General features: G+C 49.2%; 1 protein-coding gene across 5 annotated transcripts; it reads right to left on the bottom strand.

Annotated features, from left to right (window-relative positions):
• Positions 1-11,190: 11,190 nt before the first annotated feature.
• Positions 11,191-89,375, bottom strand: HRH2 (histamine receptor H2). 5 transcript variants are annotated; one of them, XM_060635071.3, is made up of 4 exons: positions 89,195-89,372; positions 66,103-67,681; positions 58,478-58,548; positions 38,953-39,045 (listed from the first exon to the last, which is right to left on the bottom strand). In XM_060635071.3, exons 2-3 carry the CDS (start codon positions 67,176-67,178, stop codon positions 58,527-58,529), a joined length of 1,098 nt encoding a protein of 365 aa, XP_060491054.1. In that variant the 5' UTR covers positions 67,179-67,681; positions 89,195-89,372; the 3' UTR covers positions 38,953-39,045; positions 58,478-58,526. The 5 variants fall into 5 exon arrangements, with proteins under 5 accessions (XP_060491055.1, XP_060491053.1, XP_060491054.1 ...); XM_060635072.3 differs by lacking the exons at positions 38,953-39,045; positions 58,478-58,548 and adding an exon at positions 11,191-11,615 and having other exon boundaries at positions 89,195-89,371; XM_060635070.3 differs by lacking the exon at positions 58,478-58,548 and having other exon boundaries at positions 37,387-39,045; positions 89,195-89,371.
• Positions 89,376-131,895: the final 42,520 nt, after the last annotated feature.

Below are 131,895 nucleotides of genomic sequence, written 5' to 3'. Positions count from 1 at the left end.
GTGAGGTTGTTCTTAAACCCCACACTGGGCTCTGTGTGGGCATAGAGTCTGCTTAAGATTCTCTCTCTCTCTCCTTCTGCTCCTTCCCTGTTCATGAGCATGTGCGCTCTTTCCCCCGAAAAAATGAAATTAAAAAAAATAATTGTTATTTATATATTTTTTGCCCTTCAATTCCATTATGTTTTGCTTTATATATTTTGTAGTTGTGTTTTTTGGTATATACACAAAAAGCCTTCTTCTTGGTGGACTTACTCTTTTATCATTATAGGATATCCTTCTCTGTCTCTCATAATTTTCTTCATTCTGAAGTCACTTTACCCATAATTTTGCTTACCCTGCTATTCCTTCCTGATGTTTCAAGATTTCTTCTTTTTTTTTTTTAACGTTTATTTATTTTTGAGACAGAGAGAGACAGAGCATGAACGGGGGAGGGTCAGAGAGAGGGAGACACAGAATCTGAAACAGGCTCCAGGCTCTGAGCCGTCAGCACAGAGCCCGATGTGGGGCTTGAACTCACTGACCGTGAGATCATGACCTGAGCCGAAGTCAGCTGCTTAACCGACTGAGCCACCCAGGCGCCCCTAGCCATTCTTTTAAGGTAGCTTTGCTGGTGGCAGTTTCCCTTAGTTTTCCTTTATCTGAGAATGTCTCAATTTCCCTTTCCTTCTTGAAGAACATTTTTGATGTATATGGTTTTTTCCCTCCAGCACTGTTGTGCCTTTTCTTTCTTATACTGTCATTAAAACTGTTTTTCCTCTATGGGTAAAGTGCTATCTCTGATTTCATTCCTGTGTCTTGTTTGGGGTTTGGTCGGCTTCTTGAAATTGCAGGTTTATGTTTCTTGCCAAGTTTGCCAAGTTTTTAGCCATTATTTCTTCTAGTCCTTTTCCAGCTCTGCCCTCTTTTTCTTCTCTTTCTGGGACTCTGATGATGTAAATGTTCAGTCTTTGTTTATAGTCCCATATGTCCCTGAGGTTCCGTTAGTTATTTTTCAATCTATTTTCTCTCTGTTGTTCAGCCTGGGTAATTTATATTCTATTTTCAAGTTCTCTGACTCTTCTGTATTTTAAATTCTGTTGACCCATTCACTGAGTTTTAAATTTCAGTTATTGTATTTTTTTGATTCTCAAATTTCCATCTGATTGGTTTTTTATGCTTTTAATCGCTTTGCTAAGGCTTTTAATTTCCTTGCTCAACTTTCTTTTTCATTTACTTCAGGCATGTTCACGATTGCTTGTTGAAACATTTTTAGGATAGCTGCTTTAAAATCCTTGTCGTACGATTTCAACATCTATGTCATGTTAGTGTTGGCACCTGTTGACGACTTTCCTTTTTCAAGTTTAGATCTTCCTGATTTTTAGTATGATGAATAATTTGAAACTTAGAAGTTTTGGGTATCATGGCATGAGACGCCACATGTTGTTTAAACCCTTTATTTTAGCGGACTTCTGAAGATTCTCTGGCAAGGGAAGTGGGTGCTGCCTTGTTATTGTCAGATGGGAGTAGAAGTCCAGATTCCCTATCCAGCCTCCTTTGATACCCAAGGTGGAGGGAACTCCCCATTACTGCTAGGTGTGTAGGGGTTTCTGGGTCCTGATGTGGTCTACACTGATACCTCCACTGACCCATGGGGCAGACAAGGGGTTCATAAGTGCTCCCTGCGTAGTCTTCTCTGACATCCCCTAGGGTTGATGGTTGGAGGATTGGACACCTTCTTCTCAACTGGTGAGGGCGGAGCTCTAGGCTCCCCACTTGGTCTTTGCTGGTATGGGTGAGGTAGGACTACAGTGTTTATGGAATAGACTGGTTATTGTCTAAAAGTTCTCTGTCTTTCTAGGTTGCCCATTTCCTGATCCTTTGGCTAGAAAAAGCAAGCTTTTGTTGGACCTTTTTTTGGTTTTGGTTTAGTGGAGTTTGTAACTTCAAGGCTATGAAGCTAAAAGAAAACCCAAGAACTCACCACTCTGTTGTTCCTTGAGTCTTGAGGTCTCTCACCAGTCTTCTTTCTTCTCTCCACCTTTCAGAATCTTTTAATGTAATATATATAAATATATATTTAATGTAATATGTATATTTAATGTAATATTTAGTGCATCCAGAGAAAAGTACACATACTCCCATCTTCCTGGAGCTGGAAATCCTCTTTTATTGATTTATTGATTCATGTTTTTTAAGTTTATTTATTTGGAGAAAGAGAGAGAGAGGAGGAGGAGGGGCAGAAAGAGGGAGAGAGAGAATCCCAAGCAGGCTCCGTGTTGTCAGCACAGAGCCCGACGCGGGGCTCCAACTCACAAACTGTGAGATCATGACCTGAGCCGAAGTCGAACGCTTAACCGACTGAGCCACCCAAGTGTCCCTTATTGATTTATTTTTTAACATTCCTCCTTGTGCAGACCTGAAGATGAATTTCTAGGGTAAATAATGAACGGCGAAATTTCTGTGTCATAGGCTATGTGTATTTGTATGCGTGTGCACGTGCATGTGAGTGAGTGAGGGGAAGAGAGAGAGGGAGACAGGGGATCTGAAGCTGGCTCCGTGCTGTCAGCACAGAGCCTAGTGTGGGGCTCGACCTTACCAACTGGAGGTCATGACCTGAGCTTCACCGACTGAGCCACCCAGGCACCCCTAGGCTCTGTGTATTTTTAGGTTTTGAATTAGCCTCCAAGATGCCAATTTTTACTCCCACTAGCAGGGTGTGTGTCCTTCTCCCTCCCCATACTCTTGCATATGTACCATTCAAAATGGTACTTTAAAAATTTTACTAACTTGGGTGAAAAACTAACATTTCATCGTTTAATGCTGCAATTGCTCGGATTACTAGTGAGGGCAAGTATTCTTTACATGGACTTATTGACTGATTACATGGATTTTACATTATAAAGAGGAAGAGAGACAAAAAACAAGCAAACAAATTAATCAGGTATTTTTATTTTTTATTTATTAAAAAAATTTTTTAATGTTTTTATTTATTTTTGAGAGAGACACAGAAACAGAGCATGAGTTGCAGAGGGGCAGAGAGAGAGAGAGAGAGAGACAGAATCTGAAGCAGGCTCCAGGCTCCGAGCTGTCAGTGCAGAGCCTGATGCGGGGCTCGAACCCACGAGCTGTGAGATCATGACCTGAGCTGAAGTCGGACGCTCAACCGACTGAGCCACTCAGACGCCCCAACCAGGTAATTTTAAAGAATGGTAAATATTATGAAGAAAATCAAACAAAGTAGTGGGTAAAAGTATAGTGTGATCAAGGGACTTGGGGCTCATCAAAGGAAAAAATACAACCATGAGAGGTAGTAACACGTCAGTTTTTTTGGGTGGCGCCAGGGTTGCCTAAGGGGGAGATATCCCTCATAGCAGGAGTCTGTTCAGGGGCTAATGGAGAGGGGGCCACATCCAGAAGTGGGGGAGTAGGGGGCCGGAGATGGTGCTTACATGTCTAGGTGGTGTCACTGAGCAGCCCAGAAGGGAGTCTTTAGGTCCGAACTCTGGAGAGCAGTAGCAACTTGGGGTCTTATAACCACAGTTCTCTTATCAATGGCCAGCAAATGCTGCATGTAGTTTTGTGGGGTATGCAAAGCAGGCAGGTCCTAAGTGACGGAAAGTCTGCTTGTTTGGACTATTTAAAATTTGAGTTTGACGCTGGCAGGCTTTTGGGCTAATGAGTCTCAACCTGCTGTGAAGAAATGACCTAGAGGCCAATAGACAGGGGCATCTTTGGGTCATTTATATAACAAAGAACTATGGGGGTTGGGGAGAGGACTGCTTTAGATGGAGCAGTCAGGGAGGGCTTCTCTGAAGAGGTGACGTTCGAGCTGACACCTGAGGAATGATGAGGGGGCAGGTGTGGGAAGGTACAAAGGCTTCGGAAGTAGGAAAAGCTTAGCCTGTGTGTTCAAGAGACAGAACGAGGCCAGAGGGGCTGGAGCTGAGTAAACAGAGCAGGGACTGCCATTGGAGAGATGAGGTGGGGGCAGGGGCCAGATGCTGCTGCCATGCCAGAAAAAAGGGTGGATTTCTATTCTAAGCTCAGTACAAAGCCATTGGAGGATTTTGATTAATATTTTAAATATTCCGGTTTATATTTGGCAAAACTCAGGCTGTCATGTGGAGGGCGGAGGAGTGGGGGGCAAGGAAAACAGGGAGACCAATGGGGAAGCTCTAGGGAAGAGAAAATGGCGGTCTGAATTGGGAGGTTGTGTGGAAGTGGAGAGAAGTGGGCAGATGGCGGAGGCGGAATGGAGCTAGCTAGCATCCTTGGTGATGGATGGGATGGGAGACGTGAGGAATGGAGACAATTAAGGATGGCCCAGGGGGGTGGGGTTCCATTTCTTGAGATGGAGAAGACCAGGAGAGGAGTGAGTTCGGAGGAGATTAAGAATTGCCAGCGGGAGTCTCCTCCGCTCTGTGGGGCCGAGGTCAGAGGTCCAGATGATCCTGTACTGGGCCGTCTGCTCTAGAGATGACCTACTCCCGTTTGTAGATTTAATGGGGGCCTTTTCACTACGTGCAGAAGACTCCAGGGGACTCTGTGTAGCCAACCAAGAAAATGAGAAACCAGACTTTAAACCGTCATTTAATCAAGGAGCAAAAATAAATTCTTAATTAGCCTCCGCTGACTGCATATCAATTACAGTTCTATTTAAACAGCTTTTTCCTGATTGCAGGGTGGTGGCGGGTGGGTGGGGGAGAGAGAGAGAGAATGAGAAGTGGACGTGCCATGCGCGGTGGGGGACATTCCCTCGTCTTGCTCTCCTTGCAAGTCCATCACTGTAGGTGCTGTCATCCTCACCTTACAGACAGAGAAGCTGAGTCTGACGAGGTGAAATGACTTGTCCAGGGTCTCACAGCTTATAAGCAGCAAAACCACGACCAGACTGTGGCTCTTTGGACTCCGGAGCCTCCTGCATTATTCTGCCATTCCTCTCATGTGACCGCAAGTAGATAGTTCTTCCTTTTCTTTCCAGTGACTTAAATGAAAATCCAGACCTGACAGACCAGAAGGTGTCAGCCGTTAGGGAAGCAGCCTCCCCACTGGTTTAAGGCAAAGGCCGTACCTTCTCAGGCTTTGCCAAGGCCTCTGAGAGGTCCCGCCTTTGGCATTGGCGGTGCCGACCGGTCACCACAGAGATGCTCCAGGTCCCGGCTCCGGCAGAACTCCCGGTTTCCATACCGCTCTCAGTTCTCCCAGCTCTTCACTCACACATCTTTGCCTTCCCACCCTGCCTCAGCCTTCCTGCAAGTCAGGGGAGCCGAAAGTTGCCACCTTGTTTGAGACGCGGGAGGAGAAAAAAACACAGGTACAAAGCTCGGACGATTATCTCCATCAATTATCCTGAAACACTTCTTCTCACCCCCCAGCCAGGGCTGAGGCTTTCCCAGGTTCTGGGGTGTAGCGTGTTGAAACATGTCAGAACAGCCCACACTGATAGCAAGCCAGGGGGTTTGTTTTCCTTTTGAACGTTTTATTATGGAAATTTCAAACTTCTGCAGAAGTAGAGAAATAGTATAATAAACCCTCATGTGTCCATCATCCCTGTTTCGACAGCTCCCAGCCAATTCTGTTTAATCTATACCTCCACCTACTCTCTCCCTTCCATATCATCTTGAAGCGAATCCCAGGCATCGTATCACTTCATCCATAAATATTTCAGTTTCTGTCTTTAAGAAGGAAGGAGAAACAGGGTTTTAAATGGAGAAAAACGTCCCAACTGAAAACCGTTGCTTATTTGAAAATGGGAGACTGTGACCCTACGGTGAGGGGTGAGAGATTCCAAGCCCTTCCTGGCCCGGCCACAGTGTGTGTCAATCCAGTCCTGTCCCTCACTGCTTCCCTTTCCTCATAGCAAATGCAAATGGGGGTCCTCACTTCAGAGAGGAGAAAACTGAGGCCCAGAGAGAAACAGGATTTGTCCAAGGTTGTATCAGGTTTTATAATACATGGGCTAGCTGGAGACACGTGGGTCGTTTGTGCAGGTTAATACACCGGGTCCTTTCAAGTCAGTATTTTCTAAATATTTGGTCAATGTTTATTTAGAGGTGAGGCTGGGTACTGCAGGGGGAGAATGGAGAGAACAGAGTCTTGTGACAGCCTCAACCAGTCCCCTATTCTTGCAATTCCGCGCTGGCAGAACCAAACCCTGAAGTTAACCTGCCCACTCTCCTTTGAGGCCAGTTCAGCAACCAATCTGTTGTTACTCGGTTTCCCCTCGGGGGGGGGGGGGGGGGAACTGTCTCACTTTTAACCAGGGCTGCTTCTTCAGTGATTCCTCCCAACCCCACCGGGTTCCCTCACTGAGATGAGTTGGGGGTGAACCAACCAGGACTCTTTCAAGTGGCACTGAGGAAACTCAACTACCTCAGCAAAAAGGGATGCGAGTCCCAAAGATTCTCTCCTCCAGGAGTGGCTGGATCCAGGGGAAATCTGTACTCCCCTTCTTGGCCTTGCTTAGCCGGACGTCAGCTACCTTCTCAAGCAGGCTCTGCCCCCGTGGTGCAAGACGGTGGTCAAGTTCTGGCCTGTATTGTCTGCTTTTATGAGCCCAGCAGGAGAGATTCTCTTTCCTGACTCTCATTGGCTCGCTTTGGGTCATGTGCCTATGTCTGAGCCAATCATCATGGCCCGGAGTTGAGATACACCGGTTGGATTAGAGGCAGGTTATCTGGGGTGGGTCAGCATCTTCCGGTCCCCGGTGGAGTGAGACTAGAGGGGTTTTGGCTCCCCGGGGGAGAATCAGTAGACTGTTACTGAAAACGGGAATGGGTGATGAACTGGCAAGCAACAGATTTCCACTGTCCAGTTATATTTCCTGGGATATTTAGGCGTCCCTTAGTTGTGCTCTGGCCTTGGCAACCACCAGCTGTTTGTCCCTGATTGCAGCAGTGTTCGTGTCAGAGGGTGTAATTTAGAACCCGAGGCTCCCGGCTCTCAGCCCGGGCTCTTCATGTCATTTCCGTCCCACGCTCTGTGGTGCGGTCAGTGGACCAACTGCCCTGTGCCTGCGTCCCTGGGGCAGACCTGCCTCCCATCTTGGCCAAAAGCAACTCCCTGCCTCCTAGCCTGAGGATCAGGAGCCGTTTCCTACGGGATCAGCCATCCTGTTTGCCTATGATCTCGAGCAGGCTCTTCGTGTTTCTGAGCCTCAGTTTCATAGTCTGGAGCATCTGTAAAATGGAGCTAATGGTGATGCTGACCTTCCAGGGCTGTGAGAGGCTGAAATGAGCCTGTGACTTGTAAAATGATTATCACAATGGAAATAATAACACGATTACCATTGATTGCCCCCTGCTTCTTCCTCTGAGAAAGTATCCTTTTTTTTTTTTTTTTTTTTTTTTTTTTTCTCAATCCCCCTTCTCCTCCATTCCTCCCAGGGGAGCAGCGACTTGCTCAGGGCTTTGATGGAGATGAGTGTTGATGGCTTGGAAGCTTTCAGAGCCGCCCACTCTTCCTCCTCCCATCCTGCTGAGCTGACAATTTCGCATGACATCAATTCCTCTGACAGCCGTGTAAACAGATGGTGGTCCCTGCTGCCCGGGGTGCTGGGGAGCGATACCATGGTAACCTGCTAAACCGTGACAGGTGCCAGGACGGTGGGAAATCCAGGACCTTCAGACAGGCACACACATGGCTCAGGCAGCAGGGCCTGAGTTGTGGGTTTATCTCAGACACCGTGGGCCAAGCCTGGGATGGTGTGGCAGCAAGGCCGTAGGCTTGAGTATGGACTCTACTCCTTCTTAGGTGTGTGACCGTGACTGAATTTCTTCCTCTCTTCTGGCCGATGGTGGGTAATGAGCCCGACCCCAGAGTAGCAAGGATATGGGCCTGGGAGTGCCTTGCTCCAGGATGGGGCGTTGCTGGTGCCCAATAAATGTTTGTTGAATGAATAAACAAATGAATGAAAGGGACCTGTAGGATCAACTCCCTGGAAGCTGGCTGGTGACAGGGCCCTTGCAGGTCCTGGTTGGAAAGGGTGCCAATGGGATCTGAGAGTGCAAGACGCTGGGATGGCAGCTTCTAGGCACCACCCCTGCAACTTCTCCGAATAGTTGGGACCTAATGATTTGCAAGTGGTGGGGTCTCCATTACCAATCCCCGCCCCTCCCCCCTCCCAGAGCAGGGAGAGTCAATTAGCACTCCCAGCTGGGACACTGGTGAGTGGACTTGTGGAATCATAGCTTTCACTAACTCTGCCTGCTTGCCTCAGTTTCCCCAACTGTCCTCTCATCCCTGCTGGACTTGGAGCTCTGGTTTAAGCCGTGGTCTATTCCAAGTTCAGAACGGGACAGTGACTTGACTAAGGCCATCCAGCTATCCATACAAACCAACTGGGGAAGGGGCAGCCTCCAGCTTCTGCAGTCAGGCCCTTTTGCTGGAAGGGTCCTCCCCAGCTTTCCATCAGCTTCGTGAAAGCTGCTCTTTCACATGGCTGCCCCAGACCATCCCTACTCCCTCTTCTTTCTCATTGTCCTCCTCTTATTCCACATGCCTTGTGGCTGGGTCTGCCCCCTGCTGAAACAGGAGTACTTCAAAAAAACAAGAAGGCTTGGTCTGCCACTCACTGGGTCTGACCTTGGGCAAGTGACTTCACCTTTACAAGTCAATTTCTTCATACAGCAAAGGGGAAAGTTGATTTGGATGGATTAAATGAGATAATATCTGCAAAAAAAAAAAGTGCATAAAAGAGTGCCTGGCACATAGCAAGCTTTCAGTAAATAGTGATTTTTGGTATTATGCAGAGGAAGTCCTCATCCTTTATGGGAAGATTGCTTTCCACAAATGGGATTGACTTCAGGCAAGATTCAGAGTGCAAAAAGCACTGAAAGGTGTGGGAGGCAGCTGGATATGGGTCAAGGTGTATGGCCTTGGATGAGCCACTTGCCTTCTCTAAGCATCTGGAAAATGGGGCTAATGAGCCCCAGCTGCAGAGCTGTTGAGGTTGGATGGGCACAGGTTGGGTGGGCATCTGGAGCAGGGTCTTGGTACATGCTAACTTGGTGTCGGTTGTAATAAGCTCTCCTGGAACAAGGATTATTTCAATGCCCCTGAGTGCCAAAACCACCAAAGGCAAGGATTGCTCATACTGCATTCCTGGAAGGTGGCGGTTTGACTTCAGCTTGCATACCTCTAGGGATGGGAAACTCATTCCTGTTGAGTTGGAAGCTCTGCTAGAAGCTCATCTTCTGTGGAGTCCAAACTTGCCTCTGTGTAGACTTCCTCTCTGGAGTCTCCAGTTCTGCCCTCAGGGCCGCCAGGACCAGCTTTCCCTCGGCTTTCTCGCTTGACAACCTGCTCCTCTGAGCCAAGGAGAACCAGAATGAAGGAGGTGGCCCAAGCAGCGTCCCCACCCCCTGTCTCCCAAAGAGCTTTCTGACCTTGTTGGCCAGGCTGGAAGGTTTAAGAGCTGGCAGGCAAGCATGAGAGATTGTCCTTGGGTAGGCTAAGTGGGCCATCTGTCCTGGCTGAGTCCCACGGCGGACCCACGGTGGAGGACCAAAATATGGCTGGGCCCAGCATGGAGACCAGAGCGTGAGCTGTCACAGTCTCACAGGCCCAGGTGTGGGTCCAGCTCCCCTGATTATGGCTGGGTGGGGGGCATGACACCAATTTCTGCAATGCGGGGTTCTTCTAAGAATTAAATGATCAGAGATATTTTAATATCTCACATGGTTCTTGGAATCCCCTAATAATCATCTTTTTTGGAACCTGTAATCAGTGAAAGGGTTAATGTGTTCCAGAGAGAAGCTTCAAAGGAGCCAAGCTTTTAAACATTCATTATTACTCTTTTAGCTTCAGAGTTTTTGTTTTTTTTTTTAATTATTTTATGCTTCTTTCAAAATTCATCAGTTTAGGGCACGTTGGCTGTCTTTATAACAGCACTAAGAAAATGTTGATAAGGTTCTTCTAATAACAGATACTTCTCTGGCAGGGAGGCAGCAACAAAACCATTTCTGGAGCATTCTGTCTTCCCTTTTGGCCTTCCAGCGAGGTCAGCACCTCTAGACCTTCTTCCATGGCTGTATTAGCCACGCTGATGTCTTATGGCTCCCGCCTTCCCTATAGGAGACAGAGCTACTGAAAGGGCTGCGAAGACCCCTAAGAAAGAAGGAAGAAGGCTGTAAACCCACCCTACCTGTGTCCCAGGTTTGGATACTATTTAGATGCTCAGACTATTTACTTTCCCCACTTTTGTCCTCATTTCTATTATACATTATTAAACTCACAGGCATCACAGGAACAGAGACAAGGGGACACATGGATGGAAGAGGATAGGACTCCCAATCCTTTCTCTTCATTCTGGTCCTGAACAAGCTAGGGAGTCCTGAACTTGGAAGAGAACCGAGAGGCTGTTCAGCTGAGCTGGCTGCCCGGGAGAGGGACGCTGTGGTTTGACTGTTTGTGTCTACCCTAAATTCACACGTGGAAATCCTAATCCCCAAGGTGATGGTATTGGAAGGTGGGGCCTTTGGGAAGTGGTTCAGTCATGAGGGCATAGCTGTCATAACTAGGAGTAGTGCTCTTCCAAAAGAGACCCCAGAGAGTTCCTCATCCTCTTCTGCCATGTGAGAACAAAACAAGAACACTGCAACCCAGAAGAGGGCCCTCACTGGACCATGCTGGCTTCCTGATCTTGGACTTCCAGCCTCCAGAACTGTGAGAAACAAATTTTTGTTGTTTATCAGCCACCCAGTCTGTGGTATTTGGTTACAGCAACCTGGGTGGACTAAGACAAAGGATCCCTGCCAGAGAGGCTCCTGGAGGGGGTATGGTCAGCCAGGGCCTCCTGACCACTGCCTCATTTCCTTGCAAAAGGGATCAGGAAGATAGGAAAGATCACAGGCAAAGGTGAAGAAATGAGCGCTCTAGTCTTGCCTGCACTGCCGACTGGCTACAGGACTTTGGACAAGGGGCTTACCCTCTCTGGACCTCCATTTCCACACATGTCAAATCGCAGGGTTGGACTAATTGATCCAACCTTAGGTTAGGTTGGACTAATCTAGAAGTCATCGTTATTTGCGTGCTTTGCATGGACTGGATTCTGCATTAAGTGTACCACATAAATGATCTGTTTTTATTCTCCCACCAAATCTAAGTTTCTTTGGAGAATCCAACTGTCAATAAAGATCATATTAAATCTTAGGCCTTTTGTGTATCTGAAAGTTGTTCTAGGCACACTTTTGTATATTTGCAGACACCAGCCTCTTGATAGAGAACAAGGAATTTCCAATTAGATACACTATCAGTTAGGATTAGGTGTTGCTATGTGTAATGGAAATCCCAAAAGTAACAGGGGCTTAAACACACAAAGATTTACTTTATTGCATAAACGTAGTGCAGTGCTGGTATGCGCGCTCCAGGAACTCATTAAGAACCCAGGCTCCTTCCATGTTTATGCTCTGCTGCACACATCTTCTGTCCTCAAGGTCACCACATGGCCCAAGAGGACTCCAGGAGCTCCAACCATCACAACTCCACTGGAAGCTCAAGGAAGAGGATGAGAGGAAAGGCTGAAAGGGCTGTACTTTGGCTGAGTCAATTCCTTTTAGGCAGTCTTCCTGGAATGCTTACAGTTTGCTTCCACTTGCACATCATTGGCCAGAACTCAGTCATGTGGTTACACCTACCTGCAAGGGGAGGATGGGAAATGTAGTCTTTTACCTGAGCACATTGCTACCCTGAATAAAATCTAGGTTTTTTTTGCAAGGAAGAATGGGGGAAGGAATACTGGTTGGCCAGTGGGAGTCCCTGTTGCAGATGCTTATGCGCAAAGGACTGTACGTATAATCACAAACCAGGCAGACCATTTTGCAGATGTATTAATGTAGCTATTTAACATAAAATACCAATGTCTGTATTAGTTGGGTTTCTTTTGATTGCAAGTGACAGAAACCACATCTCAAACCGGCTTAAACAATAAGGACATTTATAACCCCACATATTTCACTTACAGAGATAGGGTTAGCTTCAGGGCTGGTTGATTCAGCAGCTCAACAAATATCACCAAACCTGGGGGCTGTCCATCTATCATTTGTCTTTTATTAGTGTTGGCTTTATCAGAGGCAACTGACAACAGTGGTTCCAAGAATTACATCCAGACTCAATAATACCCAGGCAAATACAAGGGACTATTATTTCCGGCAGCTCTCTCTTAGAAGCTACAAAATGTCCAGAAAAGTCTCTCATGCCTCAGTGGCCAGCATTTGTTTATAATCTACTCCTGGACAAATCATTGGCAAGGAGGAAGGGCGACTGGGCCACTGCTGGAGCCGGGATCAACTTCCATGAAGCTCATGGCTACTTGGGGGGATAGTAGATACCTGAATAAAATTGGGGTTCTGTTAGTAGGGGACAAAGAGGAAGCATGCTGGTTGATAAGTGCTATCTCCATTTTGCAGCAAGGGGATTGAGGCTCAGAGAGGTGAAATAATCTGTTCAAGGTTAAACAGCCAGTGAGCAGCAGAGATAAAGCCTGAGCCAGGGAAAGTCATCCCAAATTTAACATGCTTAGCATCATGCTCTGCAACCAGAGAAGGGAGGGGTTTCAGAAGTCATCTGTATCAGTGCTTCCCAAACTTTAGCCATTTGACCCCCACTTTTGTGATTTTCCCCATATTTATTTACACCTACATGATGATATACTCAATATTTTTTCTTAATTTAACTCATATCACCTTTATAATTTTTCTTAAAATACACTCATGATTTTTCCATCAACAGTTGCAGGACAAAAGCACTGACATAAATGAGAAACCAGTCTTGCTTGACAGAAATAGAAGATAAATCATCAAAAGGAATACAATGAAAACAACTCTCTTATCCTTTGTAGAGGGATACCATTACCTGACAAATTCCTGAATTCAAAGGGTGCTCTGTCCCTGTTACGAATAAATGACCAGGAGTGAGGAAAGCATTAAAGACTTACCAGCACCAAGCGGAAGCTCCCTTCTTGATGAAATAACGACTTAAAGAGAAGGGGGGAAAACAGCAATCCTTTCTCATGATGCAATTCAATGCCACGTAAGTCTCCTCCACGTATGTCCGAACTCATCCCACATACCATTCTTTGAGAAATCTTAACTTACATCAAAGCCCGAATGTTTTGTGACTGCCACATTACACATAACAACAAAATCTCAGAGGGTGTAACAGCAACAAGCATTCATCCCAGAGATCTGTGGTTCAGTTGCCACTCAGCTGTTCTAGGTGAGAATTGGCTAGGTGACCCTTCTGTCTATCGGCAACAGGGTTGGCAGACTTTTTCTGTAAAAAGTCAGGGAGGGAATGTCTTAGGCTTTGTGGATCCCACAGTCGCTGTTGCAGTGACTCAATGCTATCGTTGTGGTGTGACAGCAGCTCAGGCAAGATGTAAGGGTATAAGCAGGGCTGTGTTTCATAAAACTTGGTGAATACCGAAATTGTAATTTCAGTAATTTTCACATGTCACGAAATAGGGTGCTTCTTTGGATTTTTTTTCAACCAATAACAAATGTAAAAACATTCTTGGCTCTAGAGCCAAACAAAAAACAAGTGATTGACCAGATCTGACCTGAGGACCCCAGTTGTGGAACCTACAAATTATGTAGCCAGTCCCGGTGTCTTCTCATTCGATGTGTGGAGACATGGAGAATCACACCCCCCAACAGTGGTCTCATCGGAACATGTTCTCCTTATGGTGATGGCAAGAGTGCTAGGAACTGGGTGGAAGCACCTAGGTCTTTGAAGGCCTAGGCCTGAAACAGGTGGATTGTCACTTCTCACCTCCTGTTGGCTGAAGCAAGTCACCTGACTGAGCCCAAAGTCAAGAAAATGGGACACATTTTAATGTGAGGGGGACTCTAATGTCCCCCTCTTTTAATGTGAGGACTCTAATGTCACGTGACAAAGAGCTTGGAAACAGGAAGAGGTGATGAATTGGTACCAATAAGGCCATCTATCACCAACTGCCTAAGAGTGTGTTAATCATTCTGGCCGTTTGCATACCACTAGCGTCAAATAACTCATTATCTGGTCCTCTTGTCTATCAGCTTTAATAGTCCTTTGATCCATCAGCCCAGGCAGAGGCAAGGACAGAAGACTTTTGTGGAGTTAGATTTCAGGGGGGAACAATACACGAATAGTCTTTGTCCCCCTCTATCGGATCAGAGCGACTGACAGCACAGTCAGTCCGTGACAGCTGAAGCCAGGGGCTTGAACTAGTTGGCATTTTGAATGTACAAGCCAGCGTGCCAATCTCCTCCTAAAGATTCAGCCAGCTAGCTCCCTTTCCTGGAAGCATCCTCTTGGGCCCTCAGTGCCTTAGATAGCACCTTTGTGCCGAAAAACTGGAGAAGAAAAATGTCTGGCTCGCATTCTACTTGGTGGGTTCTTTCTAGGTTTTAAACACATAGGAATAAACAGAGTGGGTCTGCAAACATCCATCTGACTATATCATTCCTCAGCTTAAAGTCCTCTCCCGGCGCCCTCAGCCCAGCTTGGCTTCACATCACGGCTCTTTGTGACGTGGCCACAGCTGCCTACACAACTTCACTTCCTGCCACAGTCTACTCGCCATAAGCATCTAGACACACAGCACATCTGCCACCTCTAGGCCTTCGCACCCACTGTCACAATCTGGGAGGTCACCGGTGTGATAAGCCATCTCAAAGACTTTTAAACAAGGAAAGGAAAATTGTTGGCTCATGTAATGGAATATCCAGCGGTGGAGGGAGCTTGAGGCATGCAGAGGTACTTAAGTCATGCTGTTTAGAATATGCTTTCCTCTGTGTTGACTCCATTCTCAGGCAGGCACTCCCCTCATGGTGATCAGGGGTAGTAACTTCAGGAGGAAAGAAGAGTCTCTTGGGGCACCTGGGTGGTTCAGTCGGTTAAGTGTCCGACTTCGGCCTAGGTCATGACCATATGGCTCGTGAGTTCGAGCCCTATGTTGGACTCTCTGCTGTTGGCACAGAGCCCGTTTCAGATCCTCTCTTCCCCCTGCTCTCTCTGACCTTTCCCCGCTCATGTGCTTCCTCTCTCTCTCTCTCTCTCTCTCTCTCTCAAAAAAAAAAAAAAAAAAGTTAAAAAAAAAAAAAAAAAAAGAAGAGTCTCTTCTAGATATTCCAGCAAAGGTCCCAGGGCTGACTCCTGTTGGCCGATTGGGGTCACGTGCCCAGCATTAAACCAATGGTTGTGGGGGCTGGGGTGTGCCGATTGGCCAGGACTGGACCATAAGCCCATTCCTGCATCTGGGAGAGTGGCATTAGCTCCACCTAAACCACGGGGACCAAGAGTGGGGATTTCCCAGGGGAAAGTCAGGAGGTGGTTACCAAATGAAGTGTTGAACAGAGGCGGGGAAGCCAAGGCAACAGACGTCCCCACCCTCTGGTTCCTTTGCCTGAAATGCTTCCCTCCTCTCTGCCTGGCAAACTCAAACTAATCTTTCTGGCTCCACCTCCAGTGTCATTCCTCCTGTAGACCCCTCACCCCACCCTAGAGTAAGCCCCCCCTTTCTCTGTGCTTCCTTCCCTCCCATCATTCGGTGCCAGGCTGCCAGGGGTCTCTTGGGGCCACCCGCTTCTGGAAAATGTCGATGAACTTTGCCAAACTCCCCCATTTCAGAGCCTGTGCCAGTTCACACCTTCCCTGATTTCCATACGCCCTTGGCTTTCCTCCTTGTGACACTCAGCTTCCACATCTGTGTGTACTGCCTCAGGTTGGCTACAGGTGTGCACATCTTGACACCCTCCCCATCTCAACAACAACGACAACAACAACATCTCATTACCTTTGTGACTTTGTAAGTTTCATAGCTTGACTGAGACCTGAGGGTAACAGAGGAATCCCATGGCTCCCCAACTAGCCCCGCCCCTTCTAAGAACACCCTTCTCCCCAGGGTGGCTCCCCCACCGGGCACAGCCTTGACTCTTCCTATCCCCCCCCCCGCTGCAAGACACTGACCTGCCAGTCTGGTCTGCAGCGACCCTCCCCTGCTTCCTTGCTCCCCACTCTTCCCGATTCTGCTGAATACTTGACGTCACGGCAACTCCAGAGTCTGTTCAATCTCTCCCCTCTCAGCAGCATCTGAGCTCCTTGAGGGCAGGGCTGTGTTCAGGTCATTTCTGCCTCTCAGGTGCCTAAGACAGGGCATGGCACTGAGTAGGGGCTCAGTGGAGGCTAAATCCAAAACCACGTTCACCAAAAGGCTGCATTTAAAAAAAATCAGCAAGGATTTCTTTGGCCTCTGCGGGAAGCGCAGAGAGTGTGGGTGAGTGATGATTTCAGCAGAAATGCCACAGGACGCACGGGTTCTCCATTATTTATGGGACTAAGGAGGCATGTTCCCAGAGCGCTGCGATCTATTCTGAAGATGTCTGGGCAGAATGTGAGTGACTTTGTTCCCTAGAGTCCCTGCAACCCTACTCTGCAGCTACCAGACAGGGGGACTTTTAGCTTCTTCTTGCAGCAATAAAGAAGTGTCTGGGGACTCAGTGCTGCTCCTGCCTTGTTGTTGTTGCCCAATGTGAGGGCAAGGATGGCGAGATGAGAGCAGGACAGCCTCTGGGAACAGAGGGGTCTGGGTTCAGGTCTTGCTCTGCCCTGGATCACTGTATGTTTCTGCCTCGCTGGGCTGCAGTGTTCTCATCTGTGCTATGGAGGCGAGGGCTACGTCCCTGCCAGGGGCCTGGGTGCATTCAGCGAAGCAGTAACCTGTAGGCTTACAGCCTGACGCTGCGTGCTCACAGCAGGTTCTCATTCGATGGCGGTCCCATGCTCTGTCCTGGCTAAACTAGGTCCAGCTTGACCCTGTGTGGCTCTGAGTTCCTGAAGTCTCCCATCAGGTGGAGTTTGTGGATGGATTTTTAAAAAAGATTTATGAAGCATTTGCTTTTCATTAGAACCGGTGGATAGAGAGGCAATGTAATTATTTGCAAGGGATTTCTTATTTATAGAAGGAAAAGTTGAAGGGTTTCTAGACGAGGCCATCAGTGCTTTTCTCAAGAGCAGAGGGAGTATGTAAGTTCCGAGCACAGGGGAGTTGTGCTGGTCCTGGAGACACAGGGTGTTCTGTCTTAGGGCATGTGCAGACTCTACAATCAGATGGACTTGAATTTTCCCCTTGTACTTGGTGACCCAGAAGTGGCTGGGGAGGGAGGTAGCCTCGTCTTCATTGGTGCTGGCCCTGATTTTCACGATGGATTTCCACTTCTGGAAGCCTTCTATAATGTTCCGATGGTGACCACGAGTGACTGTGATCACAGCGCTATCCTAGGGTGTGGTATTCCACAGGTGCTTAATAAATGCTTCCTGAGTGAATTATTTGATGAGCAGATAGCCTTGGACTCGGGGTGAGATGAAGCTCGGTGCCAATTTTATGTGGCCTTGGCTAAGTGTCTATTTCCTCTGAACATCAATCTCTGCATTTGTGAAAGTGGGTATAAAACCACTACTTAGGCTGGGTTTTTGAGCATGGAATGGATCAGGTCAGGAGAAGCACCTAGCACATAGTTAGCACTCAATCCATGATGGTTTCTCCCTCTGAGTGCCCAGATGCCTTCTTCAGAATTTCAGAAGTCTCCATTCCCCTCCCCCCCACCTTTATTCTTTCCTAAATAAATAATTGTCTCTTTAAGTACTGCCTTCTAGATAAATAAAACTCTCTTATTTAATTTGATTGTTTTCCTGTTTGTTTAATTACTACCATTAAAACGTTAATGCTTTCTTGTATTTTTGTTTTTCATGGCAAATGTGATATTTTAGATCCACTTGGGGTTATTTTATTTGTCAAGTTTCTGCTGTTGCGAGTATCAGAAACCGGATTCAGAGGGGGACTTGAGAAAAGAGGGGCATTTACTGGTTTTTGTAATTAAATCTCCTAAGGGGTTGCTTTAGCCAGAACAAGGCTGCACGCAGACGATCAGATGGTGTGTCAGGATACAATGTCCAGTTTTTGGCTCTGCTCTCCTGTGCCACGCTTACTCTCGGGCAGCCTTGGCTTCTGTCCTTTCCTCCCAACAGCATCGTTGAAAGACCTCTCCCTTCCCATTAGAGACACCAAGACCCTTGGGGCTTGGGTCCGAACACTGCACCTGGGGGACTAGCCAGCCCTGCTGGGCTCCACGCCTGGAGCTGGGGGTGGGGATTTGGTCCCATCCAAATCTCCTGGGCTGAGAGAGGCAACGGGTGGGTCCCGCAGGAAAACCAGGGTGGATTCTGCTATCTGAGGCAGGGGACACCGGGAAGGATTATTATCATTCTGTTTTACAGGTGAAGAAACAACCAATGCCCACCACTGTTCCATTAGCAGCAAATTCACCCCCCTCTAATAAGCTTATTTCCTCTGAGAATTCAGATCTGGGTATCTCAGAGTCAACCTCAAAGACCCTTGTGGGACCACGTTGTTTGGGTTAACTTCTAGGTATGTCCAGGGCCACATCTGGAGCCGGTGGCAGAGGTACTGGCGTGGAGAGCCAAAGAAGGTTGAGGTTGGCCTTCGTCATGGCCCCTTGTCAAGCCACAACCCCCCCCCCCCCCGCCCCTTGATGATCTTGTGCAGGTCCGCATCCTGGACCTTCATTTCTTCATCTGTGAAATGGAAACAAACAACGCCATCCTCCCAGAGATGTTTGGGGGATTCGCTGAGGTGATGAGCACTTAGTAAGCGCTCAGTGAATGCAGAGCTGGCGGTGAACCTGTGCCACCTTAGGCAAGTCCCTCAGCTGTTAGAGCCTGAGCATCCTTGTCTGCAAACTGGATGATGATCATCTCCCATCCTGGGCTGGGCATGCAGGAGGCGCTTAGTAAGAGGTCGGAGACTGAGATTCTGCAGCCTATAAATTCTTACCAGGCGCCAGGCATCTTCACCAACGTGATCTTGCTGTTACTAAGTCCCCTGCTATTTAGATGAGGAAATGGAGGCTCAGAGAGGCAGACTTACTCTTCACACGGCTGAGGGGCAGACCAGGCTTTAACCCATGTCCTTACCACTGTTCCAGCTGCTTCTCTGAGGAACTGGGGGGCTGCTTCCATATGTGGCACTCAGCCCTCAGGGCCTGGCTAAGAAGTCACCTCTCCTGTGTCTCCCCAGGGCTCCCCAGTCTGGGTGAGGACTCTCCTTGGTTTTCCCCAGCTCCCTAGGTCCCCATCACAGCTCTTCCTCCCTGGCAGTGCTACTGTGTGTCTGTCTGCCTCCACTGGACCAGGGACCAGGCCCGATGTGCCTCAGAGCCCCTGACCCCCGGTGTGCTGCTGGGAATGACAATGGAGTCCCTAAGTTTGGACACAATGGCATGGTGGAAAAAGGGCTTCTGGCCTCACCCACAGTCCTCCCTGCTGGACCTTGAGTGGGGTCGAGAGCTTCCCTGAGCCTCAGTCTCCTCCTCCCCTTCTAGCTGTGTGGTGGTCAGGATAGAAGAAGTGTGACAGCAGCTGACATTATTTGAGGACTTACTCGTTTCATTCATTTCTGCTGACAATCCTTTAAGGCAGAGACGAGGATCATGCACGTCTTACAGGTAAGAAATAGACTGAGAGATGAGAACTGATTTGCCCAGGGTTGCACAGCTGGAGCCTACAGCATGCACAGTGGAGACTCATAAGTGGTGTCTATAATTACAAAAAAGGTTCATGGAATAAGGGGATGGGGGCTCTCTTGACCCCCCTGCCGCTGTGCCATCATGGGCCTCGTGGCCCTTGTTATATACCGAGCTTGGCCAGGCTGTGTACCCACGCAGCTTGCTGGGCTGTGCTGGCTGGGGAGGAGAGCCTGGCTCATACACACCAGGTCTGGGAGTAGCTTCTGGAAGGTGGGTGGTTTGCGGCAGAACAGAGGCCTCGCCTAGCCTCCCTGAGAAGCATCGTCAAGTCTGATGCTCTGATCTGGAAAACGCACTGCACCCCTGCAGCACCCCACATTTTCATTGCACCTTCCTCTCAGCAGCGACATCTTCCTTCTGTGGGAAGAGCTGTAGCAGCCACACGTGTTCTCTTCAGAGGCAGCCTCGATGGTTCTACAATGTTTACAGTGCGTGTTCCCATCGAGGAGGGGCTGAGAGAGGTGTGGCGTGAGGTGGCACGGGACCCCATGTCAGAGACTCCCCAGGAAACAGCTAGAGATACTTGGAATAGAAGGGAGGGGTCTGTGGAAATGTGGGTATCAATGGTAGGGGACCCAAGAGACTGTCCTCCTGCACAGCCAGCGAGTGTCGGGGCTGAGGCCAGCACTGGAAAGTTGGGGGGTCAAGGCCAGGGGGAGAGGTGCTCTGTCAGCTTTCCCAGAGGGCTGGAGGGAAGTAGGTTTAGAGGGCAGACCTGGATCCACCGTCCAGCAAGAGAATGATTTGCCAGAGAAGTGGTGAGCTTCCTGTGTCTGGAGGTATTCAAGTTTTTTTTTTTTTTTCCTGATCCATCACTTTTACTTTAGTATTTTGAGTTCCTAAAGGGAGATTTTTATGGGGTAAAAAAAAGTAGCCCAAATATCTCAGAGTTCAGCTTGAGGAGGAGTCAGTCCTATAGGAGAGAAGTGTGAAGAAAGCCTTCAAAGATCATAAAGTTTGTTGAGGGATGGCAGTGGTCCTCAACCCTGGGTATGCATCAGATCAGAATCCGAGAATCAGATCAGAATCAGAGGTATGGAAGGATTAGGGCACCGGGATCTTCAAGGAGGCTTCCTGATTCTCTGTGTCCGGGGGAAATGACTGATGATCTGACTGCTGCTCTGTTGGGGATGGCCTTGGCCCTGTAGAGAAGACCTCAGGGTGAGAAGCTCTGAGCTGGCTTTTGGGGCCCTGTCAAGGACAGGGCGCAGCAACCCTTGGCGAAGGACCAATAATGCTTTTCTTTCCCTGCTCTCGAGGATGGCAGCTGTTGACTCTCCTGTAGCTTAGCATCTGGTCCTTCCAGATTGGTGGAAGGTCATGTTCTAGCAGATGTAAGTGACCAGAGGGTAGACAGGCAGCTCATCCCTAAGGCTGAAAGGACAAGGAAGGTCAAGGGGGCAGTGGGAAGGCACTTGGCTGAGGTGGCCAACTGGAGAGCTTGGGATCCTATGGGGAGCATTCTAGGTAGGGGCAGGTGAGCTGGGAGTGTGGAGAATCAGGGATGGCTTCCTTGGAGAGGTGGGGTGAAACAGTCTTGAAGGATGGGGAAGCCTGGGGAAAGGGAGAGGGACATTGCAGGCTGTCCCTAAGCCTGAGGCTAGTGCCGGAGACTGGATTTATCAGTACCTATTTGGTTGCAACTGCTAGAAACGGAATGGAACCCAAATAGATTTTTTTTTTTCGTTCATGTAATTGAGAAGTCCAGAGTTGGCTTCAGGCATAGCTAGATCCATATTCTCAAACAATGTCATCACCTCTTTCCATTACTCAAATCTGCTTTCCCTATGTGTGTATTGCCTCAGAGGGATTCTCCCAAAGATAGCCACCATAGCACTTCTTCCCCAATAGCTCTGTAATAAGTTCCAAGAACAGTCATTGCCCTGGCTTGGGCCGTGCCTAGCCCCGAACCTGGCAATGGACGGCTCTGGTGGTCTTCGACTGGGTCATGGCCCAAACCCTGGGTTAACAATGTGCAGAAGTATTTCCACAAGGAAATGAAGTTAAGAGCCTTGAGAGAAGGAGACAATCCTGGATTATCCAGGAGGGTTCCATATAATCACAAGTATCCTTATGCATGAGAGGGAAGCGGGAGAGGCAGAGGAGGGGCTGGGAGGGCAGAAGCAGAGATTGGAGGGATGCAGTTGCCGGCTGGGGGCCATGAGCCAAGGGATGCAGGTGGCCTCTAGCAGCTGGAAAAGCAAGTAAACAGATTCCCCTCTGGAGTTTTCTTGAGACCCATCTTGGACTTCTGACCTCTAGACCGGTCAGTGATACCTTTGTGTCGTTGTAAGCCAGTAAGTTTGTGGTCATTTGTTACAAGCGGCCAGAGGAAACGAATACACCCCTTAGTACTTGACATCTCACGTTCTGGATATCTTGCTCTGCACTGGCCTCCCTCCATCACCAAGAGAGAGTCATCTCCCAGGGGCTCACTGCTGAAGGAGAGCTAGGGTTCGGGTCTGTTCCTCTCAACCAGCCCCGCCCCACCTGGCAGGTTGCCCCAGGCTCAGATTGGCGGCTGCCTGGGACTTACTCTGAACCCTTCCTCCTCCATCGGGACAGTGCCTACAGCTGACTGGCCTCAGTGTAAACCTCACCGCCCCCCCCCCCCCAAGAAGTCTTCCATGTACAACTTCAACACCTTAAAACCCCCCTTCCTTGCACTTGCACACTCTTCACCAGCTCGAACCACACTGGGGTGGAATTGTACGTTTCTGGTCTCTCCATTAGGCTGTGAGCTCACTGTGGACACGCATCAGTGTCTGATTCATCAGTCACTGCCTCCCCTCACAGGGTCTGTGCATAGTAGGTGCTCAGTAAACATGTGTTGAATGAATGAATGACCATATGTGCGCCACTAGGCATGAGGGGTGGGTCAGAGAAAACCCCTCCCAAAGATGGAGCTGGACTTGGCTCCTGGCCGTTCCCCACAAAACCCATTTTCTCTTCTTCCTGGTTCTTGCCTCCCTTGTAAGTTAGATGTGGCCATGGGCTGAGTTCTGAGTCCTGGCTGGTTGGAGCTGAGGCTTTTGAGGAGCAAGCATGTCCCTTCTCACTGTCTCCCCTTCCCAAGGCTGGCAAGAGAGGCGGATAAGACTACACATGGCGAAGCCTCTCCCCGATCCTGGTGAAGAGGAAACCCCCGATGACTAGGAATACAGGCTCAGGTCTGTCGTATGAAGAAGCGACCAATTCAGACGTGTCGAACCCTTATTCGGTTTGGAGCTACATTTCCGCAGCTTGTATTACTCAAATTAATACAGAAATTGGTGCCTTGAAGTGAAGGTGTTGCCATAACAACATACAGGTCATGGTCTGGGATTGGGCAATGGGTGGAGAGGACACAGCACTCACAGGCGGGAAAGCTGGGGACTCCTGGTACACAGTTGAGAACATCTAATGAATTGTTGCCCAACATGGAAGAGGAAAAGAGCCTGAAAGCTAGAGTGCATTTGTTCCTTTTTGCTGCCCACAGCAAGATACTACCAGAAAGCCACATGCTCAGGCAACAACTGTCCCGGCTGCAGGCTGAAATGAGACAAAACTCGGAAACGTAGGGCCCCTCTGGATGGGTTGGTTTTTCCTGACTTGGACTATTGCTCGAGCAAGAAATAAACTCCTACTGGGTGTGAGTGTTCCCAGGCCTCTGGGGCTATTTCTGCAGCAGCTGGCATGACGCTAACTACACAGGTAGCCTCGGTAAGTACCGCCCTTAGGTGTAGACAGGGGCCCTGACACACACTTTGGCTGAGTCTCTGATGGCAGGAATGGGCCCCATGGACCGCACCCCCCACCCCCCGCCCAGGACGGCTCACGCAGGACTCTGTGGCATGGGTCTGCAAGCAGAGGGCTGGACCCAGGTGGCTACGGGATTCCCAATGAGCCAGTCTGCAAAATGCAGGGAGACATAAAGGGCTCTGTTACCCCCAGATAAAAATAAAAGGGCTTTTGCCACTGAAAAGTAAAATTAGTTCCCGGGTTCTGCAATGTACAAAGTTCTCCCACATGTGTTGCCTCATGTGATGCACCAAATCTATGAGGAAGGTGTTACATTTTTCAGAGGAAGACACTGAAACTTCAAGATTAATGACTTGCTTAGGGTCACACAGCTAATGAGCAAAAGAGCTAATTCAAGGTCAGCTTCCCATCTCTAGAAATTTGCTGTTTAATGACTGAGAGAAGGGGCCTCTTTATTGCTGGGGTCTGGTGAGTGAGTGAGTGTGTGTGTGTGTGTGTGGTCAATGACCGTGGGGTCTTTGCGTCTCTGTAGGCCTCAGGGACCCACGTACTTGGATTCTGCTGAACAGAGGGACTATGGAGGACAGGGAAGCTTGCCCAGAACAATCTTCACTGATGATACAACTGAGGCCCAGAGAAGCCGGGCAAGCTGAGATGAGCTCCCAGGACTTGTAACTGAACTGAAGGCTTCTCTCTGTCACTCACTCACTCTGCCCTGCCCTCCAAGGGTCTTGCCTCCTCGGCCGGCTCTCCCATACTCTGAAGGAGGAACCTCAGTCTTACCTGCTCCACCCACACACGGCCACCTTCCCATGCTCTGTGCTGCAAGGCTGGGCTCTGGGAACTGCAGGGGAGTTCCGGGGACTGGAGTCCCAGCCTGGACTTGCTGTATTGGATTGGGTCATGGACCTGATGGTCATTGGCCATCCAGCGTCCCTGCCCCCTTCACTGGGGGATTTGTCCCTCGTGCACTGTGGGTGGGGCTGTCCTGGGGCTATCCAGCCAGGTGGCTATGTTCTCCAGACCAGGCCAATGAAAGGCATGGCCTTTCTCCAGGAGTTTTGAATCCTAGGAAGAGACTATTAGAGGTCATTCATCGCAGTGGTGGCAACCAGGCAGAGAGGAGAGTGTCTCCCACCCCCCACCCCTGAGCTGCTCTGACATTTGCTGAGCTCAGTCCTCTGGCTTTCATTTCATTTGGGGAGCTACCTGACATCCTTCCAGTAGATTAAGTTCCCTCACGTCAGGGTTTAGGGCTTGCAGCCAAGTACTGTTGATGATGCTGACAGAAACCCAAGTGAATAGTAGGAAAGGAAGTGTTCTCTAAAGCCTTCCTTAGAGCAACACAGTGTGCATTAATTGAGCACCGACTGTGTGTTAGCCCTTGTGCTGGGCACTGGGGTTCCAGAGAGGTTCTGATCTCCTTCACAGCCTGGAGGAGCTCACGGTTTGTGGCAGGGGAAGGAGACAGCAGAGGGACAGAAACCAGTGTCGGCACGCTGCTCGGCCGTGTCTCCCATGTAATAAACTCCCAGCTGCTAATTCAATTGGCACCCAGGAGGGTTTGCTCCTGCTTCCTCTCATTTCCCTTAAAAAAATCAATAAACTGCTCATAATGTCTTTAATAAAGACTAAATCAGAGCATTTATAACCTTATTATAGGGTTGGCATTTTCAACATCTTCCCCCGCAGCTGAAATCCAGTTCATGTGGCATCATCTGGGAATCAGACAGTGGACCGAGACAATGGTTTATGATGAATTAACCAATAACCAACCTGAATTTGGCAGTTTACCATTTTCAGAGACTCCCACGGGCATCACATCAACCCTGCAGGTTAGAAGACTAGCTCAGAGATGGAAAGGAGCCTGTCAACATTCACACAGCTAGGATGGAAATGGAAGAGCTGGGGTTTGATCCTGGATCTGCCTGACTCCTCGGCCCTGGCTTTCTGCTGTAAAGAGTGCGGATGAATAGCTGGAGCTCTGGGAGCCGCAGGATGGTGGGGCTGGGTGGAGATCCTTTCCGCAAGCAGAAGGCTTAGGGAAGGGCAATTACTTGCAAGGTGCTGTTAGATAAGCATCCATGTTCCCACACTGCCCCCTGGTGGACTCCTTGAGCCCGGCCTCCGGGCTGTTGGAGGGTTTAGCTGGGAGTTTCAGGCTGATTGCGTCTGTGAGTGGGTTTGGGGAGACCTTCCTGGTGGAATAGCCCTGCTTTTGCACAGCTGAACATTGAAGCCTTCCAGAAGAGATAAGAGATGTTCATGTATTTACTTGATTGTGGGAAAAGTGTTCATTCATTGATTCAACCTATCTCCAGAGACACCTGCACGCCCGGGCGGAACAAAATGCTGACGATTTGGCACTCCCCTTGCCGGCAGGGAGGCCCCAGCCTCATGGAAGGGTCAGGCCCACAGGTAGATACTTATGACGCAGGGCGATATGGGCACTGTGAAGCCATGCCTAGGGCATCCTGGGAACCCTAACCTGGGCAGGTATGGGGAGTGGTGCGAAGGGGCCAGGGAAAGGCTGGTCAAAGAAGGTAACAGGTCAGGTGAGTGTGCTGGGTAGCTGAGGTCGAAAGGCTACAGAGGGAGCAGCAAGTGGCCATGTGGCCAATGGCCCAAAGCTTCAGGGACCCTCACTTTCAGGGCTCTGACTTCATCATTTTGCATTCATCATTTTGTGTTCTTTTCCTTCAGGACCCACCCCAAGTTGTGTGAGCTTCAGGGGCTCCACCTTACCTGGTTTTGCCAAAGGAAGAGCCAAAGCAGGGGTACCCCAGGGTCGTGAAGCAGGCAGACCAGGCCAGGCAGGCCAGAGCCCTGGGGAGCGCCTTGGGGCAGCAGGGGAGCAGAGGAGGGATGAAATGATAGAGGCAGAGAGCGGCAGGTTGGCTCAACTAAGAAATTCAGCTCTGTCCTGAGGGCAATAGGGTCCTATTAAAAGGTGCTCAGCGGGAGAGTGGCCAGGCTCCCCCTGAGTTAGAAAGGTTTTGACAGAATAGCGAGTTCTCCCACTGTGACCCCCAGATCCTGGCAGAGGGACTCCAGCCATGGTTCCTGGGCTTTGGCAGAGCTGGCCCTGGCCCTCCAGCAGTGCTGTTCTCCCCAGCGACAGGCGAGGAGTCTCTGGGCCAGGAGGAGGTGCCCACCTAGAGCCCACCAGCAGTCCCTCTTCCAGAACGCACACCTTGGGGAGCTGGGACCTAACCCCAGGATCTGTGTAGGCCTCGCCCCGGTTCCAGGCTCCAGAGGGTGGATGACGGTGTGTGCCTGGCTAGGTCCAAGGACAGCTGTTTTGGGGGTGTGGAGTGGGAGTTGGAGGGTGCCTGATGGAGGGTGGCAGGCAGCTGGAGCTGCTGCAGAGTAGGGGAGGACACTGCCTCAGTGGTCTCTCTTCGTTGCCTTCATTTCCTCCGCAGAGATACATGAGCACCTGCTGGGTGCTGGGTGCTGAGCTCACCAGGCCAGACCCAGCTGGTTTCCTGGGCCGGATGTGCTGCGCAGGCTGGGATGCAGCTGGCGGGAGGTGCCAGGAATGGGATCTGCAGGTAGGTAGTAGAATCCAGAGGCTGGCAGCTGCACACAGGCATGAGTGTGTTCTTCGAGGAGCCAGGCTGAGGACCAACACCGGGTCAGACAGGGGAGACAGTGGTATGCCAATGCGCGCCTGGTATAGTGACACGTGGGGGAGGGAAGGGCAAGGGAGAGGACCCAGATGCCAGTGCGAGGAGTCCTCAGTTCATATTTCTTGGCTCTTGGTGTGTAGCACAGGAGTAGGTCAAGTGGCTTAAGAGTCCAGGGCTGGAGCAAAGATGCGAGGGGAGAGACCACTGTTGGGCCTGGGGAGCCTTATCTGGGGGTTGGGGGGGGTGCAGATGGTGGCCTCTCTCTGGCAATCTGGTCTCTGGGACATGTCCTGTTCTCTCCAGAATAAGATTCCCACCATGTCTGCAGCCCCAGGAGGCAGCAGGAGGCTCCCCAGAGGCGGGGAGGAGGCGCTTGTCTGGCCCAGCCTGGTAATTAGACCCTTCAATTGCAATTACTTTTGCAATTAGCTCAGCTGGTAATTGGAACTGGAGGTGGTAATTTCTGTCCTTCACAGAAGCTCCCTCTGAACTGAGCTTTGCTCATCTGTCCAGGGTGCAGGGTAGTGCTCTGGGGAACGCTGGGCTCTTGGGTGGGAGCAACGTGCACACAACCCAGGGCTTGGCTCAGAGTGAAGCATTTGGCTTCTGCCAGACCCCTGGGATGGGAATTCTGGCCACACCAGGTGCGGGCTTGGTGCTCTGCCCTTGAACGTGGGCTGGCCTAGTGACTTGCTTCTTCTAACTAGTAGAATATGACAGAGGCAAGGGGCGTCACTTCCACAATAGGTGAGAAAAGATTGTGTCTTCTGGTTTGCTAACAGACTCTCTTTCCTGCCTCGGGTTTGCACGCTTTGAGGGAGTCAGCTGCCATGTGGGGGAGGCCTGGGCAGGAAGGAACGGAATGCTGCCAACAACCAGTGAGTGAGTCTGACAGCCAGTCCTTCCACAGTTGAGCCTTTGGATGAGACCGCAGACCTTGGGCTGATGCACTTTGATCACAACCTCTCGAGAGACTGTGAAACAGAAAAGCCATCTAAGCAGATCCCAGGTTCCTGACCCTAGAAACTGTGAGATAATAAGTGGGGGTTGTTTTAAGCTGCTGAATTTTGGTCTAAGTTCTTATGCAGCAATAGGTAACTAGTACATGGATAAACTATTAAATTAAATATATTCTGTCCTTTGACCTTGACAGGTATATTTCCAAACTACCTGAAAGGTCAGGTTCAACTCTAGAATCTTTGGACTCCTTGGAGTTCTGCGCCAGAGCATGGTGGGAAGGGGAGAGCTGGAGTTGTGGCATGAGGCCATCCCGCTTCTCTTCACACACATCCGTCTCATACACCCCGGGTCTTGTACACGCCCAAGAGTTAAAACTCCATATACCAACCCCTCCCCGCCAACAAATAACCACGTCTGGATCCAGCCATGCCCACACCATTGGCATGGTCTGCCTCAAGGGGTTGGATCTAAGGGAAAGGCTCCTGCAGGCCCTAGAACTGGGCTTTAGCAGTGTTTGGCCAAGGAAATCCAGGGTCTCGAGTGTGGTTTAGAAGGGGGGGAGGGTTGAGCTCCTGTTGGGCACATCCTATGAGGTACAGCTGGAGGTCCAGGGCAGAATTGTCTAAAGCTCAGGAACCAGAGCAGGGGCCCTTCTTGCCCGAGTTTGGGGGTGGTCCTGGGAGGGCCCCTTGTTCCAACCTTCGCAGACGGAGTGAGGTACCCCCAGGGATATGGCAGTACAAAAACAACCCTGGAGAGACAGGAAGGGATGGGGGAAATTAAATAATACCAGTTCTGGGTTCGTCAGGGCCTACTCTGTGCCAACCAAGCACTTGCCAGGCCCTGCCATCCAAGGATTTGAAGGACACAGCCTCTGCCTTCCCAGTTAGTAGGGGAGGATATACCTCAAAACAGACTCAGTCCTTCTCCCCAGGCATACAGATTCTTGAAAACCTATACACAGGAGAAATTCTGGTTCGACAGGCCTTCACTCAGTTAGAATGGGTTGAGTACCTCTTACATGCCAGGAGCTGGGTATTAAGCAGGAAGAGATTTATTAGCACAGGGGTTGTTAGGAAGCTCCTAGATCCTTGGCAGAACCAGATGCCCTCTGAAGCTTATTCTGCCCATCAGCCTGGTGCTGCCTGAGACCACCGCTTTCTGCCTGGAGTGGGGTTTTATTTTTTTTATTTTTATTTTTATTTAAAAAAAAAATTTTTTTTAACGTTTATTTATTTTTGAGACAGAGAGAGAGAGCATGAACGGGGGAGGGGCAGAGAGAGAGGGAGACACAGAATCAGAAGCAGGCTCCAGGCTCAGAGCCATCAGCCCAGGGCCCGACGCAGGGCTCAAACTCCCGGACCGTGAGATGGTGACCTGAGCTGAAGTCGGACGTTTAACCGACTGAGCCACCCAGGCACCCCCTGGAGTGGATTTTAAAATTGAAGGTGCTTGCTGCTTTTGATCAGGAAATCCCGTCACATGTCTGCACCCGAAGGGCGAAGAAGGCTGGGAAATGCAGATGTTTGCATTGGACACCGGGCAAGAGGAATTCACAACAGAGGAAACCCTGAACACGTGGGAGGGTGCTCACAGGTTTGGGCAGCCATGATTGACAGCTGCCTGCATTGCAACAGGAGCACGGAATGATAAGGAAGGACAAGTCGCATGGGAGCAAACCCAGCAGCGTTAACTCACCAACGCACAACAGCAAAGCCTTTACGCTTCCTCCTACTAACACGCCACTTGTCTTTGGAGACTACTGGTTTGAGGAAGAAGAATGGATCTGATCTTACCAAATAAAGGATTTTCAATTCCTTCCAATTCTTTTGCAAGTCCCAGCCTATTTCAATTTTGGGTAAATGTTTAAACAACCCCACGAATGAATGCGCGCTTTGGTTATTGTTGCAATTTATAACCTCCAGCTCAGGACTCCCTCCCACTTCTCACTGGGCTGGTATTCTCCCCCTATCTAGCTTTTGCCAGCATTATTGCCAAAAGAAAAAAGGTTGATTCCAGAATAAAAAAAAAAAAAAATAAGACTGCAAAATCAAAACCAATCAATGTTTATATTTAAACATATTCTACAAGCAGTAATATTATGCCAGCTGGTGAACTGCAGTTGAATTCAACACTAATAGAGTCATTTAAGGTGGGGTGTGAAAACATTTTAATGCATTGATAAGATATGGAGTCAATCCTCCCAGATTAGCATATCTGTACAGGAAGGACCTTCATCAAACATCAAACTACAGGATTTTTTTTCAAACTTGGAACCTTAACCATCTTCATTTGGTGACATGTAAAACAGTTATCTACCTTAAAATTGTGGAGCTTTTAAAGCAAATATTTACTAGGTACCAAGTAGGTGCTGGGCACTTTGATACATTATCTCATTCCATCCTGATTTGATCCTTACACTAAGGGTCACTCCCATTTTACAGATGGGGAAACCAAAGTACAAATGAACGAAGAACAGGCCCTAAAGCTTCCTTAGAACTTGAACTGGAACCAGAATTCAGATGTTAGGGTTCTGAGGTCAAGAGAGGAGTGAGGGTCCTTCTCAGTAAAAGTCTCAAAACCTTGCGATCCAGTATGCCTATTTGTTTTCTCCTCTTACCTTGGGTCAAAATATAACCCAACATTGTTTGTCAACAATGATATGGTGGGCCTGACCACAATTTCAGAGACGCGAGGACAGGGGCCTAATCCCCACGCTGTGGCCACATGAGTGATTTTGATCTGGTTCAGAGTTTCTTGTGCTTGAAATAGGTAGTCATGCTATTTATAACCCCATTGTCCATGGTGGCTCAAAATCGCTATTTCTAGATTACCGAAATCAAAATTGGGAGAGTTGAAAAGATCATTTGGACAGGGAGATATGAATCCCTATTGAGAACTCTTCTTTGCCCCAAGGGGTTACCATGGATACAAACTGGTGAATTGATTGCTCAAAAAACAGCTCAAAACCAGAACATTCTCCGCATTTCCCGGGTGTCATGTCCTCGCAGCCTGCAGCCAGGAGTCGATGAAACCAAAGTGGTTGGACAGCTGTTGCCACCAGGTAGTGGAAGAAGACTTCTATTAGTATGCTCTCCCATGAACTTTGGTGGATTGTGCAGAAGAGGAGATGGGTCTCTTGTTGCCCAGATCAATAGCTGACTTGTATCAAGGCCCCGGCCCACCACAGTGGTCCTACAGCATGACAGAGGACCACAGAGGCACAGTGCGTTGGTGATATACGGCAGGAATTTTGCCCACACTCTCCCACCACATCCTAGGGAGCCCAGCTGGGCTTGTCAAGTGTATCTGGGCTTCTGTACAGTTGACCCCATCAGAAGTAGGGCAGGTGGGACAGGCTGCCAATCCAAGAGAACGTCCCCAAGTACATAACTATTTTTTATTTCCATTTTACACTTGGTGAAACTGACACACAGACCATGCCTTCCGCTTTGTCTTGAGGGATTCCTAACATCAGAAATTGTGACCACTGAGGGGCGCCTGGGTGGCTCAGTCGGTTGAGCGTCCGGGCCATGATCTCATGGCTCATGAGTTCGAGCCCCGCGTCGGGCTCTGTGCTGAGCCTGCTTCCAATTCTGTGTCTCCCTCTCTCTCTGCCCCTAAACCACTGGCATTCTGTCTCTGTCTCTCTCAAAAATAAATAAACATTAAAAAAAATTAAAAAAAAAAAGAAATTGTGACCACTGAGAATATACCATATTAAAAATAATTTTTACATAATCATGAGTTGAGCCGAAGCTATGGTTGACAAGCTATGGTAGACATCTAAAATGTATTTTGTAGCTCTTTAACTGAGCATCATTCATTTTTTAAGTTTACATTTTCTTATATTTTGGAAGCTCTGACTTGTTCTTTCGGTTCCCAAATCTCTCTGTAGGTCTCAGAACAGCATGTGGTTCTAGTGTCTAATGGATGGAATAACCCTGCCAGCAGGGGGCACCCCTGCCCATTGCAGAGGTTAGAAAAACAAGATTTTTGTCAAAGCAGAATTTTCAAAAGATTAAAAACACAACTCATGCGAATGTATAGTCAACACGTAACAGAGTTTAATTGAACCCATTCGGGGGCGGGGAGGGGGGAACAAGCAAGGTGGTAAAGTTGGCTCAAAGAAGTATCTGAGAGACAACTCTGTATCTGGAAAGGAAGAACCTTGAAATAAGACTGCCAAGACACAAACCTGGTCAGTGTCCCACAGCACAAGAAACCATAACCTCTGGCATTATCTTTTCTACGGAAGAGAAGTCACTTGCATTTCTACCGGGCCACAGGAAAATCATCTGCAATGATCAGTCTTGTACAAATTAACATGTGGCTGCAGACTCTGGTCCCTGATCAATAATAAGTAGTCAGCAAAGGGACCCTTCCCCTAGAGAATCATCTAATACTGGTCACGCCTGCTAGCCACGCTCCAATATGACACTCGGAGGACACACCATCACCTTTAGCCCTATTTCCATGCTTTGGATACATTTTCTTAAGAATAGAAAAGATGTTTTCTGGGGCAAGTCCTGGCTGGGCTCAGGGCTGGATGTAGATGCATGGGTACCTGGGCAGGTAAATAGTTCGGCACCCCCTCCAGATCTATGTCTCTCAGTCTCTGTTCTACACTTAGTAGAACCAAGGGAAAAATGATTTTTCCGTAAGAACAACCAGATACAGAAAGAAAGTCACTCATTCACGTCTATGGTCCCAGCGAGTCAGTTCTGAAAATACTCAGCAAAACATTTCTCATTTTTTGGTGGTTATTATTCCTTCCTTAGGTTGCCTTTGGGAGTATCCAAATCAAATAACTAGTGGGGAGCATAGTAAAGAGTTTTAATTTTATATAAGACTTTTTTTTTTTTTTTTTGTAAGCAACAGGAATGACTGGGTTTTAGAATTTCGGTGGGTGTCACTGTGAATGCCAAGCTTGCTCTGACCGTACATGTACATGCCAATTGTATGGAACGGGCAAGTCCATAGGGACTAAAAAGAGACTGGCGGTTGTCAAGGTGTCGGGGAGAGACCGCCAATGAAGTTTCTTTTGGGGATGACGAAAATGTTCTGGATTCAGACAGTGGTGACGGTTGCACAACTTCGTGGATGTACAAAAAGTGATGCATTGTATACTTTGGCCATTGTGAGCGAATACCGTCTTTCACACCACCTATGTGACTTGGGCAGGCTGGCTTCCTCCCTGGGGACCCAGAAGAAGGTAAGACTTGGTAGCGCTCATGGAAAGCCTGGGGTGAGCCCAAGGAAAGCTTTGGGAATTTCTTCTAGTTAAATGTCCTGTCCTGCACTCACCGGAGGTAGGGCATCTCTAGGGGGAATATTCTAACTTCTAGGGGATGGAAGAAGCCAAGGCATGATAGAAAAGACAGGTGGGATGGTGGGGCTGTAGGGAGACAGGCCTCCCCCCCCCACCCGCCAGGGTCATTGGTGGGAGCTTGGATGATCTGTGCCTCTCTGAAGCGCTATTGGGCCACACGTAGAGTCCATTTCCAGAATTACACATGGAGGTATGTTAAACACACATGCACGCCCCCCCCCCCCCACCACCAAAACTCACTTGCATATGTGCACAAGGAAATGTTGTCAGACGATCAGCATGGTATCGTTTAAACAGCTAAAAATTAGAAATGACTCAAACGTTCATGGCTAGGGGGACACCACAGAACACCCTCTGGTAGTTAGCAACAATGAAGGAGCTCTTTATGGGCTAATGTGGTTGACCCTTGGAGACACATTGCTGAATTCAGCTCCTACGGCGGAGTATGGCGTTTATGTTAAAGCAAACAAAACTGAACCAAACACCATGCAGCAGACTGGGTAGCAGAGGTTGCATCAGGGAGAATTGCTAGGGGGAAGGAGGGAGAAGGGTGGTCAAAGGGACTCTGGGTTTCTCTGGAATGTTACAATTTTGAAGACAAGCGGGTCTGGGTTGGAGCCTCAGCTGTGTCACTTACTTGGGTTTTTAACTGCTCACTTGGTGTCCCTCTTCAGGCCCCAGCTGGTGGGGACGTGAATCTCTACCTGGCAGGGCTGACTGGTGGAAGAAATGAGCTAGCGTCTGTGGAGGGGCTGACATAGTGTCTGGGCACAAGAAGGGACTCATAAATGTCAGTTGAAAGATGACAGGGTCGTCTGGGAGCCACACAGAGCCTGCAGGTCCCTCTGGGACACTATTTCCTTGGGAATCCTGCCAGGACCACTGGGCACATGAGAGCCCCGGTAATGCCCCAGCAATGAGGGCTGTGGTCCAGCCAGGCTGGCACAGCAGCATCTCAGGGCATGAGAGGCACGTTGTGCTGTGTGGCCCTGAGTGGGGAGGTTGGGGATGTGGCACGGACACCTGCAGTGACCTCCAAAACTAACAGATTATGAACCCCTTAGAGCTACCAGCTGGGTGAAAGGAAGCTTCTCCCAGCCACTCTTCAGAGTGTTAGTGACCACGGAAGGCTCCTGAAATGTCCCTGGAAAGCTTGAAATTCTGGGAGGTATGTGTCCTTGGCCATTATTTCCTGCTTGGGTGGCCTGGAAAGAGCTCTCTCAGATGGACAGCGAAGATGGTAAATTCTCCCGCAAAGCTCCAGCTGCAGTCGGGTCAGCAAAGGTGAACCGCTGGCTATGCAGCCGAGATGGGATTCCAAATGGATTCCCACAGTCTCGGCTCTGAGCGCTCCCCCCTCCCACCCACCGCGCTTCTAACCTGCGTTTAAGCACAGCCCGGCCCACGTGCCCCAGGAACGCATCCCTTCAGAAGGTCACGGCTGCTGCGGCCATGTCCTCCCCACACTCCGCTCTCTGCACCTTCCACCAGGCCTTGGTCATCCCGGCACTGGCCCCCGTGTCCCATTCCTTCCATGGTTCCTTGGTGATTTTAGGTTCAAGCCGGTCTCCCTGGAGGGTGGGGAAGGTCCGTTCCTTTGGGCTCCCAGCATGGAGTCTATGGCCTGCAGGAGAGCCTGTGGTAGATCCTTATAAAATGCTACAGTCCACCCTCACTGGCAGGGGCCGCTCCCTCAGCTCGAGTCTGAATGATCTTTCCATAACACACACGGCATCGTTTTAGCCTCTCTTGATGAAGACCCTTCCAAGCCATGCCATGACTCCTGTGCCCAATGCAGCCGCCTTGGGGGGCCTCCCCGCGGTCAGCCCTTCCAGATGCCCTGATCTCCTTTTCCTCCCGCCGCCCCCCACCTCTTTGCCTAGTTAGCAATAATGGTTTTGCTTCTCTCCAGCTCCCTATTGGTGGAACCTAAGCTGGTTGGAATAGGATGCTGGGAATTGCGATTCCCAGGCTTCCAGCCCTGGCCGGTTGCCTATGCAGTGCCCCACTATTCGTCACACCCACTAGTACAGTTCGGGGGACACGTCCCTGTCATCTTCTTTCATCGACACAAACTGCTTAACACCGTCTATTGGCTCCATTTGCCACTCTCATCTTTCCCAATCCCCTTAGCACATCTTGGTCTTTTCTCCCCTGAGAAAACCCACGTAACAACCCATTCTGAGCCAATCACTTCCCGTGAGCTTTGGCTGAGCTTACACGGAATCCCTTCTCTGCCTCCGGGGACGTTCGACAAGGCGCGCGCCTCTGGGCCTTCTCTGCAAGGCCCCACGTTCAGGATTCCACGGCCTCCTCAGGCCTCTTCCCTTCCCTCCCAGGGGACACTGCTCCCCGCCCTGTCCTCAAATGGTGACCTCGACTCTGGTCAGCTCCCCCTTTCACTTTCCAAACCCTCTCATCGGTGCCTTTGGGACTCACTCCTGGCACAAACTCCGTGAACTTCTTCTTGACCTTCCTGACCTTCTTGGTCCCTTGCCTGTGCCTACTCTACCGCATGCAGACTTCCTTGATGGACATGTTTTCCATTTTAAAGATCTCCTCTTCTCCTACTTCACAAAGGCGTCTCGGAAGCTGGCAATTTCAGAAATACTCCCTTCTACAAACCCTTATCGAGAGCCTACCACGTACCTGGCTCACAGGGCAAGCGGGACAAAGGCCTGATCCTTCCGACCAGCCTGTCCTTCATTGCCAGCATGGTGTCCTATGATGAACCCTTGTTCCCCGAGGACTCTTTTACTTTTTAAGGTAGCTTCCAAGTTGGCTTTTACCGCAGTGTTTTCTCATAACTCTTTTTCTAAATTAAGACACGCCGTACGATGAAGTCTGGGGAGTATTCCTCACCAGGAAGTGAAAAAATAAAACCGCAAGGCAGCATCTGTTTCGATAGCTTTATTGGAACATGGTCGCAACACAGAACATGGATTTGGGGACCCACCGCAGACACTCCTCCTCTAGACAGCATGTGCCCCACTTCTGCAGCCAGCAGAGGCTCTAGGAAGCCTCCAGAAGGGTGGCGGCAGCTCAGAGACAGACCCGAAGGAGGCCCCTGCAGTGGCAGGTGGTGTGTGGGCACGATGGGTTGGAGCCCTGACCAGCTGAGACCGTGATCAGCCAGACCAGTCTTATGCCTCCAACTACTTGGCCATGACTTAGAGACCCACCTGCCTTAGACCCCCAAGAAAACTTGAGGAAGGGATTCTGGGGCTTCCAGATGGAATCCAGCCAAGAAATTGAGCATCTCTGAGGGCCACTGGGGCAAATCATGCCTTCAAGTATGCTGGCAGATAAACCGCGTAAAGCCCCTGCTATGTGCCAAACGCTCTTCTAGGGGCTAGACATACAAAGGTCCAAAGAAATAGGCAGGGCCCATGACCTCCTGAGTGCGGGAGACGGACAGAGAACCACACAGATGACTGTAAATTACAAACAATCAATGGCCTCTGAGGACAGTTCTGGGGTATGTGGGGGAGGCCTGACCTAATAGGGTGGGTCAAGGAAGACTTCCTCAAGAAGTGATATTTCAGCTGAGATCTCATGGTCTCACGTCATGGAAACAGCCTTGTGCATGGCCTAGTAGCTGCAAAGAGCAATAAAATAAACAAACAAAAGAGAGAAGCCAGTGGGGTTGGGGTGAAGCGACAGAGGGGACCATGGCAGGAGGAGGCTGGAGGGACAGGTCAGGGCTGACCATGCAGGGCTGGTGGGCCATGAGAAAGATGGTTTCTTGCATGTGTGACGTGACCATATTAGCGTTTTGCACAGCCCGTTGTGGCTGTTGGGTGGGGAGGCAGGCTGGAGGAAGGCCAGCAGGGAACATGGAGAGCTGTCAGGAAGCTGTCTCAATTGTCCCGACCGAGGGATGGCAGTGGGGCCGAGTGGGGACAGGGCAGGTGCGGAGAATCAAGCAGAAGGTGGGGACGTGTGGAACTAGGGCTCAAGAAAACTGAGCAAGAGGAGCTAGAAAGGGAGGTGCCAAGGCTGACCTCCTTGGCCAGTGGCTCGGGCTCTAAAGCCAGTGGCAGACGTCTGTCTGAGACCGGGAACCCGGAGAGGAGCAGGTGCAGTGAAAAGGTCTAGAGTGTGGTTGTGGACATGCTAAAAGCGAGGTGCCTTTGAAACACCCAGGCTGGAGGTCGTGGCTGGAAAGCTCCCAGAGGAAGCTTGGGGTCCAGGTACAAATCTGTGAGTCATTTCCTCACAGGGAAGCCTCCTGGTAACTTCGGTTAAGAGGGCGCAGACGAGGTCACAGAGGGAGAGAAATCGCAGTGAGAAGAGAAAGCCCTTGGGACAGGCACACCGGACAGCCGGGGAGAGGACAGTGAGTCGCAAGAGGGCTGAGAAGGCATAGGTGTGCAGGGAGGGGGACACCACGAGGGGGTCTTGGAACCAAGGAAGGAGCGGGCTCAGGGAGGGGCAGTGGCAGTGGTTAGCAGTGAGGGTCCACGCACACCCTCAGTTCTCCAGGCTGTCGTCACCCTCACTGCCTTGGGTCTCATCAACAACCCTGTAAATAGGCCATCTTACCCCCTTGGACAGAGGAGTCAAGAGATGGTCAGAAAGATCCCTACTGACGCACCCAAGGTTACGTACCCAGCAGAGGGCGCTGTGGGGCCAACTCCCCCCACCCGGCAAGGCCACCTCTCCCTCTCGGACTCCGGCGCACTAACCACCACCGCCCATCCCGGACCTGCCCCGAATGTTCGAATGCTCGCTCCGCTCCACACCACTTCTTGTTGATGAAAAGCACCAGAGAGGGTTAGTACTGCAGCATGAAGGGATCCCCTAGGCTCCGGCTCTGAGCCTCGCTAAGAGGCAGGTAGGCTGAGTCAAGGAAATACCTTGATCTCTCTCCTGAGAAGCAGTGCAAGGTCATGGCAAGAGCCTGGGCTTGAAGCCGGGCTTTTTACCCATGCTCCTACTTGCTAATTCCCTGCACAGCTATTTTTCGAGTGCCTTCTGTGAGCCGGGAACACATACTAGCTGAGTACCCTGAGGCAGGCCCCGGTCTTCTCTGAGCCTCAGTTTCTACCTCTGTCAAGTAGGTTGGTGATTCTTACCACCTGTTATAAGGATTATGTGAACTCATGTAGATGACGTACCCGGCACACAGAAGGTGCTCATTAAAGGCTAATTTCCTTCCTTTCCTTTCTCTTCTCTTCCCTTCCCTCTCCTTTCCTCTCCTTCATCCTACAGAACCCATGAGGGAGTGAGAGACTAACTCTTTATGGCAACGCCGTCTGCTGTGCTCAGAGGGCCTGCGCGTTCCTGCACGTACAAATCCATGCACACACCTGTGCACGCACCTCCAACGTCCAGCCATCTCTGCTTGTGACTCAGGGCCAGCACCAACGTGAGCTCTGAACCCATGGGATTCAGCGGACCCAGACCCAGGAGAGTTCTGAGCATCTGCTGAGAATGCCCGGCACAGGACAGGCCGTACCACACTAGACCCAAGGACCCCGGCACCCCGCTGCGTGCTCTGGGACTCCCTAGACTCAGGCTAGGGCGCATCTTCGGTGGCTCTGGGGGCTTCTGGGTCCTTAATGGCTCCAGGAGTCAAATCTTGGTGACCAGAAGCAGTATCTTCTGTGTCCTGGGCTGGGTCTAGACAGCCTCGGAGGGCAGAGTCCTCACCGCTTCCTGGGGTGGTGTCCTCAGTGGCTCCTCGGACAGTGGCTGGCCTGGCTGCTCCTCTGAGGGGCCTCTCACGTGTCTCTGGAGGAACCTAAGCCCCCACAGACTCTTGCAGCAGCTTAGAAGGTTGCCGGAGCACACAGTGCAGGATAGCGCTGGCTTCCTGAGGAGACACAAGCACAGGTCAGGGCTGAGGTGACCATGGAGCAAGGCCAGTGGGCCCAGGACCTAGCCTCTGGCCTTTGCTTCCTCTAAGCTGGCCTTGGGAAGGGTGGGGTGGGATGGGGTGGGAGCCCTTCCTTTGCCACCAGGGCTGCCCATGTGCAGCCGGGACTTCCCTCAACCCACAAAGGAGAGCATCCAGGAGACGTGCTTTCCGATCTCAAGTCTGCTTCTAACATGCTCTGTGTGCCCCTGAACTCCTCTGAACCCAAACGGAGGAAAAAGTAACCACCTTTCCAATTATTGGCAGGATTAAGTGTTACACAATATGTACGAAGGTATCCCACACATTGTCTAGCTCACAATAGGAGCCCAGGTAATGTTTGCTGTTTCTGACTCTAGATGAAATGATTCCCGAACAATCTACAGCACGCCTTGCAGGAGTTCGGGGGAAGGCTGGGAGAAGAAGACACACAGATTTATTCAGCCTTGCCTTAAAATCAGTTGCGAACACATCTGTCCATTAGAAAGTGTGCTCCCTAAAGGCAAGGCACTTGCCCCGACAATTATGGCTGGCATATAGTAGTTCCTCCGTTAATCTCTGTTGAGTCAATCTGATCAAAGAATAGATTGCTGAAGACTGAGTTAGCCCAAAGGTTGGTAGGAAAGTTTTTAACAAAGCATTTGGCATACATTTTGAGGAATAAGAGGATTTCCCTCACTTCTGGGCATACAAATTTCCTTGGCCCCGTTGCCTGCTGCAGTGTGGATGGCAGACCTGCTTTTTCTCTTTAGCTACTTTCAGGGAGTCAGAATTCCCTCATCACTTTTATTTCAAGCTTCATGAAGTCAGAGGGAAAGGCTCAGCGTGTCACCCCTGTTTTCAGTGCCTGGAGACCTACCCAACACCTGCAGGTCTCCCTTTATGACCGAGAACAGGTGGCAGGCTCAGAGCTTTCATCAGGCGATTGGGTCTGGTCAAACTTTGATCAGACCTTGTTTTGTGTCATCGTATCTATGTTCATGAGTTCTTTGTGTTTTCCACAAGTGATAGTACATTTCCGTTTATGGTGACACTATCAAGTTTCCTCACAAATAAATTTCAGCGCAAAGTGTGTTATCATGCAGGTGGGAGAAGACTATGGGCTGGACTGGATGGGGAAGGGAATGCGCAAGCAGCTGCGGTTTGGGGAGTGTGGTTCCTCGTCCCCGACACGTTCTAGCTCACCCTCAGTGCAAACACAGGAGAAGCTAAGTATTGTATGGTGACCTTAGAGACTCTGTCTGGGGTCTCTGTAGCTCCAGGGCAGGACAAAATAGCTCTGTCTAAAGCCACCAATGCCTCCTACTTTCTGGCTTCCCTGCCTAGGCTGGAGTGGTAACTTTCCTTGTCAGTTTCAAGCTGGGAGCCACTCATCGCTTGGTCCTGAGACCCACTGCAGTTCCTCGGGGTGTCCTGTGAAACTCACAGGGGGCCTCAGCTCCTGCCATCATCTGTTAAGGTAATCTGGCTGCCAGAGGAATCAAACTCCCTGCTCCTCCCTTCTACATAAAGAGAGCAAAGAGCACCGAGCTCGCCTTTAGAATCTGTTAGATGGGGGTTATAGGTTTGGATGCCTGGCTTTGTAAGACACAGAGGACAGTGGCCGCCGACCCCCTAGCTTTCCTAGGTGTGTAGGTACACTCCAGCTTAGCCACTGCTAGAGTCCTCGAGTGGCCCAAACTCTCTCTGTAGGTCTGGCCAGCCCTTCTCTCCCCAGAACACCTGCCCTCGCCTGGACCTCAAGGTCATACCCCTGGCACCTCCGAGGCTCCAGTCCTCCATGCCAGCCAGTGTACATATTTGACCAAGCAGGCAGGTATCTACCCTTGGATTAACATTCCAGACGCAGCTCTGATAAACTGACTTTCACTGAAATTATCAAAGAAAAGCTAGCTGTGGCTAGGAAAGAACTACCTCCCTTCTAACGAGCTTCCACATCACTTAAAATAATATTATTATGGCAATATCACATGATCCTGGTAAGAAATTCAGGCCGGAGAGACGAACAAAACAAAGAAAATAAACATCTCAAATAACTCCTCTACTCAGCCATATCTTTTTGTTACCTGTCCATTCTGTCATTAAATATTTTTAAATGAAATACATTATACACCCAAAGAGACTACATAAAAAACAAAAATGCATCATTTAAAGAATATAAAAGAATATGAAAATGGATACCAGTATAACCACCTCTCAGGTTACGAAACAGAATTTACCAGGAACTGACTTGTTTCAGCAAATATTTACGTATCCCTAAAAAACATATTGCAGTGTTCTGCCTGCATTTTACTTTTTGGGTCGGGTGGTGGGGAGGGAGGCTGTAAATTACAGCTTTTTTCTTTTCATGAAATAATAATTAATTCCGCAGTATTGTCATTTTCCAAACGGGGACAATCCAGATTTAGCTCCCACAAGGCTGTTCACAGATGATAATCATCTTGAAATAAAACTTGAGTGGACAAATGTGATTTATCTGCCCCACATGCCTTCCTTTGGGAACCATCCACTCCCCGCAGCATGTGGTCCGGGTGGGAGTGCAATCACTGGGCCCCATCCCCTAGGGGATGCTTTTGGATTAAGCTATCCACGTGGCAACAGTGACTGCTTGAGAGGTGAGTCCATAACTCAAACTGGGAGAAAGAGAGTCCTTTCCACGACTACTGTATCTTTCTTATGAGGCAGAGAAGCTGGGAGCGTGTGAAACGAAGGTAAGTCAAGGGCTATCCAACTGAATTCCTATCGCTTGCAACCGAAACACTTTTGTCTAATACAACAACACAGAGCATTAGTTGAGGTAGACTATTTCCAATAATAATACGGTCAGCAAAACAACCTTCTACAACATTTTATAACTAAACACAACCAACCTTCTAGACTTTATGATCACAGCAGTGCTCCACAACACTTTACGGCTGTAAACAAAACAACTTTTACCATATTTTGGAACCGCAAACGTAAGTTTCACATGCCTGGAAAGACCTGCCACCTATTTGACGTTTTGAGTGCATTTAAAAGGCTTGAAAAAAATACTGGCTTATTTATCACTTAATACACAGTTGCAGATACTAAAATTTTGGTTATTTAATGCATGTAGTGGTTTTGGGCATACACAATCTCTCAGCATACATCTCAATCATTATCACTTAGGTAATAAGCATAAACTTATGTAATAACTATAATTTACTCTGGACTAAAACATGCCACCGCTTGTAAAAAAAAAAAAAAACAGAAAAAAACAAAGAAAGATTAAAAATACAAATCGAAAGTATTTAAAATTTAGTATTTCCCTTTTATATAAATGAAATCATGTCTTATGATTGTTTTTCTGTAGCTACCTTTTGTTGTTGTTACTGTTTAATGCCATATTTTTTTTCAGTTAGTTGAAACTGTGTTGATGCATGTCCCTGCAGTTCATTGCCACTGTTGTAAAGTAGTCTATTACATTGTACTCCAATTTATTTGTCCATTCACCTGTCGATGCACATCTGAGTTGTTTCCATTTTCTTTTTTAGTCATGTCCTTCTCATACTTGCTTTTGAATTTATACTATAATGGCCTCATCAAATGAATAGGAGAGTTTCCCTTTTTCTCTCCTCTGATAGAGTCTGTGCAGAATTGGAATGATTTGCTCTTGGAGCACTTGGCAGAACACCTTTGAAAACCAAGTATTACTGGTGTTTCATTCATTTTATTTATTTTTAATGGTTACAGGACCATTCCAGTTTTCTCTTTCATTCCAAGTCAGTTCTGGCAAGTTCTATTTTGCTAGAAAAAATTCCCTATATCTGAGTTTTCTGTTGTTTAGGGCATAGAATGGATTACAGCACTCTTATTATCTTTCTTAATCTCTGTCACATCTAAAATTTCTAAAATAATACGCCCCCATACTCTTATTGCTTATTTATGATGTTTGTGATTAATCTTTGTAGTTCTGTAAATTTTACTTTACATATTTTTGAAGCTAGTTTATTGGGTATGTACAAGTTGAGAATTACTATCATTCCAGTAAATAGAATCTTTTTTAAAATATGGTGACTATATTTATCTTTAGTAATATATTTTGCTTAAAATTCACTTTGTCTGATATTAATATAGCTACCCAGATTTCTTTTGGTTAGTATTTGCCTAGCATATTATATTTTTCTTTACTTATACTTTCAACATTTTTGTTTCCTTAAGTCTATTTCTTGCAAAAAAACGTTTAGGTTAAAAAAAAAAACAAATCGGACAGCCTTTATTTTTCTTAAGTGGTCAGTTTATTCCATCTACACGTATCATGATTACTGATATACCTTGACTGATTTCTTCAATGTGATTTTGTGTTTTATATTTGCCCCACCTCTAACCTTTCCTGTGTTTTCTCGCTTTGCTTTACATTTTTTTTTAACGTTTATTTATTTTTGAGACAGAGAGAGACAGAGCATGAACGGGGGAGGGGCAGAGAGAGAGGGAGACATAGAATCGGAAGCAGGCTCCAGGCTCCGAGCCGTCAGCCCCGAGCCCGATGCGGGGCTCGAACTCACGGACCTCGAGATCGTGACCTGAGTTGAAGTCGGATGCTTAACCGACCGAGCCACCCAGGCACCCCTCTCGCTTTGCCTTTAAATTGCCTTTTCTCCCCTCATTCTCTTTCTTTCTTATCTTGTGGAATCTCTAGCCTCTTCTAAAATAATTTTAAGATGCATATTTAACATAATAAAGGCTAGTGGCGTGGAGCCCTCCTCCGCTCCCTAGTTTGCCATCCATGTCAGCTGTAAGTTGGGATGAGACATTCAGCTAAATTTCAATATCGTGTAGACCGTACTACGTTACAGAGTCCAGAGAGACTGGTAGGGTTAGTATTTCCTGACCCCCTCCATAGTCCCATGGCCCGTCCGGCCCTGAGCCCTAACCCTTGAAGCTAGGGTGTAAATGGGGTTCTTGAGGGCACGTAAGGCAGTGTCCACACAGTAAGTGCCTATGGTAAGCAGTTGTCGTTTTCACCTTTTCCTATCGTCGAGTCCCCTTCTCTTTGGGATCCAGCCTTCCTCACTCTTTGCCCACGTGAGGGAGGGGGTTGACCTCTTACTCTTCGCCCTGGCTCCAGGCCTGGGTGCAGAGGTAGACACGTGACCCCCCCCCCCCCCCCCCGCCCCCTCAGCCAACGAAACGTAGGCCTGTAACTTTTTGGTTGCAAAAGTTGGAACCGTAGGAAAGGACACATTTCCCACTGGACCTGCCAAGGTGGTAAGATGTGACCTCGGAGCTGCTGGTGGCACCCCAGGGAGACTCCGACAGAGGCTGAAGTTAACACAGGGTGGAACTGAGTTGAAAGGTGGAGAAGGATAAATTTCTGACGACATTTGTGCATTTGGATCCAGCCATCCTTGAAGCTACTCTTGTTCTCTGCAGTTTTATGAGCCGGTTCCCCACCTCCACCAATCCCAGCCTCTTTTAACTGGGTTTCTGCTGCTGGTAGTCAACAGTGTCCTAGTAATATTCCTAGAATCTGAATTTGAATTTGAATCTGAATCCCCTCTTTTCATATGGAGGGTGTTATAATATATTCAGCCACCCACAGTCTGGATCTCATTTCAGTGCCATGCTCTGTAGAGGAAGCCTTGCCCAGGTTCTCCCTGAACCTGGGTTTTCTCATCTGTGAAATAAGTTGATAAGAGCAACCTCACAGGACATGCAGTTAATGACTGTCAGTGCCCTTTGCTATAACCTTCTATTGCTTATGGTACAAATTATCACACGGAACCACCACGTGCACGCATCCCTCTGCTATGACTTCTACCTGTGTCTTTGCACGCGTCCCGTTGCTTGAAATGCCTTTCTCTTCTTGCCGTTCAACTTCTACTTCTGTTTCAAGGTTCTGTTCAGGCATCACCTCCTGTGGGAAGCTGTCTCTGAGGCTTCCCGGGATCGCCGAAATCTGCCCCAGCTCCTGGAGCCCCTCTGCTGAGGCCCTGACCTCCTTGGGTTAACCATCAGTTTCCCTGTCTATTTCCCAGACTAAAGCCAGGCACCGGACCTCTCGTCTGCATCCCACTGCCCAAGTTTATCATAGGCATTCAGCCATGTGTGTGAAAAGGAAAAACCCAGTAAATGTCAGTTTCGATAGTGATTCTCCCATGTTCTGACTTCCCCAATTCACAGATTGGCAGAAACAGAAGCACTTCCCCTGCCACTCTGGCAGTGCCTCTGCTGTGTGAGGTAGCCCATGCCGGCTTTATTTCCATATCTACCTCTCTGCGGCTAGCCTGGAAGAGCCTCGTGGGCAGGAACTCCGGGAAGGGCATCGAGGGACGCCGGCCGTTTCAGCCAGTACTTCTGAGGCTAGCCATGTGCCGGAGAAAGTGTGAGATTTGAGACGAGGAGTCCTGAGTGTGGTTTGAGACTTCCTCATTCTCCTGCCGTTGGGTCGCAGTCAACTCCATGCCTTCTCCTGGGGACAACTCCAGCGAAAGGGCTGGGAGAGGAAGGCCCCCCTTCCCCCTCCCTTGTCTCCCGCAACGGGCCCAGCCATTGGCTGCTTTGTACCTTAGGGTCACCAAGAACCAGCGGTTGAGGGACTGTGTGTTTAGGGTCTGGGCTCACGTCTGAACCCAGGTCCTTGCTCTCCAGTTCCCAACAACACAGCAGAACCAACCACTGCCCGTGTCAGTTTCACCTACATCCTGGGAACTGGGTCACCGGAAGTCCTTTCTCCTCTATGAGGAAATGCAAGTGGAGATTAGAAAGGGGAAGAGGCTCTCTCACATCCTCAGAGCCAGCCACAACCCACCAGGGGTCTTTCCCCTGCCTCAAGCTTCTGTCATAATGAGAGGTGACCCCCCTCTCCAGGCCAGACCTAATTTCGGGTTGCTCTGAAGTAAGCCATGAGGTGGCAATTTGGGGACACCACGACGCCCAGACACCAATCAGAGCATTATCTTCCTATACCTGTGTTCCGGCCACAAATTGATAGTGCCTGATAGGCCGAAATGACCGAACTTCAGGCCTCTCTGCTCATGAAAGAAACTAATTTTTCACGCCCTTCTCATAATTTTCTGGAAGCAAACATGGAGAATTTGCCTACACCAGCATCTACTTTGGAGGGACGGTGGAGAGGTCTTTCTGTCCTTCAGCAGCAAATGTCAACAGCAAACTGGACAGAGGCTTCCTGCAGGAGTTTCGCTCACACGCTCGGTTCACCTTCATGCCAGACAAGGTGAGAGGCTTCCCGGAACTCCCTGGGACTCAGTTGATATAAAGAGGTAACAGTCATAAACCATTGGGCCCTTTAAATTTTCTCCCCATGACAAGGGAAATAGATGGTGACGGTCCAAAAGCTTTAGGCTCCTAAAAGGGATCTTGATTAGGGACCTCACAGGACATGCATCCCTGAGTGATGGAGCATCACAGCCTGGGACTGCTCTGGGAACTCAATGACGGAGGGGTTGGCTGCGACTCTAGCAGTCCCCGAGGGGCCTGCCACAGAGCAAGTATCGTGAGTTGTACTGGCGAATGAATAAGTGATTCACAAGAACTAGCATTTACTCAGTGCTCACGTGCTAGGTCCTGACTGGGCAGTTTTGCATCCTTTTTCTAGTTAACCACTGGCACTATGAGGCAAGCTCCGGTGTCCCATTTCACAGACCAGAAAACTGAGGCTCTGGGCATCTCAGCGATGCCCCTAGGTCACTCCCTAGCAAAACTCAAATATGAAACAACGGCCATTGTCTCCCACCTGCACCCCCTTCCCACTGGGGCACGCTCCTTCTGGAAGACCAGACTGAATGAATTTGATAGAACGAGCTAGTATGAGAGATGTGGAGACGGTTAAGGGCGGGGCCGCTGGTCTCAAGCGACTCACGGGTGAGGGTTGGTGTGTGGACACACACAGCCGTGTGGGTGTGTGAGTGCGTGCCAGGGCCTGAGTGTGTCCGGGCGTGCATGGGCAAGACCGTGCGGCACAGAACCATTCCTGGCTCCGGGCCTCAGGGGAAGCAACGTGGAGCAGGTGGCATCTGAGCTGGCCTGGGGCGATGGGTGGGAACTGAAAGGGGATGTGGGGAGGGGGGGAGGTCTCTTTGGGCAGAGGAGGCAGCCTGAGCTGAGGGCTGTGTTCTGAGAGCAGGGGTGCCTAGTTCATCCGGAGAAGGAGGAGCCCGGGGATGTAGCTGGAGAGGAGACGGCACGGGATCCTACAGCCAGAACGTGATGGGCGCGGTGGGCGGGTCTGCATGGGACCTGGCAGGTGCTGGAAGCTGCAGGATGGGGGGGGGCGGGGGGGAGGGGTCAGGAGCCCACCGATGGACAGTCTCAGCTTGTGGCCTGCCCTGGCCCTTCTCCATGATTTTACAACTATGTGGGTCAGTGAGATGGCACCCGAGTGAGTGCCAGGCATGGGGAAGGAGCGTGACCCTTTGTCCCGTGTGCCCACCACGGGGAGGGCAGAGGCTGCAGGGTGTGGGGCCGCGCAGCGTTCAGGGGTGTTCTCTCTAAGACTCTCGGTCACCAGTCATGTTGAGCATTTACTGTGTGCCTGACCTGCCAGGTGGGCACCACCCACATCTTTGCAGATGAGGGGAGCAGCCCTTCATGGAATTAAGTGACCTGACCAAGGCCACACAGCGTGTGGGTGGAGGAATGGGGTTCTTGCCATGTCTGCTTGGTCCAAAGCCTGTGCTCTGAGCCCTGAGAGAAAGCCAGTGATAGCCGCCGTCCCTGGAGCGACCCCCCCACTCCGGCTCTCAGCATTTATACGTATGAGCTCATTTAATCCACACACCAACGCCATGGGGTAAGTGCTATTACTCTCCCTGTCGATGGAGGAGAAAACTAAGGCACAGAGAGGTTAGGAAACCTGCCCGAGGTCACACAGCCAGTAAGTGGAGCTGGGTGTTACAGCATGCTGGGCTTGTTGCTTGAAAAACTGAAGGCGTGGGGGGCTCTAGTTCCACTCAACCCCTCCTGTGCCTCCACGTTATCCATGTCCTGCGGCTGTACTCAGACCGCAGAATAATAAAGTGCTCATGGGTTGGGCACTTAACCCTGAACTCTCCAGCACCTACATGACACATAGGATATAGTCGTTAACTTCTTATCTCTGACAGACGAGGAAGTCTGGGCCCTGAGAACTTTAGTCAGTTGCACAGCGACTCCCAGCAAGCAAGTGGCAGAGCCTCGAGGGAGCCCAGTGTGGCCCAGCTGTAAAGCTGGAGACGCCCTGCCCACTCTGCCCCCTTCCAATACACAACGTGGCTCTCGGGGAGGCCGGGCATCCTCCGTCGATCTGGGTCACACTCCGTTCCACCCTGGTCCCAGCCTTGTGCTTCCCCCGCCCTGTTGCTCAAACCCTCCAGTAACCCCCACGAAACCGGCATGCTTGCCCAAGCCTCTCCTTGAGACTAAAGAACGTTTTGTAAAACTGAAGAAGGCTCCAGAGCCCCTGCCCTCTTACACCAGTGGGTGCTTATGTCAGAAGAACCCAGGGCCCCTGAGTCAATTATCAAAGTCATTTCCTATCACTCGTTCTGCCCTACTTTTGTGAGGCAGGCGAAGTGGCATGCCCATTTTGCAGATGGGGGGACTGAGGCTCAGGCAGGCCTGGCATTTGCCCAAGGTCAGGTGTGGTCAGGTGCTGCATCGTGGACCGAGCTCCCTGCATCACCATGCTGGTCTCTTCAGTTTGAGACTTGTTTGCTCTGAATGGCTCAGGACCTGGATGTGTGACAGGGCCTCTTCTCTCTGACGGCTCCTTCTCAGCCCTTTCAAAGACTCTTCTCCCCTCTTCCCTGTCCCCTCCGCCCCCTCTGGCCCCTTCTCCTTGCATCTATGTCCTGCCCTGGCCAGCCCCCCACTCACAGCCCTTCCAAGATGCTTCCCTTATGTGGCTTTGAGGAAGTGATACCTTCAGATGTGGCTGGCGGCAGGGAGGCCAACAGCCTGTCTAAAAACCAACCATGCAAAGTGTAACAAAAGGCTTAAAATCTCCCTCCCCTTCTACCAGTAATGCTCTTCCCAGAAATTCAGTTTCTAGGGAAATAATCTGAAAGACACAAAATATCCTCTGCGTGGAGATGTTCATCACAGGGTTGCTTATAACAGCAAAAAAAAAAAAAAAAAAAAAAAGCGGACACAACAGCAAAGTACGTAGGGAAACATTTCAGTCAGTGATGAGGCCCTTCATGCACCCCTCCCCCCACAAGCAAACTGCCATAGGCCGGTGTCCACTGAGAGACACCCCCACATGCCAGGCACTGTTCTCAGGCCTTCATATTTATTCTCTCCTTTAATCCTGACGATTTTTTTTAAGTTGGTACTTAAAATGCCCCCATTTGAAGACAAACAAACTGAGGCAAGGAAAGGCTAGGTAAACTGCCCAAGGTCAGAAGCTTCCAGGCACCCCGACTCCACCAGACTCAACCACTCCTAGAGCCGTGGCAGTGACTGATGACCATCACCAGGAGTTAGTTGTTGAGGGCAGGCCAACGTGCCAGGCGCTTCTCCCTCTTGCTAGTCCCTATTGCCATTGCTGCCCCCCCACCATCCAGGCCGGCGAGGGCACAGATGATTCCTTAGGCCCCAGACAGAAACAGCAGTGAGAAAGTCTTAGGGTGTTTGGCGTTCAAGAGTCCATGAGAGCAGTCCCCCACCACCCAGAGAGGAGGGACCAGCTGGGGGCTGGGCCAGGAGCCTAGAGTTAGGTGGGAGAGTAGGCCCTGCCCCTGCTGCCCTCCCTTGGGGTCACTGGGGTGACTGGAGGTGAGGTGGGGGTCACTGAAGGACGAGTGTGGGGGTCTGAACGCACAGGGGCTTGTGCCCTACTCCCAGCTGGAAGCCAGGACAAGGGAGGGATCCCTTGCACCCCAATTCCTCTGCTCCCATGGGGGGTACAGGGGGTCCCCCAGATCTCCTGGACCTACAGTGAGCCCCAGCACATGACTGGGCTTTGAGGCCTGCCTGCTGGGAGAGGTCCAGGGGGCTGGGAACCTGCAGCAGAGGCCAAAGCCCCTGAGAGAATGTGGTTGGTCTTTGGCAGTGCCAGATAGAGCCCAGGAGTAGGTCAGCGGTGTCCCCGGGCCCGACCATGGCGCAAACACCATGGAGGGAACCTGGCAGGATAGGTCTATCACAGTCCAGAGGGTGCTGTGGGGGTCAGACAGCCTGGGGAACTTCGCTTACCCTGGTGGGAAGGAGATGGTTGGGGGCGGGGGAGGAGAGTGGAGACGATCTCGTATTGAGTTGGTTCAACTTCCAAAGTCACCATGTTTACAGCTGGAAGTGACTGAGCTCTCGGACCTGGAAAGCATGCCTTTCTCCAGCTTCCACGAAATGGTCCAAGGGCACCCAGAGCGGAATGCAGCAAAGAATCTTACAGCTGGGCGGGCACAGGGCACTAACAGCCCTGTTCCTTTCTCTAGCCTGGGACAGAGGTGCTGTAAGGACCAGCCTCACTTTTCAGATGGGGACAGAGTCCTAGAGAGGGGAGGACTTGCTCAAGATCAACTAGCCAGCACAACGGGGAGATCAGCCCTCAGAGCTCTCTCAGCAGACCACAGCACTACCCGGCATCTCATTGCCCACGAGCGCACCCCTCTCCCCATGCTGTCCCTTTGCCCAGAATGGCACCTCTGCTCCTCAGCTTAGAAAATTCCAACTGTCCTTCAGGAGTCAGCTGAGACGTTCTGAGACATCACCTCCCTCTGGGCCGTTGGTAAAGGAAGAGTGGACGAATGAATCAGTAAGACTTAGCAGCCCCCAAAACAGGAGACATGTGGCCTGCTGAGGAACTCAAAGTGTGTCACCTCTTGTTGCCAGGATATTAAAGCCACGTTGGCTCAGGAAAAGCTTGAAGGGAAGAGAGAGCCATGATTTCAGGGATTGCATAAGACGGCAACAGAAATGGGGTTTCTCTTTGACTTTCCATTTGAATGTTCCCTTTCAACAATGATTAAGTATTTATAGATACTGTGTTTCCAAAATCAGTGTGGAAGTTCCCTGAATCCTCTGGGCATTGGGACTGCCTTGCCGCCCATCCCAAATGTCCATCCCTGGGTCACAATGACACGTGTTCAGTCCCGGAATGAGGAAGACCGGAGTCTCATCCACGGGCCTGTGATGCCCAAGCCTGTGACCCTCCCTCCACCCTGCAACCTCCTGCACAATCTGTACAGAGAAGCGGACCCACCGAGGCTTTGTAGAACCACATTTTGCTACTTTTTGCCAGTTGGGACAAACTCCCCTGTCCCCTCCTTTCTACCTCTGGGCAGAGAGTAAGTGGTCCACAAACCCCAGGAGAGACTCAGGGGCTGTGGACACCCTGAAATGCACAGCGGGTCTCAGGCATTACCCTACTCCTGTCCCCCAACGCTGCCACACACAGCCCCTACGGGTTTAATGAACACCCAAAAGCTGAGAAGCCTGTGACCCACTGCTGTTTCTGTAGAAGCAGTGGCAGCTGGCAGAAATCTTAGCTCTCTTTAACAGATGAGGAAACTGGGGCTCAGAGAGGGATGCGATCTTCTCACGGCCACACAGCCAGTCAGTGGCAGAGGCGATGAGAAATCCAGATCCCCCATCTGCCAGGCTGGGGTTCTTTCGGCAGCCCCGCCGTGCACCTGGTCTGCACCCGTACCTGCACTCACAGCTTGGGTCGTGACAAGGACACATTTTCCTGAATTTGCCTCCGTAACTCAGAATGATTCATTAGTATGAAAAACATGTTCTTCGCTGCCCTTGCCAGAAGATTCTTGACACAAACACACTGGGGGTTTGGCATAAAATCTCTCCCTTGTTAAGCATTTATATATAATGAGGGTTGAAATGGTCCCTTGAGACTGATCCAAGCCCCCCATTTTTGGAGGAGAGATATGAGGCTCAGGGGTCAGGGCCTGATTTGAACAATTCAGTGGCACAGCTGCGATATGAATCCACAAAGCCTGCCTTGAACTTTCCAGCTGCTCCTTTGTAGAGGGGTGAAAGAGAGGAAGGAAGGAAGGAAGGAAGGAAGGAAGGAAGAAAGGAAGGAAGGAAGGAAGGAGGGGAGGCAGGCTACCACTTACTAAGCATCTACTCTATGCTAGGTGCTTTGTATAAATTGATGCTGAGCCTTATTGCTATCCCCACAGGGAGACATTTTCATCCCTGTTTTGCAGATGAGCAGGCTGAAGCACAGAGAGAGCAGGCCATGGGCCTGGAGTCACAGAGCCCAGCAAGTGCTGGGGCTGGAACTGACACCCATTTCTTTCCCCTACACCAAGGGTTGGCAGCAGGCCAAATCGCCTGCAGGCCAAATCCAGCCTACCAACCTATTTTTGTTGAAATGGTGATGGTGGTGGTGATAGGGGGGAATCAATAGAAGAATAACATTTCAGGACTCATGAAAATGATATGGAATTCGAATTTCCGCGTCCATAATAAAGTTTTATTGGAACACAGCCATCCCCATTCATTTACGTATTGTCTGTGGCTGCTTTCACATCGAAAGAGCAGAGTTGAGTAGTTGCGACAAAGAACATACGGGTTGCAAAGCCCAAACTATCTACTATCTGGCTCTTTGCAGATAAGATTTGCTGACTCTTGCCTGATGCCATGCAATTTCCCAGGGAGCCTGGAAAGTCTGCAGAGCTTCCCTTGTCCCTGCGCAAGGGCATCAGGGCTGAAACCCAGGCCTCCTCCTGTTTGCCAAGCTGTATGCCCTGGGGCTGGATCCCCTGGAGAAGGGACCTTCACTCATTTGTTCACCTGGAGTGTTCACCCTCTTTTTATGGGGAGAAAGCTACTAGCAGTGGTCCCAAATGCACAGTTCCCCTTCCCTCCTCATCACAGCCCCTGGGAAGGCAGCCCCAAAGCATGTCCCATCAGATCTGCTACAGAAGGAGTGGACAGCGAAGGTGGGGAACAAGCAGGGGCAAGGGTCTGCATGAAGCCAGAGGGAGGGAGGGGGGATGGCCTGGGCACAAGCTGGGGCTTCTAGCTGGCTTCAAAGGCACAATTCCCAGGGAGTGAAATGAGGAGTTCTCTACCTTTCAAGTGACTCCTGGGAAGTCACTATTTATTCTCCTTGACTTTTAAGGCTGTAAAAGGCTTCCCACCTCCTCTCTCTCTCTCTCTGCTCTCCTTCCCCTAACTTCCTCTCTGGGGGTAGAAAGGAATCTCATTCCCCAAATGCTCAAAAGAGACAGAAGATGAAAAGGATTAATTTCTTGCTGTAGCCTGTCTGCTCTCCTGCAGCTGTGCTGAAGCATGAGCACTGCAGGCCTGGGAACGGGTGTTCTGGGCAGGTGGCAGGGACAAGGGGAGTCTAGGGGTCCATGATACAGCCTCATGCCTGGAGCTCCCCAAACAGGGCCTATAAATGGCCAAAAGCTTCCATAAAGCCCAAGCGCTTTAGTGAATGGGACCATGGATGCAGGAGGGGTAGGAGGAAGAAACAGAGGGAAGAAAAGAAAACACAAAACAGAAAGGAAGAAAGGAAGGAAGGAAGAAAAGGCAAGACAGAAGGAACCTGGAGGACATCATGCTACATGAAAAAGCAGGGCACGACAGACCACACACTGTATGAAATGTCCAGAATAGGCAAATCTGTAGAGATAGAAAATAGATTAGTGGTTTCTTGGCTGGGGGCCGGTAGGGGATTGGGATCGGGAGGTGATCGCAAAAGGCTACAGGGTTTCACTTGGGGGGTGATGAAAATGTTCTATGATTGGTTGTGGCGATGCGGCACAGCTCCGTGAATATACTAAAAACCAGTGAATTGTATACTGAAATGGCTGAATTGCACAGTGTGTGAAGTATACCTCAATAAAACTGTTACAGGAAAGGAATAGAGATGGAAGTTGGTGTCCAAGATGGTGGCGTAGGAAGACCCTGAAATCGCCTTCTCCCATGGACACACCAAGTCTACGGCTACACATGGAACAATTCCTGCTGACAAAGGATGGAAATGTAGCGGCACATTTCTGTCCACAACAAGGCATAGAAGGGCCACATCGAGACAGGTAGGAGAGACAGAGATGCAGTCTCACCAAAAACCTCAACCCCGGCGGGATAATTCACAATACGGGAAGATCTCATGGGTCTGGACTCTCTCTCTGAGGAGAGAGGGGTTTGTGCTACACACTGGGCACCCCAACCTGTTGCACTTGCACTGAAGAGATGAGGCCCCCCCAAACATCTGGCTTTGGAAACCAATGGGGCTTACGTCCAGGAAACCTGGGGTCTGTGGAGACGAGATACTCCTTTGAGGGACTTATGGCTCATGCACGGACTCGCTCATCAGGGGACCAGCAGAAAGGCAGCAGTTTAAGAGGTGACTGGATTGTACGTGCAGGAGATGCATTTGCGAACTTAGATTTTTTTTGGGGGGGGAGGGGCAGAGGGAGAGGGAGAGAGAATCCCAAGCAGGCTCCGTGCTGTCAACGCAGAGCTCGACGCAGTGCTCAATCCCAGGAACAGTGAGATCGTGACCTGAGCTGAAATCAAGAGTTAGATGCTTAATCGATGGAGCCACCCAGGCATGCTGCAGCTACCCAGGCGGGCTGCATTTGCTAATCTTACAGTATTCGCCAGAGAGGGCAGAGGTCAGTTAGGACTTTGGGGATGGAGGTGCTGGTGAGCGCCATTTTTGCATTTTCCCTCTACCTTGCTAGCACAGCTAGGTAGGCCCCAGCCTCAACACTCTCTGACAACCTCACTAAAGCCGGTGGGCAAGTACAATCCACATGGGGGATACCCCTCGATCACCTGCCCCTTGTGGCCAGAGGTGCTTGTGTTTCCGGGCCCCAGGGGACCCAGACAGTTCTGGGAAGGCTACTATACCCAGGGCACTGCACAGACAGCAGACTGAAACATAAGTCCCACCTGCCTCTGAAAAAAGCCCATCTACTCGTCCTAGAGCTTTAACCCGAGGGACAGGCTTCAGGTTTGCCAGACATCTAGAGGCTACCGAGGCACTCTCAGGGAATGCAGGCAAGGAGAAAGCCTTCCCTCGGCCTTTACACAGCTCACTGGCATCTCTTAGAAAAGAGCTCACACACTTGCCTGGAGCCCTGATTTTTGCAACAGTTGCCCCTAGGACACCTCCAGATTTCGTGGTCTGGAGGCCAGCAAGGTTTACAATTACAGTCCCACAAGACTATATATATTTGCATACTTAAAAAGCTGCTGCTTAAGGATCTGGCTTCTAATCAGCCTGAAATTAGGTGCTGCCTATGATTACTCCCTTTGGAACACTGGCAGGTCTGGGCATACCTTCAACAACAGAGGCCTATCAAGAATAAATCAGGATGGGGCCCCTGCGTGGCTCAGTCGGTTAAGCGTCTGACTTCAGCTCAGGTCATGAGCTCACGGTTTGTGCTGGCAGCTTCAGATTCTGTGTCTCCCTCTTTCTCTACCCCACCCCCACTCACGCTCATCTGTCTCTCTCTTTCAAAAGTAAAATAAACATAAAAAAATTTAAAAAAAAGAATAAATCAGGCTACTCAGACAATCACAAAGGTTTGAGGGACAAGAAAGAGCTGGGGCAAGGTTGATTCATTTCCTGTATAACGCCACTCTTTCAAGACTGGGGGAGGTAGTTGCTTTGACTAATATATGGAAACAAACACAGAGAGGCAAGCAAAATGAGGAAACAGAGGGATATGTTCCAAATCAAAGAACAAGACACAAAATGTCAGAAAAAGATCTTGATGAAACAGAGATAATCATCTACCTGTTAAAGAATGCAAAGTAATGATCATGAAGATTCTTAGGAGAAGGATTGAAGTGAGAACTTCAATGAAGAGACAGAAAATACAAGAAAGTACCAAACAGAAGTGACAGAGCTGAAGAATACAATAATGGAACTGAAAAATACACTAGAGGGGTTCAAGAGCAGACCAGATGAAGCAGAAGAAGAGATCAGTGACTTGGAAGACAGAGCAGAACTCACCAAGAGAGAAAAAGAATTTTAAAAAGCGAAGACAGTTTCAGAGACTTATGGGAGAACATGAAGCAGAGTCACATTTGCTTTATAGGGGTCCCAGAAGGAAAAGAGAGAAAGGGGCAGAAAATTTGTGTGAAGAAATAATGGCTGAAAACTTCTCTAACCTGGGAGCAGAAACAAACATCGAGGAAGCTTAGAGAGCTCTAGATAAGATAAAACCAAAGAGAATCACATGAAGACACATTATAATTGAAATGTCAAAACTTAAAAAGAGAATCTCAAAAGTAGCAAGAGAAGACAACTTCCTGCATACAAGAGAATTCCCATAAGATCATAAGCTGATTTCTTGGCAGAAACTTTGCAGGCCAGAGGGAGTGGCATGATATAGTCAAACTGCTGAAAGGAAAAAACTTCCAGCCAAGAATACTCTACTCATCAAGGTTATCGTTCAGAATTGAAGGAGAGATCATGAGTTTTCCAGACAAGCAGAAGTTAAAGGAGTTCATCACCGGTGGCCTTACATGAAATGTTAAAGGGATTTCTTTCAGCTGTAAAGAAAAGGCACGAACTAATAACAAGAAAATATATGAAAGTAAAAATATGACCAGTAAAGGGAGTGGATTAACCATGCATAAAGCTAGTATAAAGGTTAAAAGATAAAAGTGGTAAAATTAACTAAAACTAATAATTAGTTAAGTGATATACAAAATAAAAGAATGGAAATATGACATGAAAATCATAAAACATGGGGGAGGGATATAGAGTTTTTAAAATGCATTCAAGTTCAAGTTGCTAGCAACTCAAATGAGACATCTGTATACACTGTTCTATGTGAACCTCATGGTAACCATGCGGCAAAAACCTATAGCAAAACATAATGAGAAAGGAATCTAAACCTAACACTAAAGAAAGGCATAAAACCACAAAGGAAGAGAGCGAAAGAAGAACAAAAACAGTGAGGAACTATAAAACATCCAGAAAACAACTGACAAAATGGCTGTAAGTACATACTTACCAATCAGTGTAAATGGACTAAATTTTCTAATAACAAAACACAGAGTGGCTGAAAGCATAAAAATAAGACAACTATATTCTGCCTACAAGAGACTTACTTCAGATCGAAGGACACACACACACACACACACACACACACACACACACTGAAAGTGAAGGGGTGAAAAAAGATATTCCATGGAAATGGAAATGAAAAGAAAGCTGGTTTAGCTCTACCTATATCAGACAAAATAGACTTTAAAGCAAAGACTGTGATAAAAGACAAAAAAGGGCACTATGTAATGATAAAGGGGTCAACACAACAAGATGGTAACACTTATAAATATGTATGTGCCAGCAGAGGAGCACCTAAATATATAAAGCCAATACTAACAGAGAAAATGACAGCAATACAATGATTGTAGGGGACGTTAAAACTCCACTTTCATCAATGGATAGATCATCGAGACAAAAAAATCAACAGAGAAACATTGGCCTTAAATGACACATTAGGCCAGATGGACTGAAAAGATATATACAGAATATTCCATCCCCAAACAGTGGAATACACATCCTCTTCAAACACGTACGGAACATTCTCCAGGGCACATTACATGTTAGGCCACAAAACAAGTCTCAATCAATTTGAGAAGACTGAAATCATAGCAGGCATCTTTTCTGACCACAACGGTATGGAACTAGGAATTAATTACAAAAGGAAAACTGGAAAAATCACAAACACATGGAGATTAAAAAACATATTACTGAACAACCAATGGGTCAAGGAAGAAATCAAAGGGAAAATACAAAAAAAAATACCTTGAGACAAAGGAAAATGGAATGACAACAATCCAAAATTGATGGGATACAGCAAAAGCAGTTCTAAGAGGGAAGTTCATAGGGATACAGGCCTACCTCAAGAAATAAGAAAAATCCCAAATAAATAATCGAACTTTACACCTAAAGAAACTAGAAAAAGAAGAACAAATGAAGCCCTAAGTTAGTAGAAGTAAAGAAATAATAAAGATCAGAGCAGAAATAAATGAAATAGAGACCAAAAAAAGAAAAAAAAAAAAAAGACCAATGAAACTAAGATATGGTTCTTTGAAAAAGAAACAAAATTGACAAATCTTTAGCCAGACTCATCCTAAGAAAAAGGGAGAAGGCTCAAATAAGTGAAATAAAAAATGAAAGAAGACAAGTTATAACTGATAGCATAGAAATACAAAGGATTATCAGAGACTGCCAAGAACAATTATACATTAACAAACTGGACAAATTGGAAGAAATGGATACATTCCTAGAAACATACAATCTTCTAAAACTGAATCATGAAGAAATAGAAAACTGGAATAGACCGATTACCAATTGTTAAAGAGACTGAATTAGTAATCAAAATTCCCCCCTCCCACTCCCCCCGAAAAATCCTAACAAAAGTCCAAAACCACACAGCTTCACTGGTGAATTCTACCAAACATTTAAAGATTTAATACTTACCCTTCTCAAACTCTTCCAAAAAATTGAAGAGGCGGGAATACTTCCAAACTCATGTTAGGGCCAGCATTACCCTGATCCAAAATCAGACATGGACACCATAGAGAAAAAGAAAATTACAGGCCAATATCCCTGATAAACGTTGATGCAAAAATCCTCAACAAAATATTAGCATGTCAAATTCAACAATACATTAAAAGGACCACATACCATGATCAAGTGGGATTTATTCCAAGGATGCAACCATGCAAGCATGGTTCATCTCAAATTAATCAATGTGATACACTACTTTCACAAAAAAATGTATAAAATCATATGATCATCTCTGGGGTGCCTGGGTGGCTTAGTTGGTTAAGCACCTGACTCTTAATTTTGGCTCAGGTCATGATCTCACGGTTTGTGGGTTGAAGTCCTGCATTGGGCTCTGCACTGACAGCATGGAACTTGCTTGGGATTCTCGCTTTCCCTCTCTCTCTGCCCCTCCCCTGCTCATGCATGTTCTCTCCCTCCCTTTCTCTCTCTCTCTCTCTCTCTCTCTCAAAATAAATAAATAAACATTAAAAAAAATCATGATTGGGGCACCTGGGTGGCTTAATCAGTTAAATGTTCGACTTCAGCTCAGGTTATGATCTCATGGTTTGTGAGTTCGAGCCCCGCATCAGGCTCTGTGCTGACAGCGTGGAGCCTGGAGCCTGCTTTGGATTCTGTGTCTCCCTCTCTTTTTTCCCCTTCCCCACCCCTGCTCTCTCTCTCTCTCTCTCTCTCTCTCTCAAAAATAAATAAATATTAAATTTTTTTAAAAAATCATGATCATCTCAATAGATGCAGAAGAAGCATTTGACAAAATTCAATATCCATTTATGATACAAGAAAACTCTCAAGAAAGTGGGTATACAAGGAACATACTTCAATATATTAAAGGCCACATATGACAAACCCACAGCTTACGTCATACTCAACAGTGAAAAGCTGAAAGCTTTTCCTCTAAGATCAAGAACAAGACAAGGATGTCCCCTCTTGCCATTTTTATTCAACACCATATTGGAAGTCGTAGCCACAGCAGTTAGACAAGAAAAAGAAATTAAAAGCACCCAAATTGGAAAGGAAGAACTAAAACTGTTGCTACTTGCTGATGACATGATATGATATCCAGAAAACCCTAAAGACTGAACCAAAAAACTGTTATAAATGAATTCAGTAAAGTTGCAGGATACGAAATCAACATACAGAAATCTGTTGCATTTCTCTACAGTAATAATGAACTATCAGAAAGAGAAATTAAGAAAACAGTGTCTTTAACAACTGAATCAAAAAGAATAAAATACCTAGGAATAAATTTAACTAAGGTGGTGAAAGACCTGTACACTGAAAACTATAAAACACTGACCAGAGAAATTGAAGACACAAATAAATGTCAAGACATTCCATGCTCATGGACCGAGAGAATTGACATTGCTAAAATGTCCATAGTGTCCAAAGCAAGATTCAATGCAATCCATATCAGAATTCTGACGGCTTTTTTTTCACAGAACTAGAACAAATAATTCTAAAATTTGTATGGAACCATGAAAGGCTTTCTCCAGCCAAAGCAATCTTGAGAAAGAAAAACAAAGCTGGAGGTATCACACTTGGGTTTCAAACTATACCACTACGCTACAGTAATCAAAACAATATGGCATTGGCGTAAAAACAGACATAGATCAACGGACCAGGACAGAGAGCCCAGAAACAAACCCACACCAACCTGTAAGCAGTGGTGGGGTAGGACTTCTACTGGGGCTCCCTAGTTCCACACCAGAAGCAGGAGAATACCCCAGCAGCTTTGCTGGGTAACAGCCAGGCACAGAGGCAGAGGTGACAAAGCAGCCAGGGGGATTCCAGTGAGCAGGGGGGCGGCCAGGCCCCTTCGTTAGGGGGGAGCTGCTCTGGGCACCTCTGCAAAAAGCACCATAAAGGCTGTTAAGAAATGCTGGAATCAGTGTGCCAAAAAGTTAGACTACTTTAGAACCCAAACGATAAGAGTAAACAAAGCGAGGCTCTTGGCGGTGTAAGCTATGGGAAACTTCCTTTCTGAGCAACACTCCTTAAGAAGAATGCGCGCACGGCTCCTGGAACTCTTTCACGCCAGCTGCATCCGCAGAGGCCGAACTTGGAGCGGCAGATGAAGTCAACCCCCCACTCTCTTGGGCCGCCAACCTCTGGCCAAACCCGGACATGCCGGGGAGACATCACGGACAGCCACAGAGCAGCAGGCTGTCGGGAACCGTGGGCTCCCACCCCTCTCGGAAGCTCCCTTTCTGTGCCCTCGGTGCGAGTTACCTCACCTCTCTGGGCCAGGGGGAGGGGCTGGGTTACCGTTAGGGGTGTCTTCCCTCTCCAACACCTGATTCAGAGCCTGTGGTTGGCTTCCGCTGTGAGGCCCGCCCCTGACACCACTATTTGGAGGGAGGCCCGTTGTGACATCCAAGTTAGAAAAGGGAACCAGGAATTTCTGCCTCCCACTAGTTCTGGAACTTCCCTCTTTGAGTCTTGGTTTCCTGATCTCTGAAGTGAGGGCAGCATTATGCACCTCTTAGAGTTCTTGGGAAATCAGAACTAGATATTCACGCATTCACGCATTCATTCATCCAACAAATATTACTGTGCCCATCCTATTAGGGATACAACAGTGAACAACACAGACACGGTCCTGCCCTTGGGGGGCATGCTGTCCGGGGGTGCAGACATTAAACACACAGAAGGCATCAAGAGGAATAAGATACTCTGGACTGAGGCAAGGGTGCGTGGGGTACACGGCCTGTGAGGTCAGGATGAGACCTTTGTATTTTATTCCAAGAGCATCAGGAGTGGAAATCTGCTCTCTGGCTGCGGAGGGAGGGAGAGCAGATGGGGAGGGGGGCCTGAGCGGACAGCTGACCAGGGGCCTCGGAGAAGAAAGCACCTTGCCCTCCTCGCCTTCCTTTGCATCTCTTCTCCCAGGGTCTTTCTTGAGCTCTGACTCCAGCCTGCAGGTGCTCTGTCGGAATGAGGAAGCGCCACACCCAAGCGAGACTGTTGATACTCCAGGTGCCCATGAATATTATCTCCCTGCCCTCGGAGATTACCCAGAGCAAATGAGCATGTAGAAAAAGGACCCAAGAGCCCTGGGCAGGGGCCCAAAGAACTCTGTCTACTCCTAGCTCCTCCAGTATTTGCATTGGACCTCAGATAGGTCACTGGCTTCCCGGTGTCCTCGTTTCCTCATCTGGTATCTATGGGACTAGCACTGAATCCAGGCTAAATTTAAGTCCAAGTAGCATTTACTGTGCAAAGACCCCAAGCTTTGGGGTCAGACAAGCTTGGGCTGGAATCCTAGATTCCATGTTTGAGGCTGTGTGGCCTGACGCTGGCTACTTTGCTTCTGGAAGCCTGCAGCTGGCTGAGGGCCCACACTTTGAGAACCACTGCCCTAGAATAACACCCCTCAGGGAGGAGGACCTGTGATTCGCTCATTGCTATGCCTCAGCAGGGCTGGCGTATAGCAATTTCTTGCCGTGTGCCTGGGGAGTCGGGGCGCTGAGAGGTTTGTTTTGGCAATGGCAGAAGTGGGTCGAGGGTGGGTGTGGGCCGTGGGATGTTGGCAAGAAACAGGAAGAGGGTAGAGCTTCTAATGCCAGGTGAGGAGCTGGGCCTTGTGGTAGCTGAACATGGTCCCCAGAGATGTCCACATCCTCATCGCTGGAACCTGAGCACGTTACCTTATGTGGCAAAAAAGAACTTCACAGGTGTGATTAAGTCAAGGAATTCGGGACGGAGAGATTATCCTGGATTATCCTGGTGGACTCTAAATATAGTCACAAGAGCCCTTATAAGAGAGAGGCAGGAGATCTGGCTACAGATGGGAGAAGGGGATATGACAAAGGAGACAAGAGGGACAAGTGATGGGAGAGAAGGGTCGTGAGCCAAGGAGAGTAGCTGGAAAAGGCACGGAAGTGGATTCTCCTCTGACGTCTCCAGGAGCAACCAGCCCCATCCACACCTTGATCTCAGACCTCCCAAACTGTTAAGAGAATCACTCTGTGTTGTTTTCAGCCACCAAGTTTGAGGTCATCTGCTACAGAAGCCCTAGGAAACGGCTGCAGACCCCTCTATCCAGGAAGAACAGTGGAGGCCACTGAGTGGGGCGGGGCAGCACATGGGGAGAGGTGACGAGGGTGGGGTGAAGGCAACCAATCAGGGGCAGGAGAGGCCACAGAGAAGGGAGGATGGGCCAGCCGGGCCCCTCCCTCCTAGAGTCTCCCATTGGCTGGCACCCTGGCTGACCGTGTCCCTCCCTGCTCCAAGGGCAGGCCCAGGTAGTCCCTTCGGAATTCTCAGCTCAGACCTCCACCCACCTCAGCAGTGATAAGGGCCTTTGGTCAGGTCAGTGCTATCGGTCATCAGGGAAGCTGGGAGCCAACCTGATGGAGGGCCACATGAGGCCCTGATACCCTGGCAGTCTCAGCGTGAAAATCAATCTTTGGCTGTTCTTGGCCTCTTGCGCCCCCTGGTCCCCACCCTCGTGTGAAACCCTCCAAGCAGCTCACCATCCTCCTCTGCCAAACCCCTCTGCCCCCCGTTTCCAAGGCCTGGAGAACAGAGCATGGCCACAGCCACACAGAACATGTGCTCTGAAGGCTTTGGCTCTGTGGCCACTGTGCGTGATCGGGGCAGGCGCAGCCTGGCTTCAGCTTCAGAGCCCCCTCCCAGGGTGGCTGTGAAGGTCAGAAGAAAAGATGGGCATACACAGGGCGCCCAGCACCCAGAGGACAGCCAGTAATGGGGGCTGCTATCTCTCTACTCAGAATGTGGCTTTGGCTGACACAGTAGCTTGCATCACTTGGGCCATTTACTTCACTTTCCCGAGCCTCACTTTTCCCATCTGTAAAGCGGAGATTAAACAAGCACCTACTTCATGGGGTTGTGGGAAAAGCGAAATGAGGTCACGAGGCCAAAAGTACCACCCTGGATGAATAAAGGTCTTTCCCGTCCCCGTTTAAGGCTCAGCTCAGAGGTCTACTCCCTGGGATGGGCTCCCTGGGCCACGAGCCGCCTCATCCGGGCACCCAGCACGCTGGGTTGCGATCCTTGGCAAGTGCTGCACTGAACCGCTGCCCGTCTACTCTGCAACCAGACCATGAGCGATTACAGGTGGTGAGACCGATGCTTGGGGTGGGGTGGGGTGGGGGGCTTGCTTTATGTCCCTTTGCACCCTTAGCACCCAGCACAAGGGTGGGGACAGGATGCCCACAGAATGATTACACACAGAAACAATGGCAAACATGTAAAGCTGGCACCCAGTGGGTACCCAGTGTCAGCTCTTGTGGCTGAGTACTTACTGAATGCTGTTCCCTAAGGATTAGGGGCGAAGGCAGCCTATAAACCAGGGGGTCACACGGGTAAGAGCAGTGGCTAGTGGCATGCATGACTGCACTGAATTGTGTCAATGGGCTTCTACAGTGTCTAAGCCCTTCTTCAAGGTCTACACCCTGTGCTTTGTTCTTTGCTTCACGAGCTAAATTAGCTTTGTACTCAAGGTCACTTTCTGAATGAGGGAATGTGGAAGGACGTGGTCAGAAGGGGTCTTGCCCATCAGGGCCAGATGTGGAAGCCTTTAGATCTGCATTTTGGAGAGACATTGCTGGGTGGTTTGGGGGACGGATCTGAGACGGAGAGTCTCAAGGTTAGGAGGCTGGAGCAGGAGCAATGAGGCTTGTTCCAGAAGGCTAGCAGTGGAGGGGTGGAGAGCCCAGGATCCAGGTCTATGGTGGGGCACTCCATACCTGGCTGCTGCCAGGACCAGAGGGACCATGAGGCCCAGGGATCCAGTTGGGCCGTTTTGCTCCCACAGCACTCCCCAGGGATCAGAACCCAGAGGGTGTGGGTCTGCAGCATCCGTTCAAGCTTTCCTCAAGTCCGATGCTCAATTATTGAAAGGAGACAAACGTCCCATTGGGGTTGTAGAGCCTGTTCACATCTCTTGGCTCACTTGTGCATCGGGCAACCCTGGGAGGTGAGTAGGGCAGGCTGCACGAGGGCGGACCCCACACTCTATGCGATGAGGAAACTGAAGCCCAAGAGGGACAGGGACTTGCTCAAACCACAGCGCGAGTGAGGACAAAGCTGAGACCGGGGCTATGCAGTTGACTTTCCATCCTGTTCATCGCAATAAATGCCCAAAATGTCACTTCTGCATCTCCAGTGCTCAGCACAGTTCCAGGCATGTGGTGGGAAGTTGATAAATGTTTGCAGATAAATGTATGTATGTATGTATGTATATGTGGATGGATGGATGGATGGATGGATGGACGGATGGACAGGTGTATGTATGTATGTATGTATGCATGTATGTATGTATATGTGGATGGGTAGATGGACGGATGGACAGGTGTATGTATGTATGTATGTACAGATGGATGTATATGTGGACGGAGGGACAGATGGATGGAATGGTGGATGGGTCAGTCACACAGACCAGCATCCTGGCATGGTCTGTTGGAAGAGTAAGGAAAGCAACATCTGTTGAGCACTGCAATGTGCCAGGTGTTCTACCAGTGCCCATTCGTTCACCCCTCTCAACAGCTAGAGCTCCCCCAGACCTGTAAACACCCTCTCCGTGCAGTGGGTGAGCTTCCTCAGAGCCACTCAAGTGTTTGATGGGGTTTCCCTTAATACCCTGCATTGGCTTTGCCACCGGTGCGTTTATCTACATCTCATTCTGATCCTGTTCTATCTTTTCAGCCTGGATACCTCTTGGAGGTGGAATCCTGGGGTGTCCTCCCTCTTGCATCTTCTGTACCCCCAACATCCAATGCTCTCCGAGCCTATTTTTTTTATAGCCTCCTAGATTTTGCTCTATTCCCTTCTCCTCTCTCATGGGCCAGTGCCACACCCCTCTTCACCGATGGCCCCTTCTCATCCCTCTTGTCCACACCTTACAGGGAACCAGGGCTCTCTATACAAAGCACAGAATTGCCTGGGTTACCCCCACCCTCGCTTCTAATCCTCCCACCTTCCCCTTAGACCTATGGTATAAGGTCCAAGCTCCTAGCCTGACCTTCAAGGTTGTGCCTTCCCAATTTGGCCCGTCCTCTTTCTCTTCTGACCCGAGTGCCCCTAGCATAAGAGCTGGTGCATAAGAGATGCTCAACGAATGTGGACCGAGCTGGGTTTGTGGTTACTCCCCAGGTGGCAGCATCAGCGCATGGCCATTTGAAGGTGGTCCTGGAAAGCCTGGGTGAACACTTCAGATGACGAACCAAGTGGCAGAGTTGGGCTTCAAACTTAGGGCTCCTGACTGTAATACAACGTAGCTAGAAAAAAGGGCCCACAAGTTCTGGAGTCAGAGGGCCTCTGTCCAGGTCCCAGCTGAGTGGCCCTGGTCAGGTTCTTTGAGATTTAATTGTGGTCCTTTAAAAATGAAAGTACAAGATTCTACCTCGGGGGGATTTGGGAGGACGGAACCCCACGAGGTTTGCAAAGTGCTCACGAAGAGTTCCCAGCACAGAACGTTCAACCAGCGCCTGGTGAACAGCCGCCACCTAAGGGTTACCACTAGTGGGTCCCCCTCCCCATGCACTTGTCCTGCATACAAATGGCTGGGTGGTTACCTGTCTGTGGCTCCTTGAGGGGCTGTGACCTCTGTCCCACTCCACACCTGGAGCTTCAGGGGCTTGTCTTCCTGCCGCGTGGGTTCTCGGCTTTGATTCCTGGCCAGCTGAGAGCTGCCAGACCTCAGAGTAGTGTCGTGGGCATGGTGGCTGGCAGGTCCGCAGCGGAAGAGCTGCTGGTATGCCGTGCGGAAGTCTCTGTTTAGTGTGGCGTACAGGATAGGGTTCAGGGCCGAGTTGGCATAGCCCAGCCACAAAACGACGGCTTCGAAGGCCTCGTTGATGGCATCATCCCCTCTCAGCCCACGGTAAACAAACACAGTGAAATAGGGGAACCAGCAGATAATGAAGGCTCCCATCACAGCGGCCAGTGTCACTGTGGCTTTGTGCTCCCCGATGGTAGCTGCCTTCCAGGAGCCGATATGGTGGATCCTCTTGGCCTGATCCCGGGCAATCTTGAAAATGCGGTAGTAGGTGATGCACATGACCAGCAGAGGCAAGTAGAAGGTGACCAGCCCATCCACCAAGCCATACACCAAGTTGACCTGGACTTTGCACTTGGGGATGGTGTGGTTGAAATTGCTGGTCTCATTCCTGCTGTTCCACCCCAGATGGATAGACAGAAAGGACAGGGTGATGGAAATGACCCAGATTAAGACAAGAGACACAGCCACTCGGACTGGGGTGACCAGCACAGGGTAGCGCAGGGGGTCCGTGACAGCGCAGTACCGGTCGAGGCTGATCATGAAGAGGTTAAGGATGGAGGCCGTGCAGAGCATCACATCCAGGCTGGTATAGATATTGCAGAAGACCTTGCCGAAGCTCCACCTGCAGGATAGCTGGTAGAAGGCTGAGAAGGGCAGCACCAGGAGGCCAAGGAGCAGATCAGTGATGGCCAAAGACACAATGTAGCAGTTGGTCAGACTGCGGAGCCGGCGGTTCAGGCCCACAGCCAGGCAGACCACCACATTGCCGGCGACGGTGATGAGGATGAGGACAGCGAGGACCACGCTGACAGTGATCCTACATGGGGGAGAGTCCAGACAAAAGGAAGAGGCTGTGCCGTTAGGTACCATCCTGGAACCTCACGGCTCCTTCCTCTGCCCACGGCCCCTGGCCGCCGCTCGTTCAGCTCCCCCGGGTGCCAGTTATGCCAATCACTGGGCTCTAGGCTTCCAGGAGAGCCAAAAGAAAATGTCCAGACATGGGGAGGCTACGATGACTGCCGCAGTACTGCTTTTCTAGAAATAAATAGAGCCGTCTCCGAGGAGGTATCGGGCACGAACATGAATGAAGAAGAGCGAAGGAAGAGAGAAGGTTCTGGGTTCAAATTCCAGTCCTCGAATTACCCCCTGCAGAGCCAGCTTCCTCCAAGGACTGAAGCAGGTCTCCACTCTCCAGGTCTTGCATAGAGACTGAGGCACCAGAGCATGTGTCTGGAGGTGGCTTTGGTTTTATGCAGGAGAGATCACGTGGAGATGTGGCCACATCGTTCTCCATAGCTGATGGATGCTCCCACCCATGCGACGGGGGTCAAGGACTGCTGCGTCTGCCTCTTAGGACCATTGGAGAACAGGAGCTGAAAATGCAAGGGTCAAGTGTTGAACACTTTGCAATCAGACTAAGAGCATGACTGATTCAAGGCGAATCCGTCTAGACCTCGATCTCCCGGCGAGGCTCCAGGAGGCACAGGGCCAATCTGGACACCTCTCCTTAGGAGGGACTGAGGCAATCAGGATACACAGTGGGAGGAGGAAGGGAGGCAGAGTGCAAGGGACTGGACCACTGTGTCACCTAGTGAGATACGGCTGGAGTGGATACTTATACGGGAGAAAGAAAGAACTAGACAGAGACTCTAGACACAGGAACAGGGACTGCATTTGCTGTTCGCTGCTGGTCCCCAGTGCCTGACCCCACAGGGAGGTATTAAGCCTCTAATGGATAAATGATAAAATGAATGAATAAATCAGCAAATGTAATGAATTTACTCTGATAAAGCACTGAGAACTTGACGCTGTGGGTTTTACAAAACGTCACCATACAGTAAGCCAGGAGCTGACAAAGTTTCTCAGGAGCAGGCCAGGTAGTCAGTATTTTCCGCCGTGCAACCCCCAAGGTCTCTGCTGCAATGACTCAACTCTGTCACTGTAGCACGAGGGCACCTACACAGACAAGGTGCAAATGAATGAGTGTGGCTGCGCTCCCAGGAGGCTTTACTATGGATGCTGAAATTGGGAATTTCACGTAATTTTCACGTGTCACCAAACAGTGTTCCTCTTTTGATTTTTTCTAACTCTTTTTAAAAACGATCCAAACTATTTAAAAATGTAAAAGCCATCCTGAGCTCACAGGTTGCACAAAACCAGGCAGAGGGCCAGATTTTGCCCGCTGTCATAGTTCGCCAGCGGCACCTGCTCTAAACGTCTCTCTAAATCTTACTTTTCTTATATAGCAGCACACATCGTCGGTCAGCCAGCACAGAGCTCACTCAGCCTCTCCAGTGGCTGCACAGCAGCCCGTGGGGTGGCTGGCCATGGTTATTCTATTATGCCCTTATCACGAGTATTTTGGTGGTTTCCAGTTCCTTCCTCCCTCCCTCCCATCCTTCCTACCTTCCTTCCACCTGTCCCCATGCAAACCCCACTTCAACAGAATGGCTGCACACACGATACTTCCTGGTTAAACCCCAGAGACTCCCTCCTACTGGTGGCATCCTATGATCCCAACTGATGAAAACAGCTAAGGCCCTGATGATTCCCTTTCACAGAAGCTGATCCTGATTTTCCAGACAGCAGCTAGCAGGCAATCTACCGCAACTGGGGAGCGTGCAGAAATCAAGCTGACGGTAGACCCCCTCTCAGAAGCAAGCTAATCGCCATGTGACAAAAATTAAGCCTCTCTTAGGCTCTGGCCTGGAGCGGTTTTGCAACCTGAATATGAGAAGCATCATTTAATCGTAACCACTGTGACAGTGCAAGGATCACGGCTCTTGGTCACCTTCTGCCACTCCAGCTGGTTCAACCACCAGGCCTTGCGAGCTGGGCCTCTGGGTATTATTTTTAGAAGATCTTTTCATTACATAAATACCACAAGCAGCATGGCTCTCACTGGTACATTTAATTAACTGTGGGGGGGATAGCAGCAAAGCTCTCTTTTTTGAGCATCCCTGTCTCCGAAAGCCATTTTTTTCCTGAGTCTCTGTATACCTCTTATACAGGTATAGGTATTTGTGCCCTGGGACCAATGTTTTCATTAGCGTTCGGGGTTTTCAAATCTGAATCGAAGCAGTCTCTCACATAATTCAAACTTCATCTGCCTTCCCTCCTTTCCTTCTCTTCCTTCTGTCTGTTCTTTTCAGCAAATACTTCTTTCAGAACGTAACGTGCCAAATGCTATTCTAGGTGCTGGGGGCACAATGATGAACAGAGCGGCGGTAGGTGCGTTTTTCAGGATGTCTCAAAGAAGAACCACTCTGCCGAGTTTCTATTTTACAGCCCAGGTCCCAGAAGTTTCCGGTGACCTCTCGTGAAGGCAGGTGAGCATCTGATGGAGATGCGTTCGCCTGGAGCTTAATCCATCCTGTGCCTTCTGGGTACAGTGACTGCCCTAGAGGGCATTCATTACATTTGCTGATTCATTATTTTCATCATCACAGCTAACATAAAAAAAAAACAACAACACTTTCTTGAGCTTTCCTTTCAAACTTCCAAAGCAATGACATGCTTATGGCAGTAAACCAAGTATGCTGAGGTACACAGGAAGGGTCAACGGTTCGAGCTATCACACACCCAGACTTTCATGCCTGGAAGGTGACTGCTGCTGACGGTTTGGTATGATGGGGGCCTTCCAGTCTCTCCCCGTGTTTCTACTTGTACACAGGCACACACGCTACACAATCCTGAGCAACCTCCTTTCCCTAATTTCTTCATTGCATAAGGATGCCCCTGTAGGTCCCTTCGACCTAATTTGTTCTTTTGAGAACCTAGGCTGTGGCAAGATAGCCTCTGTCACGCTAAGATGTATAAAGGATTCTGTGCTGGGGGGGGGGGGTTGCAAGAGGCAAAAAGTGGGAAACGATCAGAGTGCCCAGCAGCAGGGGATGGCTCGAGACATTACAGCACCTCCTTACTGTAGGATAGCCCTGGGCATGGTGAGATCCCATATTAAATGAAATACCATTTCATTCTCACAATAACTCAAGGGTGAGTGAAATCACTGCTCCATTTAATGTCTGAGAGACGGAGGCTCAGAGAGGCCAAGGGATGTCACAGCCCTAGCAAGTGAGCAGAGAGCCTGGATTCAAACTCAGCTCACACTCCTCAGCCTGCCTTACATGCCTGTGCTTCGATCAGACTTCAACCCATCCTTCCAGCTGGATCTCACCAAACACTCCTGTACTGGTCCCCTAACTTTGCCATTGAGGCAACCCAGGCGTATTACCCCTTCTCACACCTGCCTTTGCTGTCTCCCTCACCTGGAGCTCTGCTCTTTCCCGTATTCACTTTAACTACTCTCCTTTTAAGGCACCGCTCAAACACCCTGGAGCTTTCCTGAATGCCTGTACTTTGTACCGAGTCATACCATTGGCACCTGCTACCTTATAGTGTAATATGGCTTTGTGTTTGCCCTCCCCACAGGGCCTGGATCTTGCCCACCTCTCTCCACCCCCTATCCACCCATCCACCCACCCACCCATCAACCCATCCATCCATCCAACATTTTCTATTGTCCACGTAACAGGAGAGGTACAGGGTATGTGGAGTGTGTGAGTGTGTGCGTGTGTGTGTGTGTGTGTGATTTCCCCACCTTGGAAATCTACACGTATTCACCTCAGAATTCAGTGGGTCCGGTGAGCGTCTGATGGGCCTATTTCTCCCCGCATTTTATGGCGAAAATTTTCACACGCAAAAAGTTGAGAAAACAACACAATCTTATCTAACACAGATCTTATCCAACTGTTCACGAAGACCAGACAATCATCTGTTCTACCTCTCATTCAGTGTGTGTGTGTGTGTGAAAATTAATTGAAAGTCATTAGAACAGGCTCCAGCCACTTCCTCTACTCATCTTGCACGCTGACTGCGGATGTTACAGCTGCGAGTCTCACGGCTTCCTCTCCTCATCTTTGTCTTCATAGCCTTTGAAAAGGCACCTCTGGGAGAATTTGCTCAGGGTGGCAGTACCCTGCACTGCCCCCGGGGAGGCTTCTGACCTTTACCTGCAGTGATCACCCAGCAGATGCAGCCATAACAAAGAGCGAGGCACTGCAGGGGCATGCTGGCCAATTAGCCTTCCAGAGCAGCCCCAGCCCAGCGTGATAAATGCACTCACTGCACTCTCTGATGTCTTTCAAACCCACCGTGCTGGGCTCTGTGCGGGAGGAGGTCTGATTGCTCTCCATTACGAGCTTCGGTTGGTCTCTAAGTTTAGATCCTTGACGTGACATTCAAGGTTCTTCATGACCTGGTTCTGTCTTCTCTCTTTAGTCTCAGCTTCTGTCTGCCATGTGCAATTTCGTGTCCCAAGACAACACTATGAGAAATACAGTGCAGGTGACATTGAATTCCTCCTGGTTTTGAAAGTCCCAGGCCCATCCTGACTCAGTGCCTTTGCACATGCTGTTCTCACTGCCGGGAATGTCCCTCCTCTCTTCTATTGACTGGTGAGCCCTCGGTTTTCCTTCAAGGCCTGGCCTCCTCTGCTATCTCGTCCAGAAGCCCAGAAGCATTTGTTTTGCCCCCTCACTTCTACCTCCCACTTACACCCACCTCTGGCACAGGCTTGTGCTTTCTGGGGCACACTGGGTAGAATGCTGGGTTTTCAGTGTCCCCGGAAAACTCTCCTTCTAGGGGGATCCTTGGTGATTCAGCATCACAATGTGTCTCCCCAGGAACTGAGTTGTGGTGGGTGGGATCCAGAATATCATTTCCCTCTGCATTCCTCCCACACAGCACAAAGAATACGGCCGAGGGCCACCCCACCAGCACAGAGGTAGCCTGGAGGCAAACCCAAGTCTACTTCATGCCTCAACTTCCCTCTCACTGTTCCTCACAGAAGAAATGTCACTGGTTGTACATTCTGTTTGCTAACTAGAGGGATGAGGCCATCTAGAAAAGCCACTAGTCTCGAGGCTCAGGTCTCCTCCTTTCAAATTTTATCAAACTGAGTCCAGCATTTTCTTTTCTCTTTTCAGTGGGAAGTAAAATGAAGTTCCTCTTTCAAGGTTTACGTACCTGAGTTCCAGGCACAGCCACCTGGGGAGTTGGCATTGTGCAAGCTGCCAGCAATTTGGGGGAGATCAGTTAAGGCTTGTCTGATTGGGTTTCTCACTTGGCCTCACAGATGAATCTGATTTTCCAGGCAATAATTTTATACTAGGAAAAGAAAACGGTATTCATCAGACGACCCCTGTATGCTAGGTACCTTCTGGGTGAACCAGTAGGCAATCCTGTGAAGAAGGGTGATTTGATCCCCTTATTCTGCAAAAGTTGACACACAGAGAAATGAAGCAGAGTCCCAGGGGCTGAGAGCGGGGACTTTGGACAGATCTGGGTTCTAATTCCAGTGCTGTCATGACCCTGGAAGGCTTTGTGACCCTGGGCACTTTCCTGCAACCTCTCTGAGCCTTAGTTTCCTCATTTGTAAAATTCGTAAAATAATATGCCCTCCTTCACGTGGTGGGTGTGAAAATGCACAGTAAGAGTCTGTAAAACTCTTACTGCCTGGCACATGGTAGGTTCTCACCAAATGTTATCTGTATTATTGTCTAAAGCTGCACAGCCGGGAAATAGCATTCACGAGCACCTGAGTGCCTTCCAGGGGCAGACACTGTACTGGGCTTTTAAATACAGCAGCGGGCATGACAGAAACATCTAGAAGCTTCTGTTACCGTGGGGGAGACAAATATTAAGTAATTCACTGTAGTATTGCTCATTTAATTACAGTTCTGCTAAGAGTTATATATAGAAAGAGGAGATAGAAAGGAAAAAGTTATATATAGAAAGGAGCCAAAAAGATTATATAATGGGGGAGCTGCCCGGGTCCAGGAGTTAGTTACTGAAAGCTGGAGGAGATATTTGAATTGAGACCTTAGATGCCAACTCAATGAAAATGGGGGACAAACAGGTTCCAGATGGAGGGAACAGCTCCCACAAAAGCTCCGATGCAAGGCCTCTGGGGTAGAGGGGGAGTGTAAGCGTAGTGATGTGACTGGAGGCAGGAAGAGGCTCACTGCCCTGCTGTTTACACGAGGAGATGGGGTGTGGCAGTGGCGGTGGGCCTGAGCTGAGCCCTGCCGACCACACCCAGTAACCACTGTGGGTTCGGAGACATAGAAGTCACTGGGTCCTGGAAAGGCAGTTCTTTGTCTTTATGAGCCATAATTTCTTAGAACTTTCCCCCTATAACTGGCCATTTCAAATGTCCTAGGTACCTGCTGCTGAGTACATCAGAAAGTGGCCCCAGCAACAGACCCTCAGGAGCTCTGCCCCTGTCAGAGTCCCAAAAGGGCCCGAGAAATGGGGGTTATGTCACGGGGCAACTTTTTATTCTTTAAGGAGGGAAGACAAGCCTTTGCAAGCTCCAGAGTGGCCATACCCACACAGGGTGCTGAGCAAGCGTGACTCAGGCTCAGTCGGCGGGAATGGAAATGACCTTGGTCCTCTCAGGGTCCTTTTCTTCCCACTTACCGATGCCAGCCAACGCACAGCTCCGCTTAAGAAATGCTGACACGCTAGGAGCCCTGGGGGTTCCTTCTTACCATCACTCGGGAGCCTGAGGCAAGCTGTGGGGCCGGGGCAGGGAATGCAAACCCAGCGGACACGGCGGGTCCCAGCCCCTGCGGTTCGGACACAGCCAAGCCCCACAGTGGGGGCAACAAGGAGCTGCAGGAATTCAAAAAACTGAAGTGTGACTCTGGCTGGTGGCAGGTGACAGCTGTGTGTGTGCACGCTCGCACACATATACAGAAGGCAACATTTTACTAAGCCTGGAAAACCCCATTAGTGTTAAGAACACTCAGACTCCTGACCCAGCAGTTGTGCTTCTAGGAATTTGTCCCGTGACTCCCCACAGTGCTGATCGTGTTAGCAAAAGCTGGAAATTGTGTAAAAGTGCACAGGACACAGAGCAATGATGCCATCGAAAAGATGAGGAGGCTGTCTGGGCCCACGTGGGATGGTCTCCAAACATGTGCCGAGTGGGGGAATGTGTGTGTGTGTGTACCCATGCATCCACACGCGGCTGGCTCAGGAAGGCCACCTGCCAAAAGGGCAAGGTGGGCTGCTTCCCGCGGGGACCTGGGGGCTGAGCCGCGTGGGAGTGAGACTTCTTGCGCCATGCACCCTTTGTGACCTTTTGGAATCTTTTGTACCTTGGGTAGGTATCACCTTTTCAACACCTAGCAGCCACATGGTCCGACAGGTGGAGGAGGGAAGGGGCAGAGTACGCTGGGCAGAGGGAACAGCACGCAGAGGCACGGGGGCTGGGTGATCAGATCAGGCTGAGGAGCAGGCTGAGGAGCCCTGGTTGGTCAGGGCTCCAGGCCAGGGCTGGCACTCGGTCCGCTCGGTCCGCAGGGCCCTTTGTAAGAAGTCCTCCACTCCAAGCTCACGGCCCTCGGGGACCAGCCTCCCCCACTCCCCCACAATCACTGCACAGGTCTGGAGTCAGACTGGTCATGCCATGCCCTCCGCTGCTTCCCCTGTGGTGAGCGTAAAGATAACTTCGGCTGCCACACCCTGTATGAGCTGGCCTCGGCCGACCTCTCTGGCTGATTCTTAGGGGGAAGGTGGAGCCGGGGCTGGAGGGCTGAAGAGTTTGGACTTAGTTCTGAAGGCAATAGGGAGCCACTGAAGCTTCAATCAGTAGGCTCAAGATTGTCCAGGAAACCGGTAGAAGGTGTGGAACACATCTCTCCCAATCCCAGTCAGCCACCAATCAATGAGGACAGGAGGACACTCTTCTTCCTCGTTACCGCATATAGAATGCTTACTTCGCGACAGGCTCAGGGCTCTCGATGTATACATCACCTCATTTACTCTTTATCACATCTTGAAGCAAGAGAGCTTTTCTGCATTTTATAAATGCAGGAACCAGGGCTCAGAAAAGTTCAGGAACTTGCCCCAAGTCTCAACACCATTAGGTGGATTTGAATCCAGGTCCATCGGACTCTAGAGTCCCTATCCTGGGCCACCGTATATTTAGCTTTTCCTGTGGAGAAAGGAATGGTCCTTGGGCTTTTCAAAGAGATGGTGTGATTGGGCATTTGCGGCACAACATTCTTCCTGCTTCGCGATAACATTCGCTTTGGTCTTTCATTTGTGTGGTGGAGATTTCTAGCTCCTTCACAGCAGTGGGCTGGGTGTTTCATAAAAGCCCCGTAGGCAGGAAAAGACTTCTGGTTGAGACTCTTCTTACAGAGAAAGGTCCTAGACTCCCAGTCATCTGAGTTTTGGTCCCAACTTCCATTGCCTCCAGGGGCCCAAAGCCGGGCACTGTGTTTGCTTCTGTCCTCAAGAGTGTTGTGCTCCAGGGGGGCCTGGGGTGGCTCAGTCGGTTGAGCGTCCGACTTCGGCTCAGGTCATGATCTCATGGTTTGTGAGTTCGAGCCCCGCATCGGGCTCTGGGCTGACAGCCCGGAGCCTAGAGCCTGCTTCAGATTCTGTGTCTCCCTCTCTCTCTGTCCCTCCCCCACTCACACTCTGTCTCTCAAAAATCAATAAATGTGCAAGAAAAAATTTTTAATAAAAAAAGTGTCATGTTCCAAGAATGGCCACCCCCCCTGCCACCACCGGTGGGGCCCCTATGCATAGGCTGAGAGGTGAATGGATCTGAATGTTGTGTGGAATCTGGGGCAGCTTGACACAGGTTGGGGAGAGCCCCACCCCCTCCTTAGTCCAGAGTGGGACGGAGGGAGGCGGGTCAAAGTGGACATTTTATTATGATGAATGTTATCACTCTGGCATCATACCTAGGAAGAAGGTGACCTGGACCAGAAGCTGGGACACAGATCACTTCTGTGTGCTGAGCTCCTACAGATATTCTCCTATCTCTGTGAGGCCAAGATGATTACCGTTCCTGTTGGACAAATGGCTCGGAGCAGTTAAGTCACTTGTCAAGTGCACACAGCTGGTAAGGAGGTGGGCAGCGGGCTTTGAGCCAGCCCTGGTTCTACGGTCTCTGAGTGTCCATAGGTTCCACACCTACCCAAGGTATGTACCTGGTCCAGCTCGTTCCCTATGTGTCTCACCAGTTCTTGTGAGGGTGTTTTCTTCTCAATGAGACACCCTATGCAGCTTGCCTGACCTCTTCCAGGGGTTGATGTGGGAACCCGAGCCACATCTGGTGACAATAAATTCCCTTAGTTATTATCGTCTGTCTGAGAAACTTTATTTCTCGTTTCCTTTTTGTTTCAATGAAGGTGAAGGTCACATCACATAAAGCTAACCATTTCCAAGTGTCCAATCCGGTGGCATTCAGCACATGGACAATGTTGTGGCTACAGGACACGTCCATCACCCCAAAGAGAAAGTCCACACCCATTCAGCAGTAACTCCCCATCCCCCGTTATCCTGGTCTCTCCCAACTCCCAGCCTGCCTTCTGGCTCTTTGGATTCACCTATTCTGGATACTGTGGGCACAAAGTGCATGTAAGATTGGGAAGTGTGGGGCTGGGGGAGATCCCCAATTCTCCTTTCCACCTTCTGCTTCCCTTTCATCCACCTAGGTGCTCAGCTAAATGCGTAGGCATCATCCTTGACATCCAGCCTACCAGGGAGCCCAGGGAATCTCCCTCTGAAATATGTGTAGCTAGGATGTGGCTTGGCCCCTAAGGGGCTTCCTTGGCCCCTGCCACCATCTTGGTGCTAGTCCAAGCCAGCATCATCTCTTGCCTGGACTTTTACTTTTAAGTTTCTTTATTTGTTTTGAGAGAGAGAGTGTGCGTGCACATAGGAGAGGGGCAGAGAGAGAGAGAGAGAGAGAGAATCCTAAGCAGGCTCCGAGCTGTCAGTGCAATACCCAATGAGGGGCTCAATCTCACAAACCTTGAGATCATGATCCAAGCCAAAATCAAGAGTTAGATGCGTAACTGAGCCACCCAGCTGCCCCTCTTGCCTGGCCTTTCATGACAGCTCTTGACTGGCTCCCTCCTCTCTTGCCAATGCTATACTGTGATACCCTCACCTTGGCTCATAAGGCCCTGTAGGCTCTGCGCCCTACCTCTTTGGTCTCCTACGTTATGCGCAAGGCCTCAGTGGGCACGTGGCCACCCTGACCTTGTTCCAGTGCCTTGGACATGCCGCTCGCTCCCCCTTGGGGCTCTGCCTGCGATGTGATGGGCTATTGACCTGGATGTCCCAGTGTTGCCACAAAGATCAGTTCTGCACAGGGGCCCTCCTTGACCCTCAGAAACAACTCTCTTCACCTCTATCATACCCCCTCCACTTGGCTTTCCGGACAGCACATCTTTTTTTCCCGGCATTTTTCTTGCTTCCCTACTTGTTCACTATTTCCCTGTCCCCACTGGAACACGGGAGCCATGAGGGCTAGGATCTACTCTGTCTTGCTCCCTGCAAGCACTTAACGAGGGCTCAATTAATACTTATCGGATTGACTAAATGCACGTTGAAAACAGCCATCATAACAATATCGTATCCCATTTATTGGGTACTTTGAAAGTGCCAACCAATGTTCTAAGTACTTTATATACTTTATCCCATTTAATCTCTGCAACAACCCTATTATGTGCATTCCATTCTTCATTTCCATTTTCTAGATAAGGAAATTGAGATTTATGGTGTTTTGTGATTTGGCCCAAGTCCACAGCCAGCAGCAGCTTGGCAAGTGTGGGGAAGGCCTGGGGAAGGCCTTTTCAGGGCAGGGGATGGACTGGGCTAAATGAAAACTCTGCCTTGGTTCTCCTGAAGGAGGTGAGACCCTGGATTGCCAATGTTTGCAAGGGGGCCCAAATCTCTGCCATCCAGGGCAAACTGCCCAGGGGGCCGGGGTGGGGTGGAGAGGGCATGGGGTTGGGAATTTGGACCGTGAGTTTGAGTCCCTGGTAAAATTCTGACTTGCTATGTTACCTCCAAGTTTTATATCCTAATTTTCCTCCGCAAAAAGTGATGACATGGGATTAGAATATCTCAAAGGTTTCTTCCAGCAACTTTATGTATGTGTGTATGTGTAGAGGGGGTGGGAAGGGTGCAATCATGAGCTCCCCAAATAAGAAAACAGGAGTGCTCTGGGTAGAAACAACATTCAGGGGCCACCTGGTGGTCAAGAACCCCTTGTTCAGCATCCCTGAAAGGTAGTCATCCCCAGTCACCTTGCATACCTCCAATGATGGGGGACTTACTATCTTACCAGTAATTTGCCAACCAGTCATAGCCATTTAAAAACATATAGAGCCCTATACACGCTGTTTTGGAGGCATAGCCCACTGAATAATAAGTGCTTTGCAAAATACGTCTATTCCATAGAAAAGAGAATGTGTACTTAGCTATTTAGTATAACGAGCTGCCATTGACTAGCTGTCATAGTGTTACATTTGTAGATAGCCAATTAAACACTCATTACTTGCAATTTTGTGGTTTTCTTTTTGTATGTTGGGTCTGGTACTCGCGTGTGCCTGTGTGAGTTTGCGGACATTTTTGTAGGTTCCTAAAAAGCTCTGAAGCCCCACGGGACAAATCTAAGCCCCCTTTCCCAGGCAGCCCGACGGGGCTTCGTGTTCTCTTGAGCTTCCGCTTCTTTATGATACAACAGCCCTCGGGCCCTCCGACTGGACTCACCACCATCATTTCCGCCATCGCGGCTGCCATCACTGCCACCACCGCCCTGCCCGTCACTGCTGCCATCCTCCTCCTCCTCCTCACCGTCCTCATCTCCATCCCCGTCATCACCTGCACCCGCAGCAGCTGCCGTGGCCACGGGAGCTGGGTGCCAGAACTGCACCCGCCAACATGGGGCCTCCCTCCCTCTCTGATCTTCCTTCCCCCTGACCTCACTGCAGCTTGTGCCCTTCCCGCAAGGTACAGCTTGCTCTCGCAGGCACGCGTCGTCGTGTGGCCGGCTGGGTCACCTTTAAGGACCCAAGCAGCAAACAGCTAACATCTGCCAGGAACGTTCACCCACACTGGCTATCTTCTATAATCCTCCCTGTCCTCTCCCACCTTCCATGGCCCCTCCCCTGGCCCATGAACTCATTTGGGGTCCTGCAGAACTCTGTGGAGCAAGCAGTCAGGGCGTTCTCTATTACCCCGTTTTGCAAATGTGACACAGAGAGGCCAAATGCCTGGGCGGAGGCCACACAGCAGGTCAGAGGCGGGAAGAGCCCTCCCAGGTTTCCATTCCCAACAGCTTGCCCTGTCCCACACCCCCTGTGTTCCCCACACCTCATTCATTCGTGCACCACCTCCACGGCTTTTGCCAAGCCCACAAAATGCCAGTCCTGGTTTGTTTGGTTTTTTTTGTTTTTACTTGCTATCTTTCTTTAATGTGTTTGAATTTATTGCAAAAGGAATGGTTTTTATCACTGTAACAATCAGCAGGATCCTTTTCCCTCCAACGGGTCACCCTAAAAATCAAGGCGGCGCAAACACAATCAGTGTTAAATTCCGTGTGGCTGCTGCTGCCCAAAGAGCCAGGCTCTCTCCCTGTTGGAAAGGCAGGCTGGCGTGCCTGGAGACGTGCTTAAGACGGATTAGCACCAAACTGACGCTTTCCCCGTGACACGAGAGGAGGACGTGAACGGAGAAGGGAATCCTCTCGCTGTGGGACTGGATGTGCGCTAGCATCCGTGGAACCGACCGCCCAGGTCCACTTTGGGACCCTCAGGGCCGGCCCCGCCCCTGAGGAAGCACTTTGCCCACCGGGGAAGCCAACCCCGTGTCGGGGAAAGGAGCCGGGAACTTCTCTGAGGCTCAGTTTCCCCATCTGTACACGGGGCGTGATCCCACGGGGCGTGATCCCACAGGGCGTGGTGCTGGTCAGATGAGATGCGACACGAAGGACTGGCACTAGAAGTGAGGTGGCACCCTAGCAAATGTCATTCCCAACCCCCCCCGGCCACTCTCTGCTCTTCCCTCACTGGACGTGGAGGCCTGCCTTTTCGGGGAGAGAAGGCACCCAAGGCGGCCAGAGCGGGGGAAGAAATGAGAGTGGCAAGTGCACACGGGCCTCCACGGGGACAGTCCAGGAGCAGGGGCAGCTCACGGTAGGCCCGGGACAGCCCGCCAGGCCCGATGGACCCGTGTCCCTGGTAGCACGCTTGTCCTCTCAGCCTGCAAACCTCAGTGAAACACCGGGTCCCCCACAGCAGCTGCAGGGCCTCCTAATTCCAGCCCCGCTGCTTATCAGTGGGGCAATTCTGGCCAGGCCACCTGGCCTGGAGCCCCGAGTCCCCTTCCTGTGAAACGGGGATGATAATCTCAACAGCACAAAGGTGCGGAGAGGTTTGCGGGCTTAAGAGCAAGGCACTTCTAGACAGCCAGCTACCCTGCTGCTCCTGTCCGCGGTCACAGCAAGCACTGGCTTGGTGTCTCTCTGCCTCAACCTCCTCGACGGGCACAATGGAAACGATGACGGGTTCTACACACTTGACTATTGTGAGGAATAAACGGGCGGAGGCGTGGAAAGCCCTAGTAGTTGGGGTCGAGGGGGTGCAAATCCCCTACGGGATTCACAAGCCCTCAGCACCACACTTGCTGCAGAACCTGCCTTCCTCCAGCTCTCCACTGGGCTCTGTCCTGCCCTGTCCCGTCTCCTTCCACGACCTCACCACGTCCCCTTTCTCAGCTGTGCCCCTAGCAGCACCCCCAGCTCCTACCCCCTGCCCTGGGGAACCAACCCATGACCCTTCGGCATCTGACCCAGGTGCCAGGATTCCCGGAGACGTCCGCTCAGCTCAGTCCAAACACATCACACACTGTAGGACCAACTGTATTATTTACCACAGCTGAATACTGGAAACGACTTGCAGGTGTTTAAAACTAGAAGACTGGCTGAGCAAATTATGTCATAATGGAATTCTGATAGCACTTACTATCACGTTTTGCAAATTACGAAATAATAAGGGGACCTGTTTATATTTAAGTAATAAAATAGCAGGATTGAAAGTGTATATAGAAGATGACTGGAACTCAGAACTCCTGCCCTATCAACCTACAGGGGAGAAAAACAACTAAAACTTATGTCTAGAAGGGCAGGCTGCACAGTAAGAGTGGTTTTCTTTGATGGTGACAATGACTTATTACTGTCTTCTTCCAGATCTCTTTACCAAACTTTTCTACATTGGGAATTAATTCTACGGTGACTAAAATAACAACACAAAGGTGCAGAAGTGTGTATGACATGCTCCTCCCATGTCAAAAATATGCACATACGTATACATGTAAAGTGTATATGTTTTTGCCCAAAGCGAATTTGAAAGGATACATCACCATGAACTAACAAAAGTGACCTCCTCTTTTGGGCAGGGGACTGGGCGAATGGGGGTCAGGGTGGAGGGAGGCTCCCTTGTATATTGTACTTCTTCTTTTTTTTTTTTTTTTTTTAATTTTTTTTTTTCAACGTTTTTTTATTTATTTTTGGGACAGAGAGAGACAGAGCATGAACGGGGGAGGGGCAGAAAGAGAAGGAGACACAGAACCGGAAAGAGGCTCCAGGCTCCGAGCTGTCAGCCCAGAGCCTGACGCGGGGCTCGAACTCACGGACCGCGAGATCGTGACCTGGCTGAAGTCGGACGCTTAACCGACTGCGCCACCCAGGCGCCCCTATTGTACTTCTAACCACACGGATGTTTTCTCTAATCAAAAGGTGAAAAGAAAAAAAGCCCATAATCGTCTAAGAAATCTTTAGCAAAGGCAGTAAGTATTTTTCCAAATGGGCTCTGTGGACATTTGTTCAAGTTGCTACTTAAAAAAAGGAATTTGTGGGGCGCCTGGGTGGCTCAATTGGTTAAGCGTCTGACTTCAGTTCAGGTCATGATCTCGCGGTTGGTGGGTTCCAGCCCTGCGTCAGGCTCTGGGCTGACAGCTCAGAGCCTAGAGCCTGCTTCTGATTCTGTGTCTCCCTCTCTCTGCCCCTCCCCTGCTCACACTCTGTCCCTCTGTCTCTCTCTCTCTCTCTCTCTCTCAAAAATAAACATTAAAAAAAAAAAAAAAAGGAATTTGTGCTGGAAGTACAAGGTCTTAATGGTGGACTTGACTTATTTTTCCCATGGAGCCCACCCTACAAATAATGCTCCCAGGACCACTTTAGGGAACGCAGAGCAGGGGAAAACTAGGAAGATTGCCCTGCCTCCCAGGCCCGAGGGTGCCCTGGGCCAGGCAGGCTGTGTGTGAATTGTCTATACCCACTGTGGGACTGTGGGGGTGTGGGCATGGTAACCCAGAGAGAGGATGCATGCCCCGGCCAGAGGGGTGGCCTCTGTGGTTACGATGGGTCAGTGCCACCAGATTGCCACGTTTTTCAAGAGAAGCTGGAAATCTGGATTTTAAATGAAGTCTTCTGGCTTTAAAATAAAATATCTAAACTTTTCAACTTTTTTTTTTTTTCTCTGACATCTTCTTCTGATTCCCTGTCAAAGACCTCCACCAACTGCTGGCTATGAGCTCAGCATATTCCCGGTGTTCTCAGAAAGCTGGGTCTGCCCTGAGGATTTACTTCCATTTCTAACCACCCACCCTCTTTCATTATTACTTTGAGAATTTTGATCCAGATCAACATAAACTCACTGGCCAATTGCTCCGGGAGCTTGCCTTCCTTGTGGTTGAAAGTCAGGCTGACTTTCACCACCTCTGTCCCGTGAGTGTGGTAAGGAGTCCCAGAGAGGGACTCTTGATTAGAGGGCTCAGTTTCCCTTCCCTTCCTGCCATCACGCCCTCTGTGCACCAGCCAGCCGGAGAGTCTCACCCTCCCTTTAACTCTCCATATTCTTGCACCTCAGTGCCTTTGCACATCCCGATCCCTGAGTCTGGATCACCCCCTCCAGCAGCTGCCTCTGTCCTCCATCCCTCAGCCATCTGGACAGTGCCACACTCAAACGTCAGCTCCTTGTGCCTTCTCTCTTATAGCCAGAACCCCAAAAGGCTGGCATCCACTGTTCTTGCATCGTTCATTATTTAGACTCCTATTTCTCCTTCAAACCCGCCCCCACCCCCCACCCCCCACCCCCCTGCATATGCCTTCACTTTCCAAACAGCTTTTGAATCTGTTCCCTTCTCTCTGGCTGCACTGTTCCACCCTTGATCCCAGCTCACCTGGACAAGAGCAGGGGCATCCTGACTATGTTCCAGGTCTCGGCTCTCTCTCAGCCCCACCCGCCTCCGCACTGTGTTTTGGAAAACACAACCTGGTCACCTCAGTCCTCGGCCTAAAATCCTTGCGTTGCTCCCCGGCCTACAGCACAGAGTCCAAACTCCCCAATTTGACATTGTGGGATCCTGCCCTGTTGACTCCTCTGTTACCTCCTTCCACTGCCCCTTGCGCCTCGGGCAAAACCTAATTAATTGTCCTGCGTGCCCTGAGGACACCTGGAGGTTTCGTGGCTCAGTGTCTCTTCACACCTCTTTCTCCACCTGCAATCCTCTTTGTCTACCTGCTGCCTTGCCATTGACCTCTGCACCCAGCTCTGGGAATCCTGCCCTGATTCCCCCAGGGCTGTAGGTTTGGAGGCTAGACCATTATTCTTGGCCGGAAAGGTGGGTGATCGCTGAGCTGAAAGTGGCCAAGGCGTCCAGTCCTGGCTGGGGCTGTTGACAATTCTTCCTGCTGTTCCTGGAGGCTGGGCACCAGGTCAAGGCTGCCACATGCTCCTGGAGACCGTCCCCATGGGGCTGGCGGTAATCAGCCATGCTGCCTGCTCCAATCTGTGACCAACTTGGCTCCAGCCACCTTTCTCTCACTGCCACGGCGCCAGGCCCGCACCCTCCTGGCAGCGCTGTCCCACGGAAGCTGGCATCAAAGAAGGACAGAGTCAGAAAGGATCTGTGAGATCACTAGTGTGCCCCTGCCTGGTTTTAGATGGGGTAGCGGGGGGCCCAGAGAGGGACAGTGGCTTGCCCTGGGTCACACCGTGATGAAAGGTATAGTGGTGCCTGGAGCCCAGTTCTTCCAGATCTTATCAGATAGGAAAGAATGAAAGAAAGAAAGAAAGAAAGAAGAAAAGAAAAGGAAAGGAAAGAAAAGAAAAGAAAAGAAAAGAAAAGAAAAGAAAAGAAAAGAGAAAAGAAAAAAAGAAATAGATCGAAGGAAACCTTGAAATGTGCTAGGGAAGGCAGGAGGGCCTTGAAATTGAGAGGACAAGGAAGGCCCCCCCCTGAGGCTCACCCCAGAGCTCCTAGGTACATGGTGATCTGGCAGAGGAAAACAGCCCATGCAGGAGACTCTAGCGGGGACCAGCTTGTCTCCCTGAGGGCCAGTGTGGTCAGAGCACAGGGAGTGAGCAGAGATGCAGTCAAAGCAACACACAGGGCCCGATCATGCAGGGCCCTGTAGGCCTTGGTAGGGCGTGCCTTTTGGTCTAAGTCAGGGGGTGACACAACGAAGTTTTGACTCTGATCTGAGCGGACTGTTCGGCGAACGAGACGTACAAGTGGCCAACGGGCACCTGAAAAGAGGTTCAAATTCATCAGCCAGCCGGGGAATGCAAATCAAAACCGTAACGATAGCCTGTCATGCCCACAGAACCCAAAAATTGGGTAATAAGGGTTGGTGAGGATGAGAAGACACTGGAACCCTCATACAGTGCTGACGGGAACATAAAAGGTTCGGCTGCTTTGGAAAAAGCACTCTAGTAGTTCCTCAAAAGGTGACACATAGTATTACTATATGACTTAGTAATTCTATCCTTGGGTATATCCCCAGAGGAAATGAAAATATATGTCCTCAAAATCTGTACACAGATGTTCACAGCCGTATCGTTCATAATGGCCAAAACAGTGGAACCAACCCAAATGCCCATCAACTGATGAATGGGTAAACGAAACATGGTGTATCCATGAATGGAATATTATTTTGGCCGTATAAAGGCATGACGTACTGATACGTGTCACAACACGCATGAACTGTGAAAACATGCTACGTGAACTAAGCCAGTCACAAAAGGCCACAGGTTATTCCATATTATCACATATTATATGATGCCACTGATACGAAATGCCTAGAATGGGCACTTCTATAGACACAGAAGAGAGACTGGTGGTTGTCTAGCCTTGGGTGGGAGTGAGGATTGAACGGGGAAGGACAGTTAACGGGTACAAAGTTTCTTTCGGGGTGATGAGAATGTTCTGGAATTAGATCGTGGTGACGGTCGCACAATATACTAGAAGCCACTGGCTTGTAGGCTTTAAGTAGGCGAATTTTATGGCATGACAATTATGTCTGTACGATGCTTTAATTTTATCAAAGAGCACTCCAGTTGCTGATGGCGGCAGAGGGGCAGCAAGAGGGCCAGGCGGCCGATAGTGCAGTCACAGCCTCAACGTCCCCAGCACACAGGAGGCACTTAGGGACTATCTGTGGGTGCCTCACACAGGCCGATCACTGTTCAGGAACGCCCTTCTCTTCAGCTCCAGGGTTTCTTAACTCTGCACGGTTGACATTTTGAACAGGATAATTCTTTGTTCTGGAGGCTGTCCTGTGCATCCTGGGATGTTTAGCAGCACCCCTGCCCTTCCTCACTAGGATGTGAGCACAGCCTTCCGCCCCAGTTGTGACAATCAATATCCAGTCCCCAGTCCTAAGAGACTAAACTGACCCTGACTGAGAATCACGCCTCTAACCTCTTTTGCCCACCTGGTGAATGCTTGCTTACCCTTCCGGAATCATTTCCAATATCATTTCTTCTGGGGAGGCTTCACCCTTCGTTCTCTGACGTTCCATGGTTTCTTAAACAAATCCCATCGAAGCCCTGGCACACTGTATACACACTAGTCTTCCCCACAGCTGTGTAGTGATGGCACCTTATATACCTTTGGGTCCCCAGCATCTAATACAGAACCTGGCCCTGTGGGGGTCACTACTCAGCCCTTTCCTCAGCCGTCAAGTAGGGACATGCACGGCCTCCCCCAGGTTTTCTGTGACTAGTGCTCACACGTGAGCTAACTGAATCTGCCCACCCCTCCTGACTCTGCTTAGGGGTGTAGGCTCTGGATCCAGATGGCCTGGGTTTGAATGCTGTGGGGTGCTGGGCCAGGGACTCAATTATCTAACTCTTGGTTACAGATCATTCTTCTCTGTAACACGGGGATATTGATAGTACCTACCTTGTAGGGTTACCATGAACACATAGTAAGAACACAACCAATATCAGATATTATTGGTAATAACAATGAAGTATTCTTTCTTTTTTCCAAGGGGCCTTCCAGGCCTCAACAGAGAGGTGGCCTTGTCACCGATAAGTGTCCATGTGCCAGTCCTGCCATGGGTGTTGGCCAGGAGGAGGTGGGAGCAGGTGGGTTATACCGTCCCTAGAAGCCAGAGGGTTCTATGTCCGCTAATGAGCGTATTACATAAAATGTGGGAAGTTCAGAAATTATAGTCAGGGAACAAATCTATAATCCCACCACCCACTGGCAAACATTATTAACACTCTTTGGTCTGTTTCCTTCCAGTCTTTTTTCTAAGTGCTTGCCACTAATTTGTGACCATGCCCTATATATGCATATGCATAGGCATGTCCCCATTCATTAAAAACCCTCCATTTTTAGTAGCCACATGGCTGTTCCATAATTTGCTTAATTGATCCCCTATTTGACATTTAGGCATTCTCGGATAGTTGATGACCATCTTTGCATTTGAAAGAGCCTTTGTTCACATTCCCATCATTTCATTTGGTGGCCTCCCTTCTTTTAAAACATTTTTGGCAAAGGGATGCCTGGGTGGCTTAGTCTGTTGAGTGTCCAACTTCAGCTCAGGTCATGATCTCACTGTTCATGAGTTCGAGCCCCACTGCTATCAGCACAGAGCCGGCTTTGGATCCTCTGTCTCTCTCTCTCTCTCTCTCTCTCTCTCTGCCCCTCCCCCCCTCACATTCTCTCCCCCCTCCTCTCTCTCTCTCAAAAATGAATAAACATTTATTTGCAAAAAACATTTTTAGTAAAGGAACCTCTCTAGCCTGCTGAGACACCCACTTTCCCATAGCTGGGTGCCCATTTCCCCATTATCAGGGATTTCCTCCCCAAAGCTGAGCTAAATCCTTGGGATTGGGACTTAATCCTGTTTCCCCTTCTCTGGGCGTTGGTGGAGATGGACCACAGCTGGCCTTGTTTTCCCGTGGGACCCATCAGCTGGGAGGGAGAGTTTAGTTAGTCGTCAGCAGAGTACGGAGAACAAAAAGTGTCCGTGAAGCTAGGAGAGGTAGCCTGGGCCGAGGTTACCAGAGATGAGGTTAAGTGGGACTAGGTGGCAGAGGAAATGAAGCTGGCTGGCTGGGGTGAGCCGGCTTGATATCTGCTTCCTATGTGATGTTGATTAATGACCAGCTTTCCTTCCAGAGAAATAACCCCTAGAGAAATCACTAGGCAAAGATACCCCAACCCCAGTGCTAGACTCAGACTCACTTTCCCCAGTGATGATATAGCAGCTCCCTCCTCTTACACATGGAACAAGAAACCAGCGCTGACTTGGCCCCCACCAGGTGCCAGGCCCCATGCTGGACACCTTCCACGGTCATCTTTTGGGGAGCCACTGTGGTACCATCACAAGTACTCTGGAGTCAGGCAGATCTAGGGCCAATCCCAGCACAGGCACATCCTACCAGTGTGACCATGTGGCAACCATTCACCCTTGTGAGACTTGGTTTCCTTGTCTGGAATTTGGGGGTTTAATGACACCAGCTTCCCAGGATCCTTGTGTAGACTACAGCCAACATTGTGTATACAATGCACCAAGTACAGGCCTGCACAGGGCAAGGGCAGGAGAAATGTTATTTCTCGTTCCATTCAATTCTTGTCGTATCTCAGGGTCAAAGATGTCAATAAATGTAATCTATCTAATTGCCTTTCATAACCTCCAGCGACAGGGAACTCATTAGTAAGTATGAATTTATAACTTCCCATTACAAATAAGATACTGAGGCTCCAAGAGATTCCCCCAGGAGTCTGTCAGGACAGAAACTGTCACCTCACAGTTTTCATGTCTTAGAAGACGATCAGGATGCATGTCTAGACTGGAAGGGACTCCTGCTCCCTATCCCAGTTCCCAGGACCCCGCTTCATGCCCAGCCAGACCACTGGCCACCTCTGGCAAAGGAGAGCAGAAGGAGCCTGGCCAGGACAGATGAGTTCCCAGGAGGCAACCAGAACCAGGAATCTGGCCATGGAAGTTAGGGTATGACAGCTGCCACTGGGGGACACCACAACCTGCAGGTACTTTCCTGCCCCACTTTCTTATCCTCATAGCCTTCTCAAAGGGGGCAGTGGTATACCCCTCTTCACGGGGTGGGAAACTGAGGTTCACATGGTCAAGGTCAACGGCACTTTCACTTAAGTCAGCGAACTGGGATTCCTGGTTAAGGACACTTGCCCAGCATATCCTGGAGGCAAATCGGGCCAGGCGAGGTCAGCTCCGTCCTCGCTACTGGGCATAGGGCAGCAGCCCAGGAGGACGAAGGCCAGATGCCTGGGCTCCCTGAGGAACTCAGAGCCCCCCTTCCGGCCCGCCCCCAGCCCTCCACTGGCTTTCCCTCAGCAGAATGTGACTCCACGCTCCCGCAGACAAATCGCCCCTAGAAAATGCCGCCGCTCAGAGCCTGGGGGCAGGACAGAGGCTGTTTCGGTGCAAGTGGACTTTCCAAATCCACCCCCACCCGGGCAGCTGGGGCGATACACCCCACCCCGCGCCCTGAGCACTGCTGCGAACCCGAACCCGGGCTGCGTCCCGTCCTTGCAACGCCCCCTTGGCGCGCGCACGACCTCGGCGGGTCACGGAGAAGGAAACTGAGGCTCCGAGGCGGAGGAAATCGCCCAAGGTCAGGCGCAATCAGCGAGCCCCGGGGCCGGGAGCTCAAACCCGGGGTCAGGGTCGAGACGGCGGCGGGGACCCCACCCGGAGCCGAGGCCCCGCGGGGAGGCGGCGGCCGCGTTACCTTGAGCTGCTGCGCCGTGGGGCTCCGGCTTCGGCTCCGGGCTCGCCGCGGTCCTGCGCCCGCGCCGGCTCCGCTCGGGGCAGGGATGGAGCGGGCGCCCGGCCTGCGCCCCGCCGCTCGCGCCCACTTCCTCGTCTCCGCCCCCAACTCGCTCCTCCTCGCGCTCAGCTGCTCCCGCCCTCCCTCCCTCCCCTCTCCCGGTCTCTGCTGCTCCCCTCTTCCTCTCCCTCTCTCCTCCCGCCTCCGTGCCCAGCACACTCTCCCTTCGCTTTGCTGGCTCCCCACACTCCCAGGCCCCCACGCTCCCCCACTTTCTCCTAGACCTTCCTCCCTTCTCTCTCTGGCTCCGACGCTTCCCCCTTCCCCTTTCTTTCGGTCACACTACCCTCCATCCTCTCATTTTCCCACCTCACTTCCACCCACCGCCCCGACAGCCCGGGCTGGGAGCCGGTGTCCAGCTGTGCGGTGATCCAAATGGAAGGGAACTCCCGGGCTGTGGCCCAGGGGTCAGGTGGCAGCCTTCCGCAGGGGTGCCCAGCGGCACCTGGAATCAGGCTACATGAGAGAGAAGGGTCTCGTTTCAAGGGGAGAGGCTGGATAATTCCGGGATCAGAGGAACTTCAGAAAACCCCAGAGTGGATTTGTTCTAGTTGAAGGAAGGGATGGAGAAAGGGAAGAGGTAGAGAGGAGGGAGGGTCTTGGGAAAAGGGAATTTGGGGTATGGAAAATGGAGGTTCAGATGAGAAAAATCTCTCTTAAATATCAAGATGTCAAGGCTGCTGTGCTAACCACGCAGCTCTGGGTGGAGGGAGCTCCCCGCTGGTGGCGGAGGGGGGCAGGATGGCCAAGGGTGTTGGCCAGACCTGCATAGTCAGCCCAGGGTACGAGAAGCAGGTGGTCAGATGGGCTGCCCGTGGTTGCTCAAGGAACCTGATATGAGCAAGGGAGTTTGTGCAGAAGATAGGCCAAGGAGAGCAAAAGGATCCTGGCTCAGTTGACCATACGTTTCAGAGCCATGCTGATGATGACTGACAGCACACCAAGCCATTCTGTCACTATGGGCCTCACCCTGTGCTTCTGTGTTGGGATACTGACTAAGGCCACAGACCTCTGCAGCTCTGAGGTCACAGCTTCTGCGGGAGGAGGTTGTAGGCCATGCATCCAAGTCACCAGTATCGTGGAATGACAGCAAGAGCCTCCAAGCCTGTCTGGGGGACTCCACACTTGCTCACCTACAATTCACAAAGCAGCATAGGTCATCTCTAAAAAAAGGTGCAAATCACCTTTTGCCCCTGTACTCCCTTGCTTAAAACCCTCCCGTGACTGCCTGTTGTAGTTAGAATAGAATCCAAGCTCCCTACCACTACCAACATGATCTGGCCCACTTCTCTGACCTGATGCCTCTCCACCCTCTGCCTCACTCCATGTGCCTCAGCTATGGCAGCTTCCTCCTTGTGCCTGGAACAGGCCATGCTGGACCATACCACAGACCGTTTGCACTGACTGTTCCTTTTACTAAGAAGGCTCTTCCCCCACGTCTTCCTGGCTGCTCGAATGTCAGAGAGGCCACAAGGCCTGCTCATCTTACCTAAAGCAGTCACCTCCTTACCACAGCGTTTTTCACATCATCCTGTTTTATTATGATGAAAACACTTCTCAGTATCTTCAAAAAAAATTTTTGTTTTAATGCTTATTGTCTGCTTTCCCAGGATGTCACCGGTGAAAGAGCAGGAACCTTGTTTGTATTGTTCCCTATGTCTCCCCAGAGCCTGTTAACAGTAGCTGATACGTAGTCATAAATGCGCAATAAATGTTGGTTGAATAGGTGAATGAATGAATACTATAACGAAAAGGTTTAGGAAAAAGGAAAGTCTCTTGACCCTGCCAAGGGAAAAAAAGATGGTCTTGAGATAGAAGTGGAGAAGGAGGGAGGGCACAGCTGGAGGGAACAGCATGGAGACAGGTTTAGGGCATCAAACAGCCTGGGGCATTCAGGGTGAGCCAGCCAGCAGGAATCAGATGTGGGGGGTGGGGGGTGGGGGGTGGGGGGGGAGGTGGGGGGGTGGGGAGCTTTGAGGACACCTCAGTGATGGGACTTTGGACTTGATCTTGTGAGCAATGGGAAGCTGTGGCAGGTAATCGGGAGGGGGGCTGGAAAGGCCGGGGTGTGTATCCTGGAAGAGAGAAGCCTCCAGCAATCTCTCTCTCTCTCTCTCTCTCTCTCTCTCTCCCCCCCCCCCTCTATGAAGGGTTCTCTGAGGGAGCAGATGAGACTCCAGCACGTGGCGCTATGGTGGAAATAGCATGAGACAGATTTGGGCTCTGTAAAGAATTTTTTTTAAAGATCCAAAAAGGAAAATTGGCTCTGTGTGGGTGAGGTTACTGTGCACTCATAGTCGGTGCCTCTCCCAGAGGGAGGATGATATGTCTGTGACCTGTTTGGCTACTGATGTGTTGGTGAAGGTGATCTGTGTCACTTCTATGCAGGAGGGTCTGTGACAGCCAGCGTCTGCCATGTCACTCTTCTGTCTTGAGACCGGCTCCAATCAGGCAATGTTTCAGGCTTCATCACATTGGGTCCCGGAGTGAAGTCCCAGAACCGGCCCCAGCCCGCAGGGGACATGTAGGGTAATTGAGAGATAAATTTGTTGTAGGCCATTTGGAGTTCTGGAGTCACGTGATGTTGCGGGATAATCGTGGGCGTTCTTTACTAAGTCGGTTCAGTCAAGCTGGTTTCAGCTTTTCACAGCACTTACTAATTATTAGCTGCGATAGAAGGTCAAAGAGGGCCACAGCAATTTGGCCCAAACCCCTTTGCAAAATGGCAGCACCTCCCACCAAGAGGTGGAACCTGTGTGCCTTCCCCTAGTCTGGGCTTGCCTTGTGACAGAAGCCAGCGGAAGGGATGCTATGCGACTTCTGAGGCTAGACCTTAAGAAGCCTTGGTGCTTCAGCTGGCACTGTCTTGGAACAGTGCTCTGAGACTGCCAGGCCGCAAAGATATCTGGGGTGAAGGGTCACGTGCAGAGAGATGGCCAGCTGTCCCAGCTCTCACAGCCACATGGCTGAGCACAAGGAAGACCACCAGAAGAGCCTCACAGCCCACACACAGAACTGAGGCAAATGATGCATCTCTATTGTTTTAAGTCAATAAATTTTGGGGTGGTCTGTTACAATGCAATGAATCAGATAAGGGGCCTTGGGAGGAATCAGGTCTCTGAGCTCATTTCCTTGACCATCACATAAGCCTAACAGCAATGTCTTCCTCAAAGGGTTTAGATGAGGCTCAGATGAGAAGAGAAATGGATATTAAATTCATTCATTCATTCATTCATTCATTCATTCATTCATCAACACATATTGACTGGACCTACTGTATTTCAGGCCCGGGGTTGACTATGGAATACAGCAAGGAACAAGATAAGCAAGGATCTGAAACGTGAGGAGGAAAAAGGCAATGAGTAAGCCAGATAATTTCAGCCAAATGTAATTGCCACGAGAAAAGCAAAGCAGGGCAATGTAATAGAGAGGGCCTGGAGGCAGTGCTTTGTTAATGATGGTTGGAGAAGGATTTTCTTTGCACATGACGGTTAAGCTAACCCAGGTGTATGATAAGGGGGAGCAACGTCCCATGTAGTAAGAGTCGTAAGTACAAATGCCCCAAGGTACAGAGAAGTTTATCATGGCTGAGTGCATGAGGGAGAGGGGGAAATGGTTGGAGATTGTGTTGGTGCAAGGCTTTGGGGGGGGAGGTATATAGATTTCATCCTAAATTAAATGCAGCCAAGGAAGGATTTTAACAGGGAGGTGATACCCTTTGTACACTACAAAGCAAGTTAGTACTAGAGTTATTGCTGGAGTCATTTCATGGTCAGTCACCCCACAGTCTGGGATGACATTTGCACCCCCTTCCAGCTCTAAAAGTTTCCAGTTCTGTAACAGATCTGAAAAACCTTTGGAAACTACTAAAAGCTTTGATCATGTAGGAAGTTGTCATTATTACTAAGAGGCTCCCCACCTTGTAAGAGGGCTTGGGATCTGATAGCCTAAATTTTCTCCTTGCTCTGAATACTTAATAAAAGCCATCTTTCAAAGGAAACGGAAGAAGCTTCTTATTCTGAGGAAACCCAAACCACTATTTGACCAAAATAGAAGAAAAAAAAAACAACAAAACGTGCCTTCTTTGAATGAGTAATCTCTGCCGAGTCTGACAGCTTAAAATTGAAAAAAAAAAATGCAACAATTAAGATAAGGAATGACATGGCATAGTGATAACATTTACTAAAGTGGTCTGCGGAAAATTCCAGCGAAACCCATTGGTTTTTTTCATCGGTTATTTCTTGTCTCTGTCCTGGGCTCTCGGGTGGCTCTGGGTTTGCAGTAGGGCACCTGAGACTGTAAGTGGAAGTGTGGGATGCAGTTTCCTGGCCATCATGTGCTCTGAGTCTTGAGAGAAGCTTTGGAAAAGTCTCAGGGCTGAGACTGGGGTACCCCAAAGAGCCCAGATTTGCCAATTTCCCCAAGGTCTCTAAGCTTATAGATGTCCCAGTTCTGGCTTACAAGATAGGAAGGAACACAATTTGTTGGATATATACCATCTTCTGTATACTGTGCTGGATTTTTTTGCATAAATCATCTCAAATAATTCTCACCCATAGCCCTACGAGGGAGATACATTTATTATCCCCCACCAGCTCCTCCTTATAGATGAAGAAACTGAAGCTCAGAAAGTTAGAGTTTTTCTCCAAGGTCCCACGGCTAGCTGGGGAATTCAGTCGACTGGTTCCAAAGCCCCATCTTTCAACAAGTTGGCTCTCCTGGTGCACTCCACTCACAAAATAGAAGGTTCTGTGGGAATCCAGAGTTGGAAATGATGTGTTCAGCCTGAGTCTCCAGCCTGCCAGCCCACCTTATGCATTTTGGACTTATCATCCTCCATAATGTCATGAGCCAATTCCTTAAAATAAATCTCCCTCTCTCTTTCTAAGTTTATTACTTATTTGGAGAGAGAGAGTGCTTGCACTCACGAGCAGAGGAGGGGTAGAGAGAGAGAGAGAGAGAGAGAGAGGAAGAGAGAGAATCCCAAGCAGGCTCCGCCCTGTCAGCTCAGAGCCTAATGCAGGGCTGGAACCCACAAACTGTGAGATCTTGACCTGAGCCGAAATTAAGAGTGGGATGCTTAACCGACTGAACCACCCAGGCATCCCTTAAAATAAATCTTTCCATGTCCACATTCTATTACTTCTGTTTCTCTGGAGAACCCTGACTAGGACATAGAATATTACTATGTACTATTAGCCATAATGCAAGGATTTCCTAAGAGCAGCTACAGGATGTGTTGGCCTGTACAGGCAGCCCCGAACTGGCACTCCAGTAAGAGAACAGGGCCCAGAATGAAGAAAAAGCCAGGGCTTGGAATCAAGCTGGGCTAACCCCCTGGATGCCTGACTGGGTTATTAATCCGCGTTCCAGGAGGCAAGGAGTTTGGATGTGAGGATCAGAAGGTGAGCCTGGGACCCAGCCAAAGACGACTTGGGCAGCTTGTCCCTCGTCTGGGGGTTGGGGGCGGGTGCGGAGGGCTCTGCTGTTGTCTACAACAGCGACTTCCACCGTGCTGTCCCGGCCTCCATTACAAATGGAGATTGTCATGTGACCCAGCATGCCCAATGAGAAGGGAAGGCTTTTGGAGGGGGATGAAAAATTTTCCTCCTATAATAGGAGACGCAGGAAGCACACCTCCTCCTGCTTTGTTCTGCTACTTCCGTCCTTTGATCCTGCAGCTCCCGCAGCCCTGTTGTGACCCTGAGGGAAAAACTATGAGAACTGCAAAGCAATGGACTCAAAACCCAAAATTATAAGGCTTTTGGACCCACTTTTTCACCTGTGAGATAATAAGCCCCTCTCCCTCTTAAGTCGGGGTTTCTATGATTTATAGCTGAACACATCCTGATTCGAAGAGGAAATACAGAAACACGCAAAAAATATGACCCCATCCCTAATCTGCTGCCCTTTGAGAGTACGGTGACCCAATTTTCCTCTGCTGGGACATTTTCCTATCTGGTCCCATGTCACACTTAGATATTACTTTCTCTGCAAGTTCAACCTTAAATTCCCAGGCTGGGTCACATGCCCCTCATAAGAGCCTTCTTATCCTGGTGCACCCTCACTTTCATAACGCATCCCAAGAAGGGGCAGGAAAAATGGCGGTAGGAAGCGGGTGAGATCTGTTCCCCTCAGCAGGGTTCCACTTATATCTCATTTGCCCAAGTCTACCACGTGGCCACCCCTAGCTGCAAGGGAGGCTTGCAAAGCGACAACCTGGCCCCAGCCTCCAGAGCGGGAGGCAGGCAAAGGGGACGGCTGGGAACGGAAGTGCCAGGTTGGCCACGAAGCAGCATCTGCCACAAATGACAAAATTTCTTATTAAGTTCTTTGACGTTTCAACTGTATATTCTTTTTCTTTTTCTTTTTCTAAAGGGAAATACTTTATTTTTTACCGATTCTAAACGTAACAAAGCTGGTTGTAAAAATGCAAACCATACGGGTTAAGCAAGTTTCCTGAAATCTTATTCCTCCAGAGATAAGCTGATGAATAATTTGATCCCTGTCTCATTCCAGACTTTTATCTATCCGTAAAAATATATTTTAGGTATTTATTTATTTAAAAAAATGGAAGAGGGTGTTTTTTTGGTAAGATCATAAACAGATCACACCTTGCCTTACGAAAAATGGAATACCACCTGCCAAAGCTCTCTGCGGCCACTCCCTTCACTGCTCGCTCTCCGGGGACCCGGGAAAGGATACCACTTCTCTCCACCCATCTGTTCCACTTTCATCTCCTTCTTTATTGATCAGCTCCTCCACTTAGAGAAGGAAGCTCCCTCGTAGCTTCCTTGTAGGTTTCAAGATAAAATATAGCTGTTCTGAGAATGTGAGTTACTGTAGATGTGTACAAAGTCACATGTCATAGTGTGAACTCCACCCCAGTTGGTTCTCTCAGAGTATTGGCAAGTAACTATTTGATGCATATCTTTCTGGTTTTCTTGGTCAGTGGATGAAGATGGTGCAAGCCTCCAGTTGCTGAGCACTTAATATGTTCCTCACATTGTTCGAAGACAATACATGCTTTAGTCTTCATTAAAACAACCATTTGAAGATGATATGGTTATTTCCCACTTTAGAAATGAGAAAAATTGGGATTAAGTAATTTTGCTCAAAGCCATATGGCTGATAATGTCAGAGCCAGGGTTCAAACATTCAAACCCAGCCACCTTGAATCTTACACACACACGCACACACACACACACACACACACCATAAACATAAATAAAAAACTATGTTTTTTTATAAAATAAAAACCCAGTGATTTTCTGCATTGTTTCCTATATATAAAGTTTTACCTGACTCTTTTTTTTTTAATTTTTTTTTTTAACGTTTATTTATTTTTGAGACAGAGAGAGACAGAGCATGAACAGGGGAGGGGCAGAGAGAGAGGGAGACACAGAATCTGAAACAGGCTCCAGGCTCTGAGCTGTCAGCACAGAGCCCGACGCGGGGCTCGAACTCACGGACTGTGAGATCATGACCTGAGCCGAAGTCAGACACTCAACCGACCAAGCCACCCAGGCGCCCCTACCTGACTCTTTTAAATTCCTAAAAGATACTCCATTATATGGATCAACTATACTTTTTTTTTTTTTTTTTTTTTTTTAGCCAATCTCCTATTAATGGACATTTAGTTGCTCCCGATTTGTCACTTGACCCTCTTCCTCACCAGAATGTCTGACTTGAGGCTTTAGCTATGTGGAAGCGACTTAGGCCTTGCCCTAAGGTGACCATTCAGCTCATCTTCCTACCACCAGACCACAGCTATATAAGTCATCTCTTCATTCAGATCTTCAAGAGAGAGGATCCGATGGGTCTCAGGCCAGCAGATAAGCACATATGACTCCAAAGGCCGGAGGGAAGGCAGGTCCTTTGGAAGGGGCAGTGTGTGGGGCCAGCAACCTGCCAACACTCTTTGTTTTTTGGTTTGTTTGTTTGTTTGTTTGTTTTTCCAGTGTTGCCTGTTCATGAACTTTGCCTGTTTTTGTATCAGAGTGGTTTTCTTTCCTTATGGGCTTATAAGAGTTCCTTGAATATCAAGCTTTGTCTGTGCTGCGGGCATGCTTTCTCATTTTGTTCTTTGTGTCCATGCCTTGTGCTATAAAGTAGCTTTAAACTGCAATGTGATTAGATCAATTGATCTTTTCTTTAGCATTATTGACCCTCCTGTCCGTCTGAGAAAGGCTTTCTCAACTCAAAATTATAAATCTTCTCCCCCCATGATGGTCTCTATTACTTTCATGAGTTTTGTCTCACGTTTAAATATCTGATCCAGGGGTGCCTGGGTGGCTCAGTCAATTATGTGTCCGACTCTTGATTTCAGCTCAAGTCTTGATCTTATGGTCATGAGATGGAGCCTCGCGTCAGACTCCACGCTGGGCATGAAACCTGCTTAGAATTCTCTCTCTCCCTCTGCCTGTCCCCCTCCTGTCTCTCTAAAAAAAATCTGGTCCCTTAATTTTGTCTATTGCTTTTATGGATTTGTCTTACATTTAAATATCTAAGCCATTTTGGATGTGAGGGCAACCTGGCTGTGACATCCGTCACCCCATTATTGCCAGGGTTGATTCGGCTGATCTGGCTGGCCAGGCTGGTGTCTCCTTCCTCCCTCATGGCTCCCTGTGCATCCTCTCAAAGCCATGTGCTGCCGAAGAGAACGAACTTCCCCGATAGAGGAGTACTGCTCTTCGGTCAAGGGTATAGGAGTAGTTGCGCTCTCCCACTAGAACCTCCAAACAAGCTCTCCAGGTCCATTTGTAGGACAACATAGGGTGGTCAAGCTTTCAAGATTCCAGACACATCCAAATGAGGCGCTACATGTGGCAGTCTGCCTTTAAAACAACAGCAATAGGGGCACCTGGGTGGCTCTGTCGGTTAAGCATCCGACTTCGGCTCAGGTCATGATCTCGCGGTCCGTGGATTCAAGCCCTACGTCGGGCTCTGTGCTGACAGCTCAGAGCCTAGAGCCTGCTTAGGATTCTGTGTTACCTCTCTCTTTGTCCCTCCCCCACTCATGCTCTGTCACTCTGTTTCAAAAATAAATAAACATTTAAAAAAATTTTAAACAACACCAACAAACACAAACAAAAACCCAATAAATATCTCATCCATTTCAGATTTGTTTTTAAAATCAAGTTAATAATCTCTCAAATAATTATCCCAACACAATTGGTTGACTAGACCACCTTTTCTCTACTGATCTGCAATGTCTTGATGTCCTATCATATCACATGTTGTGGTGTTCATGAGCAAGGGACACTAGAGTTGGACAGACATGGATTTTTGGCTCTGCTCTGCCACTTACTGGCTTGTGACCTTGAGCAGGTTAATATCTCTGGGTTTGTGTTTCCATATGTGTAAAGTAGGGTTGATCAGGATTCCCGATTCACAGGATTACTAAGGGATGCAATGATACAGCACAGGCAAAGCACTCCATGAACATCCTTATGATTATGATTTCTTAAGTTCCCCGCCTTCAAGAGCCTATGCCTGGATCCTCACTGTTTCCTTCCGTCTGCTTCTGCCACAGAGCCACACCATTCACATGACCCTAGTTCTATAGTATACTATCTATTAGACTGGAAACTTCTTGAGGACAGGGATGGTGTTCTATAATGGGCGTTCAATAAATATCCACAGAAAGAATGAATGAATAGCGTGAGCTCCTCTCCTTATTCCATTTCTTGAACATTTTCTTGGCTACTCTTGAACATTTTTTCTTCCAAATTAATTTTAATGAACGTGCCAAGATCTTCTTCTAGGCACTAATGGGACTTTTATTGGCTTTACAACAAATTAATGGGGCAATTTGAGGAGCAACCCAGGAATGTGATCTGCAGTCCCTTTACCCAGACTTCCTGCTTTGTCGTGCTTCGCAAAGCGGCATCATGTCTTTGCTATCGGCCTTGCCCGCTTGCCTGAAGATTATTCCTGGCTATTTTGCTATTACTCTTGCTCTTTCGAAAGGGGTCTTTCTCTACAATAGTAGCTGAGCGTTTAGAATCTTGAGTCGGACCTCCCCTTCTTTCTGAACTTCTGTGGTTCAGAGCACTGGCTTTGGAGCCTGGCAGATCTGGGTGCTAAACCACTTAATAAGCGTGTCACCTTGACAAATCATTTGACCACGCTGCGTCTCACTTTCCTGGTCTGTGGCAGAGAAGTGGTGTCTGCTCTATGCATGTAAACATTCAGCAAAATATTGTGGGTCCTGCTTTTAGGGTGTTGCCTGGTATCCTTGCAAATATGCAATAAATGTCTGCTCTTACGATTACTTAGTAATATCACTGACATAAATATTTTATAACTCTTAAGCAATGTATTATCATGCTGGGCATTTCATTATTGCTACATACAAAAAATATTTCTAACCCCCTCTCCCCACCTCATCTCTTTGGTAGCTGGGGACCCTTCTGTTCACTAAGCACATGTGTTGAGTACTCAGTCTAATGACCTTTCAGATTCTTAAAGCTGATAGTGATGTTGGGTGTGGAGATGCTGGAAGAGCGTGGGATTTCTCTGCCTAAGACCCTGGAGCCTGGAGCTGGGAGGCAGGAAATCTTGGGCAGGATGAGGTGGGTTTGGGGGAAAGCGTCTGAGAGAGAGACAGAGAGAGGAGAGATTGAGCATGAGATACACAGGTAATGGGAAAGGAGGGTTGAACCAATGTGTCAAATGTCATGGGGATTTGGGAGGTAACCCCCCCTTCCTAGCTCCTTCACCCCTACACACTCTTATGGCTACCATGTTTTTTTTTTTTCGCAATGCCACCGAGCTGGGTGTCCTACAATTCAACCCAATTCTGACACTATCTACTAGAGATAGCATCAGATCCTGCCAGTTAAGGGCTCAGTCCCACAAGACTGCCCCCACCCACTTCAGATGCCAGTCTGAAGACCAGATTGCCACCCGTGCTTCTGACTGACCAGACCGATCACTGGCCACTGGGGACTGATTCATCCTCCAGCCTCCCTCCTCTCCCCATAAGTGAGAAAATAAGGGGTTAGGGGTGGGGACCAGAAGTTCCAACCCTCCAATCACCCGGACGCAGACCCACCCCCACTCTCTCCTGCCCTCCTGGCAAACTGCCCACTAGCTGAGCACAATGGATTCTCTTAATAAATCCCTACTAAATTTTCCCAAAACCTGAACCGGGTGCTCAGATTTCTCAATCTTTTTTTCTCACATTCTAAGTGTGACTGATGTCTTGCCGGGTAAAGCATGAGCTCCCTTATCTGATTCTATTCCAGCCCAGCTCCAAAGAGAGGGGGTCTTCCCTTCCAATCCTCAGCCAGAATTCTCCAACATGAAGGGATGCCTCTCTCCAGAGGGTCTGCAGATTCAGCTGGAGTTCTCCAGCTGACTAGATGGAAGATGTTGTATTTTGAATATTCGCTGCATACCCAACGTTGAAGTAAGCATGTATGTCTATATAATAAGTTCATTTCACTCTCATAGTTACACAGGTAATCATCCCTGATTTATGGGTGAGGAAAGTGGGGCTTGGAGAGGAGGAGGCCCTTGCTTAGAGTAACATACGAGGCAACCATATGTTGTGCATTGCACAACTCCAGGCAGTGACATTCATAAACTACGTGAATTCGCTGGTAAGAGCCAGTGCCAAGACTTGAACTTGATCTTTCTGGCCACACAGTGCATGCTTTCAATCACTGTGCTACGTGCCTTTGTAGAAAAGAAGACCCATGGGTCCTCAGAACCCACCTCGCCCAGAACTTGCAAACTGAGGAGCCAAGAGTTGTGTCCAGCCTGTTTTGTTTGTCTGGCATATTGGAGTCAATGGTTACAAATTCGAAGATGTCACCTAAAAACCCAGACTTTTGTCTTCTAAGAAGTCAAACACTGGGTTAAGGCTCACAAGGTAGCGTTGGATGGGAACTGAGGAGTGGCTTTCTTGACAGGGCGTGAGTTCTCTACTTCACTGAAGTCCCCACACTTCCTTTGGTCTTGGACACTTGTCCACCTCACTCATGTGCATTACCTCCTGGGCCCTGCAGTCACTGGGCTATGTAACTTCTGCTACAAATGTCCAATATACATATGTGAGTCCTTGCCTTCTGGGTACTCCCCAAACCATTGCCCATGTGGATTCCTCCCCTGGGAAGCCCAGTTCCCTTTCTCCCCCGAGAAACTCCTACTCATTCCTTGAGCTTTAGCTTGATGAGCCTCTGATTGTCCCTCAAGTATTGCAATGAGCTATTTACTTCTCCCTTCCCCCCGGTGATGGGCTTCCTGGGGACTGGGGAAGTGTCTTTGATCCCTTCATCACTCCCCGCTCCCCTCCTCTTGCCCAGCATGATATCTGGCCCAGAGTCTGTAGACACTAATCAGCTGGTCTATCTCCCTTTCCCTCTTCTCCCTACTGGCAACACCCGCCCCCCCCACAAGGATCAGAAAGGACATGTGACTTTTCCCAGAGCACACAACACAGACCATTTGAAGAGTAGGAAGAGCCCTTGGTGATCATTTTCTAGAACAGCAGGCAGAAGGGAGTAGCAGCTGGCTTGAGGACCCCCCCCCCCCACCGCCGCATCCCCCACAACCCATTGGTCTTCTCCCAGTGCTCACAGTCTTTTTTCCACATTCAAATTCTGGCTCATGCCTTGACTGTGGTAGAATCATGAACTCCCCATCCAGTTCTATTCTGTCCCAACTCCAAAGAGTGGGGTCTTCCCTATTTCCCTACTCTGAACTCAGCAGAAAGAACACCTCTTCCCCAGGCCCTCAGGTTCAACTCCATGTGGGGGACGGCATCTGCTAAGCTGTCGGTGACATTTCCTTTGAATTCTATTTCCTAACAGAGCCCGGGAATTTTTCTGGATTTCCAGAACATCTAATGCCATAACTGGATTGGGCAAGAATGAAAAGTGGGGACCCCTGGCATTTTTCAATTCCCTTCCATCCCTGAGCTCAACGAAGGAACCCCTACTCAATCTATTTTGGAGTTGCTGATGACAGAGTGGAGGCAAAGCTCAGTCCCAGGGCTGGCGGGGGGCGGGGGGGTCACCCATGGCCCAACCTTACTGCTGTCCTTATTAGTATATCACAGATTCTGGTCCCAGGACCTCAAGCACAGCTGGATGCCCCCGAGCGAAGGCTATTCATAGATGCTGAGAGGCCGCAGCTCTCAGGCAGCCAGCCAAGGCCTGCAGCACCCTGGGTGCAGCTTCCTTCCAGAGCCAGCACCAGTGGCTTTTCCCGTGATCAGGAAGTGCTCCAAACTGCAACTTGCACTGTTCTTGTTTGGTTTCCTTTGGTGATGAACAGTCTTTTAGTGTCCTTCTGATTCTGTTTACCGCTCCTCGAGCTCTTATCAGATTTTGGGTTAGGGGGTGGGGTCCTTGCCCTCACAGAGCTTATTATGGTCCAGGGGGAACACAAAAAGACAAGCAAAGAGTTACAGCGCAGCAAATAAACAGTAGAAATAAATACGACAAAGCAAATCCTATGATAAAGGAATATATGATGTTTAATATTTAAAAAAAGGAAGCAACAGATTTTCCCATCCAGACAATGCCCTCTTCTGCAGCCATCAAACGGGGTGTTGATATCTGGTGGGACCGGGATAGAAAGGGGTTCAAGATACGCTGTTGTCCAAGGCCACCAGCCAAAGATCGCCAGGAGCACACCTGTGGTCAACAGGTAGGTTTATTTGGCTCGCTACAGTGAGGGGGGACGCAGCCCAGGGGGATCACAAGGATGGGGTCGGGCTGGGAGAGTTCCTCAGAGAATTTAAGTTTGGGTGATTCTAAAGTGGAATTAAGGAAGTGGGTCTGGTTCGGATCTTGTCAAGTCACAAGGGCAATTCGGTCATTGGGTATCTTAATGCATTTTATCTTGGAGGCCGTGAAAAGCTGTCAGTCATTCACATTAGTTAAAGGAGGGGGTATTTAGTAACTTCTGCGGCCTCTGAACAGGTTTGTCTGTGTCTTGGTCAAAACACAGATGCAGCATGGGCCAGGGTGAGCCCCGCACCACTGAGGCTCTGTTTGTACTCCATGAGCACGGAGCATCGTTTATGTTCAGATGGGGACATCACAGTCTGGCAGCCAGCAGAGAAAATTTCTATGTCTCATTGATAATTGCCAAAAAAAAAAAAAAAAAAAAAAAAAAAAACCCACCAAAAAACCCAAACCGGTTTCCAAAGTTAGCACGCACAAATACGTAATATGTAAGTACCAATACGTAAGTATGAACTTACCTCTTTTCTTTTGGGCAGCGGGAGTCAACAGAAGGATGATATAGAAGACTGTCGCCTGTCAGGGTCTTACATTCACAGGTAGTAGCTCACATAGTCCTCTCAACACCCCTGTCGCTGTTCGATAGAGGGAGCAACTGAAGCTCAAAGTGGCGGGGGCGTCATGATTTGAGTGCGGGTCCAGGAGAGGCCACAGCCAGACACTTTTGACTGCCTTAGGCCGGCTGAGAGGCAATAATGAATCCCCTGTAATTCAGCCACGGCAGGCTCGAATGGTCTGCCCTGCTCCAATGTGCGTGGGGAGAAAGCTGTTCCGAGCCCTCACCCGGAGTCTATCTGATCCAAGATTCCCGAGAGAGCGGTGGGGTGGTGTTTGGGCAGACCGCTGGGAAAGTCCAGGGCACAGGCCGTTCTGACAAAGGGCTCAGCTTCCAGAGGCCCCCTAACTGCCAGCTGATGGTCGGCTACCAGGGCCTCTGCCGAACAGGCAATAGGCCTCCCCGTGACCTTACCCACTGATCTTACCTGCCTACCGTAGGAGGGCGTCAGCCACACAATGGCATTCCTTCTGTACCACATGCAAAATGAAGTGTGGGGGAGCCTAGCACAGCCAGAAGAAACCCCGGAACTTGACTAGCAGGTGCCCCCATCATCTCCCAACGGCACCCAGCATCTTGACTGCAGCGTGTCCTCGCGGCCCTCCCAGGCCTCCTGGTCTCCCCGGCAGCCTTTCTTCTCACCCCTGGGGATGATGCCAAAGCTCAGATCCAGTCTGGCATGTCCCCCGTTAAAACCATCCCAAGATCTTTCAGCCTTTTGCTAGTGCCTTTTCCCTGGACCCACCTCCTTTCTTTCTTCTCCAAACCTGCCAGGTGGGAAATTTTGGCAATGGCATGGGCTGAGTTCCCCGTCATTGCAGATATTCAAGCCGAGGCTGGCGAGGGGTTTTCTCTGTGACTCTGGGGACCGAAATTCTAGGAGCCCCCTCATTTCTGACAAGTCCTGCGGAGGGAACAGTGCAGGTCCTCAGACTGGCTCAGCTTTCCTTAGAAGCCATCTGATAGTGGGCAAGCCATTCATTGACTCCCTGGGCCTCCTCTGTACGGTGGGCATGTTGACGCCCACCTAACAGGATAATTGTGGAGATGAAATGTGACAAGGCTCATTAGCCCCTAATGCAGTTCTGGGCACACACATGGCAGGTGTTACTCTGTCACTTGGGCCCCAGGCAGACCTGCTGCCTTGTGCCAGAACCTTGGGTCTGGACTGAAAGCCTTTAGGGGGGCAGGAAGCCCACCAGCCCACTAGGAGGGCTCCCTTCTCTCCCTTATTTCTGTATTCCTTAGGTGTGGGTTTGTTGTTCCCCAAACATTTCCTACCTCCTAGCCTTTGCTTATGCTGTTCCTTCCAACAGCGCATCCTCCTCTCCATGTCTATTCACATGTCCATCCAACAATACGTATTCGTTTTCTGACCCTGATTTTGTGTCAGACACTGTTGTAAGCCCCGAGGATACAACTGTGAACAAAGCAGACGGGGCCTTTGTTTCATGCAGCTTGCATTCTAGTTGGAAGGGAAGTAATGACATTATTAAAACAGGTAACGTTAACTGCAATGTCCCATATGGTAATTAGATGATGTGTCTGGTGGGGTGGGGTGGGGCGGGGTGGGGGTTGGCTGCTTTGGGAAGGGAGGTGAGGGGTGGTTGCAAACTGCAGGAACCAGCTCTGGTTAGTGAATGCTGGACAGGAACTGAGTAGGGCACTGGGTAGCTGGATGGCTTTACCTGTATTAGAGAACAAGACTTGGAAAGGGGGCAGGACCCAAGAGAGACCTCAGCCAGACCAGCCATAGCACAGTCGGCCTAGAAAGCTGCCTGGCACCTTCTCTGCTGCCCTGTTGGGCCCAGGATTTGATTGTTTTCATCACTGGGAATAGTTTCTGGTTGTCCCATTGGAATGGCTGAAGCTAGATCACATGCTTGCTCCATAATTCCCAGGGGGCAGGAGAGAGAGAAAGAGAGAGAGATAGAGACTGGAAATCTACCGTTCTTTGACCTCCCTGATGTGAAGGATGATCTATTGTTGAGTAGCCAAGAAATGATAAGCGCCTGAAGCATGGACGCCTGATTTGAGGTCTAAATGATAAAGAACAAGTGATGCAAAAATGGGGGTAATAGGCATTCTAGAAAAAAGAAATAGCAAGTGCAAAGGCCCTGGGACAGGAATGAGCTTGATTTATTCAGGGACGGAAAGAAGGCCATGTGAAGGGAGAGCAATGAGTGAGAGAGGGACCAGGAGGATAGACGGGCAGGGGGAGCTTCCACACTTTGCAATGCCACCACTGCCACAAATCCCCTCCCCCCCTCCCCCTCCCCCTCCCATCTCCCCAGATTCAGTAGAGATTGCCTGGCTCTGGATTTCCTCCACAACTGAGTTGCATTATCTCATGAACACTGCATACTTTCTGTCTGACCTAGCAGTTATTTATGGGCACGCCTGACTCCGAGAGCCCCCAGAGGGTATATATAATGGTTATATTTTCATTTCTGTGTCTCAGAGCCCAGAGAGAACTTGGCACAGGAAAGTTCTTAGGATAGGCTGAATTCTTTAATCAGCTGCCACAGGGGCAGAGCATGTTAGTAACGCAGGAACCTGTGTCGAGAAGCACTAACATTTCTAGCTCTCGTGTAAATCTTGTACCAACCAAGCAGAGTATCCCATCAGGCTACATGTTGCCTATGAGAAAGTTCCTAGTATTCCTATGGTCGCTGAGAGTTTGATGGCCGGAAACTTTTTGCAACGTGGGTAGACATTGGGGATGCCTGGCCACGGTCATTGCTACCGAAGCCCCAGTTCTATGTAGCCGGCAGCATGTCTAACCCCAGGGGGTGAGGGTGTGGTTGGTGTCAGCGGATCACGTGATCTGGTCATCTACTGCTGTGTAATAAATTACCCCAGAACTCAGAAATCAGATAGAAGCTGCATGTTCTTTTATGACCTAGCCTTTTAAGTCACAGGGTATCACTTCCCCAAGTTGTATTTTTCACCAAGTTCTTAAGGCTGGCTAAAATTCATGGGGACTTGCCCCTGGGTGGGGAGAGTGACAAGAATATACAGCTATGCCTGGAGTCGGGCACATCCTGTCATGCCCACTCTCGTTTGCCACTGGTTGGTCTAGGGCTGGTCACGTGATCTATTTCTGGCCAATGAGGCTTAAAGGAAAGTCTACGGAGGTTTCTGGGGGAAATTGTTTACCTCTCTGTTTTCCAGAGAGGGAAAAGGAGGGCCAGGGAGGTGGAGTCATGTCGGAAGTCACAGGGCTGGTCAGGGGCAGATTCAGGCTTCTAGGTCTCACAAAGTCAGAGACCAGCAGAGCCTCCTTCCCTCAGGGGCTCTATAATGACTCTTCCTCAGCCTTTGTTTCTGTAGAGACCGAGCCTGTTGAGATACTCTGAGACCCATAACTTCTCCACGTCCTCTGCTTCCTGGTGTCACCTGTCCCCACCCAACCACTCCTGTTAATTCTACTTCATGATATCCTCCTGAAGCTGCCTTCCCCCCACCCCCAAGGCCACCACCCAGTCTAGGCCACCTTGCCCTCTCACCAGGGTCACTGCACCATCTTTAGGATGGTCCTTCTGTGTCCCATCTTGGCCGCCATAGTGCAGGCAATTCTTTATAAAACATAAACAGCTTACATCCCTCCAGTGGCTTCTCAGTGCCCTTGGAGGAAAGTGCAAACTTCCTGCCAAGGCTTCCCAGGTCTGAGGCCCCCTCCCGAGCCCTGTGGAGCCCTCCCACTGCTGTCAGAGCCTCACCCCCACTGCCCAGAGCCCCCTTCTCTTCTCTCTGCAGCAAGGCAGCCCTTCCTTAAGGTCTCACTTCCCCTCCTTCCTCCTGTCTCTGTCTCCTGATGCCACAGAACTTTTCAATCTGTAACTCTGTGTTAGCTTTTGAGGGTTTTCCAAGCCCTGTCCCCATCACCTAGGCTGTGAGCCCTATGTGGGCAGTGAGGCAGTGTGGACTCGTGGTCAGAAGGACAGGCTCTGGACTCAGACCGACTTCATGTGCCTGTTTGCTTCTACTTGTGGGTCTACTTGGGCAGCCTTCACATTTCTTTCTGCCTTGTTTTCCAGGCTGTAAAGAGGTGGGGATGAGAGAACCCACCTCGCTGGGTTGTTCTGAAAATTAAATGAAACAATTCCACGTAATATTATTAGAGCAGAGCCTGGACATCAGGCAGTGTGAAAACAAATACGACAGACTTATTTCTCTTGTTCTGCCAGCTGCACCTGCCCTCCCTCCTGACACCAGGTGCTCCCCAGCAAGTGCTCAGTCAGAACGTGCTGGTGGAGGAACGAATGGATAATCTCCTTTGCTCCAGATCATAGCCCTGTGAGGTGGGAAGGTAGGTTTATTGTTCTTGTTTTGCCAAGAAGGAAACAGAAGCACAGAGTTGGGGACCAACCTGCCTGGGGCACACAGCAAGTCAGGAGCAGACACAGAAGGCTCTTGGCTCCTGGTCAGATGTCTGACCACCACCCATTCAGAGGATGGATGAGGCCCTGAGGGAACCCGGTGGGGATCCTCAGCCTGTCAGCAGCAGAGCGAAAGGGACTTGAGCTGTCTTCTCTTCTGGGGCCAGTGCTGGAGTTCTAATGCTTATCAAGATGTCCTCGCTGGGCATAGAGCCAGCGGAGTGATTAGGAGGCGTCTGGCCCTGCTGCAGATGTCCTTGGGGACACAGAGGGTTGGAGATGGGGGCAGCGCAGGCCCAGATCAGGAAGCACACCACACCGATACCCAGATCCTTAGCATTATCTGAGTGCCTGCCGTGTGCCTGACCCTGTGCTGAGAGTACCTGCCCAGGCTGCAGCACCAGCCTCCCCTTCTGCATGGGCTGAGCTTCTCGAATCCAGATCTAACCTCATCTCTCCTCTACCAACGGGGGCTTCTCTACCACCTTAGATTCCTGGGCCTGGCACGCAAGGCCCTCTCCCTTATCCCTATCTCTCTGAAACTCTTTCTTTACGTGTCTACTTGTTTCTTGCCCATCTCCGTCCTCCACGCTTAAAGCTCTGTGGCTTGTTCACTGTTGTCACTACAGAGCCTAACACAGCACCTGGAATTTTCTGGTGCTCAGAGAATGAATGAATGAATGAATGAATGAACAGTGTAGCTCCAGCTACCTCTCTAGCCACATCTCCTCATGGTGTCCTCACCCTGTCCCCATCCTGGATTTTATGTCCCAATAATCCCAAGTCCCTTCAAGTTCCCAACAATGCTCTTTCATGCCTCTGTGCCTTTGCACGTGCTGTTTTCATCTAGAAAACCCCCCTTCCTGGCTTCCCGATTCTCTCCTATTAATCCACCAGGTCTCAGCTTTTTCCTGACCTTTCCTGACCTGGTCTTCAACTTCCAGGTGTTCCCCACCCCCACCCCCTATTCTGCAATGGCCTCTTTCTTACTGCTTTGGGAATTAATGATACCCTGGATCATGAGTTCCTTAAGGATGCCATGTCCAGTTTATTTCCTACACTCAGAACCTAACCAGCCTTACATAACAGACACTTAGTAAATGCTTGCTGAAAGGCGAATTAGCTGAACGCTCACACATCCTAAGAGTTAAAGATGCTTTGTGTTTGGGAAATGTGCTTACTGCTGATGAACAGCATGGACACTGCTTGATCCCAGGCGTAGAGTTAGGTACTCCAGCTCTTGGTCATGGGCTGTGGAGTCCAGCAGACCTGGGGGTGAACATCAGCCTTGCTGTGTACCAACAGGGACAGGTCTTGCAGCACTCTGTTCTTCAATTTTTCCAATTGTAAAGTGGGGACCGTAATAGGATCTTCACAAGGAGGCTGAAAGAGTTCAATGAGACGATCCTCATAAAACACTTAGCAAAAAGCCTGGCGTACAGTAAATAAATACTCAATAAGTGTTCGCTGCTGGTATTGTTGTTGTCGTTACCTTGGCTCCGTGTTTTGTGTTCCTTTCCATTCCACTAACTCAGTTACAGCTACGCAAAGCAAACTTCGCCAGAAAAATAGAAAGCAAAAGCACTACGTCAGATCATTTTTGCTCTCTGGCTGCAGAGGTACAGGTCCGTGCTATAAACCCTGCTTATGGCTTTGATTTAAGGGCTAAGAAGTCAGGATCTCCAACCTGGGGAGGTGGGGGGCGGGTAGTTGGGAGAAATCCAGGGAATACATCTCTGCAAGGCTTGTCTCAGCCAGGTCTGAACTGCCCCAGAGGCCAGATCACTAGGACCTGTCTCACCCTGGCAGCCGGTAAGCAAGAAGGCTCCACTATGAAAGAGCACAAATGGGACCCACCCCTCTTATCAAGACCAAGGGGCTCACAGAGCAAAACAGAGGCCCTTTGTGAAATCAGAAGACTGATTAGGGATCATCTGCTGTGTGGCTGGAGTTTTCACATACATGAGCTTTCTTGAGTTTCCCAACTTCCCAGTGAATCATTGAACCTGTGGAGAAGGCTGTTGGCACTTGCCAAATAGCACATAGACATCCCCCTACAATCCTTGCAGGTATGTGACAGCCATGATGACCAGATGCTAGACCATGTGGTCTAGCAGCTTGTGAGTGGAGGAGACGTGGGTCACTTCTGGGCCAACGCAACTGACGGCCAGTAGACCTCCTCCATCCCTTCTATTCCCACAACCCTGGTGACCATGGAGACCATGTGCTCTAGATGACATAGTTACTGGATACAGCAGTGCTAGGAGTGAGGGTGTGAGCGAGAACGAGCCTCTGTTATGTTAGGATGTTATGTTAAGAGGTATTTGTTACTGCAGCAAAGCCTAGCTGAATCCTGACTAACGGAGGATATGTTTCTGTTTTCCAGATGAGAAAACGTGACCTTCTGGACGTGAAGTGATATACTCAAGGCCATCCAACTAGGAAATGGAAGGTATGGAAATGTGCCATCAGCCATTGGACTTATGCCTTTTTAAGATTCTGTTCAAGCCAGATTCTAGACTTGGCAGGCCTTGGCAGGCTCAGGATCTGAAGTTGGGATGAACCAAGAAAGCACAGCGAGAGGTCTTGGGCAGTGGCTAGGTGAGATGTGGAATCTGGGCAGATCCAAGAGATGATATAAACAAGTGAAGGTCTTTAGCCTTAGCCTGAGAAGTGGGGTTTGGGGCTAAGGCTCAGGATCTAGATCAGAAGGAGGTTTAGGGAGTCTGGGGTACCTAAAAGTGAACAGAATAAATCCATATGTAGAGGGCAGAATGATGAGCTCAACTCCTGAAGGGGTTATTCCAGGGACAAGATGCCTCCCAGGTTGAAAACAATAAATTCAGAGCCTGGAAAATTCAATCAAGGTTTTGGGGAGGAGAGGAGAGAGGCTCTACCCAGAGAGGTGTGGTAAAGTAAAGAAGATATCTGATTTTTGTCTTGGCACAGAGCTCCAAAAACCTTTGGAATTTCCTGAAAGAAGTGTCTTTGCCATGCTAACGAACTCTAGGTGGGACGAACCCACCTAGATATCTTCAGGATGGGGGCTAGATAACGAACCCTAGATATCTAGGGTCACCTCAAAGACCACCTTTGTGATTAGAAAATTAGAGCTTTGGGCTAGCCTGACTTCGGCGAGTGGGGGGTGGGAGGTGTTGGAGATTGAGTTCAGTTATGTGGCCAATGATTTACTTAATCATGCTCACATGTTGGTGAAACCCCAATAAAAACACTGACATCATGGCATGGTGGGAGTTTCCTGGTTGGTGAACACATTGATGTGCTGACAAGGTGATGTGTCTGGATTCCACAAACAGAAGGCATAGAATCTCTGTGTCTCCCTCTTCAGACCTCGTCCTGTGTCCCTTCACTTGGCTGGTGCTGATCTGTATCCTATATATCAAAACTGTAATCATAAGTCTAGTACTTTCAATGAGTTCTGTGAGTTATTCTAGAGAATTATCAAACCTGAGGGAATCACGGGCACCTACATATTTATCGTCAGCTGGTCAGATGTGCGGGTGGCTCCCGAGATTTGTGGTTGGCATCTGGAGTGGGGACAGCTTGTGGAGGACTGAGCTTCACACCTGTGTGAACCGGTGCTAACTCCAGGACACCCAGTTGGTACTGGGGTATTGGAGATAAATGTGGCCACAACTATTAGTCTGTCTGGAAGAAGAGTTTGAACAGAGGGGTTGTGTGCAAGGACCGTAGAAACAAGGATTCAGTGCGTTGGTGTCCCCATCCAGAGGTGGGTCCACTCCTCTTGGTGGGTCTTCCTTGCATTGGCAATGGAAAGGACTTATGCTCGGGTGAGGGACTCTGGTTATTGGAGCCATCCAATCACTCTCTCTACTTTTTTTTTTTTTTTTTTTACAAAATTATCATGGCCATTATCATTATCACCATCATCACCATCAACATCATCACCATCACCATTACTAACATTGATCTAGTGCTTAGCATGGGCCAGATCCTCTGCCGAATGCTTGCTACACGTCCATGGCCAACTGCCATTTGATGATCACTAGTTGAGTTGATCCAGCTCTTTTCTAGATAAGGAAACTGAGGCTGAAGTGCCGCTAAATGACTTGCTGACGGTCCCGTAGATTTCCAACCAGCACTCCGTGACCTCGCCCAGAGCCCACGTTCTGCTACACCTGCCACCAGCTGGGATGTTCGAGCTGCTTCCTTCCTGCAAGTCCTCTCTGTTCCCCTCACACTTACCAGATGAATCGGCAACATTAAAGCAAAACTTGTTCCCACAATTAGTTTCAACTCACCCAGTGTTTTCCGTGCCAAAGCCTTCCCTGTGCTTTGTGGCAGTGCTGTTAAGAGGTGCCTGAGAAGGGAAGCCTCAGGGCAGTGACTCCAGCACGAGCGTGAGTGAGCCGTGGAGACCCTGACTGAGTCATCCCCCTCTCGGAGCCTCACTTTGGTAGTGTGGTTAAGTGTGGGGCTCTGTGGGGGCAGGAGATCTGAGTGTGAATCTTGTCCAGTAGCTAAGCCGATTTTCCTATGTCCTTCGCTATGAAATCGGCCATCTAATGATCCCTGCTTCATAGGGTCGTTGTGAGAAGTGAAGTTAAACGTGTAAATAAATGCCCTAGGACAGGGCCTGGCAGGGAGCAGAAGCTTGGTGGTTATAAACTGCTATTGGCCCAGGCCCGCTCCTGTTCAGCTCCAGGCCCGCTCTGATTACTGGCCTAATGAGAGAACCTCATACGGATCTAGTCCCAACGGCTTCCAACTTGCTGTATGACCTCAGACGAGCCACTTTCTCTCTCTGGCCCTCAGTTTCCCCAGTTGAACTCCAGGGTCCCACCCGGCATCCGTTTTTCCTTTTTTTCCGGAGAGTTTTCACTGCTTCCTCCCTTCCAGGCCCTGATTCTGCCAGGGCCTGCCCAGGGTGGTGCCCGTCCCTGGCTGCACGGCCAAGTGGTGAATGTCACCCTTGCCTGCCTGCCAGCGGTTCAGATAGGGAGGTCCTGGGAAAGGTCAGGATCCAGGGGCGGAGCCTACCAGGGCCTGGAAAGGTAAATAGGAAAGGAAGTGACAAGAACAAGTTGCTGCTTACTTAGCTCCAAGGCGTGTCCACTTGCCCAGAGTATCAAGACAGGCCCCAACGGAGGAGACTGAGCCCCTGGAGGATTAAGTCTTCACTGGGCCCCAGAAAAGCAAAGGTGTCACCTCTCACGTATCTTACAAAGCACATTCACAGCCAGGATGGTTCCTCCTTTTTGTCACTTCCTCCAAAAGTGCTCCTCCTCAATTGGAACAAAATCTGAACCCTGCTCCCTGGCTAATAGGCCTCAGCACTTGCCTCTGCCTGCCTCCCCTACCGGTCTCCTACCTGTCCACCTGTTCGCCACCCCTCAGCCACGCTGGCCTCCCTGTCTGTTTTCCTGAGAAGCCAAGTTTATTCCCATCACTCTTGCTACTATTTCTGCCTGGAATGTTCTGTGCAGCTCTTTTAACAGCTGGCTCCCTTTCATTCTCTTTCTTCTTGGAGGCTTACCCTAGCCGCCCCTTAAAGCAGTTTTCCCCAGGTACCCTTGGACCTGTCCTTCGGGGCACTCTTACTCTGGGAGTCTCCTGTTTATGTTCATTGTCTGTGAGTTGCATGAAGCCATGGGCCGTGTCCATCAGATCAAGCCTGCATCGACAGGCCCAGGGCAGCGCTTGGGCTGGGGGTGGGGGGGAGTAGGAGGTCTTCAGTAATACATACCCTCTAAAGGACCAAATGAATGGCATTCACAGACATCATCACTTTCTGTGAGAGGAGGGTGAAGGCCTAGGAGGAGAAATGACACTGAGGGCCTTTTGGAAGATGCTGGCAGCCTCACATCAGGTTCTGCAACTACCCCCAAAGCCATTGGGTTGTACGCCTTAAGGGTGAATTATATGATACGTGCATCACACCTTAATAAAGCTGTTTAAAAAAATAAAACCTTCACTTATCAAAAATGCAATTGGGATCCAAAAGGTAAGGTTACTAAGTCAAGGCCACACGGTAGCAAGTGATGAAGTAGGGCTTGAACACTTAGGCTGCGCGACCTCCCAAGGCTGCCCCATCCCTCTGCCATCAGCTACCTCCCTCAGGACAGGGGGAGCAAGGTGTGGTGTAGAGTTTATCTGGCTCCAAATTAAACGTCCACACAAACAGGCGTTAGCTAATATTTTGACAGTGTTGTCTGCGGGTGATCAAATAGTCTACCTTTGCTCTTTCTGATACCGTATGAATTTTTCTCCTTTCTGTTTTTGTCTTAAATTGAGGCATCATTGGCCTACAACATTATATCAGCTTTAGATGGACGATATAATGATTTGCTATTTGCATATATTGGAAAATGACCACCACGATAAGTCTACTTTAAAATCCATCACCGCACATAGTTACGGAATTCTTTTTTTTTTTCTTGTGACGAGAGCTTTTAAGATCTCTCTTAGCAACTTTCAAATAATGCAATACACTGTTGTTAATTATAGTCACCAGGCTGTACATTATATCCCCAGGACTTATTTTTTTTTTTATATAACTGGAAGTTATTGAGTGCTTTAATATTTAAAAAAAAATGTTAAATCCCTCTCTGAAAGAAAACATTATTCAAGAAATGTAGGTGTCGTTAGTTCAATTGGCATCCAGAGTAAACAATCGCTCTTGTAACTATTCAGCTAAGACTGAGTGCTTTCTGTGTGCTGGGCCCTGTGTTAAGTGCATGCTGCATATTACTGCTTTCTGCTGTCACACCGGCTCTGTGAGGGGGAGGTGACGATTGTCCTCCTTTTCGGATGAGTAAGGTAGGGTTCTGAGAAATGAAATGGTGTATCCAAGGTGACACAGCAGGTGACGGCAAGGCGGCGATTTATCCTCAGGTCTGTCCAGCTCCACAGTCTGCTTCTAACCAAGTGTTTCTCGTGGAGACAGATGGTCTAGACCAGTAGAGGCAAGAGTCTGGCCCCTGGTCATACTGCTTGGCCGCAGTGGTCAGTTCTAGACCTTGCATTTGTGAAGGACAGTAGGCAAGGAGATTAAGTATAGAGAGGTGAAGACACAGGGGGCCATGTTGTATAGGAACAGCTGGGGGTCAGAGGGGGAGGTGGGTGGTGCCACAGCACCATACCGTTTCAATCTCTGCCAGGTGTGTTGGGATGGTCTTACTCCGGGAGGCCAGGAAGAGGGGACAGAGGGAGTTGGACCAGCGATCAAACTCAGGCAGGCGATGGGTTGGGTCTATCTCACTCTTGGTAGGTAGAGAGCCCCCTATCACTGGAAGTGCACAAGCTGAGGCCTGATTTTAAATTGGCAGAAATGGTGAGAAGTTGGGTTGATGCATTGGGCAGAGGTTGTACTAGATGACCTTATTAGTCAGTGTATGTTGGATGACAAACAACCCCCCAAAACTCAGTGGCTTACGACAACAAATGGCTCTTCCCTGTCACTGATCTGTGAGTCAGCTGTGGCTCCGCCGGGCTTGGGTTCAGATCTGTTCCGTGCGTCTTCAATTCTTGTACTTCCTGGAGCAAGCTCTTCTCAAGGCCTATGTTGGGAGCATAAAAGCGGGAACAGAAATAGGCAACGCGTCTTAAATTGTCTGCTCAGAATGGCCGCATTGTCGGTTCCACTCGGCTTCCATTGGTCAAAGCAACTCATATGGCCAAGGCCAAGTCTGTGGGCGTGGAATGTGTATTCTGCCCACAGAGCGTGGATAGCAAATATCTACTAAGCACTAATGTCATCTACCTCAATGACTTTTCACATGAGCTGCTCCATACCAATGAAATAGATCTGTGATTTTTTGCAACTGGGTCCCCCCAGGAATGAGTAATGTGATAATGAGTAAACACGTGGCCAACCTCAACTCCAAAGTGTCCCCCGTGCTCCTTCCTGCCTTTTGCTTGGTTTGTGGACTATGTCGTCATCCACCCATTTATCTCTTCACTCTTCCTATCACCTTTCCCTAGTTCTAGGCAGAAACGGGATTGGTGAGATGAGTTAGACGGTCTCTGACCTTGAATTCCTTTCAGCCCTACACAGGAGACAGCATAGAAAGAAAAACAATGCACAATCCCTGGGATTTCCTTTGTTCCAGGGGAGGCATCCCTGACCTAGAAGGTCTTCATGGTCTCATGAAGGGCAGTGGTAATGTCAACGCCTTCTGTGTTTTCGGTGCAGCTCAAGGATGGTGACCAGGAATGGAGAACCCTTTGCTGAATGTGTGGGGCGTGCGGGTGTGCCTAGCTGTGCCCAGGAGCTAAAAGGAGATAAAAGCAGAGGAGGGACCAGAAACCTGAAGTCTCTTAATTGAGAGGGGATTTAGAATGGTAAGACAGGGAACTGAGAGGGTCTGGGGAGGCCGTCATGGAAGGAAAAGAGCAGGGAAAGGAGTCAACAGTGTGGGAGGATGTGGCCAGCGAGAAATTCTTCCTGCTAGGATTTTAGGATTATACCGGATTTTAGGATAATATTCAAGTTGAGGCTGTCGCCTGTCCTGTGTGATGTGCAATAACCACCCATCATTGCTCTAAACTTTCAGTCACAGTCTGTTACATACAGAGCCTCGTGTGTGTGATAATCTGGGGCAGAGAAGTAATCAGGCTGGTGTCCAACGTGGAGATGGGACAGTGGGTGGCTGTGGGAAAAAAAGGGGGTGTGGAGGAGACATGGGAAGAAAAGATAGCTCGAGGGTGAGCACTCAGAGGAAGTAGGAGATAAGAACAAAGGCTGGCTAGGAGAAATGCAGATATCTAGATTAGGATGTCAACTAAGCAGGCTTAGCCTAGTTGGCTGGCAAGCCTAGGGTCTTCGGGGTTGCCATCTGGCTTACATTTGGGGGCTGAGATCGGATAATCTGGACCCTTTGGAAGACCCTCTGCAGCTTGGGCTAACCACCAAGCTAGTGTTGACACAGAATGGTGTCTTCACAGCACTGAGACCAGTCCCAGGCTGGGCAGACCCTTAGAGCAGAGTCAGAAGGAAATTGTGCAAACAAGCTTGGGGTATGGAATCCCTCAGTTTGAGCCTGGGTGTTGCATACAGAGTGTCAGGGCACCTGTAGCACTGAGAGAACTTTCTAGAGCCTTTTAGCTGAACAAATCTGCTGAGGGTATGGACTTGAGACACAACAACCTCAGGTGGCTCACTTCGGGGTGGTTAGAATACATGTGATAGAATGTAAAGGATGTACACAGTCCAGGGAGGCGTGAAGGGAAAAGCCATCAACTCTTCCCTGGATGCCTTTGGGAAAACTCTGTAGAAGACATGACCTTTCAGCTGGGACTTGAAGGATGAAGAATTCCTTAGATGGCAAAGACGGGCTTCTTGGCAGAAGGAAGTAAGGGCGGTAGAATCTAAAGCAGGACGATACACAATTTCACTAGTTAACATGAGCTTTTTAAGCTCTTTTTTCATGTATTTCTATTTTCTGTTAAAAATGAGAAATTTATTCAGATTTATGCTAATTGCACGCCCTGCACCCAGAATAGAAAGAGTCGTAGGCAGGAGGCTGCAGAATCATCAATCCTGTGGGAGCTTCTTGCTGTGAGAGAGAAGTCTGTGGCTTCTGTGGAAGATACCCAGACCCTGGTGCCTTACGCCACTCCGTGGGCAACCACACACTGTGGACACATCACACACCATGCGGTCGCATGGACTGGGGTCCAGTGCCTGACTCCGGCACTCTGGCCCGGGGACTGTGTGGCCCTGGGCAAGTCATTTCGCCTCTCTCAGCTTTAAGTTTCCAAAATCTAAAATAGGGATGCAGATCCGTCCTCCTGTCATTTAGACTTCTCCAGGCTTAAGCGCCAGGGCTATCTCCCTGGTAGTTTGCCAACTGGACTCCGGAGGCATGTTCTTACTTGATCTAGAAGTGGTCTGGCTATGTGGACCAAAGCATGAGATCACTTTGCTCCCTCTTTCACGCAGTTGCTCAAAAGTCCTTTAAATAAGTGAGAATAAACAAACACACCCATCTTCCCTCCTTGGTGCCCAAGTCAGTTTCCCGGTAACTTCTTACCCAGGGTCAATAATACCAGCTCCATCAATGAGGCTGGATTCCTGTGCCCCTGGCTTTAGGGTGATGCCCACAAGGGAAATGTTTTCTTTTCAGTCCGTGCTGGGCAAGGTGAACCCATCCCTTCTTTGGGTCTGGCAGGTTCTGGAATGTTTAGAACCTGGGTTGAAACCTGTGATGCCTTGGACAAGTCCACTATCCTCTCTGAGCGACCTTTTCCTAATCATTGAAATGAGGATGACAGCATTGACCTCACAGAATTATGATCAGGAAGATATTAAAGGAGATAGTATATGCAAAGTGGCAGATTATGGCAACTGCATATTTGGTTTTTGTCCCCCAGTTCCTGGCACAGAGCTCCTAAAACCCTTGGAGTATCCAGGAGTGATGAATGTCCTTTGTATGCTAATGAGGTGACTGGTGGTTGGGGCCATCAGATAGCTTCAGGAAGGGAGGTGGCTGCCAGAAAGACCCTGATCGATGATTACAAGGTTGGAACTTCTAGCCCCACTCCCAATCTCTGGGGCTAGAGTTTGACTCAATCCACCAATGGCCAGTGATCTGATCAAGCATGCCTATGAGATGAAACTGCCATGAAAACCCCTGAATGGTGGGGTTCAGAGAGCTTCTGGGTTGGTGAACACATATTGGGGTGGGGGGAAGACAGCACACCAAGAGAGGGTGCAGGAGTCCCCTACCCTGCCTGCCCCCCCTGTACGTTGCCCTAGGCATTTCTTCAATCTGGCTGTTCTTGAGTTGTAGCCTTTATAATAAACTGGTAACAGTGAGTAAAGCACTTTCCTGAATTCTGTGAACCATTCTATCGAATGATCAAGCCTGAGGAGGAGGTTGTGGAAACCCCCTGAATTTATAATCGATTGGTCAGAAGTACAGGCAGCTATTTGTACAGGAAGTGTAGGCAGTACAGATTTGCGACTGGTGTCTTAGCGGGGCAGTCTGTGGGACTGAGCCCTCGACCAGCGGGGTCTGCACCAACTCCGGGCAGTCTGTTTCAGAACTGAGTTGACCCCCTTGGTGTCCAGAGAGTTGGGATCAGAACTGGTTGCCGGTGTTGGAAAAAAACAGCTCACAGATGCAGACAGTGATCAGTAAACAGTGCTATGCGTCACATACTGCTAGAATCTTCTGCAATGCTCATCCATTGAGAGTGCTGACTGGGTTTGGAACACTGCTTCATGATTAATAAAGAGCTTTCACTTACGGTATGGTCTCATTTGCTTCTCCCAACCCCCCTGTTTTGTTTCCTTGGCCTTTTTTTTTTTGGCAGAGCAGGACATTGAGGCTTAAAGAGATGAAGTGCAGAGCTGGGGCTCCAGACCACTCTTGATTCCAAATTGTGGGCTTTCCCCCACTCTGCAGCTCCAGTGGGCGTTTCTTTTCAGAGGCCCTTCTGGGCTCAGAGAGGGATGTTGCCAAGGGACTGAGCACGCAGGGTGGGCCAGGGAAGTCATAGGGGTGCATCGTATGAGAATTTAACAATAACAAGAACTAAAACTCAGTTTGTATTTTTGACTATCACCATAGGCCTGCAATAAAGTTTTCTTCCTTGAAAAGGCCTTCTGTTGGTGTAAGCTCTAAATATTGTTGTGGTTATTGAGAGTTTTATTGGTTATTGCTGTGGTTTGTTGGTTATTGGTTATTATTGGTTTATTGCGGTGGTTATTGAGAGTTGAGAGTTTTAATAATATACGTCAGCTTCACACTAGCGCGTTTTTATTACTTGTTCTTTAAAAAATATTATCCTACATGGAAACGAATTCTGAGACCTCTGTGTTACGCAGTCGATGGTGATACCCTCAGACTCAACAATACGCTCTTATTTGAGAGTAAGTTGGTAGCCATTTGGAATCATTCAAGTTTGCTTTGGGACAGGTTTATGAGGCCATATGCTCCTGTGTTTGAACAATCGATTTGAAATAAATGAAAGCACGGTGATTGCAAAGGCGAAGAAACTGAACTTGCGTCTCTTCAACCCTGTTGTTCTACGCGACTACTTGGAGCTCTTATTTGTGCTTGAAATTCGCAGCAGTGGAACAAATTAAAGTGCGAGGCGTGATATTTTTTGTTTGATGGCACACATTTTCATTTACCCGCGAACTATATCAATTTCACTGTAGATTATTATTTTATTTCAGACAATTATAGTTAACTACCCCCTTTAGGTAGAGGAGAGGATGCAAATAAAATGATCTTCTCTAGCATCAAACACGGTAGGTACATCCTTACTAGGGAACCAATCAGAAGGAGGCCAGTTTCCGGGGGGTCGCAGAAATAGCTTCTGCCATCCGCTCCTCAAATCGGGACTGTCTGAGAATCTGGGGGAGTGAGTCTATGCACTGTGGTCACATGAAGGAGGCAGCAGTAGCTGGCATGACAGGTAAAACACAGGCCTTGGAATCAGAAAAAGCAGGTTTACATTCCCAATAGCTGTGTGGCCCGGAGTAAGTCATCCCACTTCTCTGAGCCTCAGTGTTGTCATCTGTAAAATGGAGATAATGACAGTCCCAACCTGCTGGTTCGATAAGAAGGTTCAGTGGGATCATGCGGCCCAACTCTGCCTGGCTCACAGCTGGTGGGCAAGGATTGGTGGCCACTGTTAATGATATAATTTCCATGCACCAAGGGCCGGTAGGGAAGAAAAGACAGGAAGCAGAACAGAGTGTGAGCGTGGACTTTTCCAGTGTGACCTGGGGTGGCTGTGGTGACCGGAAGAGCAAAGACAGCTTTGAGAGGCTTGTGTCTGAGTTCAGAGAGTCTGCTTTTTCAAGAGAAGCCGGAATTAGGGAGTTTTAAGTGTAATCTCTCATAGAAAATGTTGGCTCAACTAGTTTTAAAACATTGTGAAGATAGAATAAAACAACTGTGAGCTGAGTTTGATCCACGGGCCACCAGTTAGCAACCACAGCCCAGGAACAGATGGACCCCCAAACACAACAAAAAGGAAGTCTATTGCTTGGAGAAACATCAATGGATCTTTCTTTCCCTTTATCTCTGGCTCTCCCATACTCTACTTTATCTGCAAATATCTGATATCTGTCAGTAGTTATCTCTGAAAGATAAGGGCTTTTAAAAAAATGTAATCACAATACTATTAACGTACCTAAAAAGTCAACACTGTTTCACATACCAGTGAATGGTTAACATTGACCCTGATGCCTCATATTTTACGATGTGAGTGTTCTAATTGAGTGTTTTCAAAACGTTTTCCATCATGGCCCTTTGAGGAGCTATTTAAGACATTTTTCCCCAATCACAACCCTCCCTGCCCTGCTCTGTGAAATTTTAATACCACAGACACACTGTATATTTCCTTATGTACTGGGCCCTTTGGAGGGCCCACATAAATCATTGTGACAGCTAAGTTTTTCCACCCCTCAAGAAATCAGTTTTGCTCCCCTAGGCGTGATTTCCCCTTGAAATCCCTGTAATGGGATTCAAATATGGCATAGATCATGCTATAATGATTGGTTGGTGTGGTCTCCTAGACCGCTTTTAAGGTTCTCCCTCCATCTCTCTCTCTCAATTTTTAAAAGCAATTTTTGTTGTTGTTGTTGTTGTGTTGAAGAAATGTGCTCATTTGTCTTCTTATGTTTCTCCAGGTCTGCATTTGTTGACTGCAGCCTCCATGTGTTATTTACATGTTCCTCTGTCCCCTGCATTTCCTGGTTATTGCTGGCTAGATTCACTAGCATCTGAATCAGGATGATTCAGTCTTTTGCAAGACTATGTTTCTTTTCTAAATGGGAGAAGACATTGAATATCATAGTCTGGATCAATTAATTCATTAAGAGTTTCTCTCCCTTTTAAGTGAATGATTTTATAGGGGAGGAAAATTTTTCCTTTCTTCCTTTTCAGGTTCTTTGGCTGGTCTAATAACTAAATTGATGTAAGACAGATCAACAAGAGAAAAACAAATGTAACTTCATACTACAGGAGCTCTTAGTGACCAAAGCAGGTAGCTTTTATACCTTTTAAACAAAGAGAAACAATTATTTGTGAAGAACTGACAAAAGAATTTGGGTTTGGGGTAGAAAATAAATGAAGTAACAGTTTGTTTATACAGCCCTGAATTCCCTATCTCTGGTGATAAGAATGCCTTCTAACGTCTAGGTGCAGGGAGGGTAGACTTCACATAGGGAATTTATTTCCTCCTTTCAGGGGACAAAGGTGGTCAAAGTATCCTTCTTGTACCAGCTGTTTGCTAAGAAACTTTAATTCAAAATAATCAACATGCCAAAGGGGCGTATTTTAGGGCAGCCTACCCTAAACCCCATCAATTTCTAAGAGTTAATTCTTCAAAAGGCTGAAAACTATAGCCATTTCTTAAGGGTTTATCCATTGCAATCTCTGCAAAAAATATTTTAAACCTGCTTAATCTAAAACAGAAATGCTCTAGTTAAAAGTTCAGCTCTGGTAGCTTTTGGAAGGCGGTTAGATAATACGTGTGAAATTCACACATTTCATAGCCCTCTACAAACATAAAGGAAAAGGATGCCCAGCCCGCAAAGGCCTGGTTTTCTGCCTTCTTTCTCCCCTTTCTTCCATTAACAAGTACTTTCAAAGCACCTCTTGTCTGTGTTAGACCCTGTCTGAGGCATTTGGGTGAGCGGGACAGAGTGGGGAGGTTACATGCACAGAATGGACCTTCCTTTTCCTGCAACTCAGCCATGGATTGCCTTATTATTTTTGCCCTGATTTTTTGGTGGTATGAACAATGACAACAAAAACCTACCCTGGCCTTGGCCAGGGACACAGAGGCATACTTCTGGAAGAGTCCAAGCCAGGAACTCTGGAGCAAAACAGGAGTGTCCTTTGCCACTGGAGACCAAGCCCCACCCTTGCTCATTCTGCAGGAGCTCGTCCCACAGACATCGCCTCCCTGTCCTCTCTCCTACCTGCACACCCCACCACGACTGAGTTAAGCAGCAATCAGTGACAGTGGTTTGTTGTGAGAAGGACTGGCAGTCCCTGGCTTATCCTCTCACATGTAAATGCCCTCCCGGGGATATTTTCACCATTTCTCTCTCTTTTTTTAAATGTTTATTTATTTTTGAGAAAGAGAGGGACAGAACAGAGCCAGGGGAGGGGCAGAGAGAGGGAGACAGAGGATCTGAAGCAGGCTCCAGGCTCCGAGCTCTCAGCACAGAGCCCAAGGCGGAGCTCGAACCCACGAACCATGAGATCAAGACCCGAGCCAAAGTCGGACGTTTAACCCACGGAGCCACCCACGCTCCCCTATTTTCACCACTTCTAACTTCTTGTTCCTTCCCACTTGCAGATGCTGGGGGTCGGGTGGGAGGAGGGTGGGATCAAGACTCCACACTCAGCTCCAAACAAGGATAGCTTTGATCAGCCTTCATCCTGGTTCTGGTATCTCTGGCTACTATACTCTATTTTCCCCTGTTGCCTTCTCCTTAAAATCGAACCCCAGCTCCCACCTGCCCCCACGAATCTGCTGAGTCAACCCTTTAGGGACAAGCACGCAGAATCTTCAGGGTATTTTCGGAGTGGAAGGGGAAAGGCTCCTTTAAGAGCCAAATGCGAGCTTGGAAAGGAAATGAGACCGGCAGAGCTAGTTCAAGTGTGACCTTTAACATAAAGCCAGATTGTGCAGGGCTAAGCTTAGCCAAAGACTTACTTCCAATGCTAATCAGGCAGAATCTTTGAAGAGTGGAAGGAGGAAGTGTGAGAATCTGAGGGGGGCTGAGAATGGGGGTCTGCCTTCCCCGCTAAGCTGGCATCTCTGGGTAGGTAGTGGATGTTCAAAACCAACTCTGGCAATACATGAAAATCAAGTGAGAACCCACATGTAGAAGTGCTTTCGCTATCCATAAAATGCTATAATCGAGCGAAGGATTGTCTCTATTAAGGTGAATTTTTATCTTGACCTTGGAAAGTGAGAGTGGGGGGAAGGATGTAGGAAGGGATGGGAATATTATATGCCAAGTACTTCCAAAACACGGATCTTGTTCAATTCTTATCATTCTTGCATGAAGTAGGAATTCTTATTCCGTGATTTGTCAGACTCTGTCAATTTGTTTTTGATTTTACATATTCCGGAACCATCCTGGATTGGGTACTAAAATGACGAAAGTCTTCCAGACAATTCTCCTAGTCTGTTCATTTCCTTATTCACTCATTCCATAAATATGTATTGAGTGCTTGCCTCCCAACCATTTTACAAATGAGGATACTGGGGTTACAGAGCCAACGGCTTTACCAGCTGGTTGACCTTGGGCACGTCATCCCTCTGGACTTTTTTCTTTTTCTTTTTCTTAATTTTAGAGAGAGAGAGCATGAGTGGGGGAGAAGGGCAGAAGCAGAGAGACAGAGAGGGAAGCCTCAGCAGACTCCACACTCAGCGTGGAGCCCAGCATGGGGCTTGATCTCACAACTGTGAGATCATGACCCGAGCCGGAATCAAGAGTCAGATGTTCAACTGACTGTGCGACCAGATGTCCCTGGACTTTCATTTCTTTATATGCATAACGAGGCTAATAGAATGGCTTTCTGGTCTACCGTGAGGAATCACTGAGAACCATGCATGTAGCCGGGACTCAAAGCAGGAGGTCAGGACAGCCCAACCTGAGTTTTCCCTTACTGTGTTGATCTGGGATTCTTACCTGGATGATACCACTCCCTTTGGAAATGGGGGCAGTGTTTTTGTTGTCATAAGGATTGTGACCACTAATGGCGTTCGGGGGAGGGGACAAGGATGCTTAAATTCTGCCACGGGCATGATAGTCTCACACAGTAAGACACAAGGAAGAATTGTTAGCATCCCTCCCAACTTTAAAATGTCCCAGCAGGCTACTCAGTACAAATATAATCAGTATTACTCAATATTACCTCAATATTTTAACAAGGAAAATACAAATATAATCAGTATTAATAAATATTACTTTAATATTTTAATAAGGAAAATACAAATATAATCAGTATTAGTCAATATGACTTCAATATTTTAATAATGAAAATACAAATATAATCAGTATTAACCAATATGACTTCAATATTTTAATAAGGAAAAGTTTCTGCAAGACATTATGTGAAATCCCAGTAATTCGGGAGATGGTTCTTACAGAGAGAGGGGCTTCAGTGGAAGAAAAATTCTGTCTTGAGATTGCTGATCAATCTCTTTTGGTCTAGCTCATCCAACTCATCATCTGCCATAGTGTTTCCAACCTCATAATTAGTTGAAAAAGGCTTCAGTTACTCATTGCCTATTTCTTATATCAGACTTGGAACTAAATTGCATTGAATTAGTGGGCATACGTGAAATGCAGAAATCTCATTAAATTTCATTAATATTTTTCAAAAGTATTCAAAATTACTGCTGCTCAATATAAATTTAGATTTTCTTGCAGCCTAAACTATAAGAGATCTATGTTCTGGAATTACACATTCAAATGATCTATCTTGGGGTTGGCTGTCATTTTTCATTTGGACTCTGATCGGGTTTTCAGTCAACCACATAACTTCTCTAAGGTGTCTTGTGTTATTTATTATTATTATTTTTCTTTTCCATGCCATTCCCTGTATCCTGTCTCTTCTCCAAGGGTATAGATTCCCAGGTCTCTGAGACTGGCAGTGTCCCTTGGTATGCACTGAAATTTCAAAACGGGATATATGTTTCTGGGATACTTCATCACACAGGGTATGATCTGGACATTGTACTTACAAAGGAGGCCCAGCTTCTTGGTGAGACTGTTACACTCCTTATTTTCTACATTTGTCTTGGCATGTTCACCAAACTTCAATTAAAGTTACTGCCTTTCCTCTTATCACATATAAATATGTCTGGTCTGTTTATACTAATCCTAACACTGTTTTTTTTTAAAAATTTTTTTAATGTTTATTTATTTTTTAGAGAGAGAGAGTGTGTGAGCAGGGGAGGGGCAGAGAGAGAGGGAGACACAGAATCCAAAGCAGGTTCCAGGCTCTGAGCTGTCAGCACAGAGCCCGACAGAGGGCTCGAACTCGTGAACTGTGAGATCATAACCTGAACAGAAGTTGGATGCTTAATGAACTGGGCCACCCAAGCGCCCCATCACACTGGTTTTTAGTGGAAGGTTCACTTTGCCTCTGCCTCGTTTCCCTGCACTTTTTATGCCTGCTGTCAGTCATCTGAGCATCTTGTTCCTCTTTATTTTTTTTAATGTTTATTTTTATTTTTATTTTTTGGGAGAGAGAGACACAGCGTGAGCTGGGGAGGGGCAGAGAGAGGGAGACACAGAATCCGAAGCAGGCTCTAGGCTTTTAGCTGTCAGCACAGACGTGGGGCTTGAACTCGAAGACTGCGAGATCATGACCTGAGCCGAAGCCGGACGCTCAACCAACTGAGCCACCCAGGCATCCCCGTATTTATATATTATAAATAAGAGTCAGTGTCTGACTGTTGGATTATTTCACTGTGTCTCCTACTATAGTCTTGTCAGAGTGCTTGCATATTGAAATGTGCATTATTGTATTATGAAATATTTTCTTCTATACTATAGGTGGGAGATTTCATATATATATGTATAGGTGTACACGTACATATAAAGCATGTGTGTATGTATGTAATATTATCTAAACTTTCAGGATAGTAAAGGACATTTTTAAAAAACAAACCAATTTGGCTTGACTCCAATAGAGAATTCTTTGCAACAGCACAGACTGGATTTGGAAATTATACGTTTTTCTGATTCACTTTGAAATGTTTATTATGAAAAAGGGGTCATGCACGTAAGCGGATTGGGAGCCAGGTCTGGATTTGGATGCGTCCGCATTGCCTCAGTCTCTGTGTGACTGAAGACTCACTGTGGCCATGGTGTGTCCCCTGGGACATACGTCCTCACTGTCGCTGGCCTCTCCTGCTTCACTCCATCCACCTTCCAGAGTGATAGGCTCCCTGCTTCCGTCCCTGCTTTTACCAGTCAAGAAAGGACATTCAAGATAGGCGATAGGGACACTCCTTGTTTCGAGAAGACAGATCCGGGCCCCAGTTCCCACTTCTGGCCCGTTGGCGCCGTAGCCGGTGGAAGGATGCAGACAGCTTCGTACATCCTGCTTCCTGCAGCGTTGGCTGAGGCAGAGGGATGGTTTGTTCTGTGCTTCCCCGAAGTCAGTGTCTGGGGGACCAGCGTCCTGCCCATCTCACGTGGAGGCTGTTGAGAACAAAAACTCTAGATCCAGGCTGCCCAGGCTCACATCCTCCCTCTACCATCTGCTGTGTGACCGTGGAAAAATTATTCAGCAACTCTGTGCCTCTGTTTCTTCATCTGCAAAATGGGTTATGAGAAAGGCACCCGCCTTATAGGATAGTTATAAGGAGCTAATGAATTAATCCAAGAACAGGGAGTGAGCATTATACACTTGTTGGATACACAGTGTTTAGTGAATAATTTCTTGTGATCCACTCACTTTAAAAAGACTGAAGTGTAGCATTTCTCTACGAAATGATTCTCCAGAGCAGCACACGTTGGGAGGGCGTATAAGGCTGGCCCTTCCTTCCCAGCAGGGAAGGCTCATCTCAGTCCCCAGCACCCAGGGCCTGGGGCCCAGCTGGCGCTGCTGGGTAGTTCTTGGGTAACTGGTTTGACCGTTGAGGAAAGTGAGTCTGGAGGTTTGTCCCAGGCCCCTCCTCACAGCCCCCTCTATTGCTTACAGCCTGTCTACCCAGGGGAGAGGGAAGCCTCTGGATTCATCGCAACAGCTCCAAGGCCCCAAGGCGTTGCCAAGGAGACTGTGATCCCTTTTTTGCTGACATCATACATTTTGGAGCTTTCTGGCTTGCCTCATATCCGCCCCTCGTGGGGGTGGCTGTGGAAATCATGCTCTGGCAGATAATTAAAATTTCAAGTGAGTGAGGAGTCAGGAGGCTGCATCTCCTGCCGGGGAGATGTGCTAATCAGCTGGAGGAGAGGGCCACAGATGCTGGGCCAGGAAGAGGCCCCAGGGGACGTGGAGATGTCCCTGACCTGCTCCTGGGCCGGCTGCCCTCTGTTCCCCAGACTGCAGCCTGGTCTCGCCCCTGCCAAGGTTCCTTATCTGCCATCCGGCCTGCAGGCGGCCCTTTCCAAAGAAAATAGGACTCTGCCGGGCACCAGGGTGGCTCACAGTTAAGCTTCCAACTCTCCATTCTGGCTCAAGTCCTGATCTCACGGTTCACGTGAGCTCCAGCCCCAGGTCGGGCTCTGTACTGACAGCGGGGAGCCTGCTTGGGGATTGGCTCTCTGCCCCTCCTCCACTCATGCTCGCTCACATTCTCTCAAAATAAATAAATATACTTTCAAAAAGAAAATAGGACGCTGCCTCTCCTGCTGAATGCCCTCAGCGGTTCCCCGCTCCCTCTCTGAGCGAGGTGCCCAACCAGCTGTCGCAGCAGCATCTGGGAACTTGTCAGAAGAGCAGATTCTTGGCCCCACCCCAGATCCACTGACTCAGACGTTCGGGGGTGGTACCCAGAAATCTGTGTTCGACAAGCCTCTCGGTTGACCCTGATGCTCGCCGGAGGGTAGGAACCACCGGCCTAGGCCAGGTTCAGCCTTATCAGCTGGGCATCCCGGGCCCTGGGGACTTGGGATCGGGCCCCGTCTGCAGGGTGGCGGCCTCTGTGCCCTGGACTTCAGCCATACTCGGGTCAGCTTCTGCACTGCACTCGCTCCGTGTCCGCGGGCGAGTCCCTCCTCCTCACAGCGCCTCTCCTTCCTGCTTGAGCAAGTACTCACAAGAGTGTTGAGACTATATGCAGTAGTTGTGAAAGGTGGCCTGCCCCCTGGCCGGCACAGGACAATTCAAAGATGACTCTCTTTTGAGCAACTACTGTGTGCCAGGCTCTGTTATAGGCATTTGGGATAGATCTATGGACAAAACAGATAAAAGGTCCCTGCCCCTGTGGCACTGATATTCCGCTTGGGGAATACAGACCGCAAACCAAAAACAACAACAACAACAACAACAACAACAACAACAAAAACCAAACCCACAATAAATGAGGACTTTATAGAGAATTTTAGCAGATGATAAAGCCATGGGCAGGGGGCGGGGGGACAGAAATAGCAGGGTTGGAGAATCAGGAAGGTGGCGGGCAGGCATGTCTATGTGGTTTCCTCCCTTAAACAGGTGATCAGGGAAAGAGACCTTTCAGCAAGGACTTGAAGGTGAAGCATTAAGCCAGGAGATATCAAGGAAGGGTGTCCCTCACAGCAGACACAGGTCTAGAGCAGAGGCCCTCAGAGGGGGCACCCCTGGCTTGTTGAGCAATGGCCAGGCAGTCAGGAGGCTGGAGCCTAGGGGGCAAGGGGGGTGTGGCAGAGAGGAGCACAGAAAGGGCAGCGGGCTGGACCTTGAGGTCCTGACTCTGAATGAAGGCTTTTCCAGGAGTGTGGTGGGAACCGCTGGGAGCTTTTAAGCAGAAAAAGGCCACGGATCAGACTTATGCTTGGAAAGGCTCCCCATGGGTGCCGTGTTGGGAAAGGCTGTGCAGGAACAGGGGCAGTGGTAGCTGGGGGGCCTCTGACAAGTGGCTGTAGACAGAGAAGTCTCTGTAGTCAGAGAAGATGGTGGCCTGACGTGAGGGTGAGAAGTCCTGGGCTCTTGGATACGTTCCGTGGAGGCAATAGGGTTGTCTGTGGATAGGATGTGGAATGTGACAGGCGTGGGAAGGCAGGGATTGACTCCAAGGTCCCGGCAGAGCTGATGGAAGGGGGCCCCAGGGAGACTGGAAGGCTGTGGGTAGAACAGAGCTTTGAGGGAAGATGTGAGTTAGGTACAGGCCAACTGAGTGTGCCTAGTAGATGACCAAGCAGGGACACTGAGTAGGGCTTAGAGACACTAGGCTGGAGTTCAGGACAGTGCTCTGAAGATGTGAACTTGAGAGCTGAAAGACACAGATGACGTTTGAAGCCATGAGTCCAGCTGAGAGCTCCGTGGTCCAGGGTGTGTCGATGGCAAAGAAGCTGCCCAAGGACCGAGCCCTTGAATTCTTCTTGGATCTGCTGTATGATTTTCCTTCTTCCCTCGTTATTAATGAGCTAAATCATATCTTTGACACGTGCTCATTTCGTATTTGTGTAACAGTCATGATGTTACTTTAAAAAAAAAAAAAGATCCTTGAACAATTTAATTTGAAAATGATGGCGAGTGTAGTTTGTGATAAGTAAAAAAAAAAAATGAGGGTGGGGCTGGAGAGAAAAGAAATAGACTATGTTTGGTTTGCAAGGGATAAAATCCCATCCAAACTAGTCCAGTTAAAGAAAGTTTTGCTACAAATATCCAGGGTCCTCTTACGAACCCAAAGGGTAGGCAGAGAGGCTAGGTCTGGTCTAAACTAGCAAGTGGGTGGGAGGTTAAGTTTGGCTGCATGTAACAAAATTAAGCAGAAGTTTCTTTGTCTCCTATAAAAGAAGTATAGAGGTTAAAAGCTTGGGGCTAGTATGACGGCTTTTCAATGTCATAAAGGACTCAGACTCCTTCTATTTTCCTACTCTGTCACCTTTACCATGGTTCCAACCTCAGTCACCTCAGTGTCTAATATGATTGCTGATGCTCTAGCTATCGCTTCCATGATAGCATCAGGAGGGAGGAAGGGAAGAAAGATTTCCTCCTTTTTTAAGAAAACTCCCAGGTAGTCCCATACAACGTTCCTGTTGACCACACAGTACTTCGATGGGCCAGAACTCAGTCACATAGCCATGCCTAAACGCAAAGGAGGCTGGGAAATAAAGCCGATTATAGCAAAATTAGGTGCTCAGACTATGGTTGGAATCCAGCCTGCAGATATATTTTGGTTGGCCTTGACAATTGTGAATTTTTAAAAACATGATCAGCGATTTAAATGTTACAAGATTTGACGTTAAAACAAAAGTCCAGATGTCTGCATTCTCTTAAATAATCAGAAGGTCTGACAACCCTGGGCTCACATGCCACATGGGAACCTTTGAAAGGTTTCTCCCGTACATAGAACCTTGCTCTCCAATTTGCCCCACCTCTTCAGGCTGTGTTCAGGGCTTGTGACTTTGAACTGTAACCTTTTCAAGGGAGGAACTAATGAGCCCGGATAACCTGCTTACAGAAGAGCTGTCCTTGGAATACTGTCCACTCCTGGCCCAGTCGGTGCTGACTGCTGGTGGAGTGGTTGGGGGGCCATGGGGTAGTTCTCCAGATTGAGGCATTGTACAGGCATGTACCCCCAAACCTGTCTAATACAGATGATAATTATTATTTTTTAATATAATTTATTGTCAAATTGGCTTCTATACAACAGACAGTGTTCATCCCAACAAGTGCTCTCCTCAATGCCCATGACCCACTTTCCCCTCTTCCCCACCCCCCATCAACCCTCAGTTTGTTCTCTGTATTTAAGAGTCTCTTATGGTTTGCCTCCCTCCCTCTCTGTTTGTGACTCCCCCCCCCTCCCCCTCCCCCATGGTCCACTGTTAAGTTTCTCAAGATCCACATAGGAGTGAAAACATATGGTACCTGTCTTTCTCTGACTGACTTATTTCACTTAGCATAACACCCTCCAGTGCCATCCACGTTGCTGTAAACGGCATGATTTCATTCTTTCTCATTGCCCGGTAGCATTCCATTGTATGTATAAACCACATACAGATGATAATTAATCTGCATTGGCACTTGGTGACTCTTGCAAGATAGGGGCAGCTGTCAGAGCCTTGAGCTGCCCCTCCCTGAGCAGCTACTGAATGTTGCATTTATTGGACTCCAAACCCCATTTTACCAGAGTGTCTCAAAATGGGGGACAGAGGCCTCCTGTGTCAGTATCGCCTGGGGAGTCTGTTTAAACTGTTGACTCCTAAGGGCATGTTCCAGAACTCTTTAGGAAGGGGCCAAGGTCTCCACAGCCCTGCAGTTAGGAGCATGGGCC

The sequence above is a fragment of the Panthera onca genome, chromosome A1 (assembly GCF_046562875.1).
Source record: "Panthera onca isolate mPanOnc1 chromosome A1, mPanOnc1 haplotype 2, whole genome shotgun sequence".
In the NCBI taxonomy this organism is placed as follows: Eukaryota; Metazoa; Chordata; class Mammalia; order Carnivora; family Felidae; genus Panthera; species Panthera onca.
The sequence above is the reverse complement of the archived record's forward strand: the minus strand, read 5'-3'. Positions and strand labels throughout refer to the sequence as shown.

Excerpts from the sequence above, each read along its gene's own strand:
- HRH2 (XM_060635068.3), bottom strand. The coding sequence starts at position 67,178 with ATGGTACCTAACGGCACAGCCTCTTCCTTTTGTCTGGACTCTCCCCCA. Across the intron at positions 60,410-66,102 it reads CCTCAAGGAGCCACAGACAG|AGGTGCCCAGAGCAGCTCCC; the intron begins GTAACCACCCAG and ends TGCTTTTTGCAG.